A 118,226-nucleotide genomic window follows, 5' to 3' on the forward strand; every position below is an offset into this window, starting at 1 on the left:
TTGCCCCCCAGAACCCGAACTAGGACCCCAGGTGCCTCATGGGGAGGAACCTGTACAACCGGCCCTTGGGGCAACGCTAACGGGGGAGCAGCGGAAACAGGCCCAGTGCCTCCTCCAGGCGTTCCGAGAGAACTTCACGGCCCTCCCAGGACACACCTCCCTGGTCTGCCATGTCATCTGCACTGAGCCAGGGAAGGTGGTTCGCGACGCCACACGCCCCCTACCCTTTCGGATGCGTGAGGTAGTAGAGGAGGAGGTACAGGCGATGCTGGCCCTGGGAGTCATAGAGCCGTCCCAAAGCGAGTGGCGCAGCCCTGTGGTGCTCGTCCCGAAGCCCGACGGCACCCAGCGGTTCTGCATCAATTTCAGGCGGGTGAATGCAGTCTCCAAATTTGATGCGCACCCGATGCCCTGCGTCGATGAGCTGCTGGGACGTCTGGGGGCCGCCCGCTACTTTAGTACCCTGGATCTCAGCAAGGGGTACTGGCAGATCCCCCTGACACCTTCCTCACGAGAGAAGACCGCCTTTGCGACCCCATCAAGCCTATATCAGTTCACCCGGATGCCTTTTGGTCTCCATGGTGCCCCAGCGACTTTTCAGCGGCTTATGGACCGTCTCCTTCAGCCCCACCGGGACTACGCCGCGGCCTACCTTGACGACATCGTTATATATAGTCGTCACTGGGAGGAACATCTAGACCGGGTGGCCGCGGTCCTTAGGTCTCTGAGGGCCGCGGGCCTAACAATGAACCCAAAGAAGTGCCGGATTGGATGGCAGGAGACGACCTACCTTGGGTATACCATAGGAGGGGGCCGGGTAAAGCCCCTCATGGGCAAGGTACAGGCCTTAGCGGCCTGCCCCCCCGCCCCAGTACCAAGCGGCAGGTACAACAGTTCCTGGGACTGGCAGGATATTATCGACGCTTCATCCCTGAATTCGCCTCAGTTGCAGCCCCCCGACGCAGCTGTTAACGAAAACCCAGCCACAAAGGGTGGTATGGACTGCAGCTGCCGACAGGGCATTCCGGGCACTGAAACAATGCCTAATACAGGAACCAGTTCTCTACAGCCCCGACTTCACCCGTCCGTTCATCCTGCAGACGGATGCCTCGGGGGTAGGCCTGGGAGCTGTCCTGTCCCAGGAGGTGGACGGAGAGGACCACCCAGTAGTTTACATCAGCCGGAAGCTCTTCCCCAGGGAACAGCGCTACGCCGTGATAGAAAAGGAGGCTCTAGCGGTGAAGTGGGCCTGCGACGCCCTTAGGTACTACCTGCTGGGTGCCCCCTTCACCCTAGTTACAGACCATGCACCCTTACAGTGGCTGGCGCGAATGAGGGGTACAAATGCCCGTATTATGGGGTGGTACTTGGCACTACAACCGTATGCCTTTGACATACATCATCGGGCAGGTAAGGACCACATAAATGCAGACTTCCTGTCCCGCCTGGGGGAAATGGAAGAGCCCGCCCCCATGGCATGGGAGACGGACTTGAGGGGGGCGGAATGTAGTGAGTCAGTATGGCCTCCTGCAGACCCGGAGGCCGGGGAAGCTATGCAGAGGCCCTGGTGGGCAGGGCCGGAGTCAGGAGACCAGAGGCCCGCCCCTCAGAGGGCGGGGCCAAGGGCTAGAAGAGCCAAAGGCGGGACTCAGGAACCATTCAGGGCTGGGCCTCCGGGCAGGTAGGACGTGCCTTCATGAGCTCCTCGGGGCCAAAGGGAGAGGGCCTGCGGCCACCCGGCCAGGCCGGAGGAGCAGGCCCCCAGAGGCTCCACGCAATCCCGGGTCCGTATGCCCCAAGGAGACTACCCGGACTTCCCGGACCTACCAGGACCTTCCCGCCGGCGGAGACCCCCCGCCTTGGAAGAGGCCCCGGGAGCAGGCTGCCCCAGAGTCCCGGCAGACCCTTACAACACTCAGACCCAGGACCGCCCTGCATCTCCTGTATTGCCGCCGCCTGACTACCCTAACGACGTGGTTATGGACGATTGGCCGGAGCCCCCAAAGGTGGATGACCCAGAGGAGACCGACCTCGGAGGACCCCCTACCCCCTCCTTGACAGGGCCAGCCCGCTGAGCCTGTCGGTAAACCCTTGTGTTGCTGCCCCGCCCCAAACTGAGGGCTGGGCCAGTGCTTAACCCTTGTGTTGCTGCCCCGCCCCAAACTGAGGGCTGGGCCGGCGTTTAACCCTTGTGTTGCTGCCCCGCCCCAAACTGAGGGCTGGGCCGGCGTTTAACCCTTGTGTTGCTGCCCCGCCCCAAACTGAGGGCTGGGCAGGCGTTTAACCCTTGTGTTGCTGCCCCGCCCCAAACTGAGGGCTGGGACGGTGCTTAACTCTTGTGAACTGCTGCCCGCCCTGGACTGAGGGCCGGGCCCAGAACTATACAACTCTTGTGAACTGCTGCCCCACCCTACACTGAGGGCTGGGGGCCTGTACGGTGGTAGCGGTGAGCCGCTGACTGCCCGAACTGAGTACGGGCTGGTGCCCTAACCCCCTTTTTTTTGTTGCCGCCCGCCCTAGACCAAGGGGCTGGGCGTCGCAGGATGTGTTACAGTAAGGAACACAGCACTGGCAGTTGTGTGATGAGAGGAAATGGTTCAATTACAGCTGCATGGACAGCTGTGCTGGGGGGGGGGATCCCTGTAAAGTTAAATGCTGGATGAAAAGGGGCATGGGACGGGAGAAGCCCCACAGAACCTGCAACCTGCATTGTGGGGTGGGGAATGGAGCACCCACCAGCTGCTCCTGGGAAATATGAAGGGTCAGAAAGCATGGGAAACAAATCTGACACAAATTCCCATGCTTCTGTAGGTTGCCAAAGAAGACATCACCCTCCTAAAACTCACAGATATGGACAAAAAAGATCCACTCATCCTGTGTGACCACAAGCCTGAAAAATTTCCCAAAATGCTGTGTGGCACCATGACACCAGGTTGCCATCTGCTTGCCTGGCTTGGCAAGGTGTTCTACCATGGAGGCTGCAAGAAGTCAGGTCTGGCCAAGAACCTTGCGTAAAAAAATACAAGTGTGCCTGGATGAGGCCTTCAAGGAGACATCCAAAAAGGAGCAGCATTCCATCCCAAGAAACATTAACAAGCTGTTTTGATGGGCAGAGATCTATAGCAAGCCTGTACCCATGCCCAAACCTATACCTATACCCACCCACAACCCACTTCTAGCATGCAGAATACTCACCTGAACAGCTTGGTCCAGGGGCCTCAGGGAGCAGCATGGAGGGTCTGGTTCCAGGTCTATGGTGAAGAGCTCTGGGCCGTCAGGAAGAACTTCCTCAAATCCCTTGTTCATTGCCCCCTCTCCACTGGCCTCTTCCTCCAGGGCACCCAACTTCTCTCTGCTCACCCCAGATGCCAGACCAGGGCCTCTACAAGTGTTGTAATTCATGCCAGGCTCCACTTATGGGGTAGATCCCCATAAGCATGTGTAGCTGTTCATAATACCAGCAGGTCTGTGGAGATGACCCTGACCACTCGTTGGCTTCTTGGACTCTTTGATAGGGCCATCAAAGTTCTTTCACCTTCATTTGACATTGCACAGAGTCCTGGGAGTAACCTCCGGCGCTCATCTCATGTGACATGTGCTCATAGATTACCGCATTTCCCTCGGCCATTGATTGGTCACCCCAAACTGCAAGAAGATCCAGAATCTCCTGATGGGTCCACCCTGGGGCTCTCCTGCGAGCCTGAGAACTACTACGCAGATCACTACCCTGAGTGCTCATGATTGCAGGAGATGGCTACCGATGCAATTGCTACTGATGCAGTGACATGACTATCATTGCGGTGCAATGCGATGGGCAAAGTAATTTTTTCATTGTGGGCACCCTTTATATTTGCAGGCCTTGGCATTGCTGAATTCAAATTCTAATTCTAACTCACTCAAAAATTCACGGGCTTCCTGTGACCTTCTTCCTGCACACCTGGATGGAGAGCAGTGGAGAAGGAAGCAGCCATGCATGGAGGGTCACTGCATAGTTTTTGTGAGACATATATGGGATACTTCTGGCGGTTAATAAATTTGAATTAAAGACATGGCACTTCCACACTAGCCTTTATTTGAAATTTTAAAATTGAAATTGACGCTATATCCAGCAGGTAATAGAAACACTAAATCGAGCTAATGGTATTTACAGTGAAGACAATGATATTTAATATTGATCTACCTCCTTTCGATTTGATTTTATCTCATAGTGTAGAAACAACCTATGTCATGAAGGGATGGAAAGGAATCCAATTCACCATGACTAAGGCATTTACCCCACAGTTTCAGTTTAGTGATCATCACACTCATTTTGTCTTGAACATGGAATGTGGATATGAGCTTGCCTTGCAAGGACAGATTGAGGCTGTTCAAATGAGCAAAGGTATCTGCAATGTATGCTAATTTACATAGCCATTTCCATTCATGCATACAGTCTCACAGGTTGAAGGTTTCATCCAGAAAAAAACTGTCTTCTCCCAGCTCAAACAGGTGAGTGAGGGCTTTTCCACACAAAAGCCAACATACTTCAGTGTGAAACAGAAGCTGTGTGTCAATGCCCATCTCTTCACAAAGCTGACAAAAAAGCTGGGCATTCAGTGGCTGGTCTTTCACAAAATTGATAATTTTAACAGCTTCATGGAGTACTTGCTTTAGATCTGCATGCATGTCCTGAGTGCTGAGTGCTTCCCTGTGTATACAACAGTGAGTCAACTTTGCTTCCAGTGTAATGGCTTGAATATGTGCAACAACTACTTTCTCTGGCACCATCTGTGCTTATCCCAACATATCGACTCCAATCCAAGTGACTGCTTTTGATGAAGTCATCAATAATTTTAAAAATAGCTTCCCCAGTTATATGTATTGGCAAAGGTTGGCAGAACAAAATATCATCATGGACTTCCCCATTCAGCTCATACCTGACAAACAACTGCTGCTATACTTTCATTTGGGTAAGATGCCAGATGTTGTTGAACATGTCACATTTGCTAATAATTATGTAAACCGCTATATACATGTATTTCTACACCATTTTTATCTCCTGACTTTTAGTAATTTATTTTCTGCCCTGTACCCCTTGAAATCCTTTCACTTACCACCGGTGGTAGGTGTACCACACTTTAGGAAACACTGCCTGAAGGAATGAAGTCCACTGAGACAAGAACAAACCATTATCCCTTGCTAAACAAGGAAAGGAGCTCTAACTAACCATCACTGAGGGTAAGAAAGAACAGAGAAAGCAGAAGGCCAGCTGTGCCTAATATAGCACCACAAAAAGACACAAGTCCAAAGGGCAGAACAGCCATTCCTATTGATACTGCTAAGGCAGAAATTTCCAATGACCGCACATGTGGGCACACACACACCTAAAATGGAATCAAAATCACATAAGCAAGCATGTGAAGAATCATGTTAGTTTGGCCTTTACCCATCCTCAGCTCACCTGGCTTTTCACTTATTTGTAAAGCACTTTCAGATCCAAGTAGTTTTGATAATGATAATGACTTTCCTGTATATTTTACCTACCAAACAAATGTATGAAGTTAGCACAGCATATATTTAGATCAGGGATCAGCAATCCCATGGCATATGTGCCAAGAGTAGCATGTGAGTCAATTTTCATCAGCACATGAGGCAGGAGCTCAACCCTTCCACTTCTCCCTAATGCAGCCAGTAGCTTGCTCAAAGCCATGCTACCTGTGGATTAACAAATGATCCAACCACCACGTAAACAGTAAAGTTCTGCATCTTTATTTATTTATTAATGAAGCTATTGTAAATAGGACTATTAGGCTACGTCTACACGTGCACGCTACATCAAAGTAGCTTATTTCGATGTAGTGACATCGAAATAGTCTATTTCGATGAATAACGTCTACACGTCCTCCAGGGCTGGCAACGTCGACGTTCAACTTCGATGTTGGGCAGCACCACATCGAAATAGGCGCTGCGAGGGAACGTCTACACGCCAAAATAGCACACATCGAAATAAGGGTGCCAGGAATAGCTGCAGACAGGGTCACAGGGCGGACTCAACAGCAAGCCGCTCCCTTAAAGGGCCTCTCCCAGACACAGTTGCACTAAACACAAGATCCACAGAGCCGACAACTGGTTGCAGACCCTGTGCATGCAGCATGGATCCCCAGCTGCAGCAGCAGCAGCCAGAAGCCCTGGGCTAAGAGCTGCTGCACACGGTGACCATAGAGCCCCACAGGGGCTGGAGAGAGAGCGTCTCTCAACCCCTCAGCTGATGGCCACCATGGCAGACCCCGCTATTTCGATGTTGCGGGACGCAGATTGTCTGCACATGCCCTACTTCGACGTTCAACTTCGAAGTAGGGCGCTATTCCCATCCCCTCATGGGGTTAACGACTTCGACGTCTCGCCGACTAACGTTGATTTCAACTTCGAAATAGCGCCCAACACGTGTAGCCATGACGGGCGCTATTTCGAAGTTGGCACCGCTACTTTGAAGTAGCGTGCACGTGTAGACACGGCCTTAGTGACTTTAAAAAGTATCACCAGCACTTGGATGGTACATAGAGGTCAAAAGGTCAAAATTTGGTGCTCTGCCTTGGACAGGTTGCTGACCCTGATTTAGATAGGCAGATGCCTGCATTCCAAGGCAAGAAGGGACCATACTGATTCTGCACTCTGACCTCATGTATAACACAGGCCATAAAATTCCCCAAATAATTCCCAGAGCAGATATTTTAGAAAAACATACAATTTTGACTTAAAAATTGTCAGTGATGGAGAATCTACTATGACCCTTGTAAGTTGTTCCACTGGTTAATCACTCTCAGTTTTAACAATGTACACCTCATTTCCAGTCTGAGTTGCCTACTTTCAGTCAACTCATAGACCCTGGATCATATTATGCCTTTCTCTGCAAGACTGAAGAGCCCATTATTAAATATTTGTTCCCATCTATGCACCCACAGACTGGAATCAAATCTTCCCATCACAGTCTCTTTGTTAAGTTAAATAAGACTGGTACTTTCAAATCTGATGTCCGTGTTCTGCTCCATTAACATGGTGCAACCAGTTTTGAAATAACCATTAAAGGCAGTATGACAACTTTTACAACCAGAGCTCAAAAACCCAATTTAATAAGCTATGAAGTGAGTACACACAAAAAGCACTACACAGATCATCACAGGACTACATATGAAATCTGAAATGCAGGGCATGACCATCATTTTCCATCAAAAGACAGATTAAATACAATGGCAATTCCTCATTGATTCTCCTATTCTGACCTTTTCTAACAGCAACTGAACCCATAAACTGATGGTAAGAAAAAAAAGCAATCCACATCCAACTTTTATTTTTAAATGGAGGCAAGAGAGCTTTTTTATTGAACTATAGTAGAAATACAGAGCCTCTCAAATTTGTAAAACAGCTATTTTGCAGTCATTAACAACTATATATTTTTTCAAAAATGCATAATTGTAATTTAATGCCAGGTATGCATACTTAATTGAACATACACGTTCTTACTGTGTTAATATAAGTAAAGAGCATTTAATACCTTAATGTTTCTTTTTAGTTATACCTGGCACCAACAATGTTATTTTGGTGCTAAATGCTAAAAACACCCAAGCAGGCTTTGGCATCCTACTGTATACAAACAGTTACAACTCTCCTTTCTGTACTGTCAAGTGGAGGTTTCTCTCCAGACTCATCTGATGCTTCTTTAACTAGAAAAAACAGTGAGTATTTTTTTGGCAGTGCCAACAATGGTATAAGCTGAAGTGTGGGTTGGGCAGCTATCATGTCAGCTAACTCTGCTCAAAGCTGATCACATGCTCAAAACCATTTACTTTTTTCCATGCTTAGATAAGATTACCACCGGTACCCTGAAATCGCAGTTACCATTGGAGAAGATCAATGTCTGAGTTTGTTTCTTTCATCTTTGGCTCATTTTTTAATGTTTTATGGGCCATTTAATATTTATCAGTGGCTCCATATGCTCCTGCACGCGGTGACATTTCATATGAGCATTCCGACTTTTTATCTTGTTGAACACCCTACAAGTTGACAGAAAACAAGGGCCAGTTGTTAGTTTTCTTAAGGAAGCTAAACAGAATGGTAGTCCCATATAACAGCTTTTCCCATGTAAAAATCAGAAGAGACTCCATTTAGTTTTTCCCTTAATTTTTTGGTGTGCGGTACGCATGGAAGTAAGGGCCCAGCATATGCTGAGGTTAGTATTATGGAAGCTTCTGTGGGTAGGTCTGCAATTGCACCTCAATCCTGCCCTACAGCACTGCTTGGTATACTTCCCCCTCAGTACTTAGCTGTATTGTTCTCTCTTCTTTTCCAGGACAGTTCCCACATGCCCTAAACAGGACCTACAAGTCATGTTGCACTATGGTAAAAGAGACACTTGTTTTGTAGTGAAAACAGATAAGGAATTAGACCTACAAGACAACAGAGATAATCATGGATGTGTTGGGCAACAGCTGAAAGACCTACTTCACCTTAGTCATATGATTCTCCCACAATATCAGTGGCAGCCATAGAGCTAAAAACCCACATTTCATTAAATATGTAAGGATTAGCCTGCAGATAAAATGAGCCATGAATCTACAGCTCAAGGACCTGGTCTACACTAGGAGATTAGGTCAAATTTAGCTGACTTAGGTCGATTTCCTAAACAATCAGTCCACACTACAGAGTCCATTCTGCTACCTGTAAGAGCTCCTAAGGTAGACTTTTGGAGTAACACCAGAATCAAGCTTGCATGGTCGACTTTAGGTAGTACAGATGGAGGGAGCATTGTGAAATTCGACATTCTTGGCCTCCTGGAGGTGTCCCACAGTGCCCCAACGTGACCACTCTGGCCGCCACTTTCAGCTCTGTGACTCTTCAGGTGTTCAGGAAACGACCTGGGAAAGTTTGAATTTTATTTCCTATTTGGCCAGTGTGGTGAGTGGAGCAGACAGCACACTTCAGCAGCACATGCAGCCTTGAATTCCCAGAGTCGCACCCAAGTTCCAGCGTGGCACATCCAGGGCCTTATTGTTGTGTGGCAGGATGAAGCTTTGCTGGCAAAACTACAAAAGAAATGCAGACATGTATCCTAAGATCTGGTGGAAAAAGAATACACCAGGGACATTCAGCAGTGCTGCATGAAAATGAAGATGGTAAGGCAGAAGTACCAAAAGACAAAGAAAGCAAATGGACATTCTGGGTCCCCACCATAAACGTGCCACTTCTATCAGCAGCTGCATAGGATTCAGGGGAAGGCAGGCAACCCCCGTCTCCAAACAGTCTGTGGATACCATCCATGAAATTTCTCATGCAGTTTCTGGCAACAGAAAGAAAGACGTGGAGGATGAAGAAGAGGAGGACGATGACACTGGTCAGCAAGTGAACAGAGCAGCTGATCCCACCAAAAGCCAGGAATTCTTTTTTGTAACTTTAGATCTCATCCTCTCCTCCCAGGATGTTTCACAGCCAGACCCTGATGGCTAGGAGGGTACCTCTGGTGAGTTCTCATTTTTAATCATGCTACAAGTGGGTTAAGGCAATTGGGTATGATATGTGGCTGGCACTGTTCTGAGACAGCCCAGAACCTCCGGAACGACTTGTTCATGTATCTGGGTACGGAGCGCTAATCCTCCCTGCACATCTCCATAAAGCTCTCAGACAGGCATGCTTTAATTCTTCTCACAAGGTTTTTGGGGATGACTGCCTTATTCCAAACTCCAGGATAGGACATCTTTCCTCTCCAAACCACTAGTCAGTAATCTGGTGTCATTTCACCACCGAGCATCAGTAGGGAGAGGGGTGCATGCAGAAACCATGAGAACCACGCAGACAGCTACAAGGCAGAAAGCACAAGCCACACTGCCATGTCTACACCCTCCTTGGGTTCCTGGGGGAAGGGGAACTGTCACTGTCCCAGCAGAGTGGGCAGAAAAAGCACTCAGCTACCATGAGAGCCATCCACATAGCCACAAGGAGGAAAGCACAAGCTGCACTGCCATGTCTGCCCCCTCACCCAGGCTGCTGAGGGAAGGGAAACTTTCACTGTCCCAGCCAAGAGTGAGGGGAACACACAGCCCCAACAGCAAAAGCCAGACTATCATGCCTGCCTCACTTCCCTTCCCTGTACCTCTGGGGAAATCTGTGCCTTATCATAACTGGAAGCAAACCAAGTCAAGCACGTCACTTAAGATCTGCTACACAGAAGATGCTTAAAAGCCAAAACTGGTCCTTGTACATAATGCATCCCTATTGTGTGCCACAGAGGCTCTTTCATTAAATTCCTCTGTGTGTTGTGAAACTTATCTACAGTAAATGTATCTCCCTAATATTCGGCCTTCTCTTATGTTTCGTTGCAGTGTGCTCAAGAGCATGCTCTCTGACCACTGTTCTATCCCTTTCCAGCTGTTAAACTGGCACAGATCTGAAGGAGAAAACTAATGCAGGAAAATATGTTCCTAGAGCACATGCAAGCCACTTGCACAGACAGGGCACAGTTAAATGCCCAGAGGAGAACCATGCAGGAGGAGAGGAGGGCAGATCAGGAGGACAGAACACTCAGGGAGCCTGAAGTCCAGACCCAGGAGACGACGTTGCAGCTGATGAGGCAGCAAACAGAGCTGCTGAGGTGCTTGGTACAAGCGCACACCATGAAGAATGACATGTACTCCTCACCATGTTCTGTGCCCTCCTCCAACTGGACCTGGGGAGGTCAAGCGCAGCTTTGCATTCCACTCCCAGGGACACTTCTCAGAGCAGAATGCTGACATTCCCTCCACTGATGATGGCAAAACCCCTCTTGCCATTGCTTGCTCCCCACCCAAAGCCCCTGTCATGATCTACTTTACTGTCCCCCGAATAAAAATGATAAAGCTTGAAAAATCAGTGTGTTTATTGCTTGTGTTGCATGGGGGTAGGTTTGCAGGAGTTACAGACCAGCACACATCATACAGGGGCACCTCCTTACAGCGAGAGACGTAATCGTCATACATACATACATATCTCATAGAACTGGAAGGGACCTTGAGAGGTCATTGAGTCCAGTCCCCTGCCCTCTTGGTAGTACCAAGCACAATCCCTGGTAGATTTTTTTAAAATCTATTTGCCTAGAACGTAAATGGCCTCCTCAAGGACTGAATTCACTACCCTGGGTTTACATCATGTTGCAGTCTTGTCAATTAGCAGTGCCCTCACTGTGCTCTTCTTATTTCTCTGGTGTCTGGCTGCTCATAATTAGCGTCCAGGTGATCTGCCTCAGCCCAGTAGCCTGGCATGGTGTTTTCCCCCTCACCTTCACATAACTTATGGAGCACACAACTGTGTGCCACCAAGACTGGAATATTGCTTTTACTGAGGTCTAACCAAATGAGCAGGCTTCTGAGCCTGGCTTTTAAACAACCAAATGCGCATTCTACTACCATTCTGCACTTGCTCAGTCTGTAGCTGAACTGCTTGTTACTGCAGTCCAGGCTGCCTGTGTACGGCTTCATAAGCCAAGGGAGCACAGGGTAAGCTGGATCTCCCAGGATCAGCATTAGCATCGTCACGTCTCAAATAACGATTTTCTGGTCTGGGATGAAAATTCCATTCTGCAGCTTTCTGAAGAGATCAGAGTTCCTAAAGATGCGCACATCATGCACATTTCCTGATCATCCCACACTGATGTTGGTGAAACCTTTGTGATCCACCAATGCCTTCAACACCATGCAGAAGTACCCCTTATGGTTTATGTACTTTTGTGACACGGTAGTCTGGTGCCAAGATAGTGATGTATGTTCCTTCTATCGCCCCACAGCAGTTAGGGAACGCCTTCACAGCACAACTGTCCAGTACATCCTGCACATTTCCCAGAGTCACCATCTTTCATAGCAGAATGGTATTGATTGTCTTGGTTACATGTATCACAGCAGCCTCCACTGCACATTTACCCATTTGGAATCGATTGTCCATTGTCTGGCATTGCAAGTTTCCACAAAGCTATTGCTACTCGCATCTGAACTGTCAGAGTAGGTCTCATTTTGGTATTGCTGTGCTTTGTGGCAAGAAAAGCAATTCATGAAATTCCATGAAAGCAGCCTGGTGCATATGGAAGTTTTGTAGCCACTGCTGATTACTCCATACCTGCAAAATAAGAAGTTGCACCAGTCTGAGCTTTTTTCACAGCACAATGGGCATTCCATTATGTGCAAAGCATTGAGTGCAGCCAACATCTTCCCTTTCCTTCTCTCTCCAGTACTTCACATTTCTGTATGTCCATGCTCTCATGTCCATGTCCTCCTCAGAGTCTTCATCAGGCTGAAAGATGTTTAGGCTCTGCACATACTGCAGCACAATGCATATAGTACTCACAATACGTGCCACACCAACTTGAAGCAGGGCAGGCTCCATGCTAGCCTTGTAATGGCATCTGCACAGATATGAAAAGGGGGCAAAAACACTTGCTGTTGCTTTCCAAGGGGAGCGGGAGAAGTGCACTATGTAAGGCTGGCAACACACATCCAGAACCACTCATGGCACTTTTTTGTCCCATCAGACACTGACACCTTTACCCATAATGCAAGGGGACATCAGGAACTGTGGGACTGTTACCCATAGTGCACTGCTGATTAAGGCAAAGCAGCCCACCCTAACAAGAACACACTCCATTGATTTCATGTGCTGGTGTGAATATGTAACCTTGACTTTACAAAATCGGGTGCTAAAAATCACCTTTAACAAATTTGACCTAATTTCCTAGTGTACGTGTACCCCAGGGTTCATTAAATGAAAGTGACATAAGCAACCTTCTAAAATATCATGTTTTTGCCCGAAACCATTTTGCCTTTATCATTTAGAAATAACAGCTAACAATACAAAATGAAAGAGATTAGAGAAAGAAAACATTTTTCCTTTATTTTTCTCTCTCTCTCTCTTTTTTTTTTTTTTTTACTTTGTGCACAGTCATTTTTGTTGTCTCACTTTTGCCAACTTCCCATTTGTTGGAAGTCTTTCATGGTGAAATGGAGGAGAAAAGATACTTTAAAAAGTTATATATAGTCATAAAATCACACAAAGTGGCTAGGGAGGCTCAGGGAGAAAGGCACCATGCACTTAACTTGTTTAAAAAACAATTATATTTTAAAATAGTTGGTGCTCCTTTAATTAAGAAAGATTTATTTATAAGTACAAACTGAATTAATCAGACATTTGGAAATCACTGAACAAAGCAAGATTAATAATGTAGCTTATACCTTTCACACTCTTTACATGGAAATGCACCCTGATAGTCTGTGCTCCCAGACTGGTCTGGTGTTCTCCTCTGACTGCAGACTGGACTGTATGTCTTGTGTGATGGCTTTTTGTACTTCTTTGACTTTATCTTCATGTCATGTCTAGGTAAATAATGATCCATTTTCTTTGGACTGCATGCAATCTACGAAGTATGGAGTATTTGTTAAAATAGTATTCTTTCCCCCTCTTCAGAAAGATTTGTATTGTGGTTGGACAGTTTAAAGGAAATGAAGTAAAATAAAATGAGCTATGCACTTTTTAAAAGCTGCACGAATGTGCTTGCACACATACACATTATGATGCAACAAGCAATCCTGTGACATCTTAGAGACTAACAAATTTATTAGGTCATGAGCTTTCATGGTTTTACCCACAAAAACTCATGACCTAATAAATGTGTTAGTCACTAAGATGCCACAGGCCTGCTTATTGTTTTTAAAGTTACAGACTAACATGACTACCCCATGAGACTTTTTACATTATGAGACAATGCAACATCTCTCAACTCCAGACCCACTGAAGTCAACAGGAGAATGTATCCATGCTTACCTGAATATTTCCTTCCAGCGAATAATAAGAAGATCTTTCATTGAATTACCTGTTCATTCTAAAAGCTTCATTACAATAGTGATTTTAACCTGTTTGCAGCTTAGTGGCAGAACCAAATCTGTCAGTCCCTGGCAGTTGAGAAATACTCCACATCCAGTTAAGACAGTTGTCACAGACAGGATAATAGAAAGCTGTTTTTCTTAAATTACTTTGAAAATGTTTCCAGTAGCTAGCAATCCCTCTGTCCTCAAATACGCTGAATCTGTTTGTCTCTCCTTCCCCACATGGTTATTCAGGAAAGCATCAAGATGGGTGTTCCAGCAGGCTCTCTGGGTTGCACGGGATCCATATTGTCTGAATAGGTCTGTGTTTCTCCTGCAGGCCCCAGCCTGGGATGTGAGATGGCATCCTCTGGGTGGCAGGATCGTAGGAGCTTTACAGAGAGGGGCTGCAGGGGAAAGGAGCTGGACCCAAAGGCCTCTTATAGGTGTTGGTAGCTTCTATGCTGTGTCCAGTGCTCTCCATCTATGACTCATAGGGAAGTGAAGGGGGAGAAGAGTGTGCAGCTGAGTTCTATAATCAGAGGCTTGGCAGCTGATTTAGATCTGGCACACTACCCCTTCAACATGGGTTCTATCATAGAAATGTGGAGGTGGGGAAGTGGCTACCTCAGAACCAATTCTTTTCTAATCCTGCCTTCTTTTTTCCTGTTATGGGATGACAGGTTGAGGCAATTCACCTGGCCTGAGCTACGAGGGAACCTACTCTCTGCCCACGAGGCTGGACAAATTCTTCAGAGGGATGCCTGTAAGGGGAGATGCAAGAGACACAAACCCTTCTTTTGGCTTTTCTCATCCTAATTCCCTCCCTGGAGCCTCCAGGGACCCAATACCTCAAAAGGGGAAGTAGAGTGATTGGCACAGTTTCCCCCAAAAATGCAGGGAAGTCCTGGGACATGATAGGGAATTACACAGACAGACTGTTAAGCCCAGTTTCCAGATGTGAAGAAGTGCATCTACCCCATGAAAGCTCATCACATAATACGTTATTTTGTTGGTCTTTAAAGTGCTACATGACCGCTGGTTTGTTTTGTTAAGACCAATAGTTCATCCTAAAATGTGAAATGAAGTTTGAAATTTCCCTCAGCAAATCTGCAGAAGTGAGGCCAGGGGAATCACAGGCAAAAAAAGCTGGAGAACTTGAGGTGGGCCATTCCCTTCTTCCAGGGACTGGCAGCCTTTGTTCCACCCCCAAGCTGCAAACAGGTTAAAGTACTCATTGTATTTGATCTGTGGATATCAGCATCAAGAAGAATGGACTTGGTTCTTGTTTACAGCCAAGGCTCTTTACATTGCTCTGGAACTTTAAAAGGACCACAGCGTAAATGAGAATCAGGCTCAATGGGACCTAAGCCACGTTTAAAGTTAAGCTCATATTTAAATGCTTTCTCAAACACAAACAGATGTAGACATGTACTTCAATGTGTTCCTGACCTGGGGCCTAACATCTTGCCTACACTAGTATTTTTGGCACCAGAGCCTGTGACAGCCTAGCTCTACCAGCGGTAACAATGGAGGAGTGCTGGTGTTTTCAAGGCACTGACAGCCACCAACATTTCAAGAACCATGTCAAGTAAACTTGCTTTAAGCAGGGTCAGACAACAATGCCCTACACAGAGCCCTGTCTATAGTAGTATACCCATCATTGCTAATGCCACTAGAGCTGACCCAGTGCTAACAGCTGTGGGTAACACTTGCCAAAAAAACCTAGTTCAGACACCTCTAAAATGCCTCGACTGCCAGAGTGCATCAAATCCAGAACACTACAAAGCTGACCCTGAATTATAATTTAAAGGCCTGATCCTGAAAGGGTCTGAGTGCCTTCTGTAACGTTTAAAGAACACTTAATTCTCACTAAAATCCACAGGCAGTGAAAGGGGCTCAGCACCATTGTAGGACTGGACCCAATAACATTACAATTTCCCACCTTGTTTCTCCAACGTGTCTGAGGGGTATAAAACATTTGGAAAAAAAAAGGGGGTATGCTAGAGGAGCATGGGATTTCATATGATTCTCTCTCGCTCTCACACACACACCTCTGACCCAAAGGCACTGATACCAAAGGGGGTCTTTCCATTGAGTTCAAATGGTTCTAGAGAAGGCCAACCATCACGATGGACCATCATGGTGATAGGTTAAGGTTAGTGGGCACAATCCTCTGCTGGTGCAAACTGGCAGAAATCCATTGAGAATACAACTCCAAGTCTTCTGTTGTCTTCCTCATCAGGATAAAGGAATCGTTTCTATATTTAATATTCATCTTTTTAGGGTTCTGTGGGGTAAATCTGACCCTTCTGATTACCATTTGCTTGGAGTGAAGATACTACTGATCCTATAGTCTAGCGCCATTTCCACAGACTCTCTTTTTCTGTTGCTGTTTACCTTTGGGGTTGGTATTCATAAAGCCCTGATACCAGAGCTAAAAGCATAAATTCTGCCTTACATCCAGATCTAATGAACAGGAACCAGATTTAAAGAACCCTTGGTTAAAGGCTACATTTTCCATGCACCAGATTAATATACACAATCACACTGATGTGAATATATTTATACCAAACATGAATTTGCCCCGTGAACTGCTTTGAACGCTGAATAACCATAAAAAAATAAACTCCTGTAAATGAATTGCGAAAAAAACCCCACAGATCTAGTAAATTACAAGTTACCTATATTAGGTGAAACTGCAATGTCCTCAAATGAAAAATCAGTTAAATGGACATAGAGCCATAAATATAACTAACATTTGGGGCCAGATTTTTAAGGGTATTTAGGAACATATTTGACTTTTCAAAAGTACCTAGCAATCTACTATCCATTGAAATTAATGGGCAATGTGTGTCTTGGTGTTTCTGAAAATTCAACTAGGCATACTAACACCTTTAAAAATTGGGTGCATAGTGCATTGAAGCTATGTGCTCATCAGGTTTCTGCTGCAAATTCTTTTTGGTAAATCTTATTCCCCATTTGCTGCTATGAAGCAGTTCAGCAGTGACTGTGCTCTGCGTATCGTACCTGACGGGTTTTTGCAGAACACTGGCATGTCAAAAGATGCCACTGCAATTTCAGCACTGACAAGTTTCATGCTGACAGCAATACTAACAAGAATCTAGGGATTATTTTAGATGGCTAATTAAGAGCTCAGAGTTATCTTAATTTTCTTGTTTTAATTAGCAATGGTATCATGAAGTCAAGAGCAAATATTGTTACAGAATTACCCTACAGGAGTAAGGGGAAATGCTAGGCATGGTACAACATGCTAACTATTGAACATGGTTTGTGATTTTTTGCAATATTATTCCATAGTTCTCTTCAAGTTAAACAAGGTTAGCAACAGAATATTAAATAACAAGTGTTTCCTGAAAAGAGCTTGCTGCATACATGAACTCCACATCTCCTCAGGCAATGGACAATCTTTAAATTAAAGATGTGAAATTCAGACAGATTCCCCAAGCAGTCTTTTTCTACCTTTTCTTCAGTCTTTTTAACCTCATCCTCCTCTCTTCTTTGAACCTTCTATCACTTACTTTTGGTCGACTGAAGTCAAATTTTATTATTTTTTTCCAGATATAGTAATATTCAACACACTGGGACACACTCTTAGTCTGAATCTATTATGAAAAAACAGAAGCAATTCACAGTTAATATATCAGAAATAATATAGTTATTTCTGCAGAACACAACACAAACCTGTGTCTGTGGAAGAGTAACAGAGAGAAAGCCGTGCTAGTCTATATACTATCAAAACAAAAACACAGTCAAGTAGCACTTTGAAGACTAACCAAATAATTTATTAGGTGAGCTTTCGTGGGACAGACCCACTTCTTCAGACCATAGCCATACCAGAACAGACTCAATATTTAAGACACAGAGAACCAAAAATAGTAAAACTTTCCATGTTTGTGGGGGATTGTATTCATTCCCATCAACAATGGGTGCTCAGATACCACAAAGCAAGGGCCATGTAAGCATCTAGAAATATGTATTCGTGATATAGGCTCAGTCCAAGCCTTAGGAGCCAATCTGACAGGTTTAATTACTATATAACAAGAAGTCGTGTGGCACCTTATAGACCAACAGATATTTTGGAGCATAAGCTTTTGTGGGCAAAGATCTGCTTCATCATCTGATGAAGAAGGTCTTTACCCAGAAAAGCTTGTGCTCCAATATATCTGTTAGTCGAAAAGGTGTCACAGGACTTCTTGTTTTTGCACATACAGACTAATACGGCTACCCCTCTGATACTAATTAATATATGTTTGTAATGTGCTTTGAAGGCCTTTAATACAATAAGATGCTGCTAGAGCTGCAGTAAATAATGGTGCCTGAGCTTGATACCCCTCATTTTAAAAGAGAAGAGACTGCTGAAAAGGTATCCCCCTGGAGGGGTCTGGTACTGGTTTCTCATCCAGTTTGATATAGCCCATATTCGGTGACCTTCCTGGAAGGCTGAAAAGGTGTGTGTTTCATGGGTATTTTGAAGAAGGCTCAGAGTCTGTATTCCTTCCAAATTTTTCCATCCATGGGCAGAATAAATATTGTTTTGTGGACCAGTGTGTGTGTGACTGGTAGAAACAGAGGCTGCCCACTGTGGGTAGCTATGGGTGCTCTGCTAATCAGCTGGCTGGCACCTCTGAGTCTCTCCTAGGCAGCCGCCCAAGTGCTCAGCTTATAGGGAACACTGTTCAGAGTAGGCTTCCCAGAAGGATGAAAGGGTGGAATGGATGTTTTCATTGATGGCTAGCTAAGCTCCCATTTGAATGATTATTTTAATGCGTCTGGAATTTTGTCGTACTACTATTTATGTATAAGGGCAGTGAGTCACATGTACAGGCATACTGAAAGAAAGAAAGAAAGAAAGAAAGAAAATCAGTGTTTGACTTGTCATGCACAGTGGATTTACAAATATAACAGATACTGAAAACTAGTTAAGCACAAAATGTGATTGTCCCTGATAAGGAATGCTGTTTAAAACTAAAATAGTTAAGCTAGTTAATAGAAATCACAGAAATGTGGGACTGGAAGGGACATCCTAAGGTCATCTAGTCCAGTTCCCTGCACTGAGGCATAACTAAGTATTAGCTAGAGTCCATCTCTGACTGATATTTATCTAACCTATTCCTGAAAACTTCCAATGACAACAAGTACTACAACCTTCCCAAGTAATTTGTTCCAGTTCTTAACTATCTGTACAGTTAGGAATATTCACCTAATGCAGAGGTGAAAGTAACTTAAATTTGTGTGGGTTCTAAGGGGGTGGGCAGGACAAGAGTTTGTGGGGATGGGTTTGCCATAGGACAGTAACTGTAAAAAAATTAATTGTGGGATAAAGTGTGGTGAGGGTGTGTGTGCGTGAGAGAGAGAAAGCTCAGGTCAGGGGGCTGTGAGGCACTCAGGGCAAGAGCTGGGGATGTGGAGAGGTGCAGGAGTCAGGGCAGTGGTCTGTATCAGAGCAAAGGACTGGGGTGTGGAGAGAGGTTCAGGGCAGGGGGTGGGGGTTGTGTGTGGGGAGCTCAGGGATGAGAGTGCAGCCACTGCACTGCTCAGCACCAGATCCCCAGGGCTGGGTGGGGCAGCAGGAACTACACTTGCCCAGGTGCCACATCCCTAGAGTGGTGGGAACCATGCTTGGCCAGCCACCAGATCCTTGCAGTGGTAGGGCCCATGCATGCCCAGTTATGGTATCCCCAGTGGTGGGGACCGTGCTTGCCTGGATGCCCAAGCAGTAGGACGGCGGGCCACTGCATTGCCTGGCCAATGCATCCTCAGGACAGAGGGGGCTGTGGCTTGCCTAGCCACCAGAGCCATCCCTGGGGTGGCAGGAACTGCGCTTGCCTGCTCCAGCCACTGGATCCCAGGGTGGTGGGGAATATGCTTACCTGGATGCCCAAGCACTAGGATGGCCGGCACCATGCTGGCTGGCCACCAGATCCCCAGAACAGATGGGACCGTGCTTGCCCAGCCACTGGGCCCCTGGGATAGTGGAGACCGTGCTTGCCCAGCATGGCCGCCAGATCTGCAGGGCAGCGGGGAGCACACTTGCCCAGCTGCTGGATCTCCAGAACAGGAGAGACCATGCTAGTCTGGGTACTGGATCCCGCAGGTAGTGGGGACCATTCTTGCCCGACTAACCAAGCAAAAGGGCAGCAGAGACCACTCTGCCCAGTCACCAGATCTCCAGGAGAGGTGGGAGTGGGGGAGGCTGGCCAAAGCAGCGTAGAATGCGGTGCCTGGCTGTGCACAAGCAATGGGTCTGAAGCCTGGGAGTGCTGTGGCCGTGGAGCTTAGGTGCTGGCAGCATCTAGATCCCTGCTCCCAACTATACAGTCTCTTATGGGTGCACTAGCTTACATTCACCTTTTTCTGAATGTCTAGCCCAGGGGTCGGAACCAAAATAGCAAGAGCCTTTTTCCTTTTTTTTTTTTCTTTTTGAATTAGGTAAAAAACTCAAATAATTCAAGAGCCTCAATGCATGTGAATACGAGATGATCCTTAATGAATAATGTCAAACCATACTTTCTGTAACCCCTATTTTAAGAACAGGGCATACACAATCATTTGTAATGTGATAATGTTTACTGCAGGACTTTCACAAATTTTTACACATTCTATTTCCTCACACTTTATGTGCGTTTGTATCACTGTCTTCCTGATCTTCATTCCCGAACCTTCTCTCTCTCTGGAGGACATTAGATTCTGAACAATTTTATTTTTTAAATCATTGTACAGCTATTCTGATGCTTTGATAAAGCACACTCTTATATATTTGCCACCCATGAACAGCTTTTCTTGTTTCACAATCTCGAGTTGCCACAAAACTTCCCTCAGTTATAGTACTTGTTGATTTCACACATCCAGCAAATGAGTTCATATTTTGCTCTGCTTTGCATAGCAGCTCCTCCATGGCTTTTTTTTGGCGCCTCTAGTTGGATACCATTCAGCAAAAGTCATTGCATTTTTTTGTTGCTGACAAATTTCTCACTGCAACTGAGCCATAAAGGGAGCCCAGATGAACTTAATATAAATGTGAAGGATTGGGTCCATTCAGTTTGAAATTCTGTTTCATCTTCCATTTTCCTCTTTTTTGAAGCCACTCCAACTCCACTTTAATTATGCCAATTTTCCTTCATGTTTAATTTCGGTTTTCTTTCTGAAAATGCATGTTGCCCTTACAGCAGGAATGCTTCAAGCTTCCTTTTTCTTTTTAAAATTAAGCCCTCATTAGCAACTCAATCAAAACACAGATATAATATCATGTCCCACATACTAAAGGGGGAGTTATCCAAAGTTTTGAGATCACTTATCATTTGCTGTTTAGATCTGAGTTGGTCACTGTTGGGGTTTTAGACATTCACCACTTACTGAATATAATCAGGAGAGTTTGTTTTACTTTGCATTTATAGCGTCGGGAGCCTCAAAGAAGTCCTTAAAGAGCTGCATGCAGCTCTGGAGCTGGCAGTTGAAGACTCCTGTCCTGGTTCCATCCTCTTTGGAATCCCCCTCACCAACCATTCATGTAGTTGAAGGCTACTATCAAATCCTTCCTCATTCTCCTCTTCTGCAGACTAAGTACATTCAGTTCCCTCAGCCTTTCCTCATTAGTCATGTGTCCCAGTCCCCTTTCATTTTCTTTGCTCTCTGTTGGACTCTCTCCAATTTGTCCATATCCTTTCTATAGTGCGGGGGGGTCAAAACTCCAGATGTGCCAGTGCCGAAAACACCAGTGCCGAATAATCACTTCCCTCAATCCGCTGGCAATGCTCCTAATTAATGCAGCCCAATACACTGTTCACCCTGTTGGCAATAGGGACACACTGTTAACTCTTTTCTAGATTCTCATCCACTGTAATACCCAGGTCCTTTTCTGCAGAACTGCCACTAAGTCAGTTGGACCCCAGCCTGTAAGAGTGTTTGGGATTCTTCCATCCTAAATGCAGGACTTTGCACTTGTCCTTGTTGAACCACATAAGATTTCTTTGGCCCAATCCTCTATTTGTCTGTACGGTCTCTCGGACTGTATCCCTACTCTCAAGCATAACTACCTCTCTCCTCAGCTTAACGTTACCCCTGAATTTGCTGAGGGTGCAATCCATCTCACCTGTCAGATCCTTAATGAATATGCTGAACAAAACTGGCTTCAGCACCGACAGCTGAGCCACTACACTTGATACCGTCTGCCAACTAGATCTTGAGTTGTGAATCACCTGTTGAGCCGAACAATCTAGACAGCTTTCTATCCACATTAGAGTCCACCATCCAAACCCTACTTCTTTAAATTGTTGGCAAGCATATAGTGGGAGACTATATCAAAAGCTTTGGCAAGGAAGAGTGAAGTATCTGCCCTACAGCCTTGGCTGAGAGCCAGCTGACTTATAGCTCATATGGTAGACCACATGGCTTTAGCCCGTAAGGTCACAGTTTAATTCTCTCTTGCCAGTGACCCAGGTTCATCAGCCTTACACACAGAGCCAGTTACCTCATTATAGGAGGCAGTTAGATTGGTCAACTATGACTTGCCCTCGGTGAATCCATGTTGACTGTTCCTAATCACCTTCCTCTCTCCTCCAAGTGTTTCAATATTGGTTCATTTGGGTCAGCTTTGTGGTGTTGCAAATGTTCTTGATCAAAGGCAAGGCTACCCTGGATGGCTCTTCTGGCATCAGAATAGTGACCATGGGATCTTTGTCTTCTGATACTCGCCTTAACCTGAAGACCTAGGTTTTCAGGTAGTATTCTAAGCAGCTCTTGGAGGCCCCTATTATGCCTCACCAGCAAAGGGGCAGATGAAGCCACTACTGTTTTATCTGGGGAGAAGGTGGAAGACAACACCAGGGGCACAGGTTCTTCCTTGCTCTCCAGTTCTTGGGGTTCCTCCCTCTATGCCTACTTCCTTCTTCTCCAGAGGTAGACATAGTACCATAGTTCAGTGACAAACTTGCTTTCAATCATCATGCCAACTTTGGTGCCAGGCTCAGCACCAGCCTCATTGCCTAGTCAGGCACTGTGCTCCTATACTCTTGGAGGTTCCCTCATTATCAAGATGGGGGGGGCATCTGTCTGAGGCTACAGATAGGGACATGGTACTGGGTCCCTGGGCTTGTTGGGTGCCAAGGGAGGGTCCAGAAAGACCACTGCGTCAAAGCCTGCCATTGGGTAGGCCAGGGTGGATTGCTGAGAATGGTGCCAGCTGAAACTCAGAGGTCGAGTCTGATCTTGAAGACAACAGGGGTGCTGTGCAGAACAGTGCCAGAGAATGGTGCCAAGGAAAGCAGCATCAAGGAGTAGGGGACAGTTGCTTGAAGCATGGCTGGTTTTCCCCTGAAGAGAAATGGCTCCTTGCATGGTGCTGGTGTCAGTTCCGAGCCACCAATGCCAGTGACTGCAGTAGCCTCAAATGTGTCCATGGAAGATGGCAGGTCCAACCTCCCCATTTGGCTCTTCCACACTGGGGAATCCAACAGGACCAGACTCAACCATTCTGTGTATGCAGCCAGAGTCACTGGCTCCAGTTTTGCATGAGCAGGAGCTGAGTGTCCCAGCATGGAACACACTCTGCAGGCATCATTGCACTCCTCCACACTTAACTGTTGGAGAAAAGTCTTGGCTCATCTTTGCTTCTTAAATAGCACCAGAGACCCACTGTGTACTGCTAGGGGAAAAACCTCCTGATGACTGTGCATGCAGCACGCATACCCCTACTTGGAACTGACATGAGCAATCACTCAAAGAAACACAGTGATTTTCTATGAGACATGCACTCCTTAGGAATGAAGTTCATGAGACATGCACTCCTTAGGAATGAAGTTCATCAGGATTTTATTATTTCACCTATCGGCTACGTCTACACTAGCACACTATGTCAAAGTAGCTTATTTCGATGTTCTTACTTCGAAATAGGCTACTTCGATGTGTATCATCTACACGTCATCCAGGGCTGGTGCCGTCAACGTTCAACATCGACGTAGCAATGGGGAACGTCAAAAGGAGCTGTCCCGGAAGGAAATGCGGAGCGTCCACACACACAAGCACTCTCCGTCGAAATAAGGGGCCAGCAAAGCCTGTGGACAGGGTAACAGGCTGGACTATCCCTTCTGGGGCAAGAGCAAGCAGCTCCCTTAAAGGACTCCTCCCAGACACACCCGGCCTGCACAGCACAAGGTACACAGAGCCAACAACCGGTTGCAGACCCCGTCCACACAGCATGGACCCCCAGCAGCAGCCGCAGCCCTGGGCTAAGGGCTGCTGCAGGCGGCGACCATAGAGCCCTGCAGGGGCTGGACAGAGAGTCTCTCAACCCCTCAGCTGATGGCCGCCATGGAGGACCCCACTATTTTGATGTAGCGGGACGCGGATTGTCTACACACGCCCTACTTCAACGTTTAACATTGAAGTAGGGCGCTACTCCCATCTTTCGATAGGAATAGTGATTTCAACGTCTCGCTGCCTAACATCGATTTCAACATCGAAATAGCGCATGGTGCATGTAGACGCAACGCATGCTATTTTGACGTTGCCCCAGCTACTTCAAAGTAGCTGGCTAGTGTAGACGCACCCATCATGTATTAAAAATAAAATGCATCTTGAAGTGAAACCATAGTGAAAAATGTGTTTAATTATGAAACAATGTATTTAAAAACATTCTGGCTGTGTCTACACAACAAAAATAGCTTCAAAGCAAGCAACTTTGAAGCTGAACGTCTACACACACCCTACTTCAAAGTTAAACTTTGAAGTAGGGCAACACTCCATTCCCAGGAATTGAGTAAGGACTTAGAAAGAGAAGTTACTCACCGTAGTAATGGTGGTTCTTTGAGATGTGTCCCCGTGGGTGCTCCACAATAGGTGACGGGCTTGCCCGGCGCCGCAGATCGGATCTTCCAAGCAGTTTCTGCCGGACCGCGCATGCACCGGCGCGCGCCGCTCCCTTGCGCGCTCCTGGCCATGTGCGCGATCCGGTCCCCGCCAGTTCCTCGACCAACCGCCTCGGGTGCTCCTGCAAAACACTAACAGAGATCCGAAGCGGGGAGGATGGGCGGGTAGTGGAGCACCCACGGGGACACATCTCGAAGAACCACCGTTACTACGGTGAGTAACTTCTCTTTCTTCTTCGAGTGTCCCCGTGGGTGCTCCACAATAGGTGACTACCCAGCAGTAACCCAAGATAGGAGGTGGGTAATCGGATTATGTGCAGCTTGTCCCCGAGAGGACCGCTGCAGAGAGACGGGTATCCTCTTGGAATACCCTGTGAAGGGCGTAATGTTTGGCGAAGGTGTCGTAGGACGACCAGGTCGCCACTCTGCAAATGTCGTTTAACGCAACGCCCTTGAAAAAGGCTGTTGATGCCGCCACCGCCCTGGTGGAATGAGCCCTGGGAGTGGCCGATAAAGGAGTCTTTTTGAGCTCGTAGCACATTTTTATGCAGAATACAACGTGCTTCGAGATTCTCTGCGAGGAGAGACCCTCTCCTTTCCATTTGGGAGCGAGGGAGACTAGGAGTCTATCCGTTTTCCGGAAGGACTTGGTCCTGTCTACATAGAAGGCTAGCACCCTCCTCACGTCCAGGAGGTGTAGGCGCGCCTCTTCGTTGGAGTTATGAGGCTTTGGATAAAACGAGGGTAGAACAATAGGTTCGTTGATGTGAAACTCGGAAGAAACTTTGGGAACAAAGGCTGGATGCAGCCGTATGGTTACCGCCTCCTTGGAAAAAACAGTGCAGGGTGGCGTTGCCATGACTGCCGCGAGCTCGCTCACCCTACAAGCTGACATAATTGCAAGAAGAAAGGTCGTCTTTATTGTAAGGAGGCGGAGGGGAACCGTGGCCAAGGGCTCGAACGGTGGTCCCATCAGTGTGGTAAGCACCAGGTCCAAGTTCCACGAAGGTGGAATCGGTTTCCGAGGGGGGTAGAGGTTTACCAACCCTTTGAGGAACCTGGTAACCATAGGGTGGGCGAACACCGTGTGCCCTTCCTCCTCATGTCTGAACGCCGAGATGGCGGCAAGGTGGACCTTTAACGAGGATAGCGAGAGTCCTCCTCTCTTGAGGTCCAGTAAATACTCTAGAATTGTAGGTATAGGCACCGAAAGGGGGGCCAGCTGTTTGGTAGAACACCAAGCCGTGAAGCGAGTCCATTTTTGTTTGTAGGTCTTCCTAGTGGAAGTCCTCCTGCTACTTTCTAGGACTTGCTGTACTCCCACTGTGCATGTGCTCTCTAGGGAGCTGAGCCATGGATTAACCACGCTTGCAGTCGCAGGCTTTGGGGGTGCGGATCCACTATGGACCCCTGGGCTTGCGTGAGCAGATCCGGCGTCACCGGAAGAGGCATCGGTGGACGGTCCGACATGCGCAGGAGTAGGGGGAACCATAGTTGGCGATCCCACGTTGGGACTATCAGGATTATCTGGGCCCTTTCCCTCCTGGCTTTTTGCAAAACTTTGTGGATCAGCACTGTGGGAGGAAACGCATAAAGCAGGGGGCCCCCCCACAGGATCGCGAACGCGTCCCCCAGGGACCCCCATCCCAATCCTGCCCTGGAGCAGAATCGTGGGCACTGCTTGTTGTGCTGAGTGGCAAACAGATCTATTTGGGGAAAACCCCATGCGTGGAAAATCGGCCGTAGCAGATCGGGACGGATCTGCCACTCGTGTGTGAGCGCAAAACGCCTGCTCAGCTGGTCTGCCTTCACGTTGTGCGCACCCGGCAAGTATGAGGCTTTCAAGATTATATCGTGGGCGATGCACCAGTTCCATAAGCGGATTGCTTCCGCGCATAAGGCACGGGATCGAGCTCCTCCTTGCCTGTTTATATAAAACATGGTGGAGGTATTGTCTGTACTGATCCCGACGACTTTGCCTTGTATGTGGTCTCGAAAGTGTTTGCAGGCGTTGAACACTGCTCTGAGCTCCAGTACATTGATGTGTAGTGACTGTTCCGTGGGTGACCACAGTCCTTGAGTCACCTCTTCGCCCATGTGCGCTCCCCACCCTATGAGGGAGGCATCTGTAGTGAGAAAAACCGATATTTGTGGCTGGTGGAAGGGTACCCCTGTTAGCAAGTTCCTGGGGTTTACCCACCATTGCAGGGATTTGCGCACCCCGGCTGTGGGCGACACCACCCTGTGAACGGTGTGTACTGCCGGTTTGTATACACTCGCCAGCCAGTGCTGCATGCTGCGCATGTGTAACCTGGTGTTCTGCACTACAAACGTCGCCGCTGCCATGTGGCCCAGCAGCTGCAAGCATGTCAAGACCGGCACCGTAGGGCTGAAGGTGATGACTTGCACGAGGGAACCGATGGCCCGAAAGCGAGCCTCTGGTAGGTATACTCTCGCTGTAACCGAGTTTATGCGAGCCCCTATGAACTCTATGTCCTGTGTGGGGTCTATTTTTGATTTTGTCAGATTGATAACCAGGCCAAGTGAGGAGAACGTGTTTGCTGTGACGCGTATCATGCGCAGAACCTCCCCTTTCGAGGCCCCTTTGAGCAGGCAGTCGTCCAGATACGGGAAAATAAATACCCCCTGTCTGTGCAGGTAGGCTGACACCACTGCCAAGGTCTTGGTGAAGACTCTGGGGGCCGAGGAGAGGCCAAACGGTAGGACCTTGTATTGGAAGTGTTCGTTGCCTACCATGAACCGGAGGAATCGCCGGTGAGCCGGATGGATGGTTATGTGGAAGTACGCGTCTTGTAAATCGAGGGCTGCGAACCAGTCTCCATCGTCCAGTGCTGTAAGGATGGAGGCGATCGTGGTCATCCGAAAACGCTGCTTGCGCAGGTACCTGTTGAGGCCGCGAAGGTCTAAGATGGGCCTCCAGCCTCCTGTCTTTTTCTCCGTGAGGAAATACCGGGAGTAGAACCCTTTTCCTTGCAGTTGCTCCGGCACCCTTTCCACCGCCCCTATGAGCACGAGATGGGCCACCTCCTGCCTGAGCCTGGCTACATGGGAGGCCTCCTGGAGGTGGGGCTTGGGTGGAGGTCGCGACGGTGGGAGCGACTGGAAGGGGATGGCGTACCCCGTGGCTATGATCTCCAGCACCCATTTGTCTGTGGTGATCCTTTGCCACTGGTCGTAGAATGGTCGGAGGCGATGGTGGAATAGCCGCTTCGGATGACCTTGTGTGATGGTAGTGATGGCGCAGCCCTGGATCTGTATGTCAAACTTGTGGCCTTTGGCCCCACCCCGAGGACGCACGGCTCTGTTGTGAGCGTCGCCTGGGAGGTCTGTACTGCTGGTGCTGTTGATGTCGCCCTTGCTCGTAACCCCTGTGATACTGGGGGAGCTGTTGCTGGTACTGGTACCGCCCTTGCTGAGGATAGTACCTTTTCTTTGTGTATGGAGGGGTGTAAATCCCCAGGGTCCTGAGTGTGGCTCTTGAATCTTTACTGGAATGAAGGACCGAGTCAGTTGATTCAGCAAACAGCTTCTGCGAGTCGAAGGGAAGGTCAACTATCTTCGCCTGCAGATCCCTCGGTATACCCGAGGTCTGGAGCCAGGACTCCCTTCGCATCACCACTGCGGTTGCTGTGGAACGTGCTGCTGTGTCCGCAACGTCCAAAGCAATCTGAACTCCTGTCCTCACAGCCACGTAGCCTTCTTGCACTATGGCCTTGAGGACCGGCTTTTTGTCCTCTGGAAGCGAGTCCATGAGGGAGGTTAACCTGGAATAGTTGTCAAAATTATGGTTCGCTAAGTGCGCTGCGTAATTTGCCATTCGCAACGTTAAAGTGGAGGAGGAGTAGACCTTTCTGCCCAACAGCTCTAGCTTCTTGGCATCTTTGTCTGTTCCCCCTGTTTTAAATTGAGAAGTTTTTGATCTTTGTTGCGAGGACTCCACCACCAAGGAGTTTGGCTGTGGGTGGCTAAACAGGAACTCCATGCCCTTCGCCGGCACGAAGTATTTCTTATCCGCTCTCTTTTGGACAGGCGGAATAGTTGCAGGGGTCTGCCATATCGTAGTGGCGGACTCTAAGATCGCTTCATCAAGCGGTATTGCTACTCTGGAGGAGGCCGGAGGTCTCAAATTTTTGAGGAGCTTATGGTGTTTCTCTTGCACCTCTGCTGTCTGGATGCCTTGCGTGAAGGCCACCCTCTTAAACAGCTCCTGAAACTGTTTGAGATCGTCCGTAGGATGGACGTCCCCCAGGGCCGTAGCCTCGTCCGGGGAGGAGAGCGAGGAACCGCTGGGGTACGTCTCTCTGGACCCTTCCGGTTCCTGCTGGTGATGGTACACCCTCTCGCTGGAGGTGTGCGAGGGAAAAATCTCGGGGTTCCATGACCAGTCCCCCCTGAGATGCTTGAGTCTCTGTCCCCGGTCGCAATTGCCCTCGGGGGTACGAGATAGTCTGTGGGGATCTTTCCCTAGTAGATTGCCGATGGTGTGTATGCCCCGCGTGGTAGGGGCGACCATGGCAGTATAGGCACTGTTCTTGGGAAGGTGACCTAGACCACTCCCTTGGTGCGTACCCTCTGTGTCTGGGGGAGGGAGATCGTCGAGACACTGGAGAGAGCGATTTCGCATAATAGTCCAGCGGTTCAAACCCCAGGACGGGTGAAGGTGGTGCCAGCCATGGTGAGGCTGGTTGTAAAAATGGAGAAGGGGGCTCCGGGTAGGCTAGGGGGGACCCCTGCCTTCTGGTTGGAGTCTGCAACATGAGGGGAGGGCTGTGAGAAAGCAGCTCCACAGCCCTGTCCGGAGAGGGGCTGCAATGCCTCCTCTTGTGTGCAGCCTTCCCCCTCCCTGGAGGAGGTAACTCCGCCCCCTGATGCGCGGGGGATCCCGGCTCCGTCGGCACCGTGCTAGGCACGCTCGAAGGCGGTGCCACACGTGCAGTGTCCTTCTGCGCCTGCAGGCTACGTGCCTGCGCGCTCTGCACCGCCGGTTCCCTGGGGGTCGGTGCCGCTGCCTGCGGTGCCGCCGGTACCGGCGCTTGTTTAGCCGCCGCCCTGCCTGCGGTGCGGGGCGGCTGGCTGATTATCGGAGGCTGAGCCGCTTCCACGTGGCTCTCCGTGCCGCCGCCAATCAGCTGTTGCTGCGGCTGGGGGCTGCTTGCTCCTCCCGTCCCGCTCACTGTTGCTGCCGGCAGGGATCGGGCTGGAAAGACTTTCCTCCGTTTTTGCGCTGATGGAATGAGGGAGGCAGCTTTTCTTTTAAGGGCCCCGGAGGGTCCCTCCTGCTGCGGCCGCTCCGGCACGTCTGGCTGGAGGGCCTTATCAAGAAGCAGCATTTTAATCCGCATCTCCCTGTCTCTCCGTGCTCTGGTCGTTAATTTAGCACAAAAGGCGCATTTCTGTGCCACATGGGACTCCCCCAGGCACCTTATGCATAGACTGTGCCCATCGGACGCTGGCATCGCCTCTCGGCAGGACTCACATTTTTTAAAGCCTGAAGAGGACATTGTTGGTGAGTCTTTGAGTTTTTAAGCGGGTACTTAGCACCTTCTTTGTGCCGTTTTCCCCGTCCGATGGCCTGCCTCAGCAGGAGGGCTGATGGCCCTAGCTCCTGGCCTCCGGCGCTTGTTACTGGGACTGGACTGAAGCTGTCCCGCTCGTAGTTTTTTGTTTTTTTTTTTTGCAAAATAACAACCGGCTAACTTGTAGTAGCCTAAGTACCTGAAAAAAACTTCAAAGAAAAACAGATAAAGTCGTTGAATACGCTATTTGGCCTTAGCCTAGTCGGATTCCGTCTGCAGCCGACGGCGGTTAAGAGGAACTGGCGGGGACCGGATCGCGCACATGGCCAGGAGTGCGCAAGGGAGCGGCGCGCGCCGGCGCATGCGCGGTCCGGCAGAAACTGCTTGCAAGATCCGATCTGCGGCGCCGGGCAAGCCCGTCACCTATTGTGGAGCACCCACGGGGACACTCGAAGAAGAAGTTGGGTTCCCTACTTCGAAGTAAGGAAAAAAATGTGTGTAGACTCTCTGATGGCTACTTTGATGTGATGCATAACTTTGAAGTTAACTTCAACATTAGCTCCTAATGTAGACGCACCCTCTGTTACCTAAATACAAAGAAGGATTTCTTTTAAACAGAAGCAAAACAAAACAGCACACTGCAACATAAGACACAATGAAAGCAGAGGAGGAACTTAAAGTCACAGCAATTGTTTTCCTTGGCTCTGTCCCTTCATTATGCTTCTGAATCTTCTGCTGTTGAGTGGTGACACTTGAAGTTACTCAGAGTGATAGAAAGCTCAAAAGGCAGTTGTTTGAGCTGACACTGTTCTCAGTTCCCTGAGCTTGAGTCTGTGAAGAGATTGGCCTCTAGGAGCCCTGCTTCAGGGTTACAGCAGGGAGGAGCTAATGTAGCTTCCAGCAGTATGTACTGTCCAGAGGCTTCAAAACATGGCTGGGTATTAGTTTACTGAATTACTAGCTGCCCTAATGGTGACATGTTGCAGCACACATCTTGGCTTTGTATCACCTCCAATAATTGCTTCTCTATCTCCCTCTCTTTTTCCCTACAGTTTTTGCCATGCCAATGAGGTCCCTGACAAATGCCATGCTGTCTTTGGCTACTGCAACAATCCCCCTGGAGACCAATTTGCCTGTTTCTCTCTCCATCCACAAATGCTGCCTCTGCTTCCCCACTATTTTAAATAACTTGTACAAATATTTCATCCTGTTTTCCTTTTTCTGTCCATCAGTTTTGGCAACTACTCAGCCACAGATAAAAGTCCTTCCTTGAGGAACTGGCTGACCAGTACATACGCTTTGGCTGCAGGAATTACAAAATTCACAAACAATTATTAACAAACAAGCAGTCCTGTAGCACCCATGAGTCTTTAAGGAGCCACATGACTTCTTTTTATTTGTGAAGCTACAGATTAACACTGCCTCTCCTCTGAGACAAGCAATTACTGTTCATATTCTAGAGAGGATATAACAACATTTTTTCGTATATGCGTATCTGGCTTTCTCTCCCCGAGATTCTTACAAGTCTCAGCAGAACCGCAGCCATGGTAAGTGATGTGGTGTAATAGTATTTTTCTCTGGGCGGTATACGCATTTTGACTCTGCCACTGTGCCTCAGATGCTGGCCAGGAAAAGAGAGAGAGAGCTGAAGTTGGGAATGATGTTCCTGGTCTGGCTTTGGATTTCCACTATGACTTGGAGGTGCTCATATGGCCTTGGAGGGAAGAGCAGGGCGAATGTGGGAGTGAGACAGATACTAATACCCCCTCCATCCCTTTTAGCTGTTCTAGTGTCCTTACTCTGGATGACCTGAAGCAGGTGACAAGGGGGTAGAGAACTGACTTACTCAAAAAGACAAAGGACACGCCAGAGAAATGCCGCAGTCAAGATATACACCAAGATGGTTCCCCAGAAGTCTGCAGGAGCAGAAAGGAATTGCAAACTATACCTGTGTAGCTTTTCCTCATAATCTACAAGCAATACCTAAGCAATTTTTCAGCCTTACATTTTGCTTTATCTCTCCTGTATGAGAGACGTAGGCTACGTCTACACTAGCCCCTTCCTTTTGGAGGGAGCATGGTAACAAGCAAGTTTGGAAGATGCTCATGAGGCAGGGGCCTTTTGAAGGAACCCCTGCCAGACTTCGAAAGCCCCTTCTTCCGATTTGGTTTGAGGAAGAAGGGGCTTTCGAAGTCCAGGGGTCCTTCAAAAGGTCCCCGTCTCCACGAGCGGCGTGCAATTCAAAAGAGGCACTTTCAAATCATGCACAGCCACCATTATGCTAATGAGGTGCTGCATATTCTTGGCAATACCTCATTAGCATTTTCCCAAGTCGCTCATTACCATGCCCCTTCCAAAAGGAAGGGGGTTGTGTAGATGTAGCCATGGTGAAAGTGCAGAGAAAAAGTGATAGGGCTCTGTAATAATTGCCTGAAGCATTTTTAACAGTCTAACTCTATGTAAGCCTGTGAAAACCTAAGAGTTTGGCTATCCTCACAGCAAGGCTTTTTGCTGTACAAATGTGTGTTACTAGGCACTTATACCTCAGCAAGGAATTGGACTCTTTGTAGCTTTATGGGCATGCAATGTGCATGTCTACCTCTTAGAAAGTGAGAATGCTAACCATACTGCTTTTCCTGTAATCACTTTCTCAATAAACTATTGCAATCTGTGCAAAAGAATGTTTTCATTTCTTGAATCTGCCATTGTGGAGGTGAGAGGGAGACTGAAGCTGCAACATGCTAACAACCATCATTTTGAGCTGGAGAATGGGGTTGCAGGAGGGGACTCAGACCGCTGAGCAATATGGGCATGTGCCTTCCATGCTATGGGCCTGAAAATGGTTGATAGTTGGGGTTTCGGCATGAGATAGAGGTCATTCACCCTGCCAGAGTCACTGCCATTTGGACAAGTATATAGGGTAGGGCAGGAGTGAATCATTAGCATGAGCAGATGGAGGAAGGCAAGGATCTTAGACTTACATCTGCCTACAATGGCTACAGCCATGAGGCAGACAGAACAAAGTGTAACAATAATAAATGAAAATTTATATATAAGATTACTAATTATTAAAAAACACACAGGCCAAGGTTCCCTCCTTAGGATCAGCCTACTCTATTCTGGTCTGCATTGCTGTCTGGGAATCATGGCTGATTCCAGCATGGTATGAACCAAGCTTTCCTTGAAGACTTATGTAAAATCCTGTCCAGCTCCTCAAAACCTGGACAAGTCACATGTCCTCTTCCAGACATTTTCTTTTATTGGACCAACTACTGGTGGTGACAGAGACAAATTTTCAAGATAGAGAAGTTACTCACCTGTGTAGTAACGATGGTTCTTCGAGATGTGTCCCCCTGGGTGCTCCACAGTAGGTGTCGGGCTTGCCCCGGCGCCGCAGATCAGAAATTTCCAGCAGTCTCCGTCGGGTCGCACATACGCCGATGAACGTCGGTCCTTCGTGTGCTTATAGTCAGATGTGCGATCCGGTCCTTGCCAGTTCCTGATCAACTGCTCCGGATGCTTCTGAAAAACACGAAACAGAGCTCCGAAGTGGGGAGGAACGGGTGGGTAGTGGAGCACCCATGGGGACACATCTCGAAGAACCATTGTTACTACACAGGTGAGTAACTTCTCTTTCTTCTTCGAGTGGTCCCTGTGGGTGCTCCACAGTAGGTGACTACCCAGCAGTGACCCCAAAAAAGGAGGCGGGTACCCAATTTATGTGCAGCTTGCCCTTGAAAGGACTGCTGTCGACAGGCGTGTATCCTCATCAAACACCCGGTGCATGGCATAGTGCTTGGCAAGGGTGTCATAGGATGACCAAGTCGCTGCTCTGCAGATGTCTCTTAGCGCGATTCCCTTGAAGAAGGCCGTTGATGCTGCCATCGCTCTAGTGGACTGAGCCCTGGGCGGAACTAGCAGAAGGGTCTTGCGAAGCTCATAACACAGTCTTATGCAGGATACGATGTGGTTTGAAATCCTTTGTGAGGATAGGCCTTCCCCTTTCGACCTGGGTGTGAGGGACACCAGGAGTCTGTCCATTTTCTGGAAAGGCTTAGTCCTGTCTATGTAAAAGGCCAAAGCCCTCCTCACATCTAGTAAGTGCAGCCGTGCCTCCTTGCTGGAGTTGTGAGGCTTAGGATAAAACGAAGGTAATATTATTGGTTTGTTAATGTGGAACTCTGAGGAAACCTTTGGAATGAAGGGGGGTATAGGTTTGCCAACCCCTTTAGGAACCGAGTGACAACAGGATGGGCGAATATGTTTGGCCCTTCCTCTTTGTGTTGAAAAGCTGATATAGCCGCAAGATGGACCTTTAGTGAGGATAGGGAGAGACTGTCTCGTTTGAGCTCCAGCAGATAGTCTAGAATTACAGTTATAGGGACGTCCAGAGGAGCTAACTGCTTGGAAGAGCACCAGGAGGTAAATCGCGTCCACTTCTGCTCGTAAGTCCTTCTGGTGGAGGTCCTCCGACTGCACTCCAGGACTTGTTTCACTCCCTCCGAACATGTGCTCTCTAAGGCGCTGAGCCATGGATTAGCCACGCCTGTAGGCGGAGTCCTTGAGGATGTGGATGCACTATGGACCCCCAAGCCTGCGTGAGAAGGTCCGGCACTGATGGTAGGGGAAGTGGCTGGCGGCATGCCATGAGCAGGAGCACAGGGAACCATTGTTGTCAGTCCCAGGTTGGGACTATGAGTATCATGTGTGCTCTCTCCCTTTTGGCTTTCTCCAAAACCTTGTGGATGAGTGTTGTGGGAGGGAACGCATAGAGTAGAGGGCCCTTCCATGGGATCAATAAGGCATCCCCCAAGGATCCCTGCCCTATGCCCGCTCTGGAGCAATACTGGGGGCATTTCTTGTTGTTGTGAGTGGCAAATAAATCGATTTGGGGAAACCCCCATTTGTGAAACACTCTTCGGAGCAGGTCGGAACGGATCTGCCACTCGTGCGTGAGCGCAAAGCATCTGCTGAGTTGGTCCGCCTTTACGTTGTGAGCACCCGGTAAGTATGAGGCTTTTAGGGTTATATTGTTGGCAATGCACCTGTTCCACAACCCGACAGCCTCCACACAGAGCGCACGAGTTCTGGCCCTTTCTTGTCGGTTGATATAAAACATGGTGGAAGTGTTGTCGGTATTTATCCTGACTACTTTGCCGTGCAGGTAATTTCGAAAATGCCTGCACGCATTGAACAATGCTCTGAGCTCTAGTATGTTTATGTGCAGTGTCTTTTCCACGGGGGACCATAACCCTTGAGTAACTTCGTTGCCAATGTGCGCTCCCCATCCCATATGGGATGCATCTGTCGTGAGAAAAATGGTAATTTGCGGTTGGTGAAAAGGCACCCCTACTAGTAAGTTCTTGGGGTCTGCCCACCATGCCAGTGACCTTCACACCTCCATTGTGGGCAATACTGCCCTGTGGATGGTATGGGCTATTGGTTTGTAAACGCGCGCCAACCAATGCTGCAGGCCTCGCATATGCAGCCTGGCGTTCTGTACCACAAACGTGGTGGTTGCCATGTGTCCCAACAGTTGTAGACATGTTAGGATTGGGACAGTGGGGCTGTGTTATTACTTGTACCAGGGATTTGATGCCATTGTGGGGGTGAGAGGGAGACTGAAGCTGCAACATGCTAACAACCATCATTTTGAGCTGGAGAATGGGGTTGCAGGAGGGGACTCAGACCGCTGAGCAATATGGGCATGTGCCTTCCATGCTATGGGCCTGAAAATGGTTGATAGTTGGGGTTTCGGCATGAGATAGAGGTCATTCACCTGCAGGGCACTCGGTGCCAACTCCTTAACGGTCGGAGGCCCTTGCACGGGCACATGCGCCGTGGCTTTCCCACTATGAGAAGCCAGCGGGCTCGGGCCCTGTGCTCCGCTCGTCCCACTCACAGAAGTTACTGGCAGGGATCGAGCTGGTGAAAGCTTCTTTTTCTGCACAGAGGAGGTTAGGGAAGCCCCCTTCCTCTTGTGCGACCCCGAGGATCCCTCCTTGTCAGGCTTCTCCGATGGTCCAGGCTGGAGGGTCTTAAAAACAGGAACATTTTCAGCCTCATTTCCCTGTCCTTTCGGGCTCTAGCTGTAAGCTTAGAGCAGTGAGGACATTTCTGAGGGACGTAGGCTTCCCAGAGGCAACGGATACATTTGCTATGCCCATCTGAGGCAGGCATAGCCTCACGGCATGAGTCACATTTCTTAATCCCCGGCGAGGACATTGCTCGAACGTTAAAGTCTTTGAGTGCTAATAGAGCACTTAACAGTTATTCAGTCCAGTAACAGATAACAGATAACGTTCGCAGCCTTAAGATAGCAGACCCGCCTGAGGCGGCTGCTTCTGTACTTTTCCTTGCTCTATTTTCTTTTTAACTATATACACATCTAACATAAAACAACTTCAACTATAATAACTAAGCTATCAACTAATAACTATTAACAGTAAGTAAATCAGATTTTATCTTTCTCAGGCGTTGGAGCTGGAGTGGATTCCGTCTTCAGCCGTTGGTGGTTGAGAAGGAACTGGTGGGGACTGGATCGTGCACGTGACCGTAAGCACGCGAAGGACCGATGTGCATCGGCGCATGCGCGACCCGACAGAGACTGCTGGAAATTTCCAATCTGCGGCACCGGGACAAGCCCGACACCTACTATGGAGCACCCACGGGGACCACTCGAAGAAGAAGACAGAGTTCTTCTAAGCTTGTCTTTGTCAATAAGAGAAGTTAGCGCAATAAAAGATATTACCTCACTCACCTAGTCTTTCTAATACTCTGGGATTAATACAGCTACAACAACACTGCATACAACACACTTCTTCTTGTCAAATCTGATTTTTACACAGGTCCTCCTGAGCTGTTTGTTCTTTATTTATCACTGTTTGCCAAGCCAGTCATGGTCTCGAAGACATTTAGCAAGGTCCACAAGATAATTATTCTAATGGCAGCCTGGCCACATGAGCTTCCTACATTTATCCTTCTCCCCAGATGGTGATGAAATCCAGGGTCTCAGCTCAGATCCAAGTAACTGCTCAAGGCATGTTCTAAGGTTTGTGGAGTCTTATTGTAACTATTGTGATACACTCAAATCCAGATGCAAAAGGACAAAATCTGGCAACTGTTCAGTTTACGGACAGGGAGGAGACAACTGAATGAACTGATCCTAGTGTAGGGGAGAGCACACAGGTAAACAGATAAGTTAATAATGACCTCTTGTGCAGGATATCCAATGGAAGACTGCCAAAGTGGACAATACATTAGACTAACCCAAACTGCAGCAAAGTTAGCTCAATTTGAAAAAGGACGTCAGAGGTCATGATAAACGCAGAGCCAGAGAATACATTGTGTGTACACAAGTATTTTCAAACCAGATTAATCTGACCAGTTTAAATTACCTTTGTAGACAATCCCTTATCCTAATCTCTTTGAAATTCTCAGCCACACAAATTCCACGTGTAACTCTTTTAAAAAACAATTAAAAATATTTAGCTTTGAGAAAGAGTGTACGAATAACTCCTTTAATTAATTCATGAAGGACTTCTAGCAATCTGAAATCAACGTCTGCATAGAAGTCTTACCTTCTTCTGTATCAGGTAAAAATCTTTCTTATGTAGACAAAAAGCCTTTTTAAACAACTGCTTCTCAACAGGTGTCCAAACATCTGAACCTAATGGTAATAAGATGCAAATTATTAGATCACATAGCATGCTTAATAGACCACCACACTTATAAAATTAAAACACTTGATTATTCATGTACACATTTTTTCTCTCTCAGGGAAACTTAATTCCAATCTATCCAAAACAGTAATCAGTAATACATTAGAAATGTCTGAAGAATTCAAATTACTACTGGCACAGGAAATGCCACATACTATAAAACATATGCACCATTGCAAAAAATACCACACAATAGCTGAGCGTCTGTCAATGCCATGTTTCAGTGTACTTCTTCCCTTAGGGTGTCACTGCAGGGCAGTGCATGCTAAAAAGTCATGCTGTCACAGGAGAAGCAGGGAGTTAACATAAGAAAACAGTGTAAACAAGATTAAAATTGAAGAGTTCATCACATTTTATAGCACTGTAGGGAAAGAATCTTTTGTTTGTTCTTTAAATGCATGTATTTTTAAAGCCGAATTAAAGGCAAACCACAGTGTTATCAAATTACTGCATGTCCATTAGCATCTCAGTTCACTGATTCCAATCAACAGGTTTTGTTTTTAATTTACCTGCGTAACGATAGTCAGCAAGAGCGTGGGATGGAGCTTTCTGAGGTCCTCTGAACAGCAGCATCTCAAGGGCCTCCTGTAACAATTTAATCCAGAAAGTAATCAGAGCCCTCAAAAGGGAAGCGGGGAGATACATTTTGACCTCAGCTATGCTGATATAAATCCACTGACTTTAGTGATTCATGCTGGCATCACTAAGGGAATTTGCTTGTAATGTAAGACTCTCTAAGGGTCTGATCCAAAGCCCACTGAAGTCCATGGGAATTTTTCCACTGATTTCAATGGCTTTAGATCATGCCGCAAGTGTTTAAAAAAATGCCTATTGTGCAAACATCTTGTGCAGAAAGAAGCAATGTCCTGCAACGTGAAGGGGCTTATTTGTCCTATGCTTCTGTTGCTTTGCCAGCACAAAGCAGTCACACGACAACCAAAGACCACTGCCAGCCAGGGACATCCCAGGCTTATGATCCTTCTCTGCCTCAAAAAGGAAGCATCATGGGGCATTTGGGGGCACGCTGCAGGAATGAGGGTATGGTCAGAGTGTTCTGTAGGAACCATTAGTGCAAGCCTAAAGACTACTCTAATCTGTGCTTCAGGTGAATGAGTAAGCCCCTGAGGGGCACATTGCCTGCCTTCTCACTCCTTTTGCTAGGTTCAGCACTGGCTCAGAAACAACTTGGTCCTAAGCCAGTAGACCTTGGAAAGATTTGCCACTGACTTCACTGGCAGCAGAGACCAAATCCTAAGTGTGATAGTTACCACAAGAGGGGAGAGATGATAGATTGTCTTTTAAAATATGTAAAAGGCTGTTGTAAAGAAGATAGAGGTCAAATATTTTCCAGGTCCACCGAGGACAGGACAAGAAGTAATTGCTGTGGAGCCCCCCAGAATACCGCCAGTGCAGTGCCCTATACATGACCCTGCTGACCCTCCTCAGTTCCTTCTTGCTGGCTACTCCAACAGTGGGGAAGGAGGGTGAGCAACACATCTCAAAGAAACGATAGTTACAATGGCGACTAGCCACTATTCTTCTTCGAGTGCTTGCTCATATCTATGTGAGTTAGGTGATTCTCAAGACAAACCCATCAGGAGGAGACAGCAGGCCACAAAGGCAGCGTCCCATCCAGACTTCACAATAGCACAGTGAGACGTAAATGTGTGAACAGAGGACCATGTTGCAGTTCAACAGATTTCCTGGAGAAGCACATGAGCCAGGAAGGCAATTGAAGAGGTCTAAACTCTCATAAAGTGCACTGTGACGGGCAGTAGGGAAACCTTAGCAATGTCATAGCATGTCCATATACAGGGCGTGATGCAGGAAGAGATGCGTTGTGACGAAACCAAGAGACTCTTCATTCGATCAGCAACGGCCACAAAGACCTGTGAGCTTGAAGAAGGGCTTGGCCCATCCGATGTAGAAGGCAAGGACCTGCCTCACATTGAGAAAGTGCAGTTGCTGCTCCTGCTGGGAGCTGTGAGGTTTAGGATAGAAAATAGGAAGGAAAATGTCCTGGCTAATATGGAAGCTGGACACTACTTTCAGTAAGAAAGCCAGGTGAGGGCAGAGTTGGACCTTGTCCTTACGGAACACTGTATACTGTTCAACCATGAAGCCACCACACCATGAGGTGAAGGGACAAAGTCTGGGTGACAAAGGCCACTGTGGTTTTGCATGACGAGGTCTGGGAACAGGGGAAGTCGAATGGGCAGAAGCACCAAGAGCTCCACCAGCATGGAGTTTCAGTGCTCACAGGCCCAAGCCGTGGCTATCATGGAAATCCTGGCAAATGGAGCCAGACCAGTGTGAAAAGCGGGACCTGCTGCCAGAGTGCAAGCAGTGCCAAGTCACGTCCAAGTTGGCTGCTGAATGGGGCCAGTGCAATTAGATTCTGGAGCCTGAATTGGAACAGCATCAAGACAGGTGTGGGGCTGGTGAGACATGGTTCCGAGGGTCACTGCGGAGGGCAAAGAATGTCGAAGATCTGGAACCAGAGCCATCCATCACGGAGACTCTCAAACAGGAGAAGCCATGCATCCAGCTAGACTGAGATTGAAGCAGTGAGTGTGACAAGTGTCGTGAGTCAGACAATGTAAACAGCTGGGTTGGGACTCAGAGCAGTGCCAGGACACCAAGCCTGAAGAGGCAGAGCCAATAGAGCAGGCTTACCCCTGGAGAAGTGCTTAGGAGCAGAAGCTTCCCTCTGTGCTGGGCAGTTCACCATCTCGATAAGCCCCATGCTTCCTGGTCTGTATCAGGCATAGCTGAAAGGCCAACAAGCCCTCGTTCACCTCTGGGTAAATCTAAGAGGGTCAGCTCAGTGCACATGACGCTGGGGCATCAGGATCACAGGCCCTAGGACCATCTGGTGCTGTCTGCACTGAAGGTACTGGTGTCACTCACTCTTTGGACTGCCACCTTGTCGTGGTGAGTGAAGTTGTGTGTTCCAATGACCCTGACAGCGATGCCGTAGGGAGTCCTGTACTCCCAGCAGGGTCTCCCATAGTGGCAAGATCAAGGGGGAGAGTCTAGACAAAGAATGATCCTGAAGTCCTCAACAGCAGAAGAGGCAGAGGATAGCAAATGCACTGCTGCAATGGCTGTGAAGGCAAGTGAAGGCTGCAGCAGACAGGAGACTCCCACTTGTCATGGATCGCATCCCACTGGACCTGAGCCTTCTATCCATCAAGAACTGTGTGGTGGCTGCAATGCAACAGTCTCTCCATGTTAAAAGATGTCACGCACAGGCATCTTCCTCTGCATACTACATATTTACTCTCCAAAACTTAACCCTATGGAGACTGGCGAACAGTGACGGGAGCAGGATTGTGAAATCTGGAAGCTCTTAGTCATGAATCAGCATGTAAGCAGTGGATGTATGATCAGTCATTACGTTTCGAGGACTGAGGTGGTAGAACAGTCCGGCTGCTGCATCGTCGACTGAGCAGCCCTATTTAGGATCCACTCTGCTCCACCCCACATGGCTGAAAAGGTGCCCTAAAAATAGTCCGCCTCAACCCTCCTGACTGGATAACCACGTCCAGTGGGTTCACCTCTATGTGATTGAAATCACACAGTAAATTTTGGAACATGGAATATCTGTACTCTAATGGACAATCCAGAGAGTGAGTGACCTGAAAGACACACAGCAATTATTACCTGTGAGCTGCAATGATTCAACATTGATACAGTGGCCCTGGCAGAAACGTGTACACCAGAAGAAGGACAGCTAAGAGAAGAAGGTGGAATGTACACATTTTTCTGGAAAGGAAACCCAAAGGAAGAAAAACAAATTCATGGAATATGATTTGCCATAAAAAATGAACTAACAAAGATCCTTTCTGAAGCTCCTGTCAGCATCAATGACCATGTCATGACTCTCCCCCTGAAACTTGCCAAAAGCCAACAGGCAACCGTCATCAGTGCTCATGCACCAACTCTAGATGCCGAAGATGACGTGAAGGAGAAATTCTACACCCAACTGGACACAGTCCTGAAAGGCATCCCGAAATAATCCAAGATTATTCTCTTCTGGGATTTCAGTGCCAGGGTGGGAAGAGACGCAGAGCTCTGGGAGACTACCATTGGGAAAGAAGAAGTTGGCAACAGCAACTGTAATGGAGTGCTCCGCCTTACGAAATGTGGAGAACATGAGCTTGTCATCACGAACAATACCCTCTTCCACCAGAAAGACAAATTTAAGACCTCATTGCAACATCCTCAGTCAAAACACTGGTACCTCACAGACTATGTCACCATACCTGCTCGGGATCAGCATGATGTTCTTTTCACACATGCAATGACTAGTGTGGATGACTGCTGGACTGATCACAATGGCAATTAAGATTGTCATCAAATGGAGAAGTCAGAAGGAACAGATCCAACAAAAGATCAGTGTAAAAAGCTTGAAGGACTCCTTCAAATGAAGTAACTTCCAGATAGCAGCTTCCTTTGGAATGCTAACAGTACACCCTAAATATGTGGAAGAACACTGGTGTCAACTGAAAAATGCCATCATTGGAGCTTGTGGAGAAACAATTCATTCCCAGTTCAGGAAACATCAGGAGTGGTCTGAGGAGAACGATGTGGAAACTGAACACTTGACTGAAGCAAAAAGGAAAGACTTTAGGGCCTGGCAAAGCAACATCAACTGCGCAATGAACAGAGAAGCACACACCAAGGCAGAAGTCCAAAGTAAAACAAGGACTCTGAAAAACCAGTGCGAGAAGGTGCAAGACTACTCCAGCATCTCACAGACATCAAAAATACAAGAGATTTCTTCAATACTATCAAAGCTGTTTCTGGACCGATGAACCATAGAATCACTCCCCTGAGATCAAAGGATGGCACCCAACTCTTGAAAGTAAATGAAGCCATAGCTTCTCGCTGGAGGGACCACTATAATTAGCTTTTGAACCCCCTTGCACCATCGTTGTATAATCCCTTGACCAAATCCCTCAGCAACCACTCAGTGACACTCTTGCAACACTTCCTACCCTGAATGAGGACCAAGCTGCCATCAAAACAATGAAGTACAGCAAGGCAACCGGATTAAATGGAATTGCAGCTCAAGTCTTCAAAGAAGGCAGGCCAGAGCTGCCCAAACTGTACCTCTTGATTCTCAAGATCTGGGATAGAGAGCAGATGCTGCAAGATTTCAAAGACATGCTGATCACCAGTCTCTTCAAGAAGGGCAACAAGTCAGACTGCGGAAACTATCGTGGCATCTCCCTCCTGGCAATGGCAGGGAAAATCTTAGCTCGAACCCTTGCAAAGCTACTCCTGCCACTCTCAGAAGAAATTATCCCAGAATGCCACTGTGGCTTCCGACCATTCTGAGGAACAGCAGACATGATCTTCACCACCCGGCAACTACAAGAAAATATTGTGAACAAAACCAAGCCTTATACATGAGTTTTGTCAACCTGACCAAAGCATTCGACTCAGTTGTAGCACTCTGTAAACCATCCTCTCAAAGACTGGCTGCCCCAAAAAATTCATTAGCATCTTGAGGCTGCTTCGCAACAACTTGACTGCCACGTTATTGAGCAACAACAGATCCCAAAGTGACCCCCCTTGAGGTCAAAACGGGAATCAGCAAAGGCGGCGTCATCGCTCCGTTGTTGTTCTGCATCTTCACTGCCACGACCCTTCACCTCATTTATGGCTAGCTTCCAGAAGGTGTGAATATTGTCTGCAGAACAAACAGGAAGCTTTTCAGTCTCAGGAGACTGAAGGCTAGAAGCAAGCCCTCCACAACATTGATCACAGAACTCCAGTATGCAGATGACAACATGGTTGCTACTCTTTCTCCCAAAGCCCTTCAGACCATTTTAAGTGCCTTTGCTGAAGCATACAAGAATTTTGGCCTTACACTGAACATCAAAAAGACAAAGGTGCTCCACCAACCCTTGCCAAAGGAACAATCTCATGTACCGTCTACTGAAGTCAGTGGAAAACTACTGGAAAATGTGGAGCACTTCCCATACCTTGGAAGTCATCTTTCCGCTAAAGTCAACATTGATGCATAAATCTAGCATCGTTTGAGCTGTGCAAGCTCTGCTTTCAGCCACTCGAGACAAAGGGTTTTCAAGAACCAAGACATCTATCCCAAGACAAAGCTTGTATACTGTGCAGTGGTTGCTCCAACGCTACTGTATGCATGTGAAACCTGGACAACACACAAGCATCATTTGAAGGCACTTGAACAATATCATTAATGCTGCCTCAGGAGGATCCTAAATACCTCTTGGGAGGATAGGCGCACAAACACAAGTGTCCTGGAAGAAGTGAACATGACCAGCACTGAAGCCATGATCATTCATCAACAACTTCATTGGACTGGCCATGTGGTTTGGATGTCTGATCAGCACCTCCCAAAACAGATTCTGTCCTCTGAGTTGCAGGAAGGACAGAGGAGCATTGGGGGTCAGCAGAAGCGATATAAGGATATACTGAAGGCACACATGAAAAAGTGCAGCATTGGTGTCGACACTTGGGAGAACCTTGCCCAAGACCATCCACAGTGGAGAAAGGTAATCTGTGAATGGGTGGTGCAATCCGGGAGGTCCCACTGCAGTGCTGATGAGGAAAGGCAGAGAAGAGCATCAAAAACTGCCCTGTGCTCCTCCAACAGCTACCAATGCCTGCCCATTCTGTAATAAGATCTATGGCTCCAGAATAGGGGTGACCAGCCATCAACAGACTCACAAATATGCAGGTGACATGAAGACATCATACGTGTTACTGAGCGACTGCCAAAAGAGACTGGGGTTGATGGAGATGGTTAACCAACAACTTAGGTGTCTTGGGAGCATGCACTGGAGAGTCAGATCAGAGCCGCACTGAAGGCTTCAGGGAATGCCAATGCCAAGACAAATCTTTATCAGCACCAGGCCAGAGCACAGGATGGTGTGCTGAGCACTGAAAAAGGTGTGAAGACCTGCCACGGAGGTTGAAGTGCTGCCTCCATATGGAGCTGACAAAGCCCAAAGTTGTGTTCCATATGAATCCAGGGCTTAAAACTCCTCCTGATACGGCACATATCTGTTTCATGAGCTTCACCCAAACAGAGACAGGAGTCATGAGGGTCGCTACTTGGCATGGACTTCAAGCAGAAGATGCACTGCTTAAAGCCTTGGGCCCCAAACTCCTGGAGGGTGGACTGGAAGAGAAGGAAAAGCCCTTCCTCACCCATCAACTGCCTAACATTAGCTAACTGGAAACATTGTCTGTGCTAAAGATTTACAACTATTCATACAAGAAACAGCTAGAAAATCATAGACTACTTAGCCACCATTCCAACAGCCCCCACATGCCTAGGAAAGGACTGAGGGGGGTTAAGTTGGCAGGGTCACACATAGGGGTCCACACTGGTGCCACTCCAGTGGGCTCTACAGCCAACCGGACAGATAGCAGCTAAGGTAAAACTTTCTGACAGTTACTGCATGCAGGGCACATAAACCTACTTCAATTAGCTATGAGCAAGTACTCAAAAACAGGTTAAATAAATACCTGACAAGGATGGTCTAGATATATTTTACTCCTGATTCAGCACAGATGGACAGACTAGATAGGCAACCTTTTGAGGTCTCTTCTAGTTCTACGTTTCTTATAATTTTATGTAATCATAAACAAACAAAAAATACACTGTTGCAGATCAAACAAATAATCCATTGTCCTTCATGTGATTTCCCTCACAGCTGGACAATGAGGCACCGACCCATCCCCACTTCCCCCTAGAAAAACAGGCTCTGATGGTTTAATTTACACTGCCATGCAAAGACAGATGGTAAAGACTGGAAATGTTTTTCTTGGAAAGAAGATGAATAAGAAGGGACAAGATAAAAGTCTACAAAATAATAAATGGTATCCAGAAGGTAGATCAGGGACTTCTGTTCTCTCTGTCCTATAATACAAGAACAAAGGAATAATATAGTGGGGAATTCAAAACTGGCAAAAAGAAATGCTTTTTCCAAACATGAAATTAAACTGTAGAACTGGGGAGAAGAGCAACAAGAATGATTAAAGGTCTAGAGAACATGAACCATGAGGGAAAAGTGAAAGAAGTGGGCTTGTTTAGTTTAGAAAAGAGAAAACGTAGAGGGGACATGAGAGTGGCTTTCAAATACTTAAAAGAGGGTTACAAGCAGGAGGGAGAAAAACTGTTTTCCTTGGCCTCTGCGGATAGGACAAGGAGCAATGGGCTGGCAGCAAGGGAGGTTTAGGTTGGACATTAGGAAAAAGTTCCTAACTGTCAGGGTGGTTAAACACTGAAATAAATTGCCTAGGGAAGTTGTGGAATTTCCATCTCTAGAGATATTTAAGAGCAGGTTAGATAGAAATCTATCAGGGATCGTCTAGACAGTGCTTGGTCCTGCTGTGAGGGCAGGGGACTGGATGCAGTGACCTCTCAAGGTCCCTTCCAGTCTAGTGTTCTATGATTCTACAAACTCATGACCAAAGGAAGCCACTGAGACCAAGAAATGAACAAGAATCAAAATGGAACTGGGTCCAGATGTGTTGTAATAAATCACGAAAATTTTCAAAAGGGTATTAAACCTTGCTCTCCAGGTCTTAAAGACTAGTATCAGACCTGTGAGGGAGGCAAATTGTCCCACATCTGCTCACTGCAAGATTCTTACATGTTCCTCTAAAGCATCTGGTGCCAGCCACTGGTGGAGGCAGCATACTGAACTACTTGTACCCTGCATTTGATCCAGTCTGGTAATTCTTAATTTTCAAAAGGGGCACACCATAATTAAAAAAAAAAAAAGTTTAAAGTAACAACATAATGTTGTGACAGGGTCAGGCCAGAGGGCTAGCTTACAAGGGGACAAAGACAAATCTAAAAAGGTGAAACAGCCCTGGCTAATCAGGAATTATCACAGGCAGAGTGCGAGCAGCAGGGAAGGGGCTGATATAAATCAGTTAGGGCCAGCTGATCTCACTTTAGGCTGCTGCAAGGCCTTTTAAAAAGCCCTCCCCCAACCCTCCAGTAGGGAGAGCTGGAGAGTGGCAGAGGAAGTTGGGAGTGAGAGGATTATGAGAGGTAGCAAGCTGATAAGGAGAACACGAGGAGAGGACCTCCCATGATTAGTATTCGGGCTTTCTTCTCCCACACCTCTGCCAGGTAGCCTGAGAGCCTGGCTGATGGCTGGGGAGTAATGTTCCCCCAGCCCAGGCAGACCAGGGGGCACCTACCCCATCATCCTTCAATCTGGGTGACAGAAGTCCAAACCCTGACAAGGACTCATTGCATAAACTATCTCTGAGACTGAAACTAACAGGGCTCTGGGGTCCAGGGAGTGGTATTGACTCTATCACAATACACTGCTAATTAATGTAGCCAAAAAATACCCAAACCTCAAAACAAATATAATGTTACAAACCAATAGCAGACAGGCTTATATGTGTAATGATAACAAATGTATAATTTGGAGGGTCAATCCTGCATCCACTGACATGAATGACATTAAGACTAGCACTATCTTCAGTGGTCTCAGAGGGATAGCTGTGTTAGGCCTGGCCTACACTAGGAAACAAAGTCAAATTTAAGGCTCTATTGTCGATTTTAAAAACTTTCCATCTACATCCCAGTGCTCAGTAAGTTGATTCTAAGCTGCTGTAACGCTGACTTCCCAGCGAAGGTACTGGAAAAATCGAATTTGCAATGTTGAGCTATAACAGTGTAGATTAACCAGGGTTAAAATTGATTTGATTAGCCCCTGAAACTATCCCACAATGCCCCTCAATGTGTCCTTTCAGATCATTGCCCCACCCCTGCAGGTCCCCAGGTGAGCTGGAACTAGGTGACAGGAAGCGGTTGTCATCAGCCAGGAATTTTTATTAGATTTCCTTTCCTCTCTGGCCACCATAGCCACCAGATGTGGGGATCACACCTCTGCAGTACACCTAGCACACCTTGAAGCCATGAGTTCCCAGGATCACAAAAGGGCCACAGCATGGAACCATCAGGAGATCTTGGGCCTCTTTTCAGTGTTCGACAAAGAAGCTACTGTGAGCCAGCTCAAATCCAGCAAAAGGAATGCTGATATTTATACCAAAAAATTGTGAGGCATGATCATACCTGAGCCAGGTATGCAGACGAGCCCCTATAGTGACTCAGAAAGTTCCCATTTGGCACATTAACACATAGTTTAAATCGTGATGGGAACTTTCTGAGTCACTATAGGGACTCGTCTGCATACTTGGCTCAGTCTAACTCTTGACCTTCCCCCCCCCCACTCTCTGATTTGCTCACCTTGATTATCTTTTTCTGGTTTGTCCTCCTTGCTTACTGTTTTTGGTTCTCTGTGTCTTAAATATTGAGTCTGTTCTGGTCTGGCTCTGGTCTGAAGAAGTGGGTCTGTCCCACAAAAGCTCACCTCATAAACTATTTTGCTAGTCTTTAAAGTGCTGCTTGACTGCTTTTTGTTTTGATAGTGTATAGACTAGCACGGCTTACTCTCTGTTACTATTCTGACTAACCATGACTTTATTTTCCCTTTTTTCTCTATATCCCCTACTCTTTCATTATCAGAGGGGTAGCCGTGTTAGTCTGGATCTGTAAGAGCAAAGAAGGGTCCTGTGGCACCTTATAGACTAACAGAAAAGTTTTGAGCATGAGCTTTTGTGAGCAAAGACTCACTTCATCATATCAGATCATCAGTTCATCAGATCTGATGAAGTGAGTCTTTGCTCACAAAAGCTCATACTCAAAACTTTTCTGCTGGTCTATAAGGTGCCACAGGACCCTTCGTTGCTGTTACACTCTTCCATTAGTGTCCCCTAAATAAATATATATACATATATATATATATATATATATATTTTGGAAAAAAGAGTTTCATTTATTGTTAATGCTCTGGGATCGGGTGAGTGGTGATGGTTGTCTTGTGGTTTATGGGGGGGGGTTTCATGAAAGGCAAGGAAACAACATGGTTGGCGGGGTGCCAGTTAATGCATTTCGTGCTCATTCACAAACATGGTTTTCAAGGCATTCTTGATTTTTACTGCACCTTTTTGGGCTTTCCTGTTTTCCCTTGGGGTTGGCTGCTGATAATTTCTTGATAGAACATCTGTCTCGGCCCCCAAGCAGGCTTGAATCTTTCCTCTCTCACTTCACAAATGTTATAAAGAATACCGAAGTCCCCAATGACCACTTCATTGAGGTCTGAGCAGGTCAGAAAGAACCTATACCAGGCTTTTACATGGCCAAAGAACATTCTACCACCATTTTGTACCTGCTCAGCTTGTAGTTAAAGAGCTCCTTACTGGAGTCCAGGGCACCTGTGTAGGGCTTCATTAGCCATAAGAACATAAGAACGGCCATACTGGGTCAGACCAAAGGTCCATCCAGCCCAGCATCCCATCTGCCGACGGTGGCCAATGCCAGGTGCCCCAGAGAAGGAGAACAGAAGACAATGATCAAGTGATTTATCTCCTGCCATCCATCTCCTGCCCTTGTTCTGAAGGCTAGGGCACCATACTTTATCCCTGGCTAATAGCCATTTATGGACCTAACCTGCAAAAATTTATCGAGCTCTTTTTTAAACCCTAATAGAGTCCTGGCCTTCACAGCCTCCTCGGGCAAGGAGTTCCACAGGTTGACTGTGCGCTGTGTGAAGAAAAATTTCCTTTTATTAGTTTTGAACCTACTACCCATCAATTTCATTTGGTGTCCCCTAGTTCTTGTATTATGGGAAAAGGTAAATAATTTTTCTATATTCACTTTCTCCACACCATTCATGATTTTATATACCTCTATCATATCGCCCCTCAATCGCCTCTTTTCCAAACTGAAAAGTCCCAGTCTCTCTAGCCTCTCCCCATATGGGACCCGTTCCAAGCCCCTAATCATCTTAGTCGCCCTTTTCTGAACCTTTTTAATGCCAATATATCATTTTTGAGGTGAGACCACATCTGCACGCAGTACTCAAGATGTGGGCGTACCATAGTTTTATATAGGGGAAGTATGATATCTTTTGTCTTATTATCGATCCCTTTTTTAATAATTCCTAACATCCTATTTGCCTTACTAACTGCTGCTGCACACTGCGTGGATGTCTTCAGAGAACTATCCACTATAACTCCAAGATCCCTTTCCTGATCTGTCGTAGCTAAATTTGACCCCATCATGTAGTACGTGTAATTTGGGTTATTTTTTCCAACATGCATTACCTTACACTTACCCACATTAAATTTCAGTTGCCATTTTGCTGCCCAATCACTCAGTTTGCTGAGATCTTTTTGTAGTTCTTCACAATCCCTTTTGGTTTTGACTGTCCTGAACAACTTGGTGTCATCTGCAAACTTTGCCACCTCACTGCTTACCTAATTTTCTAGATCATTGATGAACAAGTTGAACAGGATCAGTCCCAGGACTGACCCCGGGGAACACCACTAGTTACCCCCCTCCATTGTGAAAATTTACCATTTATTACAACCCTTTGTTTTCTGTCTTTTAACCAATTCCCGATCCATGAAAGGATCTTTCCTCCTATCCCGTGACCGCCTAATTTACATAAAAGCCTTTGGTGTGGGACCGTGTCAAAGGCTTTCTGGAAATCTAGGTATATTATGTCCACTGGGTGCCCCTTGTCCGCATGTTTATTAACCCCTTCAAAGAATTCTAATAGATTAGTTAGACACGACTTCCCTCTGCAGAAACCATGATGACTTTTGCCCAACAATTCGTGCTCTTCTACGTGCCTTGCAATTTTATTCTTTACTAGTGTTTCTACTAATTTGCCTGGTACTGATGTTAAACTTATCGGTCTATAATTGCCAGGGTCTCCTCTAGAGCCTTTTTAAATATTGGTGTTATATTGGCCGTCTTCCAGTCATTTGGTACCAAAGTGGATTTAAAGGATAGGTTACAAACCACTGTTAATAACTCCGCAATTTCACATTTGAGTTCTTTCAGAACCCTTGGGTGAATGCCGTCTGGTCCTGGAGACTTGTTACTATTCAGCTTATCAATTAACTCCAAAACCTCCTCTAATGTCACTTCAATCTGAGTGAGTTCCTCAGATTTGTCACCTAAAAAGGCTGGCTCAGATTTAGGAACCTCTGTAACATCCTCAGCCGTGAAGACTGAAGCAAAGAAATCATTTAATCGCTCCGCAATGGCACTGTCTTCCTTGATCGCTCCTTTTATATCTTTATCGTCCAAGGGCCTCACTGCTTTTTTAGCGGGCTTCCTGCTTCTAATGTATTTAAAAAACATTTTACTATCGTTTTTTGAATTTTTGGCTAGCTGTTCCTCAAAATCTTTTTTGGCTTTTCTTACTACATTAAATAAAATGAATGAACCCAATGAAATAAGGCGTGAACAGGGTCACTCAAAATCAGTACTGGCATTTCTATGCCCTCAATGTTAATTTTCTGGTCTAGGAAGAAAGTACTACTCCGGAGATTTCTATACAGACCAGAATTCCTAAAGATTCACACCAACCACCCCACGCTGATATTGATGAAGTGACTTTTGTGATCCGCCAACGACTGCAACTCCATAGAGAAGTATCCCTTGTGGTTAATGTACTCGGAGGCCTGGTGGTCCAGCGCTACGATGGGGATGTGAGTTCAATCTAGGGCCCCACCACAGTTAGGGAACCCCATGACAGTTAATCCATCCAATATCTCCTGTACGTTCCCCAGAGTCACTCTCTTCTGCAGGAGAAGCACATCGATCACCTTGGCTACCTGTATGACACCTGCCCTCATTGTAGATTCGTCCACCCCAAATTAATTGCCCACTGACCGGTATCTGTCTGGCACTGTAACCTTCCAAAGAGCAATTGCCACATACTTCTCAACTGTCAAAGGAGATCTCATTCTGGAATTGCTTCGCTTCAGGGCATGAGACAGCAGCTCACAAAGTGATTTGAAAGTTGCCTTATGCACGTGGAAGTTTTGCAACCACTGCTGGCCATCCCATGACTGCAGAACAATGCAATCCCACCACTCTGTGCTGGTTTCATGGCTCCAGAACCTGTGCTCCACACTGTACAGTGACTTCAGTGCTGCCATAAAATCAGTGTTCTTTTCTCCATATAGTCATGTCCCTCGATGTCCTCAGCAATAATGAGCTCATTACGCATGGGCATTATGTTCAGAAGATACTGCATCGCAGTGTGTGAACTGAGCACATAACACTGCATCAAACTTTGAAATGTATCGGGATCCATGTTAGTGTCTGTAATGGTAGCTGGCAGTCCAGGCAAAAAGTGTGCAAAAATGTCAATTTTTTTTTCCAGGATGAAAGGGGAGCTGAGGAAAATGCATTCTGGGATGGTGACATCAGAAACTCAGAAACAATTGCAGCAACTTTTTTTCCCATTAGACACTGGTACAAAATCCCAAAATGCAACGGAGGGGCAGCAACTGTGGGATAGGTGCCCAGAGGGCACTGTTGTCCACAATCATACTCAGGCACATTTGAGGGGACAAACAAAATCAAATTTCTTGGCTGGTCAGGACACTTGACCTTAACTTTGTAAAATCCAGTGTTAAAAATACAACTTTAACAAATTTGACTTGATTCCCAAGTGTACACATACCCTCCGTCTGTATCGTCACAAAACAAAGCAATCAGTCCTCTTGCACCTTAAAGACTAACAACTTTATTTATTAGGTAATGAGCTTTTGTGGTTACGTAATAAATAAAATTGTTAGTCTTTGAGGTGCTACAGGACAGCTTGCTTTATTTTATTATCTCCAATGGAAAAAGTGATAAATCTTTCCTGATGCCTGTTAAGTATGGAGGCATAACAAGTAACGTTTAATAATTCTAAGATACAGAAATTCTAACAGTAACAACAGGATTCAGTAGGCTGCATTTAAATTTAGACACAGAGTCAAATTCTACTCTTAGTTACAAGTGGTGTAAGCCTGGACAAAATAGAATTACTTCAAATTCAAAAGTTTGAACTAAGAACAGAAGTTGGTCAATTACCTATTACTAAATAACTATCTCTTACCAGAATATTGCCTTGTGCTTCATGCAGACAATGTAGGGCTAATTCTAGATTGGTCCCTCCCCCTGGCATCGCACTGGAGCAGGCCACTTTCAGTAGTCCTGTTACTGCAACCACAATCCAAAAGCAGAGTTAAGGTCCATGATGGAGATAGGAAAAGCATACGACGTTATTATTTCAAGGGAAAAAAGAATAATTGCAATAGTCAAATGGGCAATCAACAAATAACATCCCATGAAAGCTCATCACCAAATAAATCATTCTGTTAGTCTTTACAGTGTTACATTTTTTTTCTTTTGTTGGAGCATAGACTAACATAGCTACCTCTCTGTTACTACACATAAATAATGTCAAAGTCTTGCCTCTGTTTTAAACATGGCTGTCTCACTGATAAAGCAGTGAAGTTCACCAAAACATTTCCTCTTTCAAAACCATTGTAGATGAATGGGGACTAATGGAGATGTTCTTGACTACCTGTGATGAGGAGAGGTGACAGAGAGCATAATGGCTATTTAAATTGTTTGCTCCTGTTTTACCAAAACTAAGCACATTACTTGCCTGTAATGTAACTGTACTGAGAAAAAGGTCAAGAAAATTAACATTTTCCATAGCACAATTTAGTTAATAAGGAAGAGAATTAAAAAAGAACATAAGGTTGCAATGACAGAAAAACAACTTCTAAGCATAAAATCTTGGGATAGTCTTGAGATGAAAATGTTAAGACACCTCTATCCTGTGTTTCCTGGTTGGATGCGATGTCTCCCCAGGGTTTCCACACTAACGATGCTGAATGTTCATCATTTTCTAAAAATGCTCTATCCTGGATGTTTGGTATCTCTGCCTGAAACCTGTTTCCAATGTTAATATGCCTAAAATAATAAAAAGTTGGGGATGGGGGAATGAATTGGGAACAAATATAACTCGATAAGTAAGCAGATACACACAAACATACACAGAGCAATACAGCCTTTCAGAGCATATGGATGAGCAAGATGCATTGTGATGTTATTTATGTTGTGCACAAATGCCTCTGCACACCATAGCTAGTGCATCTTTATCTTTCTCCAAGTAAACAATAGAGACAATGACTACGTCTACACTGACAACAGGACTGAGCTTCCCAGCCCAGTTAACCAGAGTTGGGCTAGCAGCAGTTGAGCTAGCGGTCTAAAATTGCTGTGTAAGAATGCACTTTAAATTTGCAGCTTGAGATGGAAGAGGTAGGCTATGACGCCTCCCATTCTAACCCAATCCACAACTTCAAACTACTGTCTACACACCTATTTTTAGAGTGTTAATGTGAGCCCAGCTAACTCAATGTTCTTGTCCAGGATCAGGAAGCTTGCTTCTGCAGGCTATATAGAAGTACCTGGTGTAGTGCTGCATTATTCCAGTTTTATGCCAATGTAACATCATCTAAAGCAATGCATTACAATGGTGTAAAACTGGAGCAGCACAGCAATACATCAGGCACTAAGCAATTATAAAATTAAATGTAAGTCACTAACCCTGAATTTCAGCTTTTCAATGGCTTGCACGAGTACAACAATTGATTACAACTGGGAATGTGCCCACATCACAAAAACTATTAAAACAGGTGCCCCATTGCGGAACTCAGAATCAAGGACAAGGAGTTAATGAGGCAAAGATACTGAACACCTTACATCTACTGGGAGTACCTCTACAGGCAAAGGTAAGCTCAAGCATATTGGCAGGACAGGGAAAGAAAGCCTGAAATGAGATGCCAGCCAGCTCCATCAGTTGTCACAACTTCAGTTCTCCTGCTACCAGTCTTGAAATTATGAGCTGCTGCTTTTTTAAAATATAAGAGTTCAAAGCTGTGGATAATTTACCGTGAGAGACAAGGCAATGAGCTTAATAACTGACCTTTGGCTGGCTCAAAGTAAGACTCAGAACAGATGTGTAGTCTCAACTCATGGCCATATAATGAGCATTCAGCAGAATGTGTATGGTTCAAGTGTTTTGTGTGCCTCAACCGCATGTAAAACTCTTGGGCTATCTAGATCTTTTCCACCTGTATTGCTTTTATCCTCCTTACTTCTCAGTCAGCTTTGCCAACTTGTGGTTTTAATAGTCTCCCCTTATGCACAGCTCAATTCTTGCTCTTGTAAATTTCATGAAACTCTTCAGTGGTTTATCTTATTGCATATAATCTTGTTATAAGGTATATTTAACCCACATCACGCAATCTTGTTAACAATGCTCCCGTCTGGCTACGTTATCCCAATCAGCTTTTCACTACATTCAAAACGACACAACACTCCTATATTCACTGCAAACAGAACTAATACAGTCTTATTATTCCACTCCTACTCTAGTAGTGTCACTCTATCTGTCCATGTTAAACACCCAATGACAATCAAAGAAGACTCTGACCTTCCTTAGCTAATCACAGCCCAAACAAAAATAATGTAATTTATATACAGTCTCTGTTCAACTATTTTATTTAACAAGAACCACACTATCATGATTAAAATCACTCCGTACTAATAAAATATTTAAAATAGCTAGCCATGTATTTCAAATATCACCATCTGTTACCACCAGTTGACATACATGCAGTTCAGAGAATTAAAGATGTTAAGGATGGACATTTATATGGATAAAATAATACTCAGTTATAATAGTAAGGATTTTTTTAAAAGACAAATGTTCCAGAAGGGCTGTCAGCCCTCCTGCTTCAGGATATAAGCCAATCTCTAATGCAGGATCAGAAAAAATCTTTCCTTTGTGCCAGGTTATGCCACAACTACTTTTTGCATGGTGCTTACACCTTTCTCTGAAGCAGGTGGTATTGGCCATTGTCAAACACAGAACAATAGACTAGGTGGACCACTGGTCTGATTCAGTGTGACAATTCCTATGCTCCTAGTTCGTAAAGATGGAAAAGACCTAATACCCAATTTGTTCTACTTCCCACAGTATATGCAGGACAGAAATCTGACTGATCGTTGCTAGCACATTAGATTCCTTGTAAATCTAACACTACAATAATATTTAGATTCCACTAAATAATCATTTTTATAAGATGAATTAAAACATGAATTTATTAATTTACACAATCCAATCTCTTCCTCATGAGGTAGACAGATAGATAGGGACAGGGTCCAGACTGACTTAGACAAATTGGAAGACTGGGCTGCAAGAAATCTGATGAGGTTCAATAAGGGCAAGTGCAGAGACCTGCACTTGGGCCGGAAGAATCCCAAGCATTGTTACAGGCTGGGGTCCGACTGGCTCAGTAGCAGTATTGCAGAAAAGGATCTGGGAGTTGCAGTGGACGAGAAGCTGGACATGAGTCAACAGTGTGCCGTTGTAGACAAGAAACCTAATGGCATATTAGCTTGCATCAAGAGGAGCGTTGCCAGGAGATCCAGAGAAGTGATTATTCCTCTTTATTCGGCTTTGGTGAGGCCTCATCTGGAGTACTGTGTCCAGTTCTGGGCCCCCAACTATAGGAAGGATGTGGAGGGCCAGTGGAGGGCGACCAAAATAATTAGGGGGCTGGAGCATACGACTTATGAAGAAAGGTTGAGGGAACTGGGACTGTTTAGTCTGCAGAAGAGAAGACTGAGGGGGGACTTGATAACAGCCTTCAACGTACTGAAGGGAGGCTGCAAAGAAGCTGGAGAAAGGCTGTTCACAGTGGTCATTGATGGCAGAACATGGAACAATGGTCTCAAGTTGTGGTTGGAAAGGTCCAGGTTGAACATTAGGAAAAACTTTTTCCCTAGGAGGGTGGTGAAGCATTGGAATGGTCTACCCAGGGAAGCAGTGGAGTCTCCATCCTTGGAGGTGTTAAGTCTGTCCTCGACAAAGCCCTGGAGAGGCTGATCTGATGGGTTTGGTCCTGCTTAGAGCAGGGGGCTGGACTCAATGGCTTTTTTAGGTCTCTTCCAGCTCTATTGTTCTGTGATTCTATGATAGATAGATAGAGAGAGAGATAGATAGTTAAAAAATCAGGAAACCAAGGAGGAACGATTAAGTGAGTTGTCCAAAGCCTCAGAGGGAATAATTTTAGAAACATGATTAGAATTTAAAAGTTCCAGCTCCTAGTCCTGTGCTCAGACCACACCTCTCCACCTGTCTCACATTCATCCACATGAATATGCAACAGAGCTCTGAGGCTTACCTCCCTCGATTAATCTTAGCACATTAACGTCTTTTCTCTTAGACAATCATAAAGTTATCACAGGAATTAATTTTTCTCTACACAAATAAGACAACAGGCCCTCCCTCTTAAGTTTCTGATATGTAAAGTGAGAGTAAGAAGGTGAAATTAACAATCGCTAATAAGAAAGGTGGCTATGACGGATGACAGAAGGGTATACCTAAACAGACTAAGAAAAAAGAAAAAGACACAGCAATCTTTATTTACCATGCTTGCCTCATGCGGAATGCAGTCAATGTTTAACGGGGACAGAAGTGAATATTTTATTGCAAGTTCATTTTAGCCAGTGTCTGACATTATTTGGTCAAAAATGCTATTAAACCCACAGTGATGCAAGACAGAGAGCCAGCCAAATTATAGGTACGTGTACAGATGAAGGAGAAGGGAGATGGATAATTTTATTTTAAAAGGCTTTTAAAACAATGTAATATGCACTTGCAACAGCCAAGATTTTCAGTCCCCTAAAACTGTATTTTTCCCCACTATGAACATTTTTCCAAGTTTCCTTTTTAATGAGGAGTGTAGAAAAAAAGGGATGCATCACACAGAATGACTTGGCAAACATCAGGAATAACAGAGTTTGTTTAAACAGATGCCGTAACAATCTCTTTTTCTTCAATTCCTTTGCTCCAAACATTGATTGCTTTATAGCCATTTAATTAAGGATCACACTACAAATATTGAAAAAGGATTGATTACTATTTCTACTCAAGGATGAATAAACGAAGGCACAGAAAGAGGAGTGAAATTTAAACATGCTTAAGAGCAGCATGCTACAGTGGTTAAAGCACTACCACATACTTCCAAATGAGAATATTCTCTTTGCTAGAAAATTTATAGCAAAATAATTCATATGGCTGTTATGAAGCTTTATTCATCCAGGTCTGTAACTTACATGAGTACTTTTGATCCTTAGACTGAATGGTCTACAGAAGTTCAAAGTAGGCCCCAATTCAGTAGTTAACAATGTGCATAACACATGGACATGAAACAGCAACAAAGGGTCCTGTGGCACCTTATAGACTAACAGAAAAGTTTTGAGCATGAGCTTTCGTGAGCACAGACTCACTTCATCAGATGCTGGTCTTGGAAATCTGCATGGCCAGGTATAAATAAGCCAGAGCAAGGACCTAACCAGATCAGCCACACCATCATGGGTTCATTCAGCTGCACATCTACCAATATAATTTATGCCATCATGTGCCAGCAATACCCCTCTGCTATATACATCAGAAAAACTGGACAGTCTCAACGTAAAAGAATAAACGCACACAAATCAGATATCAGAAATGGCAATATACAAAAACCCATAGGAGAGCACTTCAATCTCCTAAGCCACACAGTAGCAGACTTAAAAGTAGCTATCCTACGGCAAAGAAATGTCAGGACCAGACTCCAAAGAGAAATTTCTGAGCTACAATTCATCTGCAATTTTGATGCCCTCAGCTTAGGCTTAAACAAAGACTGCAAATGGCTGGCTAAATACAAAAGCAGCTTCCCCTCCCTTGGTGTTCACACCTCCAGATCAACTGCTGGTAGTAAGCCTCACCCTTGCTGACTGAGTTAACCTTGTCATCCCCACCCTTGCTCCAGTTTATTTATACCTGACCCTGCAGATTTCCAAGACCAGCATCTGATAAAGTGAGTCTGTGCTCACGAAAGCTCATGCTCAAAACTTTTCTGTTAGTCTATAAGGTGCCACAGGACCCTTCGTTGCTGTTACAGATCCAGACTAACACGGCTACCCCTCCGATACATGGACATGAGTAATCCCATTCAAGTCGATGAATCAGCGAATGTGCTTAGAGTTAGACATGTGCTGAATTGGTGCCTGAACTTGTCAGCAAATTAGTATGAAAGAACTGAACCCAGCAAACTACACCAAGGCCCCTCTTTAACCACTTAACAACATTTCATACACTTAAAGTACTGTCTTCTATACCATATGTTTCATTTTCTTGTCCCTGGGATTGTGCTGTCTACTTAAAATTTAGAGCCCAAAAAACAATTTTGTGTCAGTGCAATTACAGAAAACACACAGCTTCACATGCAAATATTTTGCCTATGTCTAGCTTGTTCAAACTCATGCAGTGAGATCCGCCTTACATTGAAACTTTCTCACTCCTTGACTCAGAGTAACCGTCTAGTTATCTCATCTTCTGCAGTAGCCAACAAAGGATACTGTAGAGGAATGAAAATCACTGTATTCTCATAGTGATCTGTCCAATCACTAGGTTAATGATACAATATGGAATAATGGACAAGCACGAAGTTTTTACTATTATTATTCTCCAACTTACGGCTTTATGCTGATTTTGGTATCATCTTTCACAAGAGAGAATCCAAAGTCTCCACCCATTCTGCCTACAAAAAATATAAATACTTTCAAGATAAATGTTTTCACAAGACCCTTCACCTTGACCTTATTTGCCATGCTCATCTTAAAACTTATTAGCTGGTTCCACACTGCAGGAGCATCCACACTACAAATGTGTTCTGCTGAGAATCTGCTGACAGAATGCAGTTTTCCTGGCAGGATTCTGTCTTGACCGTACAAGGGAGAGGGATTCCAGTTCACTGGGCAGCTCTGTCTGCAGAGCTTCCGTTTGGCTGTTGTATCGACAGAGGGCTGTGCAGGCTGATCATTCTCCGTCAACAAAGGGCATTGACAGGGGTGCCTGTATTAGGTGTGGACCTGTTCTGTACACAGAGGTTCTGTCGGGAAACATCTGTCAAAAGTGACTTCTGTCGACAGAATTCTGTAGTGTAGGCAGCTATTTTATTCTTGAAATCTCATTGACTTCAGTGGAACTACTCACCTATGACTTTCAAGAAAAGCCGCTCTAATGAAACATCCTCACACAGTTTTCCAGGGTTTTTTTTTTTTTGACTGCTCATTGGCCATGTCTACACTAGCCAAAAACTTTGAAATGGCCATGCAAATGGCCATTTTGAAGTTTACTAATGAAGCGCTGAAATACATATTCAGCGCCTCATTAGCATGTGGGTGGCCACAGCACTTCGAAATTGACGTGGCTCGCCGCCGCGCGGCTCATCCAAATGGGGCTCCTTTTCGAAAGGACCCCAGCTACTTCGAAGTCCCCTTATTCCCATCTGCTCATAGGAATAAGGGGACTTCGAAGTAGCCGGGGTCCTTTCGAAAAGGAGCCCCGTCTGGACAAGCCACGCGGCAGTAAGCTGCGCCAATTTCGAAGTGCCATGGCCGCTCGCATGCTAATGAGGCACTCAATATGTATTTCAGTGCTTCATTAGTAAACTTCGAAATGGCCATTTGCACGGCCATTTCGAAGTTTTTGGCTAGTGTAGACGTAGCCATTTTGAGTTGTCCTCTCATAGACATAACACGTCTTTATTTTATAATCATAAACAAAATCTAAATATCATAAACTATTAAATAAAGTATCTAGAGCCAAAATGTAGCAGGTATTTTATTACTCCTGCAGAGAAATCAGCAGCCAGCACAGGCAACACAAACTGGGAGATGTCTGCTACTATTCTTCCTGGCAGTCTGTAACAAGAGTTACAAACACTTAGGCAGTAGTTTGTACACCCCTAGCTCTGCCATGGCTCCTAACTATAACCTGACCGCAGATTATACAGGCTTTAAACAAGAATAATCAGACCCTGGAAGAGGGAGAGCTGTGAACAGGGCTGCAGAGTTGCACCAGGCCCCCCAGGTAATCCCCCAGGCTGTCCCATGGGTTCCATCCATAGGGCAGGCACCACAGAGTTCCGCAAAACAGGGGACCTGGGCAACCACACTGAACTGTCCTATGGACAGGACAGATGTGCTTTAATGTTTAGACCAACACAGAAGACAAGTAAGTGCAAGAAATAATGAGGAGTCCTGGGCCAACTTAAAGATTACCACATTTATTTGGGACTCAGTTCTTGTGGCCTGTTAGTCTTTAAGGTGCCACAGGATTCCTTGTTGCTTTCACAGAAACAGAACAACATGGCTACCTCTCTGAAACTAGTGCAGGAAAATGAGGTGAGCAGTTTTCATTCTTAACTTACACTGCTGGATATATCAGTCCAGATTTGCCATTGACACCACTGCAACAGTGGGGCTCTTTCTAATTTAGCAGCATTTTACACCCCTTCTGTATATAGTAAATATCTGCACAAAGGGCAGAGCAACAAACTGGGCTCATAGAGCTAATAACAGCAAATGGAATTTCTTTCTAATATGAGGCTTAGGTCTGCCTGTGCATCTGGGCACACTATTCTTGTTGTTATTATTTGATCAATGTGAACATTGCCCTTTTTATTACCTAGAATGGTACTATACTTGTTGGGACCAGAATTAGCAGAGGAAGAACAAAGAGTATTGAAATAAAGCCCAGATCCTTCTCGTATTGGGCTAAGCATAGGAGGCGGGGTATATGGAGAGCTGTGGAATAAGTCTCGCAGAAGGTGATCAACCATGTAGACAGGCGATCGAAGATTACTCTCATGGCATCCTCCCACAGCTGGCTGCATCTCAGCACACAAGGCAGGTGGAGGTGGGATAAAGAGCGATTTGGGATGAGTCTGCCTCTTCCTCTTCTTTTGGGGCAAGCTTTTCCTGTGGTCCTTCTCATCCTGGCTTTCCTTTTCATTAACCTGAGGAGACATTTCATTTGGAATTTTAATTGTCCATGGGAACAAGTGTGAGTCTCTGGAATTCAAAATGTGTGGCATATGACCAGTGTTCCCTCTTATTTTTTCCATCTAGGATGTGCAGAGTAAATGCTGTTTTGTGTACTGAGGCACGTGCCACCAGTAGAAACAGGCTATTGGCTGTGGACAGCTGTGGGTGCTCTACCAGTTAGCTGAGTGTCATGTAAATCTCTCCTGAAAGACTGTCCAAGCGCACAGCTTATAGGGAACATTGCACATGAGCAAAAAGAGGCATTTAAAATAATTTGTAAGAGGAGATACTCAGCTAATTCTCTGGTTCAGGACCAGTCATGTCCTGAGAGGCTCAATGTGTATTTCCAACTGATTAATCTCACAGGTCCAAACCATCAACCTTTATACTGAAATGAAATCCACCGTTGTGTAGACAGCCACCGCTGAAGTGTCATTTAAATTTTATTGTAGGGGTTTAAGTAGGACCTAAGTGGTGCATAGGTTTTTTTTTTTTTGCTAACAGCCTGAGCAGGGATGGATTTCACACAGTGGTGAGCAATTGCTCACAGAACTCACCCCACTGAAGTCAATGTATGATATTTGGAAGAAACATAAATCACAACCCACTTTGCTCCTGGTCTGTTGGTTGGCTGTCACAGGTACGGAGACTGGGATCACTAGAGGTGCCACTGTTACATCTTCTAAAGGTTTCTTAATTTCTGATGAAGTGTTTCCATGTTCTACGGGCTGGAATGACAATTTCTGAGGGTTTACATTTTCTGCATTGTACACATTAACACAAAAAACATTGATAAATAATAACAACAAGCATATCTCATAGCATTTTTCATCTGAGCATCTCGAACGGCTTTGCAAACCAGTCTCATGGGATCTTTCTGGGTTTGTTCACTATTATCATCACTGTTTGAGATATGGAAAAAAGACCCAAAGACTTACTCCAAAGTGAGATAACAAGTTAGTGATAGAGACAGGAATAGAACTCATAAGCCGTGTCTACACGTGCACGCTACTTCAAAGTAGCGGCACTAACTTCGAAATAGCGCCCGTCACGGCTACACGTGTTGGGCGCTATTTTGATGTTAACATCGACGTTAGGCAGCGAGACGTCGAAGCCGCTAACCCCATGAGGGGATGGGAATAGCGCCCTACTTCAACGTTCAACGTCGAAGTAGTGACTGTGTAGTCGTTGCGCATCCCGCAACTTCGAAATAGCGGGGTCCGCCATGGCAGCCATCAGCTGAGGGGTTGAGAGACGCTCTCTCTCCAGCCCCTGCGGGGCTCTATGGTCACCATGTGCAGCAGCCCTTAGCCCAGGGCTTCTGGCTGCGGCTGCTGCAGCTGGGGATCCATGCTGCATGCACAGGGTCTGCAGCCAGTTGTCGGCTCTGTGTATCTTGTGCTGTTTAGTGCAACTGTGTCTGGGAGGGGCCCTTTAAAGGAGCGGCTTGCTGTTGAGTCCGTCCTGTGACCCTGTCTGCAGCTGTGCCTGGCACTCTTATTTCGATGTGTGCTACTTTGGCGTGTAGACGTTCCCTCGCAGCGCCTATTTCGATGTGGTGCTGCGCAACGCCGATGTTGAACATCGACGTTGCCAGCCCTGGAGGACGTGTAGACATTATTCATCGAAATAGCCTATTTCGATGTTGCCACATCGAAATAGGCTACTTCGATGTAGGCTTCACGTGTAGACGTAGCCATACACTCCAAACCTGACTTTCAAATCCTAAGTCTAGATCAGAGGTTAGCAGAGTGCCAAAAGCTGATGGTTTGACCTCCGAGTGCTGATGAGACTTTTTAAAGTCACAAAGGGTATGTCTACACAGCAAAGTTATTTCAAAATAACAGCCCTTATTTCAAAAAGAACGGTTACTTACCATTATGACTGTTGTTCTTTGAGATGCGTTGCTCATGTCCATTCCATGCAGATGTATGCATGCAGCGTGCATGTGTCGTCGGAAGCTTTTCCCCAGAAGTACCTGTCGAGCCATCAGGGAGCCCTCTGGAATGATGCCAGCATATCAGACCATATGCACCCCTGCTAGCTCCACCCTTTTCCAATTCCTTTTTACCAGACTACTCTGAAGAAGGGGAGGAGGGCGGGATTTGGACTGGACATGAGCAACACATCTCAAAGAACAACAGTTACAATGGTAAGTAACCCTTCTTTATTCTTTGAGTGTTTGCGCGTGTCCATTCTATGTAGGTGACTCCAAAGCAGCCTTCCCTGAAGGTGGGATTGGAGTTCTACCCTTCCAGAGTGCAGGACTGTTCTACCCAGAGTAGCAACCTCCCTCGCCTGATGAGACACCACACAGTGGTTGGCAAAAGTGTGAGCAGAGGACCAAGTGGCAGCCCCACAGATGTCCCAAATTGGGTCCTGAGCAACAAAAGCCATCAAAGAGGCCTGCACTCTCATAGAGTGCGCCATGAGCAGAGGGGCTGGAACCTCTGCCAGCCATAAATGCTCTTTGATACAGGCCATAACCCGAGAAGAAAGCCTCTGGGCTGAGACTGGCTGAATACTGCAATGGCTATGAAGAGCTGGGGCGACATACAAAAGGCCAGGCTCAGTCCTCTCTAAATAAAAAGCCAAGGCTCTCTTCACTTCTAAGGTATGGAGAACCTGATGTGTGGGTCTTTGGGCGAAAGACCGTCAAGAAATGTCCTGGGACATATGGAAATTTGACACCACCTTGGGCAAAAAAGGAGGGTGGGGGCACAACCTGACTTTGCCTTTAAAGAAAACGTATAACAGGAAATTTACAGTGAGGGCCCGGAGGTCAGAAACCTGCCAGCATGATGTAATGGCCACCAACAGAAAGACCTTATAGGACAGGTGAAGCAGAGAACTTGTTGCCAGGGGTCTGAAAGGTGGACCCATGAACTTAGATAGAACCGGATTAAGATCCCACTGTGGGACAGGCTGATACTCATGCTGGTAAAGTCTGTCCAGACCCTTCAGGAACCTGCTAACTAATGGGTCTGCAAAGAGGGTCTTGCTCCCTGCCCCCAGAAATGGCCGCCAGGTGGACCTTGATCAAGGAAGGGGACAACCCCATAACCCTTAGATTTATAAGGTAATCATGAACCAGGGGAACCAGGAGAGCCATAAGGGACACACCCTTTTGGGTGGACCAGGCAAGAAAACATTTCCATTTGGCAAAATAAGTGGTCCTGGTGGAGGGCTTCCTGCTCCCCAGTCGTACCTCCTGAACTGGGGCTAAACACCAAAGTTCCACTGCTGTCAACCACGGAGAGTCCACACTGCCAGGTACAGGGACTGCAGGTCTGGATTGTGGAGCCTGTCGAAGTCCTGAATGATCACATCAGGGACTAGTGGGAGCACTATTGGTCTGTTGCATGACAGGCTCAAGAGAGTGGAGGAACAGTGCTGCCTAGGCCACATGGGCATGACGAGAATCAGCAACGTCCAGAACTTCCACACACTCAGAATACCCAGTGCACCAGCGGGAAGCAGGGAAATATGCAGAGCAGGCCCTCTGGCCAGGGAATAAGCAGCACATCCACTACTGAGTTACTGCCTAAACCCATCAGGGAGCAACACCTGTTCTGGTGCGAAGTGAACAGGTCCAGACAGAGAAACCCCAACTGCAGAAGACCTGCATGGCCACATCCCCCTTGAGGAACCACTCGTGGCCTCAGAAAGACCTGCTTAGATGCTCAGCCAACATATTTTGGGCACCCAGGAGGTAGGAAGCAATCAGATGCATTTCCGCCCTGATGCAGAGGTCCCACAGGTGAAAGGCCTCCCAACACAGGTGGTCAAAGCAGGCCCTGTCCTGCCTGTTGATGTAGAAGATCGCCAATGTGTTGTCTGATAGGATTAGGACTGTGCTGCCCTTGCCATAGTCATAGGGAATGCCTACATGCACAGGACCACAGACCTGATCACCAGGAAGCAGGACTTGGAGAGGGAGACCCTGGCCGCCAATGAGTCCAGGGTAGCACCCGCAAATTCTACCACCTGAGTAGGGGTTAGGGTAGATTCAGGCTCATTCAGGAGGAGGCCCAGACCCTGGAAGAGGCTCCTGGCCAGAACAATATGGGCCCACATTTCAGTGGCGGATCGCCCCTGCAGTAGCCAATCATCCAGATATGGAAACACCTGGATCCCCAGCTTCCGAAGGGCAGCAGCAGCAGCAATTGCCATGAATTTTGTAAACATCCATGGGGTTGCTCACAGCTCAAAAGGAAGGGCTGTAAATTGATAATTTTCCCTGCCCACAATAAAGCACAGGAACTGCCATTGTTGGGGTGTGATAGAAATACGAAAATAAGCATCCCTTAGATCAAGGGCAGCATACCAGTCTCCTGGAACCAGAGAGGGAATGATGGACGCCAGAGTCAACATCTTGAACTTCCTCTTAACTATAAAGGTGTTAAGGTTCCAGAGGTCGAGAAGGGGATGGAAAAGAGAAGTTACTCACTTTCGTGCAGTAACAATGGTTCGTTGAGATGCGTCCCCAGGTGTGCTCCACCTTAGGTGTGAGGCTCACCCTGGTGCCGCAGATAGGAGATCTCAACAGCTGTTTCTGCCAGACCATGCATGCACGGCTCCTCTGCTCCTCTTCATGCTCTTTTCATCACATGCATGGTCCGGTTTGATTCAGTCCCTCAAAATCACTCCGGATCTGAAACATAAAGCACAAAGAAGAATCCAAAGCATGGAGGAAAGGTGGGCGGTGGAGCACCCACAGGGACACACCTCAAAGAACCATCGTTACTGCACAAAGGTGAGTAACTTCTTTTTCTTCTTCGAGTGTCCCCGTGGGTGCTCCACCTTAGGTGACTGAGTAGCAGCAGTCCCCCCGCTTCCCCGAGAAACTAGGAGATGGGTACCAGAGTCAGGTCTTGTCCAGGACAGACAGCACCGCTATGGACAAGGAGGTGTCCTCAGTCATCTGTCGATAGATGGCATAGTGTTTCACGAACGTGTTGTAAGATGCCCAGGTCGCTGCCCTGCAGATATCTCGAAGGGGACTCCTATGAAGAACGCCATCGACACTGCCTTCGTTCTCGCTGATTGTACCCTCGGTTGGCACAGCAAGGACGCACCCCTCACTGAGTAGCAAGTTGTGATGCAGGACGTGATAAGGTTAGAGTGTCTTTGTGAGGAAATTGCCTCGCCCTTAGAGCAATGGGCTATGGACACCATCAGCCTCTTGGTCTTCCAAAAGGGCCTAGTCCTGTTGATGTAGAAGGCCAAGACTCTTCTAACGTCCAAGGAATGCAACTGCACTTCCTGTGCTGAGGCATGTGGCTTAAGGTAGAATGCCAGAAGCACTATCCGTTCGTTGACATGAAATTCTGAGGCCACTTTAGGAATGAAGCGGGAATGTAACCTGAGTGTCACCCCGTCCTTGTTGAAAATCGTATATGGCGGGGTCGCCATAAGAGCCCATAGCTTGCTTACCCTTTGGGCTGACATGACTGCAAGAAGAAAGGTGGTCTTTTGTGCCAGCAATCTGAACGAAATTGTGGCCAAGGGTTCAAATGGGCCTCTCAACAGTGTTTCTAAGACCAGATCCAAGCTCCAAGGGGAACTACTGGCTGCCTTGGTAGATACATGTTTGCTAGGCCTTTGAGGAATTGTGCTGTCACTGGGTGTGCAAAGACCGACATATCATCTACTGTATATCTGAAGGCTGCGACAGCAGCCAAACGTACCTTTAAGGACACCAGTGCTAAGCCATGACTTTTTAGATCTAGTAAGTAGTCAAGTATCAAGTGAATTTGTGTCTTATCTGGGGTTAGTTGTCTGGCTGAGCACTATGTGACGAATCGTCGCCATTTTGCACAATATGCTTTTCCATGTGTTTTCTCGTCTACTCTGAATGAGGACAGCTTTCACTTGATCTGAACAAAGGTCCTCTGCCACATTGAACCACCGATCAATCAGGTCATGATGCAATTAGCATTATCCCATTGCAGATGCACCAGTTCCATAGGCTGATGGCCTCCACACAGAGGGATTGAGAATGGGCTCCCCGTTGATGACTGATGTAGTACTTTGTGGCAACATTGTCCGTGAGTACCTTCACAGGCATGTCGTGAATGTTCGGTAGAAAATGCCTGCAGGCATTGCATACTGCCCTGAGTTCTAGTAGGTTTATATGCAGGGTCGACTTCACTGAGGACCATTGACCTTGCATGGACTGCCCATTGAGGTGTGCCCCCCCCCAACCCAACAAGGAGGCGCCTATCATCATGAGAGCCTTGGGCTGTGCGCGCTGAAAGGGGACTCCCACCAACAAATTGTCTGGCACTGTCCACCATCACAGAGAGTTGCACACATCGGTTGGCACTGCCACCCATTTGAGTAGGTTTCGGTGTACCGGTCTGTAAACAGCTACTATCCAGAGTTGGAAACATCAGAAATGCAATTGTGCGTTCTGCACCACATACGTAGTGGTGGCCATGTGACCCATGAGGTGTAAGCATGTTATGATCTGCACCTGTGGACCTGTCAACACTGTGTGAACAAGGTCCTGGATGGCTTGAAAGCAGAGAGGTGGCAGATATGCACAGGCAGTGACGGAGTTCAACCTTGCCCCAATAAACTCTACGTCCCGGGTTGGTTCTAGAGTCAACTTCTGCTCATTTATCAGAAGGCCCAGAGCAAGAAAGCTGTCCTGGTGACCCGGACCATCATACAGATCTCCTCCCAGGAGGGTCCTTTTATGAGGCAGTCATCTAGATATGGAAAGATGATGATGTCCAGGTGGTGCAGGTGAGCTGCCACCACCTCAAGGGTTTTTGAGAGTACCCTGGGAGCCGTAGCTAGGCCGAAGGGTAGCACCTGGTACTGAAAGTGGTCCTCCCCTACAACAAATGAAGAAATTGCCTGTGTGCAGGGTGGATAGAGACGTGAAAGTAAGTGTTTTGGAGGTCGAGAGCTGCGAACCAATCCCCTTGTTCGAGTACAGGAATTATGGAGGTCAATGTGACCATTCTGAATCGTTGCTTTTGCAGATGGCAGTTTAGACTGCAGAGGTCCAGAATGGGTCTCCGTCCTCCGGACTTCTTTTGCATGAGAAAGTAACAGGAGTAGAAGCCTCCTCCTCTGAATTTCTCCAGCACCAGCTCTATCGCCCCTATGGCGAGAAGGTGGTCTACCTCCTGCCATAACATAATTTTGTGTGAGGGGTCCTTGAAGGGGGCAGGCTCAGTGGAGTGGTGGCGGGGGTGTTGCGAAAAGGAATCACGTAACCTGCAGATACTCTCTCTAGTACCCATCTGTCTGTTGTAACTTTGGACCATCGGTTGAAGAACAGTCACAGACTCTGGTGGGACAGTGTCAGGGAGAAGGATGAAGTTATATGGCTTGGGGAAATTTTGGCTCTCAGCAATGATGCCATCAAACTTGCTGCCTCAGCTGCTGTTGCTGCTGGCCACGAAGCTGCATTTGTCTGTGCCTGGGCGGCCTCTGAGAAGACCTGGGGTGTTCATATTGGCTGTGCTGATACGGCCTCTGGAAAGGTTGCAAGTACCTTCTCTAGTAAGGTCCATATCACCTACGTCTGAATGGTGGCGTGTACAAACCCAAAATCCGGAGGGTAGTACATGAGTTCTTGCTTGAATGGAACACCACATCTGTAGTTTCAGCAAAGAGTTTCTCTCGACCCTCTTGTCTGTAGGAGAGATAGAGGCCAGAATCTGCCAAAGGGTCTTCAATTGCTTGGCAACTGTCTTATTAATAGGGAGGGCCACCCTAGAGGGGGTATCCAGTAGTTGGATTTCCACTGTTGGGTTGGAATCCTCTGACAACTTCTCAGTGTGCACTCCCAGACTCTATGCCAGCTGCCGGAGGTCTTGGTGCACCCTGGAGTCCATCTAGGGCAATGAGGGGAGGGTGTCGCCCCGGCCTCGTCGGGAGAAGAGGACAAAGACCTCTTTTAACCCAGGTCCCCCAGGCCTCAGCCTGCGACTGGGCTCGAGAGGCTGACAGTGAAGGGCCTGCCAGAGTAAGGGCTGCCTAGTCCTCAGCTTCTAAATGGTGGGGGGAAAGCTGACTCAGGCTACGTCTACACGTGCCCCAGACTTCGAAATGGCCATGCAAATGGCCATTTCGAAGTTTACTAATGAAGCGCTGAAATGCATATTCAGCGCTTCATTAGCATGCGGGCGGCAGCCGCGCTTCGAAATTGACGCTCCTTGCCGCTGCGCGGCGCGTCCAGACGGGGCTCCTTTTCGAAAGGACGCCGCCTACTTCGAAGTCCCATGACGGGAATAATCATGGGCATGGCCATTTCGAAGTTTGGGGCACATGTAGACACGGCCTCAGGGGAAGCGAGTGACCTGACATAGGTGAGTGGGCTCAGGGGGTCGCCAATGATCACCTGGACCCCAAAGCAGCAGAGTCCAACCTGGGGGGTCCCATGCCCTGGCTCTGATGATAGGCCCAAGGGGTCCAAAAAGACCATTGAGATTGTTCTGAGGTGGCCAAGACTGTTAGATTCCAGTATGGGGTTAGGCTGAGGCCACCAATAATGCCATCCTGCTGAAGGGCTCCGGTGTCAGGAGCAGAGCCAGGAGGGAGACCAGTGCCAAGATCTAGACCTGGACCAATGGGACCAGGTAGATTCCACCTCAGAGTCCAAGGAGTAATCCGATGGCAACCACGGCAGACTGGACGCAGGTGCTGCTGGTGCCAAAACCATCACATGCCATGCCATTGACTCCAGCTTCCTATGGGGCCGATGGGGGGATGAAGGAGGCATCACCAGCCTCAGGCCTCGGAGGCCAAGAGAGATGCTAAGGACCCCATCAGCCAAGTCTGCCCTCTGTGCCAGGCATACCCCTCCCAACTCTGGGTCCAGGGCAAGCGCCGGAACGTGAGCTGGGGTAGAGGATGCCCCCGATACCGAGGATGTCACTGGTGCTGTAGATGCTGCCAGTGCCATGCTTTGGTCAGAGGCAGTGGCATAGTGCTTCCGCGATGCTGGTACAGAGGCATCCACTGTCCTACTATTTTACCAGTGCTGCCTTCAGCCATAGCCTTTCCCTGAGGCCGGTGCTGGCAGGGAAGGCAGAGACCAGTCGATAAGGTCTCTGGGTACCTCAAAGGCCTCAGGAGTCAATGACTCCAGAAAACTCCAAGCCAGGCTGGATGCTTTGCCCTGGCTCCGTCTCTCGCCTGACGAACTGGGCCTGGGCTCAGTGCCTAATGGTGCCACTTGCCCCACTTGAGGGCCCGTGCCACTGAGGCAATCTACCTCTATTAGGACTCCTTCTCTTCTGGGGCACCAGGGACTGAGACCAGTGCTGGGGTGGCGCATGGAAGTCCTGACGCCTCCCGTGTTGAGGCCAGTGCACTCTGCATCAACGGTGCTGAATCCGACTCCAGTGCCAGCCACAGGGCAGACTCCATAAGAAGGATCTTAAGACGTGACTCTCGCTCATGCTTAGTCCACTGCTTGAAAGAGTTGCAGATCTTACAGGCCTTGGACAAGGGAGCCTCACCCAGGCAATTGAGACAAGCTGTGTGAGGATCACTACAGGGCACTGACCTCTGGTAACTCCTGCAGGATTTGAAGCCCTGAGGGCCAGGCCTGCCATGCCAAGCATGCCGAGCACACAGCACAGGGACCTTTTGGTCCTCAACTAACAACTGACGAACAACGAACACCTAACAGGTACATAACAACATAACAACTTGTACATAAGACCTATATACATGAATGCTAGAGGGCACTTACTGAGAGCAAGAGTACATTCCAAGGACTGTCACAGGCTGTAAGAAGGAATTGAAAAGGCATAGAGCTGGCAGGGGTTATGAGATGATATGCTGGCGCCACCCCAGGGGGTGCCCTGTTAGCTCAATGGGAATTCTAGGGGGAAATCTTCTGATTACATGTGCACACTGTGTACGCACACCTACATGGAATGGACATAGAGAAGAATACTGGCTTATTTTGAAATAGGTATACCTCATTCCACAATGAACAGTGCCTATTTCAAAATAGTGGCTGCACAGACAGGGAACAGAGCCTATTTCGAAGTAAGCCATAGCGCTTCCAATGGCTTTATTTCAAAATAGGCTGTATGTGTGTAGATTCTGTATTTCGAAATAGCTGAGGGCTATTTCACAATGCATTTTGTGTTTAGCAGCGCTATTTTGAAATAAGATATTCCAGAATAGTTCCTCCGGAACAGCTTATTTTGAAATAAGGCTGTTGTATAAACATATCCTAATAGTCCTACTTACAGCAGCTTCATAAATAAATAAATAAAGGTGCAGAGCTTTACCATTCTGGTGGTAGTTGGTAGTATTAGCTGGTCTTTTGTTAATCCACAGGCAGCATGGCTTTCAGCAAGCTCCCAGCTGCATGGGGGAGGAGGGGCAAGGCTGAGCTCCTGCATCACATGCTGATGAAAATCAGCTTGCATGCCACTCTTGGCATGCATACTAAAGGATGCTGACCTCAGGTGTAGACTTTGCCTCCACAGTAAACAAATTTAAAAAATTCTATTTTATAAAGAAAAAGTGACCATTTTAGCAATATTCCCTGTCTACATAATAGAGAATGTTGTGAGAAACAACATTCCTGAAACATTACAATTGTATAAGTTGCCTACTAAAACAACAGCCACGTGAAGTGTGTCTGATAGCTCCACAATTCTCGATTTTATCCCATTATTCTTAATTTTCAATACAAAGGTTAACTTTCTTCAAGACATATTTATCCTTATAGGCTAGGAATAGTTTTTAAAGAATCCTTCTGACTTCAGTCCAAACTCCCATTAACTAACAAGCTCTGAGGGATTCAATTTCCCTTTACCTGCTGTTCTGTCTTCCCAGGCGGTGAATGCCATTGTTCACTTTGGAAACACATATGGCTGTTCAAACCTTTTTCAGTGTAGAACAGCTGAGCGCAGGTCTTACAAACGAAACCACTTGCATAATTGTTACCATCTGCAGGGACCCCACTGGTGTTATTACTAAGCATAGAAAGCAAGGTAAAAGGATGGAAAATTAACATTATGAAACTCAATTACTGTTTACAATTTAGTCTCTATCAGTATTAGGTGTTTGCTTGCATTCCCTCCTTTAGATCTCGTTTTATATTTAGCTAGGAAAGAAGTCTCTACAGTTCATTTACCAGCACACTGTGTTAACAGAGAAAAATCCCCACAGGAACATAAATCATCCATATCAGAAAGACTAAGTTTTAAACATGAATGCTCAAGAGGGCATTTCCTTACATCTCATGTACAATGCTGTTACCAAGTACAAATGTGTCTTCCAAAGACAGACACAGATGCGTGACGTAAAAGACAGTTACCTGTTCTGCAACTGCTGTTTCTCGTGATGTGTTGCTCATGTCCATTCCAATTTGGGTGTGCACCGGCGCATGCCCAGTTGCCAGAAGCTTTTTGCCCTAGCCAGTAGCCCTAGGGTCGGTGCGGCACCCCCTGGAATGGCACCCATATATGCACTGCCCGACCTGCCCCCCGCTCAGTTCCTTCTTGCCGGCTACTCCTGCAGTGGGGAAGGCGGGCAGGTTTTGGAATGGACATGAGCTACACATCTCAAAGAACACCAGTTACAGAGCAGGTAACTGTCTTTTCTTTGAGTGATTGCTCATGTGCATTCCAATTTGGGTGAATGCAAGCCAATGCCTAGGAGACGAGGTCAGAGCCCTGGAAGGAGAGCAGGACAGCCCCACCAACCGCACTGTCTTCTTGTGCGTGCTGCGTTAATGCGTAATGTGCTGAAAACATGTGAATGGAGGACCAAGAGGCCAACCTGCAGATGTCCTGGATAGGGACCCTGGCCAAGTATGCTGCAGAGGATGCTGGTGCCCTTGTGGAATGAGCCCTGATCAGGGAAGGGGGAACTCCTGCCAGTGTGTAGCACTCTCTGATACAGGCAACTATCCAGGAGGAGATTCGCTGAGAGGAGACTGGGTGCCCCTTCATCCTGTCCACCACTGCAACAAACAACTGTTGAGATTTTCGGAAGGGTTTGATCCTGTCCATATAGAAAGCCAGAGACCTCTGGACATCTGAAGCATGTAAGCTCTGCTCCTTTGGGAAGGCCTGGGGCTTTGGATAAAACACCAGTAAGGTGATGTTTTGGTTAATGTGGAAGGGAGAGACCACCTTCAGCAGGAACGCCAGGTGGGGTCTCAGCCTGACCTTATCCTTGTGGAACACCGTATAAAGTGGGTCCACCGTCAGGGCCCTGAGCTCTGACAACCTTCTGGCCAAGGTAATGGCCACCACAAATGCTGTCTTGTAACTGAGGAATAACATGGAAGAGGTGGCGAGGGGTTCAAATGGGGGAGCCATAAGCTTAGACAATACCAAATTAAGGTTCCACGTTGGCAGGGGGGCCTGAATCTGCAGTTTGACCCTTTCCATTCCTTTCATGAACCTTTTCACCATAGAGTCTGAGAAGACCGATGACATCCCGGGCCCTGGGGTGAAATGCCGAAATAGCTGCCAAGTGCACTTTCAGGGAGGACAGTGACAGCCCTGCTTGGCTAAAGGCCAGCAAGTACTCTAGGATATGTGGTACTGGGGCCTCCCCCGGGGATAATCCCTTTTGAGTGGCCCATACAGTAAACCTCCTCCATTTGGCTACATATGTTGCCCTTGTGGAGGGCTTCCTGCTGTTTAACAATACTTCCCTGACAGGTTCGGAGCAGGCCAGCTCAATCAGTTTCAGCCATGCAGCTTCCATGCTGCGAGATGCAGTGCCTGGAGATTGTGGTGCTGCAGTCTCCCCTCCTCCTGCATCAGCAGATCTGGGTGTAGTGGAAGCACCTCTGGGTCGCAGACAGATATCTCCAAGGAGGGTCAAGTTGAGCCTAAGATGGGGCCACTAGGACAACTAATGCTCGGTCCAACCAAATTCTCAGCAGTGTTCGGTGGATAAGCAGTATCAGTGGGAAGGCGTAAAGCAAGGGTCCCAACCAACGAACGCTGAAGGTGTCTGCCCAAGAGCCCGGGCTTTGGTTCTGGTAAGAGCAGAACGTCTGGCACTTCGCATTGAGACGGGTGGCGAAGAGGTCTACCCGGGGACGTCCCCACTTCTGGAAAATTGAACTCAGTACTTCCGTGTGCAGTGACCACTCATGGTCCATGAAGGACCTGCTGAGCCAGTCCGCTAGAGAACTGTGAGACTGAGGTAGGTAGAACACCCTCAGGAGAATCTGGTGCTGGATGCAGAAGTCCCACAGCACAAGGGCCTCGACACACAGGGGCAATGAACGTGCGCCCCCTTGTTTGTTTATGTAGTACATTGCCATAGTATTGTCTGTGCTGACTGCAAAACACTGCCCCTTCAGGTCGCTCTGAAACACTGCATGCCAGACAAACCGCTCATTGTCTGTGCTGACTGAGACACACTGCCCATTCAGGTCGCTCTGAAACACTTTGCATATCAGCCAAACCGCTCAGAGCTCCCGCAAGTTTACGTGGAGCTGAGCATCGGTCTTGCTGCACAGGGCCTGAGTCTGGCGATCCCCAAGTGTGCTCCCCAGCCCAGGTCCGAGGCATCTGTGACCAGGGAGAGGGAGGGTTGCAGGGTATTGAAGGGCACTCCCATGCAGACCAACCAGGCCTCTAGCCACCAGTGTAATGCCGTTAGTACTCGTGGGGGGACTGTCACTAACTTGTCTATACTGTCCCTGAAAGGCCTGTATACTGATGCAAGCCACAACTAGAAGGGGCGCATTCGCAACCTGGCATGCTGGACTACGAACGTGCACGCTGCCATGTGGCCCAACAGTGTGAGGCATCCTCTGGTCGTTGTGGTTGGGAACCTGATTAGTTCTTGGATGCAAGACGCCACGGCTTGGACTCTGCTCTGGGGCAGGAAGGCCCTGGCTTGCTCTGCATCTAGTCGGGCGCCCACAAACTCCATGACCTGAATTGGGGCTAGTCGGACTTTGCTTCGATTACTAGGAGGCCTAGTGTGTCGAATGTCTGTCATATCAACTGCACATGTTGCGTCACCTGTTGCTGAGACCGACTTCGGACCAGCCAGTTGTCCAGGTAGGGAAAGAGGTGTACCTCCTGCCTGCGTAGAAAGGCTGCTACTACTGACATACATTTGGTAAAGACTCTTGGGGCCGAGGAGAGGCCGAATGGAAGGACTGTGAACTGGTAATGGTCCTTTCCTAGCACAAACAAGAGGAACCTTCTGTGAGGTGGGTAGATTGTTATGTGAAAATATGGGTCCTGTAAGTCAAGAGTCAGTGCCGGCGCCGACGACTCCACTTACTCTCTCAGGAGTGGTCCCAGTGAAGGAGTTGGTGCCGATCTCGGCACGTGGGGAGTGCCAGGCGCCCTAGCAGGAACTCCCACAGCCCACCTCTGTGCCTCATGGATCACCCACAGAGTGCAGAAAGGTCATTGCAGTGCACCTTGGAGGTGCATTTGCCACTCCCCCTCCGAGGGGCATCGGGGCCAGTGTTGTGTCCACTACACCGGGATGATCTTGTACTCCCATTTCGAGCTGAGCTGGAGTAAAAAGAGTCCAGCTCTGACGCCAACTCTGATGCCAACGACCATGGAGGCGTTGAGGGTCCCATGACACCTATCAGCTCCTGCATGCCCTGCACAGTCTCATGTGAGGCACCGAAGGAGGCGACCGTTTGTGGGGATCTCACCGGTGACAGGAACCGTGCTGGGGGCTCTACAGACAGTTCTGACACCTGTATCTGGGGAGATGAAGGCTGCCGGTGTGGCATATGCAGCAGCATTGGTTTCTGCAGGAAGCCTTATGCTGCGCTAAAGGCCTCCAGCATCGAGGGCAATCTGGGAGAGCGCAGGCTCCTGCCTCGCACTGGAGTCGACGACTGCACTTCATGACCCTGGTCACAGTGTGATCTGGTGGACTCTCCCGAGGATTGTCATCACCTCCTCCTCTCCCAGGATCGACCCTGGTCCCACCTCCTCTTCTTGTGAGGCATCGAGGACTGGCTCTTATGGTGTCGGGGGGGAACTAGGTGCCGAGTCCTGCTCTTGTTGCTGGGAGCTTTCCGACAGCACCGATGGTGCTGGAGCACTCTGTACCGATGATGCACCGCTCTGAGCTCCTGCCAGGAAAATGTCCAGGCACAAGGCTGATTCCATTAGTAGTATCTTCAGCCATTGAGCTCTGTCTTTCAAAGTCCTAGGCTTGAAAGCCTTGCATGTAGAGCAGCGTTCCTAGAGGTGAGCCTCACCAAGGCAGCTCAGGCAAGCCCTATGCTTTTGGGCATTTGTTCACCACATTTTGAGCAGGTTTTAAATCCTGGAGAGCCAGGCAACCCCTGGCAGCAAGACAGGTTAAAGTCCCACCTCGGCTCACTAAGTGCTAAGTGGAACTATTTACAAATGAATTACAACTATTTAAACTATTTACAACTGTTTTCACTAACTATCAACTAATTTAAAAGTAAAGATGACCAGCGAACACTCAACAATGAGCGAACTCCAGCAACCAACAGGGTGGTGAGAAGGAACTGAGCAGGGGGGCGGGTCAGACAATGCCTATATGGGCTGCCATATGGACGCCGCACTGACCCTAGGGCTACTGGCTAGGGAAAAAAGCTTCTAGCAACTGGGCATGTGCCGGTGCACACCCAAATTGGAATGTACATGAGCAGTCACTCAAAGAAGAATATCTTTTACTGGACCAACTTTGGTTGGTGACAGAGACAAGCTTTTGAGCTTACACAGACTCCACATCAATTCCTCTAAAAATGATGGCCTGCATTCGAAAATCCTACAAGCATTTTCTTAAGAAGCCATACATTAAACATACCATATGAAATTTCTGTACTTTTGATGCTGTCATTCGAAAACTTTGCATGTGACTTGTTTTCCTCTCCCCACCCCCAGTGAATATTTGCTGATGATGAAAGGTGGCACATTGACAACTCTGGAACCTCAAGTCCTCTATCCACCATACAAACAAAGCAAAAGGCAGCTCAAGCTTCCCATCACTCTCACACATAGCACCCTAACTCAGATTTTGATTGCCTTGACAGATTAGTTCAAACATGTACAATCCTCCCTCCATACCACCCTAACCCAGAGGGACCACCATTGGAGTGAGAATGAGACGGTTCATTCAGTCCTGGGCTCTTCCCCTGGAGCTAGAAATGGAGGACTATGGGGAGAGAGAAGGAGACTACCTTGATGTATGGGTAATTTTTTTGGTGTGGCCACCTACTTGACATTCTTGGAGGAGTGCCCTGAAACCCCCATATTCCTCATTTTTATACCATCGTGATCTTATATATAAAACATGGTATCAGGGGAAAAGTAAGGTATTGGGAAAATTTATGATCTGCTGTTTATGATCTCTATCTATATATCATCAATGTATACACATTTATGTCATTGTGTTGTAGAGCAGTCATTAAAACATGCTGTAAAAGTTGGGAAATCAGCCAGATACTAGCATCCCAGAGACAAGAGCAAGGAGAACGTCAAGTAGTACTTTAAAAACTAGCAAATAATTTATTAAGTGATGAGCTTTCATGGCACAGATACATTTCTTCAGATCTGGAAACAGTGAAAAACGAGTCTGGAAATGCGAAGAATCAGATCAGAATTTCCAGGTCTGAAGAAGTGGGTCTGTCCCATGAAAGCCCATCACCTAATAAATCATTTTGTTTGTCTTTAAATATAAGAGAGAGGGAGCCGTGCTAGTCTATACACTATCAAAACAAAAAAGCAGTCAAGTAGCACTTTAAAGACTAACAAAATAATTTATTAGGTGATGGGCTTTCGTGGGACAGACCCACTTCTTCAGACCAGAGCTATACCAGAACAGACTCAATATTGAAAGCACAGAGAACCAAAAACAGTAATCAAAGTTGACAAATCAGAAAAAAATTATCAAGGTGACCAAATCAGAGAGCAGAGGGGCGGGCGGTGTGGCAGTCAAGAATTAGATTAAGCCAAGTATGCCAAAGAGCCCCTATAATGTCCCAGAAAATTTGCATCCCCGGTTCAAACCACGTGTTAATGTATCAAATTTGAATGTGAAAGAGGGTTCAGCAGCTTCTCTTTCTAAAGGTCACCACAGAGTTGTATTAAGTTCGAGGAGGAAGTAGGGCAGAAGGAAAGACCCCGGGATAAGAGAGACTCTTATGCTGAGCTGAGTTGGTAGCTGGAAAGGTTAACAATATTGTTAGTTGAACTGTCGTTCAGGATGTCACACTCCAGAAGGCCCTAAGTGACATACCTGTTCTCTCCTACAGACAACTTCCCAACCTTATGACGATTCTAACCAATAGCCACAGTCCATACCGCAGGAATACCAGTCCTGGGACTTTTCCTTGCATCAAAGCCTGCTGCCAGCTTTGTCCACATATCTATTCTGGAGATACCATCACTGGACCTAACCAGGTTATTCACAGAATCATAGGCACATTCTCATGTTCCTCAACTAACATCACATATGCCATCATGTGCCAGCAATGCCCAGATGCTTTGTATATTGGACAGACTTCAAACTCTCTCAGAAAAAGAGTTAATAGGCACAAAACAAACATCAAAACATTCCTGATCCACAAACCAGTTAGTCTACATTTTAATGGAGTGAGCCACTCTGTTAATGACTTAAGAGTTTGCATCTTATTGAAGAAGAATTTTCAGTCTGCTTTAGAAAGAGAAGCTGCTGAATTCTCTTTAATATTCAGATTTGACACATTAACACGTGGTTTGAACCAGGATGCAAATTTTCTGGGACATTATAGGACCTCTTTGGCATGCTTGGCTTAATCTAATTCTTGACTCCTCCCCACCCCGCCGCCCCTCTGCTCTCTGATTTGGTCACCTTGATAATTTTTTCTGATTTGTCAACTTTGATTACTGTTTTTCGTTCTCTATGCCTTAAATATTGAATCTGTTCTGGTACAGCTATGGTCTGAAGAAGTGGGTCTGTCCCACAAAAGCTCACCTAATAAATTATTTTGTTAGTCTTTAAAGTGTTGACTGCTTTTTTGTTTTCTCTTTGAAGTGCTAGTTGACTGATTTTTTTGTTTTGTAAAGATACAGACTAACCGGGCTACCTCTCTGTGACTATCCAACAGCAAGGAGAGTAATCCATGCCCAGATGGGTGTCAACAGCTGCTGTTGAACCAAGGAGCTATTATGCAATGATTCTCCCGTATGAGGCTACACTAGGGACTGCTCAACCTCGCCATGCTTGCTAAATTTGTGCAGGTTTTATAAAAGCTGGTGTGTATCAACTTTCCACTGATGAAGTGGTGAACCAATTAATTAATTATACAATATATTCCTTAGGTACAGTCCTGGGAATGAGGGGGATTTCCTTTCTCTGGGAGCATTCATGCAATCTAGTTGGGTGTGGTGTCCCCAAATGTGGTTGTGCTGAGTGAAAGGAGGGCTGTGGTTGTTGCTGGTCACTAGCATGGCATTGTGAAAGACAGCTCAGACTTGAGAGAGTTAAGGGGGTACGGTGGTCCCACAGTTCCTGGCTGCATCTCGGGGGGATTCCATTACAAGTTGCTCACTATGAGCTGTGACTGTCAGTCATTACCAACTGGGAATGGATTTTTCAGATTCATAATAAATTTCAATCATGTTCTTAATGAAGGGAAATTATTGGCTAACATGCCATGGCTATTGGCACTGTAGGAAAGTCAGCTGTTTGTGCAGTTCAACATGGGCAGCTGAAACGAAGAACAATATCAAATTAATTAATGCAATGTCTATAGAAGAATAAAATCAGTGGGCCATATTGTGCTCTCAAGCAACACCCATGCAACTTCACTGAATTCAACTCAATTTTGTTAGACTGAACTGTAAGGGTATGTGACCCAAGAACCTCATGGTGCCAACCAGCAGAGGGCACACAGGCTACACAGGGATGTATAGGAATCCTCTGGGTCTAGTGGTATGTGATATCTAGGGCCCTGCCAATTCATGGCCCATTTTGGTCAATTTCACAGTCACAGGGTTTTAAAAATGGTAAATTTCATTATTTCAGATATTTAAATGCAACAAACTGGAGAAATTGTCCTAGATAAACTGAATGAAATTCAACAAGGACAAATGCAAAGTACTTCACTTAGGAAGGGACAATCAGTGTCATACATACAACATGGGCAACAACTGTGTAGGAAGGAGCACTGCAGAAAGGGATCTAGGGGTCACAGTGTACCATAAGCTAAATATGAGTCAACAGTGTGACTAATTCAAAAAAAGCAAACATCATTCCAGGCTGTATCAACAGGACTATTGTAAGGAAGACATAAGAAGTAATTCTTCTGCTTTACTCGGGACCAAATTCACTCAGACACACTATCTGAGCCCCAACCCAGGTTATCTTATTTGCTTCCTAAAATCCATAAACCTGGAAACGCAGGATGCCCTATCATTTTTGGCATTGGCCCCCTTATTACCAGACTATGCAGCTATGTAGACTCCATCCTCAAACCCTATGCCAACAGCACTCCTAGCTACCTCCAAGATACCACTGACTTCCTGAGGAAATTACAAAACATTGGAAACCTTCCTGACAATACCATCGTTGCCACCATGGATGCAGAAACTCTCTACACCAATATTCCACATGTAGATGGACTACAAGTCATCAGGAATACCATTCCTGATGTTACCACAGCAAATGCAGTGTTTGACCTATGTAACTTTGTTCTCACCCACAATTATTTCCAATCTGGGGACAATTTATCCCTCCAGATTAGCGGCACTGCTATGGGCACCCGCATGCCCCACAGTATACTAACATTTTTATGTCTGACTTAGAACAACTATTCCTCAGCTCTCATCCCCTATTATCCCTCCTTTACTTATGCTACATCGATAACATCTTTATCATTTGGACCCACGGTAAAAGGACACTGGAAGAATTCTACAGAGGTTTTAACAATCTGCACCCTACCATCGATCTCATCTTAGAATATTCCACACAAGAGATACATTTCCTGGACATTACAGTACAAATCACTGATGGCCACATCGACACCACTCTTTACAGGAAACCCACTGACTGCTACACTTACCTACATGCCTCCAGTTCCACCTGGCACACACCACACAATCCATCACTTATAGTCAAGCCTTTAGATACAATCGCATCTGATCTGATCCTACTGACAGAGACCGAAAACTACAAGATCTCTACTAAGCATTCATAAAACTTAATTACTCACCAGGAGAAATACAAAAACATATTGGCTGGGTCTACACTAGCCCCAAACTTATTCAGCGCCTCATTAGCATGCGGGCAGCCGTGGCACTTTGAAATTGACGCGGCTCACTGCTGCACAGCTCGTCCAGACGGGGCTCCTTTTCAAAAGGACACCAGCTACTTCAAAGTCCCCTTATTCCCATCTGCTCATAGGAATAAGGGGACTTGGAAGTAGCTGGGGTCCTTTCGAAAAGGAGCCCCATTGGGATGAGCCACGCAGCGGCGAGCCGCATCAATTTCGAAGTGCCGCGGCTGCCCGCATGCTAATGAGGCGCTGAATATGCATTTCAGCACTTCATTAGTAAACTTCGAAATGGCCATTTGCATGGCCATTTCGAAGTTTGGGGCTAGTGTAGACATAGCCATTGACAGGGCCAGACAAATACCCAGAAACCAGCTAATTCAAGATAGGTCCAAGACGACCAATAACAGACCACCTGTAATTACCTACAGCTTCCCAGCTCAAACCCCTGCAACACATCACTGAAAACCTACAACCTATGCCAGATCATGATGTTACATTCCAGAAGGCCCCAGGTAACAGGCCTGTTTCCTATAGACAACCGCCTAACCTAAGAAAGAGTCTCACTAGCAATCACGGGCTACAACACAGTAATACTAATCCTGCAACTTTTCCTCACAACAAACCCCATTGCCAACTTTGTCCACATATTTTCTCTGGATACCATTATTGGAACTAATAATGTTAATTACAAGATCAGGGGCTCAGTCTCATGTACCTCGACCAGTATTATATATTCCATTATGTGCCAACAATGCCCCTCTACAGTGTACATTGCACAAACTGGGTAAAAACGCTTTACCAAAGAATGAATGCACACAGAGCAGCCATCAGGAATCTTAATACACGTAAAGCCTGTCAGTGAGTATTTCAATGGAGTGGGCCATTCTGTTAAAGACCTGAGAATATGCATCCTACAACAAAGAGACTTCAAAAACAGATTACACAGGGAGATTTGTGAACTGGGCTTCATATTCAAATTTGACACATTAACACTTGGTATTAATAAAGACAACAATTACCTCTTGCATTACAAGGACTGCTTCCCTTCCTTTGATGTTCATAATGATCTCAGGCAAGACACATAACATCCCCCACCCCTCACCCGCTTCTTTCAGTTCATGTATTTGACTTCTCAGTTTTTATTGCAACCTTTTTGGATTTCTATACTATATATCTGGGTCTGGACTGGAAAATATATAGATCTGAAGAAGTGGGTCTGTTCCATGAAAGCTCATCACCAAATAAATCATTTTGTTAGTCTCTGAAGTGCTACATGACTGTTGTTTTGTTCTGCTAGAAAAGAGACTAACACGGCTACCTCTCTGTTACTACTCTGCACTGATTAAGCTTCATCTGGAGTACTGTGTCCAGTTTTGGGCACCACATTTCAGGAAAGATGTGAACAAGTTGGAGGACCTGAGAAGGAAGAGGAGGGAGAAAAATTGTTCTCCTTGATCTCTGATGATAGGGCAGGAAACAATAGACATAAATTATAGCAAGGGAGGTCTAGGTTGGACTTGAAAAAAAAAACTTCCTGGCAGGGTGGTTATGCACTGGAATAAATTGCCTAGGGATGTTGTGGAATCTCCATCATTAGAGATTTTTAAGAGCAAATTAGACAACCACCTGTCAGGGATGGTCTACATGGTGCTTGATCCTATCATGAGTGCAGGGAATTAGACTTGCTGACCTTCTAGTTCAAGTTATCTGTGATTCTATGACATCAGCAATTTCAGTGTTGTAACTGTAGCAGTCCTGATCCAAAAAGAAGTTGTGTGAAGGTCGCAAAGCTCTTGTACAGGGAGGCTGAGGCACTGCTACCCTTAGTTCTGCACTGCTGTTGGCAGCAGCACTGCCCTCAGAGCTAGGCATCTGGACAGCAGTGGCTGCTGACTGGGAGTCCAGCAGCAACACAGCAAAGAGAATGAGATGGGTTAGGATGATATCACCACTCTTATTTCTTCACTGCTGCCTGCAGAGCTGGGACCTTAGTCAATGGCTGCCACTCTCTGGGTGCCAGCCCAGTGCTGAAAGCAAAAGTACAAGTAAGGGAGAGATGAGCACGCTATTGCACCCTTACTTCTACACTGCTGCTGGAAGGATGCTGCCTTCAGAGCTGAGCAGCCAGCCAACATTACAATCACTGCTCTCCAGTTGCCCAGCTCTGAAGGCAGCATAGAAATAACGGTGGCAATACCGTGACCCTCTTAAAATAACCCTGTGATCCCTCTGCAACTTGCTTTTGAGTCAGGATCTCCAATTTGAGAAACTCTGGTCTTCTGTGTGAAATCTTGATAGTATAAAGTAAAAGGCCAAATTTCATGGTTGGACACCAGATTCCATGGTCCATGATGCTTTCTACATTGATCTGAATTTGGCAGGGAAATACTGATACCAAAGGATGGTATGCGAAGTCTCTATCAACAGCCACTGAAAGTATTTAGAAAGGCATGTATCTATGCTGGAAATTATGTCTTAAAACCATGAGGTCGAAGGTATGTCAAGAGGAAACCAGTCTTGGATAGATTCTGTTCTGTCATGGGACAGGAGATACTTATCTCTCTCTTTGGTCAAATGTGCATTATGCATTATGGCTATGTCTACACTAGCCCAAAACTTCAAAATGGCCATTTCGAAGTTTACTAATGAAGCGCTGAAATACATATTCAGCGCCTCATTAGAATGCCGGCAGCCACGGCACTTCAAAATTGACGTGTCTCGCTGCTGCGCGGCTCGTCCAGATGGGGCTCCTTTTCGAAAGGCCCCCGGCAAGTTTGAAATCTCCTTATTCCGATATGCTGTTAGGAATAAGGGGATTTTGAAGTTGCCGGGGTCCTCTCGAAAAGGAGCCCCGTCTGGACGAGAGGCACGGTGGCGAGACACGTCATTTTCAAAGTGCCGCGGCTGCCAGCATTCTAATGAGGCGCTGAATATGTATTTCAGCGCTTCATTAGTAAACTTCGAAATGGCCATGCAAATGGCCATTTCGAAGTTTTGGGCTAGTGTAAACATAGCCTCTGTGTCCCCCACAAGGTAAGCTTATGTGCATGTGGAGCCAGATGGTGATTAAAAGACTATAAGGCCAACAAGAGAGGGAAGCCATAGGGAAGAACAGGAGGGGGTCTAAGACAGTATGGATCCATCTGAGACATGGGAGGAATGCAGCGGGCTTGGGGGAGTGAGCTCAGCAGTAGGTTCTTTGCACTGTTTATGGAGCAGAGCCTCTGGGCTCACCTGCTCCAGCTGAAGTGGCAGCCCCCATCACTCTGGTGGCTCCAGCTGCTGCAGCAGCTCCAGCCACTGCAGCAGCCCTGGCAGCCCTAGATGCTACAGTAGCTCTGGTGGCACCACTAGCTCCTCCAGCCCCAGTGGCTCCTCTGGTCCCAGTTGCAGTGGTAGCTCCTCCAGTTAAATCAGGATCCATTAAATTGAGGGTTTACTGCCTCTGGGACTGCAAAGAGACACAGGGGCTCTCTTCACCTTGCAAGCAAGAAGATAACATGACTTTTCTCATGAACTGAAGATTATAGTCAAGACTTGCAATATAACACTGGAAAGATTTGGGGGGAGCTTTTCCTCTATATGACATGATAATGTCTTGTGAAATTTAGGCTCTATAAGCACATTATGATTTTGTTTAATATGTAACCACTTGTTTCTATGAATAGTAACAGAGAGGGAGCCGTGCTAGTCTATATACTATCAAAACAAAACAAAACAAAAAACCCTTGCCACTACGGATGTAGAGGCTCTGTACACTAATATTCCACACAAAGACGGATTACAAGCAATCAGGAATACCATCCCTGATGTCAACACAGCCAACCCGGTGTCTGACCTCTGTAACTTTGTTCTCACCCGCGATTATTTCCCATTTGGGGACAATTTATACCTCCAGATAAGTGGAACTGCTATGGACACGCACATGGCCCCACAATATGCTAATATATTTATGGCTGACCTGGAACAACAATTCCTCAGATCTTGTCCCCTATTATCCCTCCTCTACTTAAGATACATTGATGACATCTTTATGATTTGGACCCATGGTGTAGAGACTCTAGAAGAATTCCACAGAGAGTTTAACAATCTGCACCCCACCATCAACTTATGCCTCGATTACTCCATGCAAGAAATACATTTCCTGGACAGTACAGTAGAAGTCAAGGATGGCCTGATTGGTACCACACTGTACAGGAAACCCACTGATCGCTATACTTACCTACACCCTTCTAGCATCCATCCTGCACACATAACTAGATCCATTGTATACAGTTAATCTCTTAGGTACAAGCGCATTTGCTCTGATCCAACTGACAGAGACCAAAACCTACAAGATCTCTACCAAATATTCATAAACTTGAACTACCCACCACGAGAAATAAAAAAACAAATCGACAGGGCCAGACGAATACCCAGAGACTAGCTACTCCAAGACAGGCCCAAAAAAGCCAAGCACAGAACACCACTGGTCATTACCTATAGTCCCCAACTCAAACCACTGCAATGCATTATTAAAGACCTACAACCTATCCTTAATCAGAATGCCACACTCCAGAAGGCTCTAGGTGACAGGCCTGTTCTCTCCTACAGACAACTTCCCAACCTTATGAGGATTCTAACCAATAGCCACAGTCTATACCGCAGGAATACCAGTCCTGGGACTTTTCCTTGCAACAAAGCCTGCTGCCAGCTTTGTCCACATATCTATTCTGGAGATACCATCACTGGACCTAACCAGGTTATTCACAGAATCATAGGCACATTCTCATGTTCCTCAACAAACATCATATATGCCATCATGCGCCAACAATGCCCAGATGCTTGTATATTGGACAGACTTCAAACTCTCTCAGACAAAGAGTTAATGGGCACAAAACAGACATCAAAACATTCCTGATCCACAAACAAGTTAGTCTACATTTTAATGGAGTGGGCCATTCTGTTAGGCTGCGTCTACACGTGCACGCTACTTCGAAGTAGCGGCAGTAACTTCGAAATAGCGCCCGTCACGTCTACACGTGTTGGGCGCTATTTCGAAGTTGAAATCGACGTTAGGCGGCGAGACGTCGAAGTCGCTAACCCCATGAGCGGATGGGAATAGCGCCCTACTTCGACGTTCAACATCGAAGTAGGGACGTGTAGACGATCCGCGTCCCGCAACATCGAAATAGCGGGGTCCTCCATGGCGGCCATCAGCTGGGGGGTTGAGAGATACTCTCTCTCCAGCCCTTGCGGGGCTCTGTGGTCACCGTGGGCAGCAGCCCTTAGCCCAGGGCTTCTGGCTGCTGCTGCTGCAGCTGGGGGTCCGTGCTGCATATACAGGGTCTGCAACTAGTTGTTGGCTCTGTGTATCTTGCACTGTTTAATGAAAATGTGTCTGGGAGGGGCCCTTTAAGGGAGCGACTTGCTGTTGAGTCCGCCCCGTGACCCTGTCTGCAGCTGTGCCTGGCTCCCTTATTTCGATGTGTGCTACTTTGGCGTGTAGACGTTCCCTCGCTGTGCCTATTTCGATGTTGGGCTGAGCAACGTCGAAGTTGAACATCGACGTTGCCAGCCCTGGAGGACGTGTAGACGTTATTCATCGAAATAGACTATTTCGATGTCGCAACATCGAAATAATCTATTTCGAAGTTGGGTGCACGTGTAGACGTAGCCTTAATGACTTAAGAGTCTGCGTCTTATTGAAGAAGAATTTTCAGTCTGCTTTAGAAAGAGAAGCTGCTGAATTCTCTTTCATATTCAAATTCGACACATTAACATGTGGTTTGCACCAGGATGCAAATTTTCTGGGACATTATAGAGGCTCTTTGGCATACTTGGCTTAATCTAATTCTTGACTCCTCCCCACCCCACCACCCCTCTGCTCTCTGATTTGGTCACCTTGATAATTTTTTTCTGATTTGTCAACTTTGATTACTGTTTTTCATTCTCTATGCCTTCAATATTGAGTCTGTTCTGGTCTGGCTATGGTCTGAAGAAGTGGGTCTATCCCACGAAAGCTCACCTAATAAATTATTTTGTTAGTCTTTAAAGTGCTACTTGACTGCTTTTTTGTTTTGTTTCTATGAGTTCTACTTGCTTCCTCCTGATCTCTGTTCATTGTTAAATGAACTACTTCTAGTTTTCACTATAAGCATATCCAAATGTGGGAATTGATTAAAATGGTGATCCTGAGATGTTACTGCCTGTGCTGAACTGTTCTCTTCCTTGGGGAAGAGTGGACCTATAAATTCTGAATGTTCAGTGAACGGGTGCTGGATACTACATGAGGACGCTCAGAGTGCTTGGGTTGAAGTGTGCCTTTCATTAACCTATAAAGAGAAAGATGGGGCCTGTGAAAACATGAAAGTAGTGCTTTTAGTTGCCTGAGGCTTTTGACGTCAGGGATATGGGCCCTGGAAGACACAAAAAAAGCTTCCTCACACTAAGGGCCAATAGTAGCAAGGTGTCTCCCAGCCCTGGATAGTACAGGAAACGTCAACAACACTCATACTTAAGCCTGGCGCACCACACAGTTGCATCATCCAAGAAGGAACCCCAGGAATGAATTGTGACCCAAAATCACAATTCCTCCCCTCCTTTCCCAGTGAGAAGTAGCCTCTGATGCCCCCTTTTGGAAAATGGCTTATTTCTTCATTTAATAACTGACCAGCTCTACTGGTTGGCACAAAGGAAGACAGGCCATGGTTTTCTTGCAGAGAGAATATCAGAATAAAAAAGCAGTGACTGATTTTTTGTTTTGATAGTATATAGACTAGCATGGCGTTCTCTCTGCTACTAGAGAATATCAGAGAGTAAGCCGTGCTAGTCTATACGCTATCAAAACAAAAAGCAGTCAAGTAGCACTTTAAAGACTAGCAAAACAGTTTATTAGGTGAGATTTCGTGGGACAGACCCACTTCTTCAGACCAGAGCCAGACCAGAACAGACTCAATATTTAAGACACAGAGAACCAAAAACAGTAAGCAAGGAGGACAAATCAGAAAAAGATAATCAAGGTGAGCAAATCAGAGAGTGGAGGGGTGGGGGGGAAGATCAAGAAATAGATTGCTAGTCTTTAAAGTGCTACTAGACTGCTTTTTGTTTTTATAGAGAATATCAGGTATGTGCAATCCCTGCTCTCTACACCAGCACCCAAGCTGTGCAGCAAGTAAGTTCTAAACAGCTCAACAGAGGGAAGGGAAAGGAGGCCACACAGAACTAGGGCACAAACATGCCCTAAAATAAATTACTGGTCACAAAATTATCCATCCATTTTTAAACACCAATCTTCAGTATTTTAGTTTCTGCCACTACAATAAATTTTGAAGGATGACTACTCATTGTGTTTGGCACTGAGCACAAGACCTAGGTTCAACTGATCCCATTAAGCCCCTTTTTGCACAGCAGTGAATCTCTTTTCATTTTATTTTAAATTTCCCTTCCATTCTTTTCATTGTGCTTCCTTATTCATTATGGTAATGTGTGGAAAGAAAAGGACTGGTCAGTTTTTATGATCTTCGTAATAATCTTAAATACTGCACTAATGTATCCCTCTGTCACAGTTGAGGTAAGTTACTATATGGCTTCATGCTTGCAGGTTAGAAAGTAGAAACTTTATGAAAGTTTTGTGACTCTAATTCAAACATCTATTAATTAGCATAATCTTAGAGCTAAAAAAAAGGATAATATATAAAAATCCAAACCTAAGGGAACAGACAAATACATCAGTTGGACTCTTACTAACACCCACACTTGAGGCCAAACCTAAATGTATAAATAAAAATCTGTGTCACATTAATTTATTTGAAACTCTGTCATGAATACAGTGTACCCTGCTTACCATCCAACTGACAAGTTTCCTTCCCTCACTGCATTAGTAAGGCTGTAGATATTTCCACCCTGCAGTTAAAAAAAAAAAAAAATCAAAAGCAGATGTGATACTGTCCATGACTGAAACTTACAATATAGTTATTCCATCCTGAAACGAAACATGGAACTTCTGAGTTGTTTCATTTGTAAACACAACACTTTACAGTTATATAGACCTGATGAAGTAGGGAAAAAAGTTGATCTCAGATACGCAATTCTAGCTACAGCATGGCTACATCTACACTGGAAGCATCTGTAGACAGTAACATCTGTCAACAGAGTGCATCTACACACAAAAGCAGATCAACAGAGCAAGGCACAATGGCTGATCGGAAGCTGTGCAAACAGGGCTGTTCATTGAACCTGAAGCCCTCTCCATTGACAGAAGTGTTATTCCTCAAAGTTTCAAGGGATAACAATGTTGAGACAAATGCAGAGTTCTGTCGAGACTCTGTCAATAGAATGCTTTCCGTGTGCATATGCTCCCTGAGTTATGTCAACAGAAGGCCCTTCTGTCAACAGAACTCTCTAGTGTAGGCACAGCCCATTAGCACACGTAGAATTGACATATCAGGATTGACTCTGTTCCCTGGTGTAGATCAGGGCTCTTTGGGCTTGTGCCTATGTCCCTTTTCCACGCGATAGCATGGAGTGCCACAGTTGATGGCTGAGCCCAGAGAGATGCGACAAAATCAAACTCCAGAGGATCGACCACGGTGCATCAAATGCGCAGCAAGTATAGATATACCCTAAGTGTTGAAACTTTCTTAACAAGATTCCAACACCCTTTACAAGGATTAATGAATATATCCTCATAACTCTTTCATACATATGAAAACAATACATGAGTTCCAAACAACACCCCTCTTGTATCATAAGTTACATACTTCCCATTACAGGAGCCTCTAAAAAACAGAGAGAGCAATCATCAGCACAGAGAAAGTAGCCTCCTGCAGAAGAATGACAGAGAAGGAGGATCCTCTCTTCCTACTTTCCAATCTCTAAGGCTGTGTCTACATGGGCACAAATCTTCGAAATAGCCATATTTCAAAGACACAGCCTTAGGTTCCTTACGCTTGATGGCCACAAGCGTGATGGGCACATGCAGGAATTTGTGGAGGGAAGCAAGATGTCCCATACAGAGTTCAAAGAATTTCTTCAAAGAGCTCAAAACAGGACTGCTACAAACAAAAATGTATTTCGAAGCAGCACTTAGCTATTTCAAAATACATAGTCTGTAGACACATTCGAACGAGGAATGCAAATGAGGGAAACTGAATGCAAATAAGGCACTGATTTATATATCTTGTGCTTCATTTGCATAATCTCTTTTCAGAAGAGATTCTTTTGAAAGTACAAAAGCAGTGTAGATGGGGCTCTTTCAAAAGTAAATCCCATCTTTGAAAAAACCCTTCTTCCTGAAACAAATTAGGAAGAAGGGTTCTTTCTAAAGATGGGGTTTATTTTCAAAAGTGCCCTGTCTACGTTGCTTTTTTCCTTTTGAAGAATCTCTTTCAAAAAGGGATTATGCAAATTAAGTGCAAATATGTAAATCAGTGTCTCATTTGCATTTTTGATTTCCCTCATTTGCATTCCTTTTTCGAAAGAGGAATGCAAGTGTAGATGTAGCCAAATAGTGCCTATTTCAAAATAAGTGCTATTCCACATCTTAACAGCACCCGTTTCAATATATTTATAGTTATTTTGCAATAGGCACTATTCCTCCTGCAATGAGGTTTACCAATTTCAAAATAATACGGCTGCTATTTCAAATTAATTTCAAAATAGCACTTATATAGTGTAGACTACAACAAACTTATTTCAAAATAACAGCTTTGCAGTCTGGCCATAGCTCCACAGAACAGGTACAGCCTGGGCAGCACTATTGCAAGCTTCCTCATCCCGTTCCATCAATGTGCCTTATATCTGACCTGAAAGGAGTATCTCAAAGGGTGAGAAGTTCATTATCTGTAACAATTCAGCCTCTGATATCTCTGCTGACACAAGCAGTTAGTTACTAATTACTCCCAATTGAGAAAATGATTTGTGCTATATGGACATATGTCCATTATTGTACTAATTCATTTTACGCAGCTACCAGAACAGTCTGATGCTCATAATGTTTTATTACTGAGTAGAGCCCAAATTGAACCAAGAACCTAGGTGAAAGGCTTTGAACTACATTATTAAGCATCCCGTGAGACTTCCACTTGTTAAATCCGTTTTAAACCTCTGACATTGGCTTAATTAGTTCATGTTTTTAATACAGAATGAAATACTTGAGGTGTCACATAAATGCTAAAGATTAGTTTTGGTGAGTCTAGAGCTGTCAACACTCATAAAAAGCACCTTAAAGAACACAAGGAGACAAAGAAGTCCAATAGCTAATGCTCAATACCTAGAGTTGGGAACCCTAGGTTCTACTCCACACCGGAAGCTAACTTAATACATCACGTGACATCTCTGCCCAAGTCTTCCGAACTATAAAACAGGAGTAATGTTAACAGCCCTTAACAGGAGTAATGTTAACCCCCTTCTCAAACCTTTATAAATTATTTTCAGATCTATTTAAAAGCACAGCCTAATTGTCCCATGTTTTTATTCATAAGGAAAAAAAAGAGAAGTTACTCACCTGTGTAGTAATGATGGTTCTTCGAGATGTGTCCCCGTGGGTGCTCCACAGTAGGTGTCGGGCTCGCCCCGGCGCCACAGATCGGAAAATCTTCAGCAGTCTCCGTCGGGTCGCGCATGCACCGATGTGCGTCAGCTCTTCGCACGCTTACGGTCACGTGCGCGATCCGGTCCCCACCAGTTCCTGATCAACCGCTCCGGACGCCCCTGAAAAAACACACAAACAGAGCTCCGAAGTGGGGAGGAACGGGTGGGTAGTGGAGCACCCACAGGGACACATCTCGAAGAACCATCGTTACTATACAGGTGAGTAACTTCTCTTTCTTCTTCGAGTGGTCCCCATGGGTGCTCCACAGGAGCTGACTACCCAGCAGTAACCCCCCCGCCCCCCCCGAAAAAGGAGGTGGGGACCCGATTTATGCACAGCTTGCCCGTGAAAGGACTGCTGTCGACAGGCGCGTATCCTCATCAAGCATCCTGTGCATGGCATAGTGCTTGGCGAAGGTGTCATAGGAAGACCACGTCGCCGCTCTGCAGATATCTCTCAGCGCGATGCCTTTGAAGAAGGCCGTTGACGCCGCCATCGCCCTAGTAGAGTGGGCTCTTGGCGGAACTGGCAGAGGAGTCTTGCAAATCTCATAACACAGTCTTATGCAAGACACAATGTGATTTGAAATCCTCTGTGAAGATAGCGCTTCTCCTTTTGACCTGGATGCAATGGACACCAGTAGTCTGTCCGTTTTCCGGAAAGGTTTAGTTCTATCGATGTAGAAGGCCAGTGCCCTTCTCACGTCAAGTAAGTGCAACCATGCCTCTTCATTTCAGTTGTGAGGCTCAGGATAGAACGAGGGCAGCACTATCGGTTCGTTGATATGAAAGTCTGAAGAGACCTTAGGAACAAAGGCTGGGTGTAATCGTAAGACCACTGCTTCTTTTGAGAAGATCGTGCAGGGTGGTGTGGACATTATGGCCGCAAGTTCGCTCACTCTGCGAGCTGACGTGATTGACAGGAGGAAAGTCGTTTTAACAGTAAGTAGTCGAAGGGGGACCGTAGCCAATGGTTCAAAGGCCGGTCCCGAGAGGGTGTGTAGAACTAGGTCTAAACTCCATGATGGCGGTATTGGTTTCCGAGGGGGGTACAGATTCACCACCCCCTTTAGGAAACGCGAGACAACAGGATGGGCAAATGTGGTTGATCCATCCTCTTCATGCTGAAACGCTGATATAGCCGCCAGATGCACCTTTATAGAGGATAGCGAAAGTCCGTTTTGTTTGAGATGTAGCAAATAATCCAGAATCGTAGGTATGGTGGCGTCCTGGGGTATTAGTTGCCTGGAGGAACACCATTCGGAAAAACGCAACCATTTGTGCTGATAAGTCTTTCTGGTGGAAGTTCTCCGACTACATTCAAGGACTTGGTGTACTCCCTCTGAGCATGTAGTCTCTAAGGCGCTTAGCCATGGATTAGCCATGCTTGTAGCCGAAGTCTCTTTGGGTGTGGGTGCAGTATTGACCCCCGAGCCTGAGTGAGAATGTCCGGTACTGTTGGTAGGGGAAATGGCCGATGTTGAGCCATGCGCAAGAGCAATAGGAACCACTGTTGCCGGTCCCAGGTTGGGACTATGAGTATCATGCATGCTTTCTCCCTTCTGGCCTTCTCCAAGACCTTGTGTAAAAGTGTCGTGGGAGGGAACGCATAAAGTAGAGGGCCCTTCCATGGGATCATGAAGGCGTCCCTCAAAGACTCCTGTCCCATGCCCGCTCTGGAGCAGTATTGGGGACATTTCTTGTTTTCTCGGGTGGCGAACAAGTCGATTTGGGGAAAACCCCATCTGCGGAACACCTGGTGAAGTAGGTCTGAACGGATCTGCCACTCGTGAGTGGGCGCAAAGTGTCTGCTGAGTTGGTACGCCTTGACGTTGCGGACCCCCAGTAGGTATGAAGCCTTTATGATTATATTGTTGGCGATGCACCAGTTCCAGAGTTGGACTGCCTCCACACAAAGCGTATGAGACCTGGCTCCCCCGTCGGTTTATATAAAACGTGGTGGTGTCGTCGGTATTCACGCCGACTATTTTTCCGCGCAGATAATTGTGAAAATGCCTGCACGCATTGAACACTGCCCTGAGCTCTAATATGTTTATGTGCAGTGTCTTCTCTGTGGGGGACCATAATCCTTGAGTGGTTTTGTTGTCCATGTGAGCCCCCCATCCCATATGGGAGGCATCTGTTGTAATGAACACAGTAATTTGTGGCTGGCAGAAGGGCACCCCTGTTAGGAGATTCTTGGGGTTTCCCCACCATGTTAGCGAGCTTCGTGCCTCTGTTGTAAGTGACACCCTCTTGTGGACGGTGTGGATTGAGGGTTTGTATACGGTTGCCAACCAATGCTGCAATCCTCGCATATGCAGCCTGGTGTTTTGCACCACAAACGTGGTGGTTGCCATATGCCCCAACAGATGTAAGCACGTGAGATCTGGAACAGTGGGGCTGTACGTTAGGAAGTTGTACGAGAGATTCGATGGCACGAAAACGAGCCTCGAGTAAATACACCCTTGACGTGACTGAGTCTATCCGAGCCCCTATAAACTCTATATTTTGTGTGGGGTCGGTCTTTGACTTTGAGAAATTGATGATGAGGCCCAGTGAGGTAAATGTTTTTGTGGTGATGTGTATCATCCGTAATACCTCCGCCCGGGAAGTTCCCTTTAGCAGGCAATCGTCCAGGTAGGGGAAAATGAAAACTCCCTGTCTGTGTAGGTATGCTGACACCACCGCTAAGGTCTTGGTGAAGACTCTGGGTGCTGAAGAGAGTCCAAATGGGAGGACTCTGTACTGGAAATGATCTGTGCCCACAAGGAACCCGAGGAAACGCCTGTGGGCTGGATGAATTGCGATATGAAAAAACGCATCCTGTAAGTCGAGGGCTGCAAACCAATCGCCATGGTCTAGTGCCGTGATTATTGAAGCCATCGTAGTCATTTTGAAGCGCTGTTTGCGTAGGTACTGGTTCAGTGAGCATAGATCCAAAATGGGTCTCCACCCTCCTGTCTTCTTTTCCGTCAGGAAATACCTGGAGTAGAACCCTTTGCCTTGAAATTGTTCCGGTACTCTCTCCACCGCCCCTATGAATAGGAGGTGGTCCACCTCCCGCCTTAATTCCGGTAGGTGAGAGGGGTCTCTGAGAAGGGGTGCGGTGGGAGGATTTGGTGGAGGTAAAGACTGGAAGGGGATCGTGTATCCCGTGTTTACAGTTTCCAATACCCACTTGTCCGACGTGATGCTTTTCCATTGTGGGTAAAATGGCTTGAGTCGGTGATGGAACACGTACTGAGATTGGCACTGAGGTACGGTCTTGGCTTCGCGGCCCTCGACATACCCGTCAAACTTGCTGTCTTGCACTTTGCCCTGAGGAGGCGTTGCCCTGCTGAGGCCGGCGCCTAGGGCCCTTATAATGTGTTTGTTGATGACGTCCCTGATCATACCCCCGTTGAAATTGGGTATGTTGCTGTTGGTAACCATAACAGCATTGCTGAGGATAAAATTTCTTCCTTCTGAACGGTGGGGTATATATCCCCAAAGTCCGAAGTGTCGCTCTGGAATCTTTGCTTGAGTGTAGGACTGAGTCGGTCGATTCAGCAAACAATTTTATTTTGTCGAAGGGGAGGTCTGCAATTTTGACCTGTAACTCCTTTGGAATGCCGGATGTGTGAAACCATGACTCTCTCCGCATTACCACTGCAGTGGCCACGGCGCGGGCCGCTGTGTCCGCCACATCCAGTGCAATCTGCACGCCTGCTCGAGAAGCCGCGTAGCCCTCTTGCACAATTGCCTTAAGAATTGGCCTTTTATCCTCCGGAAGGAAGTCCATGAGGGCAGTAAGTTTGGAATAGTTATCGAAATTGTGATTCGACAAATGAGCGGCATAGTTGGCCATGCGGAGCAACAGAGTAGAGGAGGAGTAGGCTTTTCTACCCAGAAGATCCAGCTTCTTTATGTCCTTGTCCAATCCCCCAGATTTATATTGGGACGATTTGGACCTGTGTTGGGACGATTCAACCACTAGCGAGTTTGGCTGTGGATGACTAAATAGAAATTCCATACCTTTCTCAGGGACAAAGTACTTTTTCTCCGCTCTTTTGTTGGTAGGAGGAGCGGATGCTGGAGTCTGCCATATATTAGTGGCTGCCTCCATGATTGCATCGTCCAGAGGAATAGCAATTTTAGAAGAAGATGGAGGCCTGAGGTTTTTAAGGAGTCTGTGGTGTTTCTCCTGCACCTCTGCCACTTGAATATCTTGGGATTGAGCTACTCGTTTGAACAGCTCCTGGAACCGTTTCAGGTCATCTGGGGGAGAAATGTCTCCAGGGACCACGGCCTCATCTGGCGAGGATGAGGAGGCATCACTATGGTATCTCTCCTCAAATTCCTCTGGATCCTGGCTGTATTGATGTGATTGCCTTTGTGGAATTTCGAGGTGGGGTTCAATGCCTTTACACCCAGCCTCTGATTGAGGAACTCGTGGTGTTCCCCCAGGTGGAAGCAGAACACTGTGGCGTTCAGGGGTGGTCGACGGGGATCCATAGTGAGACGTCGACCTCCTATGCTGACGCCCCGCATAATGATGGCGGTCGTAGCAACAGGGACAGGGGCCCGGCGATGGAGACCCGGACCATGACCCAAGGATGTAAGGGTGGTGCCTGGAATGTCGAGACCTCCGAGATGATACCGACGTACGAGGAGAGCCTCTGTGAGAAGATTCGTAGGGATCTCTGCTAGATGATGGAGAAAAGCGTGCAGACCCATGGGATGGACTCCGAAGAAAAGGAGAAGGATGTCTGTGGCAGGCTGAAGGTGTTGCTGCCCGTCGAATCTCCAGTGGTGATCGTGGTGACAGAGGCAGCGCAATTACCTCAGGAGAGGGGCTGCAGTGCCTGGTCTTCGTTTTAGCCTTTACCCTCTCGGGTGGTCTTGTCAGTGAACTTGGTACCGGAGCAGGTGTCATGCTGATTTCCACTGCTCCCGGTGTCGTTGTTGCCGGTGCCGTCGTCGCCGGTGCTGATGTCCTCGGTGCCTCTGGGGAAGTCTCGATTGGTGCCGCAGTAGCCGGTGCCGGACTGACTAGTGCCCGCACAGCTCTCGGTGCCGTCTCCCCGGTAGCTGCAGGGCCTTGAGTGGTTGCATGCGCCGCGGCTTTACCAGTGGAGGAAGCCAGAGTGCACGGGCCCTTTGTTACACTCGTCCCGCTCCCAACAGTAAGGGGCAGGGATCGAGTAAGCGAGGCTCTTCGTTTCTTCTGCGCAGAGGAGGTCAAAGAGGCAGCCTTCCTCTTGTGCGATCCTGAAGAGCCCTCCGCATGCATTGCCTCCGATGAGGCAGGCTGAAGTGCTTTGTCAACTAACAGCATCTTCAGCCTCATTTCTCTATCTTTTCTAGCTCTATTAGTCAACTTGGAACAATGGGAGCACTTCTGGGGAACGTGCGTCTCCCCAAGGCACCGTATGCATCTGCTATGGCCATCCGAAGCAGGCATGGCCTCCCAGCAAGATTCACACTTCTTAAAGCCGGGGGATGGCATTGTTAAAACTTAACTCTGAGTCCTTAGGTGCTAACAGCACACTTAACAGTCTGTTAGGTGATGTTAATAACTGTTGGCCTTTGAAGGCCGACAAACAAAAGCAGCGGGCCCGCCCGGAGGCGGCTGCTGCGGTTTTAAGATAGTCTTTAGCTTTTAACAACTTTTAACAGAGTAACTAACTATAATAACTATAGAACTGCTAACTATGAACTGTTAAAAACTATTAACATGAGAAAAAAATAAGATTTATCTGTCTCAGGCGTTGGAGCCGGAGAGGACTCCGTCTGCAGTCGTTAGGAGTTGAGAAGGAACTGGCGGGGACCAGATCGCGCATGTGACCGTAAGCGCGCAAAGAGCCGACGCGCATCGGCGCTTGCGCAACCCAACAGAAACTGCTGAAGATTTTCCAAGCTGCGGCGCCGGGGCGAGCCCGACACCTACTGTGGAGCACCCATGGGGACCACTCGAAGAAGAAGTAACTGTTGTGCTATTTAAAAGAACACTGAATTGAGTTCACTTTACCATACCCTTCAAGCTTAATATTAATAGAGCAACATTGACAAATAAGGATCCTGTCAGACTATCAAGTGTGAAGGATGTCAGACCAAGCTTTACTATTCTTCATTTATGAAAAGCAAAAAAAAAATATTACAGCCCAACCCAAGGGAGCACTGAAAGATATCTTCACTGATTAGTGACTAAACCTAATACATAATTCACTAGAAGAATTGAATGAATTATGAACACTTCTCCTACATGTTAAAATAATGTAGTAATATGAACCTGACAAAGACATCAAGATCAACAGTAACGGTGAATATTTATTTATCCTGTGGAATACTAAATACTGCTGGGATTTCGTTTTCTTTATAGTCTGAAAAATGTTTTATTCTGAAACTACACCAACATCAGAACTTGCTTTCAGGTGAACTGATTAGAGTCCCATCACAAACCAGAACCAGATTCCAGCTGGATTCCTCTTGGCAACAAGTTATTATAGCATAGTCTACTAACACAGCCCTGTTAAAATGTGTATGTCCACAACAAATTGCACTCTTCCGCACAAATTTAATAAGGGAGGTCTTAGTTTTAAAATAATTTCCCCTATATATTTACACTCCAATACTCGTAGACTTGCTTATGTGGTGGTTTGGTTTCGTTTTTAACCACAAAGGTTACGAGGGTGGTTTCACTTAGCTAAAAAATGACACTTCATGTCACTGCACCAGTAATGTGTTAAGACCTCTCAAAGGTTCATAAATTTCATTATCCTCCTTTTATAGATGGAGAATCTGAGGCACAGAGGGCCAGCTATACAAAGTTATTTAGATACCTAAAGATACCAAAGCTCCTGAATGAGTTTGACACCTACCTCCCAATTACTTTCAACACAAAAGTAAGGATTTCTAACTCCTCACTGCCACCTCTAATCATTAAGATACCAACTCTTTTCTATTCATTCATTTAAAATTTTAAACTTTTTTTTTTGTTAAAAATAAATGAGGGATTGAACATACCTGAATTCTATTGAAAATGGTGAGTTTGTGTTTCTTTTCAGTTACATGACTGGATGAAGTTTCGGGTAATGAAAAGGAAGCCATGGCTACTTGACTTGGAGAGGCTGTGCAAGATAGGTCAAACTTTAGCTTCTCTTTTCGAACACTGGGCAAGCGGCGAGGTCTACCACTATTAGAATGCAGTTTGCCACCTGTTGCTTTGCAATATCCTTCATTTTTCTCTTTGCTGGTATACACAGAAGTGTTACTTTCCCAGTGACATGATTTTCCATGAGTAGAGTAGCCCATGGCTTTACCACATACTGTAGGTTGGAGTTGGCTGGAGTTGGCACTCTCTTTGGATCCCACACACCTTTTCAAGGGTCTAGTCTGCTTGGCAGAGTAAACAGTGTCTGTATTTATGAAAGGGTCTGATGGCAACTGAAAAGATTGCAAAGTATATGCTGCTTGCTGCCTTCCTATTTGGCCTTCTTCCTCACTAGCAGAAGGCACATCCTTCTGACACTGGGCCAAAGTTTTTTGCATAAACAAGGGAGACCCTTCACATTCTGTGTGCTCTAGAAGAGAATGAATTACATCAATCTGCTGTTTCTGTTGCATTACATTTTGGAGCGGTTTTTCTACACTCTGTTTCATCTCAGAAGTTGCTTGCTGTGATGGAGACAGAACCTGGGTGTGGGACAAAATGTGCTGAGTTTTGGTGAACATTTGGAGCAGGTGCTGCTTCACTTGCATATGCTCCTGGTTTACTGAGGATTCCATGAAAAGCTGCCTGAAGCGTGGGTTAGCATCATTCTGTAACACACTGTGCCTCTGAACATTCGGCCAGTGACAGGAATCAGTGTCACATTCCTCTCTTTTAGCTGGCCTAAAGGTTTCCTCAAAACTGCTGAGCTTTGTTTCACTTGAAATTTCCCCTTGGGTCTTCAAAAGTGCAAATGACACAGAATCTGGACGCTCATGCATCTGTGCAAATGAGTCAAACACTTGAGAAGGGCCAGAAAACCCACCTGAAACATTCTGAAGTGCAACAGATGGACTGTCAGTAATATAAACATTATTCCCTTTACTTTTAGTATAAACTGGCATGTTTTTAATCCACTGAAAGTTACTGCTTGACTGATGGGAGGAGTTTGCAGAAATCTTCTGACCCCTAAATAAAGGAAAACAAGGTAAAGTGCTGTTTGGCCAATACTCTAACCCTGTACTCTCTAAAGGAAACTGTGATTCTGAAACAGGGGATGTATCAGTCAAACTGGTAACTATGTTTTCTCCTGGTGTGATCACAGATAAATTACCAGGATTTATTAGGGCATACACATTGGAAGAGGTGGCATTCTTTTGGCAACGATAATGCTCCTTCAACATGTTGTCACTTGCAGCTTCAAATAGTGCAGTTGTGCTAGATGGGATGCAAGAAAGAAGACCAGCAGCAGAGCATGACTGCAGCGAACCTTTCAAGTCAGCCTCTGACTGCCCTGCAGGAGATGCTGTGGTTGATGGAAGCTTCTGATTTACAATGCTGCTAACCATGCATTTTAGTAGGTCTCTGTTGGGCAGGACAGAATTGGGAGATCCGGATTCAGCGTGTACAGCCAGCCTCTCCATTCTCATGCTACCTTGTCCTCTTTGGACAAAAGTATCATGAGAAGGTGAAGAGACTTTACAGGCATCTTCATCACACGTGGTCTCCTTCAAGACAGAAAAGCCATGCTGCATTTCATAATGTCGAAGCAATGACCGATGGTCACAGTAACTCTTATTACAACCATGCTGTATACACATAAATGGCTTTGTTTTCTGATGTGTTAGCATGTGTCCACTCCTGAGGTAAAAAGACAAAAGACAGAAGAGAAGTCTCATTTAAACTAGCAGAAACTGAATCACTTCTTTTCTGAACTATGACAATTAACACACTTACAATTTTATTAACTTCTGAAGGTGAAATTCTATACTGACATATCCAGTACAACTACAGAGCTACAAAGAGGTTGCACAAAGCATGAAACAAGGCTTAATTAGGGCTCACTAAAGTAAAAGGGACAGAGAGATAGCTGTTCTAGTCCAGATACTATCAAAACAAAAAAGCAGCCCAGTAGCACTAACAAGACTAAGACTAAGACTAACAAAATAATTTATTAGGTGATGAGCTTTCATGGGACAGACCCACTTGGACAGATCACAGTCATACCAGAAGAGACTCAATATTTAAGGCACAGAGAACCAAAAATAGTAATCAAGGTTGACAAATCAGAAAAATATTATCAAGGTGAGTGAATCAGAGAGCAAAGGGGCAGAAGGGTGGGAGCAGTCAAGAATTACATATAGCCAAGTATGCAAAAGAGTCCCTATAATAAGCTAGAAAATTCCCATCCCGGTTCAAACCATGTGTTAATGTGTCAAATTTGATATAAAAGAGAGTTCAGCAGCCTCTCTTTCCAAAGTGTTGTGAAAATTCCTCTTCAGTTCTGGTACGGCCATGATCTGAAGAAGTGGGTCTGTCCCACAAAAGCTCATCACCTAATTAATTACTTTGTTAGTCTTTAAAGCGCTACTGGACTGCTTTTTTGTTTTTAAAGTAAAAGGGGTCCATGCAGCTGCAGCCCAACTGCTTTCTTTTTTTTTTTTTTCATTTTTAGAAGATGGATTACATGACTATCATCCTCTAACACTTGCACTGGCTGTCTATTGCTGAATGCAATTCAAAACTGATCTTTCAGTTCTCAAAGCTCTCAAGAAAGATGTTTAACTGCCAGTGCCTAGAAAGTCACCCTATGCCTATGAGTCAAGTTAGTTTGTTTTGCATTTCAACAAGTTACAGAAGTACAGTGGACAATATGATGTCTTTAAACAATACCACTGCTACTCTGTTCTCTTCCAGTTATGCCCTGAAGTACATCTGTGCAAACCCACCAAAGGATAATGTTCATTGAAGGACTAGCCCAAAGACAGTTGAAATGAGCAGCTAATTTGACCAGCAGAGCTTCTTTTAATGCATGAAACGGAAAAAATCCTGGTTGTCTGTCAATCTCACTGAGTTGGGAGGGCGAGGGGGTGGAGAGGAGCAGGGGGCTTGGAGTTAGAAAAAACATCTTGTAAGCAAAGCAAATGAGACTGAGATACAGAAATAAATGGAAACAAGTGAACAAAAACCATTACAATTTCCTTTCTACAGAGACACTTTTAGGAAAGAGTAACAGTCCAAAATGTGTATATACAGAAATACAGGAAGAAACCTCCAGCCTGTTCCCTAGTACTGGCATTTGCACTGGTCCAGTATTCTGGACTTGATACAATGAACCTGGACCAGCACTGCTACACCAAGAAACCAGAATACACAACTGAAGGTCCAATACTTCAAGAACCACTAGAGAGCAGAACAAATGGAATAGAGCATTAGAAAGCATAGAATCCCAGTTATTAATGACATGAAAAAAAACCTTTAACTGTAGTTCACAACATATTGGCTGCTAAAATCACACAAGAATTTTGTCTAAAACAAGTACTTCCAACGCTAGCAAGTTTTTCCCTGGACCACTGATCAGAAAGACAAATAAATGACTCTAAACTTCTATTGCGCAATACAAGCTCAACAAGTTTTCTGTAGGTGAACTATGTCTTACACGACCCTTTCTGCACCAATATGCTCAGGAAATTCCACATATATGTAACTTGTTTCCACTACTGATATAGTTTTGCAATGTAATTGATGGGGTTTGCTGGCTTGACAAATGCCCACACCAAAATACCAATCACTGTAACTGTGCATCTAATCCAAACTGGAACAGAAAAATAAAGTGCTACTGAAGTGAATACTATCAAATTGTTTTAAACATAAACTGAATATAGTTTTAAGACTTTATATTAATAAATGCCTACATACAGGTGGTCCTGTCGTTTAAAAGCCTTGCTGCAGATTTTACAGATGTATTTCCGTTCCTGGCTGTGAGTCAGGTTATGTTTGCTAAGAGAGCTGGCACTGCCGAACACCTTCCCACAGAGACTGCAATCCAGGACAGGGTTTTGAGGAGAGCTGTGCTGTTGCTTCCCTTTCCTAGCACCACCAGAATTGGACTTGCCTTCTTGATCGACTTCTTTAGGTGCTACTGGGACTGGAATTCCCAACTCTAAATAAAGGGTGAAAGTTATACTCATTAGGTGTCATATCAAACTACCTCAATAAATTTAGGTTTCTTAGATCTCTCTTCTTTAGTCCCCTCTCCCCATTTTTTATGGGGGGAGCCTAGTTACAGAGTAGAATAACTAGTACACGCATGATGCACCACTGTTTTGTGTCTAATATAGCCTGTGACCTGCAACACCCATTCCAGTACTATGTCCTCACACAGCTTTGACAATGCACCTCAGCTGTAGCTTGGTATTTTAGTCCTAAATCTCTTGAGTTGTCAAGTGTGCTGAAATCTACCACAATATTTCCCCTCTTTTGGACGAAAAGGGAGAAAGGAGACTTATTCTGCCCGTTGTGACCAGTGTTCCCTGTCAGCTGTGTGCAGGTGCTCAGGAGAGAGTCAAACATCACTCAGCTTTTTAGCACAGCACTCATGACTAGCATTTTGTTTCTACTGATGTTGCATATTTGCACATGTGGTGGTCCACATAAAATTAATTTAGCCTATGAACAGAAAAAATCCACACGTATGGAAAAGATTAAAGGGAACAATATTTATGACCTAATGAAGCTTACAATTCTTCATAAATTTAAGATTTGTTACCTATGAAACAGAATGAAAATGTGTAATGTATCTACCTCTCTCCTTTTTATCAGTTGGCCTTATCAGTTGAATAAAAGATCCACCAAATTTTAAACAGAAAACCTCTATTACTCTCTTATTTGAGGACTCCCAGTTGTATCTTTTCATTTCTTCTCTCTTCAAAGTTCCCTAAACTTCTGCATGATCAGTTTTGCATTAGCAGTGATGCTACCTTGTTCTTTCAAGAACAGCATTTTACTAAGGATGTTCTCCTTTTGACTTACAATTGCAATTTTGGACTAAGGTCATTCTGCCAAATCCATTTCCCAAAGAACCTAAAATGCAAGTATTAAATAGAATGTCTCTTCTGTGCTTCAGGGAAAGCTGGTGATGTAGATGTTAGCAGCATATTTAGTGAACCTGTCATCGTAATTTCTGTAACTTTTCCATTTGCAACTTTCAAAGAAGTTGCAAAGGCTTTGAGCATGGAGTGTATCTACATACTGGACAATATTAAGGTGACATACTCCTATCATATTTAACATTACAATTATTACTAGTAAATATTTTCTTTAGAGCTATGACAATTTATTAGACAAATAAAGACAACTGGCAAAATTTTCTAAAGGACTTAAGTGACCTAGAGGCCTACATCTCATTTTTAAAGGCACCTTAAATGGAGATTTAGTCTCATAGACACTTAACGGCATTTGAAAATTTTAACAAATGTCCCTGAGCCAAAGAAAGTAACACTAGATTTACTTTACTGTTTAAATTAAACTATTATTCTGGTTACACTTAACCATAAAAGAACATCCTTGCCATAGCCCTGCACAATTATAACCAAAGGAGATTCCAGCGTACTCACCACTCAGAGAAGGCTGTGAGCCAAAGTCAGACTCATCAAGGAGTTTAACAAAATCACAGTCCTTCACAGAATACAAAGACAGTGCATCTAAATTGTCCTCCAAAGTGTCATTAGCCATATCTGCAGTTGAAAGGCTAGGATCCATATCTAGGCTGCTCAGGCCAGTATACATTATGTCTCTTGTGTCTGGACACAGCTTAAGGTTGAGAGTGTCACTACAGTTCAGCCCTTGACTCTCTGAAAATCCTGGAATATTCATCTCTGATTGGATGAAGTTTTCCTCACTGAGGTGGTACCGGTCCATGTTTATCCACCTTCAGTGTTTGATCAGGAAATATGCTTTTGTTTCTCATAAACTAGGGCAAGACTCAGAGCTTGAAAACTCCATTAATGTATAGCAAGATTCCTAAACAAAAGGCAACAGAAAAAAGTTAGATAATAGAAATCAACAGAAAGTACATTTTAAAAATCAAAACACTATCAGTGTTGATGCAATAGCCCATATGTAAACCAATCCTTATCGAGATAAATACTTCTGGTTGGCATCTTAGATGGAAATATGTGTTCAAACAATCAGGACTTTTTATGTGTGGTACTGTTTAACTGACGATTATCATAAACAGGTTTGAACAGAATTCTTATTTTTTCAAAATATAACTTTGATGATAAATACAACTGTTCATTTTTAAGCATTTTAAAAATATGTATCAATTAAAATTTTCGTAATTGTGCAAAATTTTAAGCATTTTTTCTATTTTTATTAATTTTTCATAGTTGCAGGAAAATATGGGAGGCTAGTACAATGACTATTTAGTGGCACAATGTGCTGAAACTCAAAAAGTTTGTTTTATACCCATTAAAACACAAACTGTCAATACTACATAAAGCATACAAAATAGATTTTCTTAAATTAACTCCCATATGCACTCAAGAAGCAATTTTCTTAAATTTTCTATGCTTAAATTTCAATAATTTATGGAAATATTTTTCATAGATTTGTGTATGTATAGTGAAATTAAATTTTACCAGTAAAAATCTAATCCTTACAAGCCTTGTCATGAACATGATGAGAAATTTGATCTTGATTAAAGTATTTTAGGAAATGCAACCTCCAGAGAATATACTAAAACTAAGTCTGAAAACTGCATATGAAAAAATTCTTACACAATTAAATACAGCTAAATGCCAACAGGTATACACATCGGAACTCTGAATTATCCAGGAAACTTTAAGCTCTTTACAACCATCCAGTTCTGCTGCAAACATGAAAAATGTTCTCATTTGTTTACAACATCATTTCAAAAAGTTTAGTGAAGAATCTCATGTATTTCAAAGACGTCAAAAGATGTCCTACAAAAATGTTCCTGTTGATAAATTCGTAACTTTTGGTGCTCTGTGCCTAGGAAAAAGTATGTCCAGGGTGCAGGACCTGCAGAGAACTGAATTTCATCCACTCTTCATCATCTTTCCGGTAGAACATGTATAATTAAGAGGCACAATTTCCGCAATCACCACAAAAAGAATATTTTATTGCTCCATATCTGAGAACAAAGAATTTCCTTATGCTACTCCTATCAAGGCAATGATATTTTCCAGAAGTAGGTTCAAATTTTACAGGAGATGGCATAATAAAAATTAAACTGATTCTTTTCATTATAAATTCTTCTGTTTAACTGTATGCACAGCATTGTATATACTGGGGTGCACAAAGTGGAGGGCATGTCCCCTTGGGGGGTGTTACATTTCATAAGCATGGCATAGCATGGCTGCCCCTCCCACCATCATCTGCTGTCTCCCCATGGCCTCTGTTGACTCCCTGACTCCCAGCCTCTGCCGCAGAAGTGCAGCATTTCACTTCCCTGATACTGCCTCTCGCTTCCAGGACTATCCAGGGTGCTTCTCTCAGAGTGGACTAGGCCATCCTGTTGGTGCCATGTATCAGCCCTTCACCCAGAAGAAGTAGGCTGGGAGTCAGTTATTGCTGATGTCTGGAGCCCCTAACCTCCCACCCCCCGACGTTCTATGCCACAGACTCAGGTTCATCCATCTCATTAAAAATATTTAAATATTTTTAAGCCTGTGCATTCACATTTATGTACCAATTTTTTCTTTTAACATTCTACACACTTATTTTCTTACACAAGCCAACAGGCTGTTGGGGATGGATAGCTCATTGGCCTTATAAACCCAAGGTCGTGAGCTCAATCCCTAACAGGGCCTTTCAAGGGTCTGGGGCAGGTTAGATTAATTTAAAGGGGAAAAAAAAAAAAAGAAACCACACCTGGCAGGGATGGTGATAGGTCCTGCTGTGGGTGCAAGGGACTAGACTCAATGACCTTTCAAGGTCCCTTCTAGCTCTATGTATAATGCTTTTTTTTCAGGTTTTTTTTTCCCATATGAACATAACCAACATTTCCATCAGCTTGGATTACATTAGACAGGTTGAGAAAGAGCCCCTTGTAATTGCAGGGACAAAAAGGGGTGCCTACCATAAAAACATTGCTTACCCTGGTATACACAGAGAATCCTTCTTTTGTTCCCCACCCTTATACCTTGAATAACAAGAAAAATATTTACATACTCCCCCACTCTCAATTTTTAAGTACTATTTTCCTTCTAAAGTCAAATGTATTAAATTTCTATTCTCTCGCCCTCCCTCTAAAGACTTTCTTTCTTTGTTTTAAGACAAAGACTGGACAAGTAATTCTAATTTTTTGTAATAATTTCATAAAGCTACTAAAATTACATCCAAGACTTCCATAATGGGTCTGCTGCCCAAGCAAAACTCACATTTAAATCACTGGGAGTTTCTGCTTAAGCAAGGATGGCAAGAACAGGGACAAAGAGTTAAGAAAAAAATAAAGACAATTCTTAATTTTGTTCAACCAGAGGCAGCCAAATTTGCAAAACTGGAGGTAAATAAACTTCTACTCCTATTTGTAGAATGCTCCTAACCATAGCATTTAATACCCAGTCCTGAAATATTATGCTTAATTTTATGCATGTTAATCCTTTTGACTTTAGTGAGGCTGCTCACATGCTCAAAGTTAAGCACATATATAAGATTCAGGTCTACATTTGCCAGGAGTAAAAAGCACTGTACCTAATTCACAGATAACAGGCCCAGACATGAATTAATTCATATTGATAAAGCTACACATATGAACTTGGGCTCAATCATATCATTTTTTTAAATTAACAATAAACACACATAACCCACATAATCTGCAGACACTCGAATCTATGTTGTTAAATTAAAGCCCTCTGCTTGCATTAACCAACAATCAAAACCCGAAGCTGACTGACTTAGGTCTTCACATCGTTATAGGTAGAAAGCAGCTCTGGATCCATAGGTTGAATTTTTAGGACTGTGATCCGCTGGGTCAAAAGAATTGAGAGAATTTCAGTTACTCACAGTATTTTTTAATTCATCCTTTTAAAAAAATCAGATGGTAAGGAAATTAAGTACCTTAAAATCCAGAATATCATTTTTAATGTGTGGAGAGCCATTAAATAATTTATAACATGTTGTCTTTGAGATCTGAAGACTAATAAATACATTATAATTGCAGACCTTTAGAATTTTTCTTGTGTAGAGGTCTGAATTGTGTTAGAGTAAGGAGGAAGAGCACATTATAACTAGGGGAGATGTTAGTGGGTTGTACCCAGGCAGTCAAGCAACATGATAATGGGGGAGCAGGGTATTAGGGACAGGGAAACATGACAGAGAAGCTGAGATCGCTATGCTTTTGCTGTCAAGAGGGAAGATCCAGGGCATGACCTCTTCATTCTCATATGAAGAATAAGAGGGGTGGTTGCAGTTGTCCTAGTCTGAACTGAGGTGAGGGAAGCTAAGTATTAACTAGTCATTGAACTGAACCAGTTAAATAAACTCATCTGAAGAAAATATTCTCTCTGCACTTGAAAAGGCTACTGCTGTCACAAGCAGATTTAGCTTGCCAGCAAATTCTGTTTCAAAGTGCTTAGTCAGCAACTTTCACCAGTTTGGTGGTTTGACTTTAAATAGCAAACACATACTGTTTGAATTTTATTTAAATTATTTTAATATAGTAAATGTATGCCGTAATATAGGTTTAAAATTTAAATTTTAAGTTCTAATAGGTTTATTTGTAAAAGAAAATGCATTAAATTTAAATAAAGAAATCTGATTTCAATTTCAAAAGAATCAAAAAAATTGAAGCCATTTTTCTCTATACCAACCCCTGGGCCTATACCAATTGAGGGTAGAGCTCTGGCACTGATGGGGGGGTGATCCAGCTGCTGTCAGGGATGGGGGTTGCTTACTGTCTCTGGGCCCACGTGGCATAGGGCACCGCTCCTGCCCTGTGAGGATGCAGAAAATCGCAGTAGTAGGGAGGAGAGGGTCCTGCTTAGGCAGAGATGGGGTGGGGGAGCTTCACCTGCCTCAGGGAAGACTAATACTTCCCCATTGGAGCTGCTACTGGCTCTGGTGTGGTAGGACTGCAGTTTGCTTCCCCTGGTGGGATAAGGTTGCTGCTCCAATTGGAAAGTGTGGGGGTGGTGGCCCCTAACTCTGATGGGGATGTGCTCCTGACGCGTGGGGGATGGGCACCAAACCATGATGGAGAGGTATCCCTGCCCATAGATGGAATGGGTGAGAAGCACTGTTCCCTCTAATTTTTTCCATCCTTTTGCAAAATAAATTTTGCAATGTGCACCACACACGTGCCATCTGTGGGTACTCTACTGATCAGCTAGGTGCCATCTGATCCTTTCCTGTGTAGCCACCCCAGCGCTCGGCTTACAGAGAACCCTGTTTGACCCTGGAAGGTTAGGCAGGGAAGTGGGGGGTCCTGTCAAGCATAAGGATGGCAAGTGGGAGTTCTTGTACCTGGCAGGCATGGGGAGTGGGTTCTTGTCTGTGATGAGGGTGGTGGGGAGTCCTATGTGTCCCTGTCCAGTTTGCAGGGATGGGTATGGGAAACATAATGGGGTGGACCGGTAGAAAGGACCCTACACCTGGAGGCGGGTATTGGGGGGACCCTACCCATGGGGGGTGGGCAGGTGTTGCTGTCCATGACGGGAAATGCCTGCTCCGGGATGGCACCTGCCCTGGAGGTTGCTGTACATGACGGGGGGTCCCCTGCCCTAGTGTTTGCTGTATGTGATGCAGGGTTTCCACCTGTGACAAGGGGGACGTCCCCTGTCTGTAGTGGGGATCTCTGCCCAAGGGGATCTATGCCCTGGGGGGGGTCCCTGCTTGTGATGGGAGGTCTCTGTCCCAGGGGGTCCCTGTCTGTGATGGGAGGTCTCTGACCTGGGGGGTGGGGGGGATCCTGCCTGTGATGAGAGATCTCTGCAGAGGGGGTCAATGCCCTGGGGAGGGGGTCCCTCCCCGCCTGTGATGGGAGGTCTCTGCCCCAGGGTGTCAATGCTCTGGGGGTCCCTGCCCGTGATGGGAGGCCTCTGCCCCAGGGGGTCAATGCCCCGGGGGTCCCTGCTTGTGATGGGAGCTCTCTACCCCGGGGGGGGTATCAATACCCCAGGGGGTCCCTGCCTGTGATGGGAGCTCTCTACCCCGGGGGGGGGATCAATACCCCAGGGGGTCTCTGCCTGTGATGGGAGCTCTCTACACCGGGGGGGTCAATGCCCTGGGGGGGTCTCTGCCCCGGGGGGGGGGGGTCAATGCCCTGGAGGGGCCCCTGCCTGTGATGGGAGGTCTCTGCCCCGGGGGGGGCGGTCAATGCCCCGGAGGGGTCCCTGCCTGTGATAGGGGGTCTCTGCCCACGACGGGGTCCCTGCTCCGGGGGTCGCTGCCCGGCGTCCAGCCGTGCCCCCGGATCGGGGCCACCGCCTGAGAGGTCAATGGGCACCGCCCGCCAGGAGCCAGCTACTTTACCCGTCGCCTCGCTCCCTTCCCGCCCGGCGGCCGGCACGCGGCGCAGCACCACCCCGCCCCGTCTCGCGCAGCCCGCGCCGCGTACAGGGCTGGGGGAGGGGGAAACGTTCCGCGAGGGCATGTCACGTGAGGCTGCGTCAAGCTGGGCGGGAAAAAGGGCCGTCGGGTTGGCGCCATTTTGTGAGCGGGAGAAATGAGGGGTTACGGTGTGGTGCGGGGACAGGGAGGGGGTATAAGGGTTGGGGATAGGAGAATATCGAGAGGGGAGTGAGGGAATAGGTAAATGTACAAGGGGGATGGGAAGAGCTTGAGGGGAGGGGGGTTAGGGCAGGGGTGTGTGAGACAGTGGGGACTAGAGCTGTGCTGAGGCAGGGAAGGGACAGACTTCAGGAGGGGAGACAAGTGTAGCTGGGGAGGGGATTTATGTAGGAAGGGGTGGGGATACCCATGTGGAACAGGGTGGGGATGGGAGCTGTGATGGGGCAGGGAAGGGGAAGAAGTGGGGAGGGCAGAAGGAAGTGTAGATGGGAAGGGGTAGAGGTAGAAGGGGGTTATGTGGGAGAGGTTATGGGAGGTGCATGTGGGGACAGGAGCTGTTATGCAATAGAGAAGTCAGGAAGGGAGGTGGGGAAAGGGGAGAGTGAGAAGTGGGGTGAGGGTGACAGACTTCTAGAAGATGAGGAGAAATGAAGGGAGGAATAATGAGAATAGGAAGACTGGAGATATATGGAAGGATAGAAGGGGGCATGCAGAGGAAATATGTGTGGGAGGAGAGGCTTGAGGGTGTGAGGAGGAGATGCAAAGGGGAGGAATAAGAAGAGGTTAGGGGTGTGTGTGATGAATATAGGGTGGAGGAGTTGTGAAGGGGAGCTTAGGGAGCAAGTAATGGAAGGTGTAGGTGGAAGAGTGAGAGGAAGTGTTTAGGGAATGGGATGTGTGAGGGAGGAGTATTGGAAGGACTAGTGGGGAAGGGATTGATATGTAATGAGACCATGGGAAAAGTATAAAGAAGGATTGGTTAGTGGCAGGAGTAGAATCATGAAAGGGATGTAGGGGGTAGTGCAAAGAGGGAAGAGGTTTCTGAGGAGAAGGGAGATGGAAAGTGTAATGGTGTGGTGTGGAGACAATGTGAGAGAGAAGTAAAATAAAAGTAGGTGAGAATGCTGTGACTGTTTTCCCACTCCATCCAACCCAATAGAGACTAAATTTAATTGTGACTTGAACATCTTCCTAAGACAACAGCACATCACAAACAAGAAGAAAAAGATATTAGAGAGGTAGCTATGTTAATCTGTAGCTTCAGGAACAACAAGAAGTCCTGTGGCACCTTATAGACCAACAGATATTTTGGAGCATCTGATGAAGTGGGTCTTTGCCCACAAAAGCTTATGCTCCAAAATATCTGTTAGTCTATAAGGTGCCACAAGACTACTTCTTGTTCAGAACAAAAGATGTGAAGCACTTACCCTTGCTTAAAATTGGGGTAAGGTAAGTACACTGATCCTACTAATGGTTTGTGGAGGCTTTGCTCTGTTGGCTTTCTTCTTATGCAGCAATGCTGGTGACTGGAAAGGTGACAAATCACTAGCGTAGACAAGTGATTTTGTCTGCAGGGGTTCTAGTGTACCATTGAGGTGGGATCCACCTAAAGAAGAGAGGAGAGAGCATCTTTGTGGGCAGGCTTGCAAACCTAGTGAGGAGGGCTTTAAACTAGGTTCATCTGGGGACAGTGACACAAGCCCTGAGGTAAGTGGGGAAGGAGTAGGGTACAACAAAGTAGGATTCCTTGGTGAAGAGGAGAAAGTGGGCCAATCAGTCACTTGTCTAAGGCGCTTGTACACACATGCAAAAAGCCTGGGAAACAAACAGGAGGAACTAGAGGCCCTGGCACAGTCTAAGACACAGGTATGAAGTACCTGGCACAGGTACGAAGGGGTTGGAATAACAAGAGACTTGGTGGGATGAGTCTCGTAACTGGAGCACGGTCATGGAAAGGTATAAACTGTTTAGGAAAGACAGGCAGGGGAGAAAAGGAGGAGGAGTTGCAGTTTAAGTAAGGGGGCACTTTGATTGCTCAGAGCTCCAGTGTAAGGAGGGAGGAAAGCCAGTTGTGTCTTTGAGTTAACCTTAGAGGTGAAAACAATAGAGGTGATGTTGTAGTTGGTGTCTGCTATAGACTGCCAGATCAGGGAGATGAAGTGGATGAGAATTTCTTCTGACAGCTAAGAGAAGCTTCCAAATCACAGGTCTTGGTTTTCATGGGTGACTTTAATTATCCACATGTTTGTCAGGAGACTAATACAGCAGCACACAGGCAATCCAGGAAGTTTATGGAGAATTTTGGGTATAACTTCATGGTACAAGTGCTGATGGAGCCAACCAGGGGCCATGCACGACTTGCTGCTCACAAACAGGGAAGTAGTAGGAGAAATAGAAGTGTGTGGCACCCTGGGCTGCAGTGATCATGAGATGATGGATTTCAGGATCCTGACAAAAGGAAGAAAAGTGAGCAGTAATATACAGACCCTTGATTTCAAGAGAGCAGACTTCAACTCCCTGAGAGAACAGATGGGCAGGATCCCCTGGGAAACGAAGATGAAAGGGAAAGGAGTTCAGGAGAGCTGGCAATATTTTAAAGTCTTGCTGAAAGCACAGGAACAAGCAATCCTGCCTTATAGTAAGAAACCCAAACATGGTAGGCAACCAGCTTGTCTTAACAGGGAAATCCTTGGTCATCTTAAACTCAAAAAAGATGCATATAAGAGGTGGAAACTTGGACACATGACTAAGGAGGAGTATAGATAAACATCTGGAAAATGCCGGGCAGTGGTCAGAACAGCAAAGGCACAATTGGAACTGAAGCTGGCAAGGGATGTGAAGAGTAAAAAGCAGGGTTTCTACAGGCATGTTAACAATAAGAGGGTTATCAGGGAAGGTGTGGGGCTGTTACTGGATGAGAAAGGTAACCTAGTGACAGATGATGTAAGAAAAGCTGAAGTACCCAATGTTTGTTTGTTTTTTTGCCTCAGTCTTCATGGACCAGGACAGTTCTCACACTATGGTACTAGGCTATACAATATGGGAAGGTGGAGGGCAGCCCTCAGTGGGGAAGGAACAAGTTAAGAGCTACTTAGAAAAACTAGACGTACACAAATCCATGCGTCTGGATTTAATGCACTGAAGGGTACTGAGGGAATTGGTAGATGTCATTGCTGAGCCTTTGGCCATTATCTTTGAAGACTCTTGGAGATTGAAACAAAAAAGCAGTCAAGTGGCACTTCAAAGACTAACAAAATAATTTATTAGGTGAGCTTTCGTGGAAGAGACCCACTTCTTCAGACCATAGCCATACCAGAACAGACTCAATATTTAAGGCACAGAGAACCAAAAATAATAATCAAGGTGGACAAATCGGGGGAAAAAAAATTATCAAGGTGAGCAAAGCAGAGAGTAGAAGGGCAGAAGCCGGGGGAGGGAGTCAAAAATTAGATGAAGTCAAGTATGCATACGAGCCCTTATAATGACCCAGAAAATTTCCATCCCGGTTCAAATCACGTTAATGTGTCGAATTTGAATATAAAGGAGAGTTCAGCAGCCTCTCTTTCAAGAGTGTTGTGAAAATTCTTCTTCAATAAGACACAAACTGTTAAGTCATTAACAGAATGTCCCACTCCATTAAAATGCTGGCTGACAGGTTTGTGGATCAGGAGTGTTTTTATGTCTGCTTTGTGCCCCTTAACTCTTTGTCTAAGAGAGTTTGAAGTCTGTCCAATATACAAAGCATCTGGGCATTGTTGGCACATGATGGCATATATGACGTTAGTTGAGGAACATGAGAATGTGCCTGTGATTCTGTGACTGACCTGGTTAGGTCCAGTGATAGTATCTCCAGAATAGATATGTGGACAAAGCTGGCAGTGGGCTTTGTTGCAAGGAAAAGTTCCAGGACTGGTGATTGGAGATTGGGACTGATTCCAGATATTGGAAAAAGGCAAATGTAGTGCTTATATTTAAAAAAAAAAAAGAAGGACAATCTAGGGAACTATAGACCAGTCAGCCTTACTTCAGTATCTGGGAAAATAATGGAAGGGATCCTCAAGGAATCCATTCAGGAGCACTTGGAAGAGAGGAAAGTGATCAAGAGTGGTCAACATGGATTCACCAAAGCCAAGTCCTGCCTGATCAATCTGATTAGCTTCTGTGATGAGGTAACAGGCTCTGTGGACATGGGGAAGTCAGTGGAAGTGATATACCCTGCCTTCAGCAAAGCTTTTGATACAGTCTCTCACAACAGTCCTGCCCATAAGTTAAGTAAGTATGGATTGGATACATGGACTGTAAGATGGATAGAAAAAACTGGCTTGACAGTTGGGCACAATCGGTAATGGTCAGTGGCTCAATATATGGATGGTAGTTGGTTTCAAGTGGAGTGACCCATGGCTTGATACGGGGGCCAGTGGTGTTCAACATCTTTATTCATGACCTGGAAGAGGGACTGGATTGCACCCTCAGCAAGGTTGCGGATGACACCAAGCTAGGGGGAGAGGTAGATATATTGGATGGTATAGGATCCAGAGTGACCTGGATAAATTGGAGGATTGGGCCAAAAGAAATCTCATTCAGTTCAACAAGAAGACGTGTAGAGTCCTGCACTTGGGACAGAAGAATCCCAAGCATTGTTATAGGATGGGGTCTAACTGGCTAAGCAGCAGTACAGCGAAAAGGGATCTACAGATTATAGTGGATGAAAGGCTGGCTATGAGTAAACAGTGTGCCCTTGTAGCCAATAAGGCCAATGGCATGTTGGGGTGCATTTGGTGGAGCATTTCGAGCAGATCTAGAGAAGTTGTCATTCCCCTCTATGTGGCACTGGTAAGGCCACATCTGGAGTATTGCATTCAGTTTTGGGTCCCCCAGTGTAGAAAGGATGTGGATGTGCTGGAGCAGGTTCAGCGGAAGGTAATGAAAATCATTAAGGGGCTGGAGCACATGACCTATGAGGAGTGGCTGAGGGATCTGGGCTTATTTGGTTTGCAGAAGAGAAGACTGGAGGGTGATTTAACAGCCTTCAGCTTCCTGAAGGGGTGCTCTAAAGAGGAGGGAGAGAAACTGTTCTCAGTGACAGCAACGAAGGGTCCTGTGGCACCTTATAGACTAACAGAAAAGTTTTGAGCATGAGCTTTCGTGAGCACAGACTCACTTCATCAGATGCTGGTCTTGGAAATCTGCAGGGCCAGGTATAAATAAGACAGAGCAAGGGTGGGGATAACAAGGTGACAGACAGTGGAACAAGGAGCAACAGTCAGAAGTTACAGAAAGAGAAGAGTAGATTTGATATTTGGAAAAACTACTTCACCAGGAAGGTGGTGAAGCACTGCAATGCATTGAATAGGGACGTGGTGAAATCTCTATTCCTAGAGGTTTTTAAATCCTGGCTTGATATAGTTGTGGCTGGGATGACTTAGTTGGGCTTGATCCTGCTTGAAGCAGAGGGCTGGACTCAAATGACCTCTTGAGGTCCCTTCCAGCTCTGTGATTCTATGATTGCAGTGTTACTGAGTGCTGTATTTCAGGAGGTGACAAGAGAATTGTACCGTGCCTGAACATCATTGCCAACAATTCTGGCTAATTGAGACAGTAATGAAAATGGGCCTGATTCAGGACTATCCTGCTCCTTGGCTGTGTTTACACTACCTCCCTACTTTGAAGGGAGGATAGTAAGTAGGGTGTTGGGAGATTATTAATGAAGTGCTGTGATGCATATGCAGCACTTGATTAAGTTAATTTTCCCCCATGGCAGCTTCGAAGTGCCGGCTCGCGTGTAGCCGCGGCTAACCTGCTGGTACTTTGAAGTGCCTGGGCAGCTTCGAAGTTCCTTTACTACTCAAAATGAGGGAAGATTTGGTTTTATATTTTAACAACTATCCCTTTGTACTGTACATTTGTCTATTGTATTTTGGTTTTCAGCTTATAACAGGTTCTGACAACATCACCAAGAGAGAGATGAACATCCACTGTTTACCTTAAAACAGTATCATGTTTAATTTTATGTCAGTTCAAATGTAAATGCTAATCATGATCTGCCAAATAAAGAACAATGTTAACGGTTTTAGCATTTGAACAGACACATCGTTACTGCATTTAATGTAATAGGACCTACCATTTCCATGGATATGGAAACATTCCATGTCAATAAAAGTGGCAAAATTAGAACAGTGAAATAATATAATAGTCTTTTGATTATATAATTGTAAAATTTGCTGCCATCTATTGCATTTAAATAAAATTAGACTTCAAATAGTTTTGGGACTGCCATAATGCGGTTGGCAAGATTATGTGGCATTTTTATATAATGCCTATTTTGCACCAATATGAATGACTATACAAGGTTCAGGGTTGTTTTGAATCAGGCGCAGTTTCATTACTGTCAGTTAACTACAATTGCTAGCAATCATGTTCAGACGTGGTACAATTCTGTCAAGTAGGTTGGGCTGGGAGTGACTCCCCAAAACTTGGGGATCCACGGGTAGGCTGGTAGGCCCCAAGCTTACTATCTGCAGCTCAGGTAATCAAGATCAAAGCCTTAAAAAGCGACTGGACAGATTTCAGAAGAGAACAGATGGCAGCTTACCATAGAAGCTGAACAGGGAGCTTTGGAAGTACATTAAGAAATGCCCTGTGTATTTGTAATGTTTTTAATGGTTTGATTTGGAGTTTGAAGCCTGTTCACCTGAACAAAGGGAATGTGGACAGAGATTTTATTAACCTGCTTTATTACTGGTTGCACCAGAAAACATGGAAATAAATCTGCAACTCAAAAAAAAACAACTCCCAATTATTGAGCCATGTGAACCCTGCCTTTGTCATATAACACATAAAGACAGATATAAGTAAATAGATCTCAATATCCCAATAGTTAAATTTTATATATTAAGGACACAGGATATTTAATTTTTAAAATTAACATTTAAATGTTTTTACTGTCAAGTTAGAAATAATAGGACAAATGTATTCCTAGTGCAATTCCAAATCAGGCCTGAATTGGACTATTTCTATATTTAAAATACTCCTTTTTTCTGATATAACCATAGAGATGATTAAACCGTCAGAGATTTTAAATGC

General features: G+C 45.9%; 1 protein-coding gene across 1 annotated transcript; it reads right to left on the reverse strand.

The window, feature by feature from the left end:
- Positions 1–7,549: 7,549 nt before the first annotated feature.
- ZNF541 (zinc finger protein 541) lies at positions 7,550–105,527 on the reverse strand. The gene is made up of 15 exons (XM_075016654.1): positions 105,224–105,527; positions 103,527–103,770; positions 99,644–101,468; positions 89,889–89,947; positions 72,635–72,794; positions 62,439–62,603; positions 61,472–61,802; positions 59,477–59,540; positions 53,711–53,853; positions 52,988–53,091; positions 38,507–38,582; positions 37,857–37,945; positions 17,396–17,479; positions 13,224–13,405; positions 7,550–8,030 (listed from the first exon to the last, which is right to left on the reverse strand). The coding sequence occupies exons 1-15, from the start codon at positions 105,525–105,527 to the stop codon at positions 7,928–7,930; spliced, it is 3,933 nt and encodes a 1,310-aa protein (XP_074872755.1). The 3' UTR covers positions 7,550–7,927.
- Positions 105,528–118,226: the final 12,699 nt, after the last annotated feature.

The sequence above is a fragment of the Carettochelys insculpta genome, chromosome 22, assembly GCF_033958435.1.
Source record: "Carettochelys insculpta isolate YL-2023 chromosome 22, ASM3395843v1, whole genome shotgun sequence".
NCBI classification, from domain to species: Eukaryota; Metazoa; Chordata; order Testudines; family Carettochelyidae; genus Carettochelys; species Carettochelys insculpta.

What these genes read in the sequence shown, in the direction of transcription:
- ZNF541 (XM_075016654.1), bottom strand. Translation starts at nt 105,527, where the DNA reads ATGGACCGGTACCACCTCAGTGAGGAAAACTTCATCCAATCAGAGATG. An exon ending in TTTAAACGACAGGACCACCT is followed by an intron (nt 101,469 to 103,526) that starts GTATGTAGGCAT and finishes TTTTTACCTCAG; the next exon opens with GAGTGGACACATGCTAACAC. An exon ending in CTGGGAAGACAGAACAGCAG is followed by an intron (nt 62,604 to 72,634) that starts GTAAAGGGAAAT and finishes TTTTGTGTTAAT; the next exon opens with GTGTACAATGCAGAAAATGT.